The sequence below is a fragment of the Lepisosteus oculatus genome, chromosome 4, assembly GCF_040954835.1.
Source record: "Lepisosteus oculatus isolate fLepOcu1 chromosome 4, fLepOcu1.hap2, whole genome shotgun sequence".
Lineage (NCBI taxonomy): Eukaryota > Metazoa > Chordata > Actinopteri > Semionotiformes > Lepisosteidae > Lepisosteus > Lepisosteus oculatus.
The window spans coordinates 18,752,785-18,864,038 of record NC_090699.1 but is presented as its reverse complement, the minus strand read 5'-3'; the positions used below and the strand labels follow the sequence as shown (position 1 = coordinate 18,864,038).

The 111,254-nt window shown below is 39.5% G+C and overlaps 3 protein-coding genes and 1 long non-coding RNA gene across 5 annotated transcripts; 2 read left to right on the top strand and 2 right to left on the bottom strand.

Annotated features, from left to right (window-relative positions):
* Positions 1 to 337: 337 nt before the first annotated feature.
* ppifa (peptidylprolyl isomerase Fa) lies at positions 338 to 5,210 on the top strand. The gene is made up of 6 exons (XM_006630336.3): positions 338 to 598; positions 2,063 to 2,093; positions 2,181 to 2,269; positions 2,571 to 2,667; positions 4,849 to 4,924; positions 5,014 to 5,210. Exons 1-6 carry the CDS (start codon positions 431 to 433, stop codon positions 5,147 to 5,149), a joined length of 597 nt encoding a protein of 198 aa, XP_006630399.2. The 5' UTR covers positions 338 to 430; the 3' UTR covers positions 5,150 to 5,210.
* Positions 5,211 to 9,253: 4,043 nt separating this feature from the next.
* On the bottom strand, positions 9,254 to 62,680 carry zcchc24 (zinc finger, CCHC domain containing 24). The gene is made up of 4 exons (XM_006630265.3): positions 62,135 to 62,680; positions 55,454 to 55,654; positions 20,873 to 21,037; positions 9,254 to 15,610 (listed from the first exon to the last, which is right to left on the bottom strand). Exons 1-4 carry the CDS (start codon positions 62,366 to 62,368, stop codon positions 15,497 to 15,499), a joined length of 714 nt encoding a protein of 237 aa, XP_006630328.1. The 5' UTR covers positions 62,369 to 62,680; the 3' UTR covers positions 9,254 to 15,496.
* Positions 62,681 to 74,342: 11,662 nt separating this feature from the next.
* anxa11a (annexin A11a) lies at positions 74,343 to 91,339 on the top strand. The gene is made up of 15 exons (XM_015346415.2): positions 74,343 to 74,553; positions 78,229 to 78,505; positions 79,437 to 79,534; positions 80,640 to 80,933; positions 81,188 to 81,275; positions 81,456 to 81,550; positions 81,792 to 81,905; positions 82,280 to 82,370; positions 84,609 to 84,688; positions 85,296 to 85,352; positions 86,440 to 86,533; positions 87,063 to 87,158; positions 88,494 to 88,552; positions 88,744 to 88,866; positions 89,882 to 91,339. The coding sequence occupies exons 2-15, from the start codon at positions 78,238 to 78,240 to the stop codon at positions 89,939 to 89,941; spliced, it is 1,617 nt and encodes a 538-aa protein (XP_015201901.1). The 5' UTR covers positions 74,343 to 74,553; positions 78,229 to 78,237; the 3' UTR covers positions 89,942 to 91,339.
* Position 91,340: 1 nt separating this feature from the next.
* On the bottom strand, positions 91,341 to 100,479 carry LOC107077310 (uncharacterized). 2 transcript variants are annotated; one of them, XR_011189411.1, is made up of 8 exons: positions 100,219 to 100,479; positions 97,934 to 99,119; positions 97,703 to 97,748; positions 97,383 to 97,475; positions 96,193 to 96,317; positions 95,938 to 96,108; positions 95,488 to 95,673; positions 91,341 to 92,137 (listed from the first exon to the last, which is right to left on the bottom strand). It is a non-coding gene; the product is annotated as an uncharacterized lncRNA (long non-coding RNA). The 2 variants fall into 2 exon arrangements; XR_011189412.1 differs by lacking the exon at positions 100,219 to 100,479 and adding an exon at positions 99,612 to 99,908.
* Between the last annotated feature and the right edge of the window lie 10,775 nt (positions 100,480 to 111,254).

Here is a 111,254-nt window from a genome sequence, read left to right as displayed (position 1 = left end):
TGGCTAGGCTGTGGTCCCTAAGCCTGTAATAAATCACAAGCTGCTTATGGTATCTCACCCTGGTCAGATACTCACACAAATCCTACTCTGTTCCACAAGTTCAAGAACAACTAGGACAAGGCCAGCCAGCTCAATGGACTTCAGAAGTGAAACGCTCGTGAGAAAGCAGAGGAGTGTGGGTATACTGGTGTGAGTCTTGCTATTAAATGTGTTATTTAATCACCTGAAGTGCTTTTTTGTACTAAACCTGACGTGAACAGCTATTATTGCACTGGGTACGGATAAAAAGTACACAGGGGCTCTCCATATCCCACAACTCCCCACGAGAAGGAGAACGGAAGAATAACTTTGACAGCGGAGACCTGAACTTGAGACTTCCTGTAGCGGTACTTTGTACTCAGACACCCGGAACGTTGCAGTTGCTGCTACGATGTCGGTTTTAATGAGTCGCCTGATAGTTCACTATAATTCCAGTATTAAATTAGGTGCTTTAGCATTCGCAGCAACTAGGATGTACACCGCCCAACCAAAAAAGAACCCGGTGGTGTACTTTGACATTGCCGCAGACAACGAGCCCCTCGGAAGAGTCACCTTCGAGGTAAGAAGTCCTCTGCTGCACCTGTGGCAGAATTTGGTTTCGGCGTGTCTCGTGATTTAGTGATTAAAAGTGAACAGGGCAGACTAAATTTTAAATGTCAATTTATGAAAGCTACCTTAAAAATGTCGGCTTTTTTATTGCCGTTGCAAACCTTTGCATATAATATTTCAACTTGAGCAGCGGCGAATTGTCTGGACGTTTGTCTGCGAACAAGAGAGGAATTTTCGCTTTGCGGAAAGGAGAACCGTAACTGATCTGGAGTTATACGTTTGTGTTCTTGAAATGAATGAGAATAAAATGTCCTTTCCGCCGTTCTCACCTGTGCACCTAGCGCGACCTGTTATGAGACGATAGTCATCTGTCTCCTATCAGTCGTGATGTCTGATTCTGTGCTCTAGATCAGCAGTTCCGAGCCCTGGTCCTGCAGGAACACTGTATTTGTTGGTTTTCATTCTAACTGAGCTTTACAGCCCCAGTGCTAATTGATGACTTTAATCACCTTTTACTTATTTAGATATTTATTTAATAAATTATAATTGGTTTCTTCTATGAGTCCTCAGTGTAAAAACACTCCTCACTTCAAGGGTAGTGATTCTAATAAGTTAAGCATACAAAACTTCCCTCGGCATGTGCTCAGCTTTCTGGCCGTTACTTCCGATTAAAACGATCTAAAACATCGATGTTGAACAGACCCGGGCGGAAATGACACTGTATCAGAAGTGTCTGAATAGATACCTGAATGAGCGTAGTCCTGAAACTCTGACACTGGCGCAGGGTTGAAACCAGTTACAGACTTCACCCTTAAATTCCATTTGACCTTGTAAAAGCTGAAAGCAATTTTGGGAACACCCCAAACAGGAAACAATGAACATCTTGGTTAAGAATTCAGCTGGAGCATAAACCAGAAGACACTGTTCCTCCAGGACTAGGGCTGGAAGCCACTGACTTCAGGAACTGGAGTGTGGTCATTCTCCACATGTTTGACTTTAATATGTATGCTACTATGTCAAATTAAATACAAGCATGTATTCCTTTATCCAGTATGTTAGATACTTTTTATGTTGTCATTAGCTGCGTGCACTGTGTGTGTAATTTAGCAACAGGGTGGTGTAATGCCTCTGGCTATTTACATCTATTTCACAGAACACGATGTGAAGTATATTTTATACTTTTTTAAAGTTGTATAATTTTATTCTACAAATATCCTGTATGCCTATATATTGGGCTATATACAGTAGGTAATGTGGCTTCTAATACAATCCCCAGACACATGCCATTATATAAACATTTCTGATTTAAAAAAAATATCACATTCTAACTCAGATGTGAATGAAAAGTGTGGATGCTTATGGAACTAAAAACTGTATTTTAACAACAGTCTGACAAAACTAAACGGAGTACACGCACAGGCCTTTGGTTGTTAAAACTGTTCCTAATGAAATGTATCTGGATCTTCTTTTGCAGCTCAATGCTGATGTGGTCCCTAAAACAGCAGGTGGGAGTTCTCCTAGAGGATGAAACTTTTTAAGGTGTTGTCATGGATTTTCCGCATAGTCAGTTTTGTCTCCTTCATTTGTCATAGAGAACTTCCGAGCCCTGTGCACAGGGGAGAAAGGATTTGGGTACAAGGGATCCACATTTCATCGGGTGATTCCTCAGTTTATGTGCCAGGTACAGATGTTTTGTTCTTTTGCCTTTTCTGCTGGGCACAGTTCCTGAAGTGTAGACGTCGGATGAGGGCAGACCTGTTCGGGGCTGGCATCTCTAGTTTCTTCTGTAATCGTGCTGCCACAAAGATTGAAGTCAGGAACTATGAGCGAAGTCTTATGCTTTAGCCTCCAACTCCGTTACATTTGTTTTCAATGCAGTTGGAAGGTCCTGTTTATAATGTGCTCTGTTGTGTTACATTTGTTTTCAATGCAGTTGGAAGGTCCTGTTTATAATGTGCTCTGTTGTTTCTTCTCGGGTGTAGGGTGGTGATTTTACCAACCACAATGGCACTGGAGGGAAGTCTATCTATGGGCCCAGATTCCCAGATGAGAACTTCATATTGCAACACACAGGACCTGGTATTGTGCCGATTACTTCAGTCCCGTGGATTGTACTGACGCATGGTAGACAGCACATCAGGAGATTAGGCAGTGATCTGAAATGAGTTTCAAATCCTTCTGAATTCCAAGTCCAGTTTGATAATAAGTGTCAGATTTCAGAAGGCACGCCTAGATTGTTGGACTTTACTTTAATGGAAAAATAATGTGAATGTGGATTATGTGTGCCTGGATGTTTGTCAGGGGTATTGTGGGTTACATCTTAGCTGGATGTCAGACAGACACAGTCCTGGCATGTTTTGTTAACGAGGGCAATGTCACTCCGTACCACTAGATGGAGACATTGTCTTCTTAACATAGCAATGAAATTCCCCACTTCATAAAACACCACTCCTTCACGTGGCATGTTCACGGCTGTTCCTTGTCACTTCTGCTTTCATTCTTGTCCAGGTTATTTATATGTAAGGTCCACTCTTAGAATACGTATTCCTAAAAATGTTGTTCCTTATTTTATTCAATCCAAATGCCTCACAATCTGAATCTAAATTATCCAAGCTGACTGCATCGTCCCCATTGCATTGCAATGGAGGAGGAGGAGGAGTGAGGAATTGCTACAGAGGTTGGATTTAGGGGAACTTCTGGAAGTCCAGACTATAAAAGCCCAGGGTGGAAGTTAACAGTGTCTCTGGTCACTGTGAATCTTTACTGATTAAGCGGTGAATCATCGCTGACCAAGTGGTCAGGATCAAAGTTTTAACCAATTCTAGCATGTCTTCTATAACAATCAGCAACATTTTGTGCCTTGGTTCTTGATCCTGTGATGGCCAAACCAGATATTTTCAATCTAATGACTAAATCTGATGTTTGATGTGATTCTGGGTGCAGCTATGAAGGTTGTCATGAATCATCTGCTACGCAAAGTGAAATATAAGGAGATGAGGGTCCCATCTCTGACATGTACAGCACTGAGAAATTGCATGTCTGTTCCGGGTGTGGTAGATATATGGCATATATTTAACCCCTCCGCCAAAGAATGTAATTTTTTTCTTGGCTACTCCTAAAATTTACTCCAGAATTGACTTTTTTTTTCTTTGGGGCAAATGCAAAAATCAACTTCACATTCTGTGGAACACAATTAAAGACTTTAGTAAAGATATGCAACACAATTTTCTCAGTACCTGCATAAATTGTATCAAACTCCTGCGATTTTAGAGTTCTACAGCATGCTCAGCTGCACAGTTTCTTTGTGGCAACTGCATTGAAAAACCACTTAGAAAAGATTTAAATATAGTTCAGGTGGGTATCTGCTTCGGCAAGCGTAGGCTGCCAAGGAACAAGTAATAGGTTTATTCCATGCTGAAAAGAGAAGAAAGAAAACGCAACGTTTTGGCTGTATAGCCTTCTTCAGGTGTGAGAGAGACAAGGCAGGAATGGTAATGTAGCGGGAGAACACAAGCTGGGAGAGAGGAGGAGTGAGAGGCGGGAGCAGGGGACAGAGAGACCAATCAGGAGGTGTGAAGTCAGAACAGGTGTAGAGAGGTATGAAATGAAACTTCCAATGAATGGAGAAACTTGAGAAGAAAAGTAGTCTGTCTTTAAGAGAAGGGGGAAGGGAAGGGATCTTCAAGAAGATTTAAATATGTTTTGACAGTGTACTGAATTTGTTCTGCATGGATCCAGGCAGAATTATTGTTTTAAATGTAGTCCATCCAGACATTATCTAGATTTGAGGTCTCATTGAACAGTTTGCAGATACTATTGCACTGGCTGAGTGCCTTCTACTTCTTAATAATTGACTTCACCATGCTCAAAGATATATTAAATTCGAATTGTTTGTATGCCCTTCTGATCTGTGCCATTCTGCAGCTTTGTCTCTGAGCTGGTTTGAAGGCTCTTTGATCTTAATGTTTGAATGCTGTTATTGCAGAGACTACTAAACTGTGTGGCTCATTTACTGTAGGTAATTATTTGCACATGAATAATTTAGGTATGCCAAAGGATTTGAGTACTTAAGCAATCATGACTTCTTTCTTTCATATTGTCTTGTCTTTTTATACTTATTTTTATATTTATTTATACTGTTGAATTCCTTTTGGGGAAAAAAATCTTAACTCTGAAAGCAGCTCCCAAGAAGCCACATTCATTATGCCAACCTTTGTTGAGGTTGTGTTTTTCAGCGTGGCGCCGATTTTTCTTCTGTAGGTGTGTTGTCAATGGCCAACGCAGGACCAAACACAAACGGATCTCAGTTCTTCATTTGCACCGCGAAAACGGACTGGTACGTAGGAAAAGCCTGTCGTTTATCCCGCGCGCAGGCAGGATTCCGAAAGGTGCCCTCACTCCTCCTCCTCCTCGGGTCTTTCCTAGGTTAAATGGAAAGCACGTGGTGTTCGGCCATGTCGCGGAAGGGATGGACGTGGTGTCGAAGATGGAGAAGCTCGGCTCTCGAGGCGGGAGCCCCTCGAAGAAGATCGTCATCACCGCCTGCGGGGAGCTTGCGTAGCTGCCTCCCCCGGCTGTAAGACTGCCACGCTGACTGTGAATTAAACAATACTCCTTTACAACTGGCGTCAGGTTGCATCTTGTCCAGAGTACTGTATTTCAGGGGCCCGGAGGGTATCGGGAGAGACATTTGTTCTACTTTTGAAACAAATTCTGAATGTAAGGGATTTCATCTTTTAAAAATCAGCTCTGCTATAAAAAGTGCACTCCTTCGGTACCAGTACTATCCGAGTGGTTTAGTCCGTGCTACAGATTTCAGCAAGTATGATGAACTCTGAATTAAAAACAAACTGGACCAGAGTCCTCTTAAAGTGTTTCAAAGTTCATGGTGAAATACAATATCTGAAATTTAAGAGGAGAAAGCTTTTGAGGTCTTTCACAAGAGCTTGGCACGACCTTCTATTTTGAGACCTAATGGAAATAATGTGCACTCAGAAATGTCCTGACATCTATAATGTGTTAAAAATATATTTAAATTAAGATTGGTTTTAATTTTTACATACTACAATTACATTTCTTGTTTTTTATTTCTCCTATCGGTACACGTTATGCACATTTAGTTACTCTTAATAGTTTTCAGTTGAAGGAAAATATTCTAATCCTACTGTATAGTGTTATGCTGCAATAGGTGAAAATAAGAAAAGAGTTCTGCCGATTCGGTGCTCCTCAAAGCTCTTTCTTGGTTTTAGAACTAAAATATTGTTTTTGTTACTGGACATGAGAGTGCCCTAATGATGATACCAACTACTGCATCTGTGCATGTGAACATGAACAGTTAACATGAAATACTGGCAGTTAACATAAACCATGTGAAATAACAAATTGTGTCTGTGAAACAAGCTACCAGCTGTATTGTGAAAGCAAAATCTCAGGGATCCTTCAAGAATCTGGTTTGCAATGATATAGTATTCAAATAAAGTGCAAACAAAATGGCTGGCACGATGGGTTAGGTGATCTTGTGTTCTCATCTTGGATGCTCCAGGTCTGTCTAGTTACTGTCGATACCTATTAGTCCAGAACATCTAGCATGGCCTAGAATCTAGAAGCACAGAAAAATCCCATTTTTAGTATGCCTAATGTCCCACTAAGGTTTGAACTTGGATATTACCGTTTAATAATCTAGTAGATAGCTTTGTAAATCGTACCTTGAAGGCATTTGATTTAATTTTTGGATTACCGTTTAATAACCGCTCTCTTTTCCACAGAGCGATAGCTTATTGAATGGACTTGCCCAGGTCCTCTGACACCAGCCCGCCTTTTATGTTTCCTGGTTGTGATCCAAAGGCTTTTTTTAGCTCGTAGTTCCAGCATGGCTTCCTTTACTTGGGTACAGGATATGACATCATGCTTCTGGTTTCCTTTTATTCATGAAACCGTGTGCAGATAACTGTGACAACTCTGTAACCCTGTGGTTATGAATACAGGACAAACAGGCTCTTCAGAAGTTGTTTACAACAAAAGCAGTAACAGTGTAGCTAGACACAATGTTCTGTGTTTTTTGCGCCTTGAACATGTTCCCCAAACTACAGTACACACAAAATCTCAAGTGAGAAGGGAATTAGTAGGTCACTTTTACCTGCAAACAGATAATGTGTGAGATAATCGTTCTCTTTTATACAGGTACTGTAAGTGGTGCCTAAGTGTATAGGTGTGAGAGTGGTATTTAGATTTTTTTAAGTATCAAGCAAGTGATAGTAAATTTTAAATTATTTTTGTTGTTTTCAAAAGTTTATATGCCTGCAGTAGGCTTAATTTCATTTTATTGTGCTGCAGAATTTTAGCAATTTCAGTTTGTTATATGTGACCCACATTTGGCTGAAAAACTCTTAAAAGCTCTAGGCCAATAAACATTTTCTAAGAAAAGTTTTTCATGGATATGGACTGTTTTCCAAGATGTGCAGTTTTAATCAAAGCATTTTGGAAAAATGAACAGCTGAGTTGCTCTCATAGTTTTTGGCTCGCTCTTTTGAAACACAGCACTTAGTACATCAGTCATGGTTATGTCGTGGATGACATGGATTCGAAGGGTGAGCAGAACCCTTAGGCAATTTTCTTATTTTTCTGTCAAAATGTTTTTTTTTCATTCAACCAGGAAAGAGACGGTAAAGCTAGTAGCAGAACTACTTTGCTTTCCTACTGTTCAGTTCAACAAACACAAGCTGATTTGTAGTGTATAAAAAGACCACCTAATCACTGCTGCTACAGCCTAGATTCTGGCTCAACTACATTCCAAACAGAGTCTGATCATGTTCATTTTCACCTATTGGAAAGCCTGTACACGTGGCAATTCAATGAAATGTCACAAGAAGAAAAAAAACCGAATGTGAAGCCACCTTTACCAAGATGATCTAACTGGGGACAGTGGCAGCATCGAGCTAAGATCCAGTTTGTTAAAGAGCAGTTCTAACTATATCTCTTATCTGTCAACTGCAGCTAAGGAGAACAGGTAGAAGTAGGTCCAACTCAGGCCCAGTTATCTATCCTTTACCCTATGAAACACTGTTTCCAGTCAGCTTGCTGTTTCTAATGATTTCACAAGTCCATGATGTATCGTATGAGGCAGACATTTGTAAATCATTCCAGAATAGGTTCCAGTGACAATGTGATAGCAAACAAATGGTCAGAAAACAGGATTTTGCCTGTTTTTTTTGTGGCTTGGGGGAGGAGAGATCTTTTAAGAAATCTCTTGTGAACATGAATAAGATTTTAAAAAACACAAATAGGCAGCTTTTTTCAATATTGCCAGATAAGTACCTAGAGATACACAATCCAATTTGTGTGATGACCTTTTAATCAAACACTTTCATGTAGAAGAATTCATTCAGGACACACGGTGAGAAAAATCTGGTCACGTGATTTCTGTGCTGATATAGGTTCAGAGTGCAAAATGTCTGAACTTTTAGATAGTTCAGTGCCTTATAGTCTGAGGCATCTTAAATAAATCCATATGTAGTGTGAATGTATATTCCAGCCATATCTGGTTGGGCTCAGGTCTCAGATTTCCTAGTTACTGTTGAAACATTTTTTTTCTTGTGCAAGTTCATCATCTGAAGTTAAAATATACTTTATGGAATTTTTTATTTCCCATTTCTCATAAAGCTTACAAGACTATAAGCTAGCTCGGCTACAATTTGGACTTTTGTATTCTACCTTTGCCCAGATATTCTCAGCTTCGAGGTACTCAGAAAATGCACTGAAAAAACCTCCTTTTCACGAAAGCCCCCTCAAATCTTGAGAAGGATAGAAAAACAAACTGCTGATTCCTGTCATTTTTGTTAATAATCAGTCATGTTGATTGTCTCTGTTGTTCTACTCGTACTGGTATTATTTTTGCACTTCACAGTCCCATGCATAGGTGGTCACAACTACACCAAAAGACCAGAAATGTTACATACATGCGTCTTTAGTCCTGGAGGGCTCGACCTAGGCTTTTCTGGGTCTCTTAATTCAACAACTTAAGCTCTTTGAACCTTGTTAATTGATCTGGGAGAGCTAATAATCATCTCTGTCAAGTAAAGACTGAAAGAGGAACGAGAGCCTGCAGACACCTTTTAGCGTCAACCTAAAAAGAAAGCATAAGAAGAAAAGTTAATAAAAATATGAACATTGACGTACCTGATACTCTAAACTTTTCATCTATTTAAATGAAAGGGTTTAAGGGTTGTGGGAGTAGGGAACTCTGCAAGATTTTCTGCTCAATGAGTTACTAACTTCCAAATGGATGAGATGGGGCCTCCTTTTGTCTGCAACCTTTATGTTCTTAAATTTATATTTGTGTTTTGAGGGGAAAAAAAAGAAGGAGGTGTCTGAGATGAGTATACCTTCTCACTTTAACAGGATATATGGTTTGCCCTGGCTCATCACCACACAACTGTCTGAAACCTAGAGTGTCCTGTCATTATTCCTCATGTGCTGACTTTGTGGTCTGTACAAGCAGATTTCAGATGTTCACAGTAGTATGTCTGGAATGAAGACAGTGCTTTGCGGTTTTGTACCTAGGTTTCAAGAATGGACGAAACGTTATGCAATATTTACGTTTTCTTGATGACAAGATAATAACTTTTTTTTTCCATTAAAAAAAAACACGAGACCAAAGACAAGAACAAACTGTTTCATTATTTTAATGAAGCAATAAAACTCTTAAAAGTACTAAAGCAAATGTTTTTCCTAATCGACAATAAGGCACATTTCGGAATGCCATTTAATGGACAGTGAACAGAGTTTACATTCTTTCCTCGTTCCCAGTTCAACTTTTTTCCAGCCTCCCTCTGTGTTTTGTCCATTTTCAATTTAGCATTAGTTTGTTTAAAAACTTAAGTTAGAAAAACCAAGTAAACACTGATAGCTAATATACCATGAAGCAGTGTACATTAATATACTGTACCTTACTTTCGGTACACACTGAAAGTCAGTATGATAGAATATGAGCTGGTGTAAACTAGTATACAATGTAGTTCAATGAAGCATACTATAAGTAGTTTGGTGTACCCTAAGGTAACATACAAAATTTTGCAGACCATCTTATACACTCTAAATGCATTAAATATGTAGACAAGAAAAATATTTTCCCCAAACAATTTTAAAACATCATGCACATGCAAATTTTAACAGAATTGTATGTCTCACATGTTTGCTCTACAGAAAAGCAATTCTACACTATGCACAAAAATTCAATATTAGTTCTTTAACAATACTGCTTTAGTAGACTTTGTATACTAGAACTCACAGTTTCTTGTGCTTGAATACAGTGGTGAGTGTCTGTAACATAAAATATTGTTTCATAACTGAAAGCACACATAATTATTGCCTTTTCTTCAGCGGTCTCTGTAACATATTTTCATTACATAAACATCAGTACTTCTCTTAACTAATAAAATTTTATAACATTTTAATACTGCTCTTTAAAATGATAAAGTAATTTCCAAAATACACATATATCAGCTCCAATAAGTATTTTAATATTAGTTTAAGCACTTGAATAATATGATTGGTTAATTAATACTGATAATATTTTCATCCACAAAAAAAATGGCTTTTAAGAGAGCAAGGGCATTTAAGAATTATGTACCAACCTTGATATAATAATCTATGTAGACATCAATATTTCCTTCTAGTGTAGTTTTCTTGCATACTTTATACAGAAAAAAAAGCATTGTAATAAAAAAATCCTTCCATAAATATTTTCTGCAGGATATACCCTCAGATTGTAAAACATTTAAGAAAAACTCCCAGCTTTGTCTTCCAATAAACGGCCCTTTTTAAACAAAAAAAGCTCGGACATTGCAAATAACAATTCAAAACAATGAACAGTCTTTTAAAAAAGATGGCCTTCGAATATATACAGAAAAAAGTCATTGCAAAGATCTCGGTTAGGGAAAGAGCTTTTTATCATTTGCAATTGTTCTAAAATTTTAACATCTAGAAAGGTTTCCAAAATACACACATTGTACATATAAAAAAATCTCCATACTCAAAAGGAACTGTAAAAGTCAAGTATATGTATCTCAAGACGAATACGTCTACAAGCATTTAACTATTTCATGAATGGGTGTGCATTCCAATACATCTATCTAGTCAGCTCTGTAGTACTGACCCTCTTTGAAACTTGCACAGATCACAGTAGATTTATGTAGGCACTTCTCTCCCAAACAAAATGGTTTACGCTTGCGACTTGAAACCATCACATTTAACAGTTGCTTCAGACGGTCATACATTTCCGCATTTCAGATCAGTCAGAGCGATCCTAAGTCCTGTTATTTTATGTGGGTGTTTGGTGTAGCCAACTTTCAGCCAAAGCCAGTGAATACAGTGGAATGATACTAGCTTTACTCTTCCTCAAATGTAAAACATAAGAGCAGGAACAACATTTGAAGATTTCTGCTATGCCTTTAAGTTTTATGTATTTTGAATTCCAAAATCTCAGGCCCCTAAAACCTTTCAGTTGAGGGTATTAAACCTGCCAAAGGTATAGCCACTGTATATACATGTAGACAGAAACCTAGAACCTTGATTATAAAATGCCAAAGACCAATCAAAACAACAATGAATAACTGGCAAGAATAAGTCCTGCAATTAAATACAAAAAGTAAAGGCTTTATTTTTGGGATTAAATATGATTCAGCACTTTGCATTGAAATAGTTTTCTGCTGATCCCAAGTGCACTGAGAAAGAAGCTGGGAGTCAGATGTAAAACTGTATACCTATGCTAAAATCAACTAATTTCATATTGAAGTATGTAATATACTCTAGAATTTTAACTTGCTGTCAGTTATTGTTATTGGTTCCTGAACTGTTGACATGTTCCTCTTCATTAAGAGCGATTTAATCATATGATACTCAGCATGCATGCTCATTCCATATCTGGAGTTTTCGAGGTGTCCAAGAAATTGTTCGAAAGAGTAGATAATCGTTTTTTTCCCCAGCTGCAAAAACTCTCCATAGCAGCCAAATAAACTTTATAGAAAATGAGCCTCTCACATCTCAGTATTTTACCAGTCCTGCCCTATCCCTTGGTAGCAATAGCATTTATGTTCAATGCTGTCATAGGTTTTAGCCTCTCCTGCCATCTTGAATCCATTATCTCATCAGCTCTGAATCGCCAAGTGTTCACACTGGCGACATGCAAATAAAGCTTAACACTACGCATGCACAGTATTATTTCACACTGCCCTGGTGTCCAGAGAATTACTGAAGGCACACAGACAACAAACCATGAACTTCATGAAATCTACCTGGAAACAATGATCCTCGAAGTCTGTGACAGAGCTGAGCAGAAACATGCCAACTGAACACTCTTGAATCATACAGTAGGGTAAAGGCAATCAAATTAAAGCTTTTAACTCTGTATTTATTATTCTTATATCAAATACACTATATACACCACAGGGTAAAGCAAAGCTTCTAAACACAGAGAGCAGGTTTCTGGAGCACTGACTACAAGCCTGAGCCGACCTTTGACCTGTTGGCTTGGTTCTCAAACAAACCGGTTTCCAAAACCAAAATGAACAGGCACATTAACCTGGCGTTGCCCACCATTTTCAGAGTCCCTCTTTCAAATAACATTTCATAGTCGTCTCCGTGGCAACAGGTCTGATTGTTTTTGCCAGTCGGAAATTTTTGTTCATGCTTTCAAACCAACTCACAGAACAGAGGAAAACACTTTCCAGTTTACCACTAAAGCGCTTGAGTGGCAAATGTAGTCCCATCCTCACACATAATTTCACATATATAAACTTCACAGCTCCAAGGGGTTATACTGTATTACTTCCCACTTTCTATAGCAAGTCCTGATTAGTAGCACTGAAGATCGGTTGCATAAGAATTCCAGGCTGAGTAGTCCTTCATTTTCATTTGCATTTAACAAAGGATTTCTGCCTAACATGTTCCAGAAATGAAAGTGTCTTCAATGTGCTATATTAAAAAGACATAACATCTTTTAAGCAATTTGCTAAAGAAATTACAATAAGTTTTAAGCATTTCAAGTTTAGTCTCCAAAGGTACACATTCTAAAACAGAATACAAAGTACAGTTAGAGTACAATGCCCTACCAAAATACTTTGGGATTAAAAAGAACCATTTTCTTCTACAACAGTAGGACTGAATCCCTGCATCAGTTTTGAGCTAGATGTACCAAATAGCTTCCCCTCATTTGTAACCTTACATTCTTATGTAATAGAATAACATTTACTGATATTATTTTTCCTGTAATTAGTCTAAATTAGAAGCATTAAGTGGTGTTCTGTGAACCCATTCCACACCTAACATAATTTACTTTAAAAATAAACTTCAAGCTTAAGCAGCTTCAACCTCATCTTCAATGAGTCAGGACCACCTTGTTAATTCCTACATTTCAAAACCCTCAAACACTACTTAAGGGGCTTGTGTCTGGTGCTGTAATTTCCTGAAATGAGAAGACAATGGCCTTAAAAAGTCTTCTACTAAACCGCTTTGTCATGTCATGTTATATTCTTCTGTAAATGTGAATGGTGAAACAGCTACAAAATGACAACTCTGCTGTGCTCCACTGTGAGCTATCCCAGACTCTTTCTGAAAGTAACAGACATCTTGGTTCATAGCATGCTCTATGAAAGGGATCACTTTAAATCAACAGGCACATTCACAGAATATTAATCTCAGCTAAACCCCTGGAAACCCTTACAAAGGTGTTGCGAGCAGAGGTCAATGTTGAGGTGTGTGACCTTCCTTCGTACTGTTCGCAAGTCTATAATATAGTAATACTTATTTAGAAATTTGACCCCAGCTCCAGTTCATCCCCATCATCAGCACCCTAAACTTCTTTCCTAATGAAACTTTCTCACATAATTTTAGCACAAACGTTCCAGTCTTTTTCAATTCAGTGTAAAATACCTCATTTCAATGGCACACTTCTCGACAGATACGAGAAGAGTTCACAAGATTTAGAGTTCCTCCACCATTTCGACAGGAATTCTCTTTTTCTAAATGAAACATTGGAAATGAGATTACATTCCCCATTAACTCTAACAGCTGTCCTAAATCTAATGTTATTCATGTCAAATTATCCTTAATTGATGGCTGAGTGAAACCGAGCGTGAAAGCTCTGTAACAATAGGCCATTTTCAAGGAAATGACATCTTGGAACTTGTATTTTCAGCCAATCAGTACATGTTTTTTTTCTTTTAAAAACCGTTAGTTACCAAAGCCTCAGGACTGCCAAATGTATTTAACAGCTTTTTACAGTTGATATTTCTTCTCATCATCACTGCTCCTCCTCCTTTAAAAACTTTTAAAAAGCTGACAACATGAAAACAAAATTGTAAAATTCTTGTAACATCTGCAGCTGAACATTTAGCAACAAACCATTAAAGGACTGGGTGTAAGAATTGACATGCCTGGTGCTACTACTCCAGCAGCACAGGAAACCTGAGAGCGAACTCCGCAGTGAAAGTGCTGTATTAAAGCACTGTGCACAGTCTCCCCTTCCTCGGCTTAATATCGGCCACTTGAATTACAGGTTAGATGCCACCTTTTGGGAAAAGCAGAACTTGCTTCATGAAAGGAAAGCTTAATTCTCAGTTCTGAATCCGGTCTTCGGATTCACTGAGACATACTTTGAAATAGTTCATCACTGCTCTTAATGAAGCTGGATACAGTCTCAAGAAGCTGCAGCTCACCAATCAAAGCGTAGGTTAAACACCATGAGAAACTTTGATGGTCCTATTGGTCATACAGAATCCAACCGATTCGAGCTAGATTCAATTCGAGATTCATCAAATTTGAATGTATTTATTAATTTAATATAATTATATCAGATGTATTAATTCTTGGAAACATGGTGGTTCTGGTGATTACTGCACAGTGAGCGTTAACATGGGGACATGGCTCATCAGGACAGCCACTTCATCCTAAAACTGCACGTTTTTAAGATGTTCGAAGTTCGAAGAGAACAACCCATTGCATCTTAGAGTGTCAAGTACAAGCTGAGTCGTATATATATCAAAAAGATCACTGAAAGCAAGTGGCTAACTCAGGTGCTCCTCACATTCCACATGATGCTACAGTCAAGTGGATGAAGTCTCAGGTGGCTGTGAGATGTGAAGCTACCACGCCTGGAAGAAACGCCCCAGTGAAAGCACCTCGCAGGCAGCTGAAAGTTCATTTGCTAAGCCTATTAAGCGGCAGTTGAAGGTAACAAGTTACATCTTTTTGTAAAACCCATTAACACATTGAGATTTAAAGCCACGCTATAAAACAATCTACAGTAGTTTCTACAGACAGGGAAGCACGGCTGCTACCGGGATCTGTGTGTACATCCCAGCTAAAAACAATACAATTGCACAGTGAACAAAACATTAGATATAATCTACAACAAAAACATGCAACTCTCCAGTAATAAATACCTAGGCAGCATACAAATCTGGGACACATCCTCCATAATCCCTCACTTAATTCACAGTTGATTGGATTTTGATGTGCTGTTGACCCAATGAACAGTAAAGCCTAATTAAATTAATAAAAAAGTAATAATACTAACCAGCACATCAAAATATTTCACTTGGCAGGGAAAAAAAACACATGGAACAAACCATTCTGTAAACAAATAAGCAACAGACACCACTATGAGGTAATCCATTGTGTCTGGCATGGGTAGCAATACTGTCTAGGTCATTGATAATGCTATAAACACTTTCATTTATACAGATACACAGGTAAATGTGTTACGTTGAATTTATATTTTTAAGGCCTATTAGCAGTGAAAATATATACATACTTAATTTGGCACGTTTCACTTCATAAAGAGCACTTTGTCAGTGAGCTAGCAGAGGACAGGATCAGACAGCGTGCGGCGGGAGACCATCCTGTCCACAGTTTACTGGACACGGCGGCAGTAGTAGCCCAGGACTTTGCACTTTTCACACAGGTGCTGGGGGTGCTCCTTGCTCTGGTCCGAGACGTCCAAGCCATCGGGTTTCTCCAGGGGACGCTGGATACATGAACAAAGAGCAGGAAGTCAGTACCCTAGAACCCCTGTCATGGCTCCAGCTGGGTCCACACACTCCTCTACAGAGCAAGGTTGGTCCACACACTCCTCTACAGAGCAGTTGGACACTACAGACTCTACAGAACAGGGCACCACTGCTCTAGAGCCCCTGTCATGGCCTGCAGCTGGATACAGGCAGCCCTCTACAGAGGTTAATTGACATCAGTACTACAACAGCACGCACTGATTTTACATTCACTGAGGGTGCAAGGTACTATTCGTTCACTATAGTTGCTTAGGTATTGGCGTTCTGAACTTGCAGATCCACAGATATTTCCTATTTTATTAAGTGTAATAAACCACATTTTTCTGACAAGCTACCAAACCTCTCTCACCCTTGTAAGCAGTGGTTAAGATTTTCTAATGAAATAGTTTGTTGGTTAACATTTACAAATGTGCCAATATTTTAGATGCATACTTGTAATACTTGATACATTTGATATGTTTGCTATTCTACATATTTTTACAAAATGCACAGAAAACTGTATTTTTTAACTGCAAAAACTGTTATTGCAAAAGACACTTTGAAAATATTACTAGGATTTATTTTCAACCTCCAAAATGCCTCTGCAGAGCAGCATTTGCTAAAAATCAATCACTTGCTAAAAGCTCATTCTAATGCCACACAGATCTCCAATATTACATTTCCAGCTGCATTTGACATAATTCCTAGACACAGATCGTATCTTTTAGTTCATAGCTCTTGTAAATAAACTACTTCAATCGCTAACCAACCCCAAAGACCTACAGTGAGGGCAGCAACAGGTAACATTTTCTGAAATTTAGATTTTCCTTGCTCTTTCATACTCTGCTATTTGCTAATAAAAAGAGTGTGCATTGGAGATTTTTACTTTTACGTGCTGTGATTAAAGTGAAAGCATACACTGTCATGTCTCTTGATATAAACCAGCTTGAAAAGCGGGGAAAAAAACTGCACTGGGAATTATTTTCTTGGAATTGATGCAAAGAATACTGGGAATACCTTTCAGTGCCAGCAACTGTTTGGATGAATATCATAAACAATACCTCTGCAACCATTTGTTTCCTGCTCTGCACTGGTGGAGCTCATTTTTTATCCAGCAACTACCAGGCCCGAGAAATGTTTTTATTTCCAGAATGTCTTAAGATGTTCTTCACAAACCAGGTTACTGAGGGACAGCTGTAACAGACAAGGCAGCGCTTGCCTGGACCAAGTTTGCTCAAGGCCGCAGGGTCGAGTCTACGGAGAATAATATAATTTGGAAAACAAACAATTGCTCATAAATGTTGAAGGTTTTATTTTAACCAGTGGTAAAAATACTTTTACTGCAGATATCTTTATTCTGCCCGGTATTATGAAGGATATACTTTCTTTCTAGGATTCCAGCAAAAGTTCTAGTACACCTCCTGACACCAGGAATTGTAACTCCACTACTTTCCACAGGGAATAAGAGAGAAATACATTTGTTTATAGCGACAGGGTCTGTTCATCACATTAAGCTCCAGCCTCTCATCTTACAGTCTTACAGTTAAATACTTTTTTCCCCCAAGCAAGCTATCAGCTAACAGACCTCGACTGTCTTGGGAGCTTTACCGAGGCCCACTATATCATTTAATGGTACACTAGCCAATCGTACAGCTTGAATGGACTCCTCTCGTTTGTAAGGGAAAATAGGAAATATCTTCTTACTTTGACTGCTTAAGGCATTACACGCTTTCAGATTTCAGGAGAATCTTGGAATGGCATTCAGTAGGAGGAAATATTTTGGATTTTCTTTTCAAATCCGCAGTACCCACTAAATAGAAACTGCTACCTGCTGAAATTGCCGCTTTTAGAAACAACAGGTATGTAGTGCAAAACCTGAAAAATGAAAATATTAAGTCACCGTCATGGCAATTCCTTTGCCTAATTTAAAGATCTGGAGAACAAGGCGCACAGATCTTGAAGTGTTTCTTCCTCCTCTGGCACTTCACCGTTTGACAAGCAATTACAGTTTAAGAAGAAAAGTCTGCAGCAACAACTGCTTGAAGTACGGTATCTGTCTGCAGCCCTGGCATCACGATCTCCTAAAGTAAAGGACGTCCTCACTCAGGTGTTTCTGCACATGTATTGCAGAGAAAATGAAACCCTAACAACTGGACCACTGATTTGGCTTGTAAAGTCATCCTTTAAAAGTATTTCACCTAGCTGGTTAAGTTACAAAGGCATAACCTCCACACAGCTTTCGCTCCTCAAATTGTTTAAATCAGTTTTATCTCCATTAAGAAAAGCAAGAGACTATCCACCTGAAGTCTTTTTAAAACCCATGTGAAATGGACGTTCATATAAACCGCACCTCGGTTTATAGGTTTATTACCTCTGTAATGTTGATTAGAAAGAAAAACTTGAAAATGAAACCCATTTGCCCTCAGTCTGGAATGTCAGGATGCTGGGTAATTTCCTTCATTGTCTTTTTACTTTCTTATGGGAAACAGAAAATGATGTGTCACTGTATCTTTGTGTATGGAGGGGTGATAGATACACAGAAAAAAATACATCTAATGAAACAGACACCACTACGTCCACAGCCTAATTGTCTTACAGGATTAAAGTGAAGTGCAAAAAGGCCTTTAAAATATCAAAAAGAAGGTCTCAGACACTAGGTGTGGGGTTTTAGCATTCTTTCAATTACTGAGTAGATGAAATAGGTCACGTGGGTGACTCTGCAAATGAATATTTGCATTTTACCACCTGTTCTCAATCAACATACACCCTGCCAGGCAAAAGGCCAGGACTGACAAGACTGTATACCTCCTACGTAAGGACATATGAAAAGCATGGAATGGGAAAGACTTCAGCTTTTAAATGGGCATAAGGGCCAGAGTGAAAGAGTGCTCTGTTCATCTAAACAGGCACATGACTGTAGCTGGCAGGATCTGCCTCCTGAGCTCATTTACGCAGATATTTTTACTTAGTATTTTACCTCTTTCATACCCTCAGATTTTTACTGTGTGCAATAAACTAGGAACAAATAATGCCATGAAGTTATGGAATGATGGTTTAATTCAATTGATGTTTTAGTTTGAAAGTGGTCTATGATGTAAATGCTGTGTTTTAGAAAAAATGCTAAACAAAGCAGATTTCAGCGGATGCTTGTTCTTGCTAGATAAATGCCTATAAAACATCACTGGTGGCTTGGAATTGTAAAGCTCATCAGTTAATGTGACCTCAATGTCAGATTCATTTCACAGCTCAAATCAGAATGCCCAAGGATATATGTGATGTGGCTGACTGGTATTTGGCATGAACAGGGGTGCCAGATCTTATTTTCTGTTCTTGAGGCTGTGAAAGCCAAGAACTATTAGGAATTCGGTATTAGGAATTTTCAGAACCTATACATTGTTTTCAGTCTGTGGGCTTTCAGTCCATTTGGCACTGTCCTTTGAGGAAGGGCCTGTGAGGCAGAGGTTCTAGAACCAAGATCTAGATCACTTTCTTCACTACCATTGGCAGTCATTGATTTTAGTCTCATGGGCTCAAGTTTGTTAGAGTCTATGCTGGAAATGCAAAACCCATTTCACTTTCAACCCAGCTGAGTAAAGGTGAAACGTGGTCCTCTGAGCCTGTGAAACCTTGATAACAGGACTATGGATATGGCTGTTCAAGTTTCCTTTTAAAAAGGTTTTACTTATCCGGCAGAAATGTTAGAAACCCCCAACAGTATGAAATTGTCTCTCCACAAAGGTCTCCGGAGTTGAAACCAGTTTGCTCATTAAGAATAGCAAGAGACCCCATCCAGATTGAAATCATTTTGAAAACCAAATCTGCTATGCCACATGTTCTGAAACCTTGAAAATAATTTGAATTCACTCTAATTAGCGATACCTTTGCACTGCAAGATTTCCAAATTAGTTTGCTTAGACTGTTTCAACAGAATAAAAATCCAGGACTTCAGCTTTCTGCTGAACATAATTGCAAACAGATGAACAACAAATACATTTTTTGTAAACATGGCTATCTGGGAGAGAACTGGGCCTCTATTCAGTAACATCAATAACTTGAAGTGATTAGTGATGTCAAACTAACATTTTGTTTTTTTTAATGACCACCACCCTCTTGCTACAGTGTTGTTCTTTAAAATTCTAAAAATCAATTTTGAAACGCAGCCAGATTATTGTAAAGGAAAGCACTGTTTATTTTGGCCCATTTCTCTGAGTTTGAAGTGTGTAATTTCAGAGTAATTTAAACCATTGTTGTAAGCTAAGCAACACTGAGTAGTTCAGTGCACAAACGACACATAAAAAGTAAGAAAACACCACAAATGGGACCAATCTTTCTCTGGATTTAATTACAACTAGAAAAAAAAGGAGTTACTGCTTTTTCCAAGAATCATTGAACATTACTACTTCTCCAAAATGTTCTCTTTTTTCCAGGCGCACAACTATATGATGCCATTTGGATTTTCAAAGGTTTAAATAAAAACTGACCTTTATGCCTTTTGAAGTACCTCTAATGCTGTAAGCAATTTTACCCAAAAAATCTTACTCAGGCAGTCAGCAAAATTGCATATTGGCATTAAGGAAATGGATCCTCAACACCACACACCATGATGTGACCCCTCCCAATCAGCCCAGCACCCCACTCTAAACACTCAATACTTTATGTTTCATCACTGCCTTATTCTGCGGGAGGTAGCTTCCCTAATTTCCACAGTGGAGTGGACTGACAAGGTAACAATAGCTGAATAGTGTTCTTCTGCAGACAATGCGGTTCATCTGAACAAAAGCTGTGCTCTGGGCAAAATTTACCTGACCAATATTCATCAGGTACGACAGTCGCTGATCACTGCTGTTTTCACTGGTACACAAGTATACTGCATGTGCCAGTGTTCAGCTGTAACCAGCCCCATAAACACATTCCTCGTCAAAGGAACATGCAATGTGGCATGCAGTGGCTATACTAGCGGTTCTGTGCTTCTTATGAAATACAGCAACAGCAGATTCAATTTCACTTTCAATCACAAATTCTTCCTGAAGGAATTTCAACCACAGCACACTCCTTCAGGTGACTATGATCATTGATTTCAGGTTCAACTTTCAGCATCTGACAGCCCCAATAATAGGAATTTGTAATTGGGGAATTTTACAAGAAAGGAATAATGTAGCAGCATTAAACTAACAGCATAAACAATCCGTATTTTACAGTAGATTCTCTTTGATGCTCCAAGAGGTGTGCTCAGCTGGTACCTGTTTGTGTGGGTAAACATTAATATGGCACTTGATGCATTCTTGGCCCATGTTGGCCCAGGAATTTCCACTCATCCACTTCCTCTTGCACTTGGGGCATTTGTACTCTCCAAAGCATCGCTTCTTCCCCTGGTACGGAGTCAGTCCTTCGCCTTTGGGTCGGGCCTGAAAAAGACCACGGAACATCAACACTTCAGTGAGGTACTTCACCAGTTTTTTCACACGGCATCAAGGCAGTTTAGATTTATTGTGCACAAATAGTCTCAAACCTTCTTCTGGCCTTTGGAATGAAACCTTACAGACCCTGCTGCTGAAGTCATGTTGCAGACATGTAGTGTGACTGCTGTATGGCTTTGCCAAAGGAAATTCCTATCACAGAGACCGTTTTAATGAGTTGTGTGTGATTCCAATGCAATTTCCTTCTCAAAATGAACTGCATTAATCTGACCAAGCATTGCTCAATCTTAAAGGATGCCATCACTAGTTCAGATTCTGAAAGAACATTTCTGTGCAATCATTACAACAATAAAAAAACAAGCTCACAAATATTTATCTAAATAAGTAATGCACACCCCCACAACGTTTCCTAAAAATGGTGTCCATGGGCTCTTTAGCTGTTGTAACAAAGAGGAAAATAAGTACCTTACCTAATGTATTAGCAGATACTGCATCCGAATATAAAAGCAAACAAGCGTTTTGGTTAACTGGACAAACACCCATGTATTAAACAACTGGAGACTTCAGCCCTGTCTCTATGACTTCAGTCACCTGGGCAGAGGAAAGAGTCATGGATTGTGGGGAATTTATTACAAGGCTCAAGTCTCCTTTCATAATTGGCTACGTCTTGTTGATGACCACTGACTGGGAGATGCCTCACAGAATAATAAAGTATCTAGTTACTTCAAACTTTTATGCTTCTCTGGGCTGTAGTATTACATTAGCAATTTTAATGGTTTTAAGCCTGGCCTGTCATAAAAGACATCATATCAATGAGTCCACAGAGCTTTCTAAATAAAAGCTTCATGCCAGAAGAGGTCTAGGAATAGAAAGTTCATATGTAATTCAATCTGTATATTACTGGGACCTAAATAAATTAGCTGCGTGTCCTTTCATCTTTCACAAGATGTGTTTATTACTTTTATTATCTTACATATTGAATTGTTTCTTACTGTTAATACAGCACTAGACAAGAAGGAACTGTAATTTTTCTCTGCATGTTCCATTGTTGGGTATAATCTATGATGCTTCAAATGGAAGGCAGCATTTGTAGATTTAATACTGGACCAGTGGACTTCAAAAAGTGAAAAAAAGCAGTACACATTTTCTAAGGACATGAACAAACAAAAGCACAAAATTCTTCTAAAAAGTACTGTTCCATGACTAAGTCTGATGTTCAGCCAAAGCAAACAAGACAAACAGTCTCATGTCGCATTTGATGGCACCGGCCTCAAGTTTGGAAAACAACTGCTATCATGCTCTGTACAAGAAAACAAACTCAGAGGTTTAAACTGAGTTTCAGATGAGTGGAGAGACACTTACTGATGCATCACTGTTTTATACAGCCAAAGCTGGAACCACAAAATACAGAGAAGTACAGCATTCTAACAGATTTTCCCAAATCTGGCCTGTCACTAAAATGGCAACGTTAATGTGAACAAACCCGGGGATACCATTCGAGGTTCTTCTGCTGTGACTGATGAGACCCAATAAAGCCATTCAAATCATTTTATGATTAATGTAAATGATTAAATACATTTGTTGGGAGTATTTCATACACACATCCTCAGCACTTATTTAAGACTGTGGGAGTAAAGCCTCTGTTCTTATAGAATCACAGGCTCATGTGGTTTCCATCGAGCTGCACGTTCCCCTCCTGTCCTTTATCATAAATTACTCCGTGAGAAAAACCTGAGGATTAAGATGCTGCACGGTTTGCTTTGACTGAGCACACCGTCACGTTTCAGGAAGTAAAAGAGCAGAATTTCGTATTTTTAGCCATACGAGCCATGTCAAATTAAGTCTTCTATGTCACAGTGTTCTCTCTGAAGCAGGCCTGTGCTCTTCTATTCAGCAGCAAGAAGGAAGTGGGCCCAAAGCAATGTCCAGATACTGGGGAGCTGCAAATGGGTTCTCAGAGCAAGCCTGACGGGGAGGGTGGATGCAGTTGTCTAAGTTCACAAAGCTGCAGATCAGCATCACGAGTTATGACCAGACGTAAGAGGTTCTTGTTTGTTTGCTTTTGAGAGAACAGTCAATGTAAGTTTTAGATGGGAAAAAATGACAAATCTTTGAGGCTTAGGGAGGCCTTTTCTATGTCACTCTGTTGTTGAAATCTCTATTCATGAGGGTAAATAAGATTGGAAAGACATTCTCTAAAAACATCTGCTGGACTTCTGATGACAAATTTTTAAGGCATACTTTATAAAATCTTCACTCTGGTTTGCCCCCTTGTCCCAGTGGTTGTGGCCAGTCAAACCACACTAAGGCAGAGAGTCATGAAAACAGAACAGCCAATACATAGTAAAAAAAATGTAGTAATTAATTTGATAGTTTATGAAAGAAGCTATATACAATACTCTTCAGCAGCTCTTACAAAGTCAGACTTAGGAAAAAAAACATTCAAACTCTGTGTAATCCTGCAAAGTAATAATTATCAGCTGATGGAAAAATTAAAGCCCAATGATGTTTTTCAGCCATAACTACAAGTTTATGACTATAACTTTCTGAGAATATCCAAAACTGCAGTACCTCATAAAACACATTGGTTCAAACATTTTATTGAGCTAGTAATCATTGTAACAATGTTTTCCTTTGTTACATGATCACTAGCTCAATAAAATCTCGTGCCCAAGTTGTTGTTTTTTAATTATACAAGATTGTTATCTGTAACCGAGTGTAAAATAGAAGATATTTAACATCCCAGCTTGTAATGGGACTGAGCACCAGTGGAGTGATGAGGAATTCCTCTCCCTGGTTTTTGATCACAGGCTAGTATATTGATCACAATACACAACATCGCTGGGAGCATCTCTGTTACAGGAACAACAGAGTGATGTACTGTGCCTTGCAAAAGTATTCACCCCCATTGGACTGAGACTTTTTGCCACTCATCAAATTATTATTAAAATGTCTGAATTATTTTTCCCACTTTGACGTTATACAGTACTTTGTGTTGATGAGTGGCAAAAAGTCTCAGATAAATACATCATGGTCCCATGCTGTAACACAATAAAATGTGAAATAGTCCAAAACTACTTTTGCAAGGCACTGTATATTTACGCCAACAGCCATATCACCCTGCAAATCACAACTGGCAACCCACTGAAGCTAAGCAGGTGTGAGCTTGGCCAGTACCTGAAAGGGAGACCTCCTGGGAAAAACTAAGGTTGCTGCTGGAAGGGACTGTATCATACTCCTTTACTCCTAGGACTGCTGTCTGAAGATGCACATGACATTCTATTTGCAACCATAAGTGCCTTCTTTTTTAATGCAGCACGAAATTGATATCTGACTGAATGGGTCTGTCATCAGCCTTGACAGAAAAGTCACACTGTACCACATTAGATGTGTCAGGAGGAGGCCCCAGGCTGCACAGCGAGATATGAAAGCATGTCGGAAGGTTCTGCAGCCACAGGCCACCGGCACCACTTGGTTTAAGTGGGAAATGGATTTATCAAAAGGGCAAAATCCAATCGGGGACTTCAAAATTAGCCAAGTGTTTAGATATTTACTTGGAAACACATTGGGCACCTTGAAGAGTTTGCATTTTGTGACATTATGAAACCATCAGTGCAATTAAAAACCCCACAAGGCACCCACAAACTGGTATTATCTTTAGAAGCCAGAAGCAGGTTTCTAAAACTCTTCTACTCATGTTCATGGTCCTAAGACCCATTTCTAATCAGCTCTCTGGAACAAGCTCATTAGTCACATTTCTAATGTACCAAAGGTAAGTTTTTGTTCAGCACATCCTCATTACGCACAGCTACCCTTGACTGAGACAGACAGAGCGAGCCATCACTCTCTGTTCTTCTAGTGGAAGAACTTCATCATCACTTCTCAAAATCCTCTGTTAGCCAGAGCAGACTCACATTCCCGAACTAAGCTGAACACCAAACCTTGGAAATGTCACACAAACAAGTCTGTTGTTTTGTCAGTTGGAAGTGGAGCTGAAAAACATTACATCAGAATTCCAGTGCTCTGCCCTCCAATGCTGCTTGTGCAAAAAAGCTGAGTGTTGGAGTCTGAAGTGTGATGCTCCCAAGTTCATGAACACTGATCTGTTTTACTGTCAACACACATCTGAAATGCAGCATTTCCAATGGACAACGAAATTCTCCTTTAAAGCAGACTATTTTTTAACTTAACCAGAATCATGAAAGACAATTAGAAGTCACGGGAGACTGTCACTGGTCCAGGAGAATCCAGCAGTAAAATAACCTCAAGCTGCTTTGTTGTAAACATGCTTCAGAACAAAAGGAGCTGTCAGATGGAACGACTCTACATGTGTATCTCCCAGATGAAAGAACTTTCTGATCAGGGAGATAAAAGTCACTTTCATATAAATCAGCGGTAATAGTCAGTTAGCCCAGTACTTAGTCAAAAAGTCCTCATTTCCAACTGAATGGTTTAATTCCAATAGAAGCATACAGTACCCTAAATTGCTGCACATTCTCTCAATTGTGTTTCAGAAGATCCAATTTTAAAATCCAAGTCCAAGAAGATTTGCAATGCGTTTTTTATAGAACTGGTACACAAGGTAAAACCATTCAAATGTGAAAGTCATTCAGCACCGTTTAGTCGTTTACTAGTTAAAAGAACTGCATGATAAATCTCGGAGCCGTAAATCTTCTTCTTGAAATGAAAAAAAAAAGTGATCACTGGATGCAAAACGAGCCCCCTCCCTCCAGCTGTGATCCCCAGGGAGAGGGAGGGAGGCCCAGGCTGAGCGAAGCTAGCAGCGGGCTGAGCCTCTCTTCTGCAGGACGAATACCTCGGCTACACAGTCATCACTCCCAGCTGGAGAGGGCCCTCCAATCAAGGCCATAAAAGACTGGGGGAAAGGAAATCAAAACCAGATGAACTCCGTTCTGATAGAACGCAAGAAAATACTGAATCCATCATAAAACACTCAGGCTGCTTTGAATTAAGTCTTTTTTTTAAGGATGGCGGGGGGTGAGGGCGAAAAAATAACCACGCAAACCTGCGTGTGAATAATGCAGAGCAAATCCAAATCCGAACAAGCCCGCTGTAAGCGCGGATTTTCGGATAAAGCTTCGGGAGAAAAGGGATCGGGAAATTCCAGGCCCTCGGTTATTACCACACTGAGGTTTGCCTGATGCTGAGACCGGAACGAAAATCCACAATATGGAAGTGGAAAATCAGCAGCAATGGCGAAAATGTCAGGCATCCGGCTGTTTTACACTTCAGTATTCCAGGCCCAGAACTTTGGGATCTGGTTTGGCAATTGCAACACTTGTAGAAATATTTGATAAACACTGTCCCTTTTCGTCTAAATGGCCTTTGAGTGTCCCTAAGTTACCATCAGCATCAGTCATCCATTGGAACAGTCACAAAGCCTTTTTTCCTTGCAAAAGCAAAGCATGATGTCTGTATAGGAGATGTACTCAAAGTCAAAACTCAAGACTTCTTCCCCCACATTGACAACATTCCCCGGGAGGGGGGGTGGTGTTGTCCAAATTACAGCAACATGGGCAAGGAGGCCCAAACCGTTGCCAGTCATCTCCCCTCTTCTCTACGGTCACAGAATCCCAGCTGCAAGCACCAGGCCGGCTGAGAGTCTTCTTCCTGTCAGAGGAAGGAGCTCTCGCACTGCGGTCCCAGCAAAACAAACACGCTCGCACACAGGAGGTAAGAGGGCAGGACAAACTTAACACTTCTGGTTGCAGTTCAGACAAAGTCAAAGCAAAGGTAGCTGATGCAACACAAAAAAACAAACACGCCATCGAGAAGATACCTGAACAACGCAGACTTTGAACGGAGGGTTTACTTGTTCACATGCACCAATGATATAGGAAGACTGGACAATGTACTGTGCTTTTTATGTTGCAACTTTAGGTTGCAAGCACTGTAGTCATGAAGGAAAAATGGCACTGCTCCACCTGTAGCTCATTTGAGCAGAGAAAAGGTTTCTCTCATTATTCTGAACATTACATAACCCAGCGTGACGGAGTGCAGATCGCCATAACAAAATCCAGGTCTGAGTTGCTGTGAAGACACCAGACAACCTCAAGCTGAAGTTAACTGATAGGAGTGGCGTGCCCTGTCTGTGCTGTGAAAAATTCCTAGAAGTTCTGCTTTTCCATTATGGCACTGGGCTTTGGCCCAGACTGTACTTTACTGTACAAGCCCATCTTTCCTCTCTGGTGTTGAATTGAAGGTAAATGGTGTGCTTCAGCCATGGAATGAGAAAATATGTGGCAGAAGGTTTGATTCTGCTTTTTACAGGGCAGCCTGCATTCCTTCTGGCCTGTGACATGTTTCTGAAGTGAGAACAGAAAAGCCAAGACCCTAGGACACTTTGCTTTGCTGCAGAACATACAAACAGCATGCTCCCTGTGACAAGTTTTCTTTTAATAAGCCTGTACTTCACATTTGTCATTGGTGCTACTTTAAATGTTTGATCATAGTTTTTTTTTTAAAGAAATTAAGAATTACTACAAAATATTGGCAGAGATTTGCACATAGCTACAAATGTGTTTAGTCTACAATGTATGACATGACATAAGACTGTCAAGTCAAAGTAAATTATCCTCAACAAAATAATGCATCTCAGCTTCAAGATTTTATTTATTCTTTCCTCTTTTTAAAAATTAATTCTGTTCTTTTTATGGAAGCCTGATAGCGATTTGAAAATGTTAGGCTGCATAGTCAATATAAAAGTGCATGACTTGCCAGAGCAATGGTTCCTTTTACTTAAGAGAAATGGCTGAGGAAGAGCTGGCTTTCCTCTAGACCAAATCACAAGAATAACATGGCCACCCATCAGCTGTGTGCCTGTATCTTTAGAAAGAGCACTTTTTAATTGGTTATTTCCGCAGCAAGTTTGCTGAAGGCTGGTCCTGTGTGAGAATTTCAGTCAGGTGCTGAAAATAACTCTTCTGTTCTATTACATATGAATTCCAACCAGGCAGGCTAAATGAAGACAGTGTTCTGGGGTCCTCCGAGTCTTTCCCTAGTGCAGCTGTCTCTTTATGTGCCTGCGCATAAAAGAAGGCAGAAGAAACTGACAGGGGAAACAGGTGTGCAGTTTAAATGCAAAATCTGGCCCGTCACAATGCCTCTGTGTTTCCAAACAAAATTCTCTGAATAAGGGTGGCGAGACAGGCTGAAAAGCTTTACCAGTTACAGAAAAGAAAAACATTCAAGCTTAAACAACAAGAAAAATGGATGTTGTAGACTTGCTACAGTTCTTAAAACAAGGAGTGTGAACGACATGTTAAATCACATGGGAATTACATCTTGCAAATCTCCATTAAAAGATTTTAAACATGATACATTTCATACTGTTGCCGATTATGAAGTTCATGTCTTTTGTAACTTTTTTATCATTTGGCCATTCGAGTCGCAGCGCAGTCCGCCTGACAAAAGGCCCTGATAACATTCACTGCTAACAAGACTGCCTTATTACAACCTTAGAAAGCAAGCTATGCTTTAAAATCTGAGCAGCGCTCATCCCCATCAAAGCAGAACTCTGAATGACGGAACACTATTTGAATTCTGAAGTCCTGAAACAAAAGCCCATCTTGCAGTCCAGCATTAGATAATGCATTTATTTTCTGCACCATTTTATGGTTTCAGTCAAAGCTCAGTGTTAGGGCATTTGACTGCAGATCAAGAGGTCCCCCGTTCAAATCCGGGTGCCCCCTTTCCACTTCCCCAATGTAGCTTTTGTGTGCGTTGGTGGTATAGTGGTGAGCACAGCTGCCTTCCAAACAGTTGACCGGGGTTCGATTCCTGGCCAACGCATTGGCAAATGTTTTCTGCAATTTCCCTCACAGGGTAAATAAAGTATCTATCTAAAGAAAGATGCTAGCGACATTTTTTTTCCACCCTTTTAAAAGTAAAACCTGGCTCTTCCAAAGTCAAGTGGACTATTTTAATCAGTTTCGAAACAACGAAGACTTGGCCCCAGTTTGTTTTTTTCTGGGTTATTACAAAGCAAAAGACAAGTTTTCCAAGTATTCCTGATCGTCCTGGACTATTTCCTGGTTCCTGGCAAAGGCCTCTGGAGGTTGGCTGTTCCCTTTGCCAGCATCTGGAAACCATCAGTGTAAACAATGGAGTCCTCGAAGCTGGAACTCCTTTCTCATCTCCTGTGGGACATCAATCCAAAGAACATGAGAACACAAAAACCATTGAATACCATGTGGTCAATTACTCCAGACTAACAAACCTGGGCTCTTTTCTACTTTCTGTTTAGTTTGGCCCAGCTGCCCTGCTTTGCAGTGGAACCCAGCTGCTACAGAAGGAAAAAAAATCTTAACCTTTTCACTGCTCAACCTAATGCTGCACCCCCAATATTTCATTTGCACATCAAAACAGTTACTGGAGGAAAGCCAAGAAAGAATTCAGCCATAAGCATTACAGCCACAATTATGCACTCCTACCAGAAGAACATTCTGTATCACAACTGGCTTGGGGAGCAGTGGTCAGGGTTCCTTGACTCGTAACTGGAAGGCTGTGGGTTCAAATCACAGGTGAGACGCTGCTGTTGTAGCCTTGAGCAATGTACTTCACGTGAATCATTCATGTAAAATACCCCGTTATTTAAATGAGCGCAGACATCGATTAAAAACATCAGACAAATACTAGTGATAAACTGTAAACTGCTACACATGCAAATGGACCATTTTATGATTTACAATAGGTGCTCCTCTCTGGTTCATTTCAAGTTTGGCAATGTGAATCATATCATGGTAACAGATTTTTTACTTAAATCCCGAATAAAACACTGTTCAATCTGCAAATGTAAAAGGCTTAAACAACTTTAAATGAAACACCCAAAACCTTAATAGATTGTCTTTTTTTAAGATTAATAAAACTGACAGATTTCTGGAGTTTTACACTGCTGATCAAAAGAAACCACATTTGGTCTTCCAATAAAACATAAACATTAGTCCCTTAGTATGTGTTTTAATTTTTCAAACAGAAATTCTTGGCTGACTCTGCTTAGGTTTCTATGTCTTTATTTACATCCTTTTGAGTGATCCAATTTGCAGGCAGATCACTGAAGTGCACAGGATGAAATGTAGGAGGATAAGACTGCTTATTCAATCTCAAATAGAGTATGAGCCAAAATGACAAAAGTTCATCGTATGTTACATGCTACTGAAGACAATGAGAAATATTTTTTCATCTTAAGGAGGCAGTCTGTCTTTCAAATTCAAAGTACACTGACATCTTTAAAAACACTTTCCATATAGGAAGCAGCCACTATACTTCTGTAGTAATCAAGTCCCCAGCTTGACTCTTATGTGGCTGACCTGAGTTTGCACTTTTCCTCACAATCTGTGAGGGAAATACTGTCATAACTCTAACCCCTTAGCATGAAGAATGAATCAAACATACTCCTGCTTACTTGCATTCTGCTGGGTATATAGAATGTTATGCAGAATGAGCCTTAACCACTTTTGCCAACTACATTCAAGCAAAGAGAACGTTTCTTAGTATAATACTGTAGCTCTGAATGTGACAAATACAGTACTTGAATTTAGTAAGAGGATGAATAAACTGGAGAATATTTCCATCACAGAAAGTGACAGGGCTTATTTCCTTTTAGTTAGACCTTACTGAAACCAGAGGTTCCTTTTTTAAGATCACAGAAGTTACTGGCTATTTGCAAACTTATTTCATAAATGATTGATTGAAGACAAAAAAAATGTATTGCTTTTCTGTTTCAGGTGGTGCTATAGAGACCTCTTGGCCAAGTGACAGTGTTCTGGCCAAGCTGAGACTAGCAAACGCTGAACTCTGCCTTCCTCAGCTCATTTACATTAGTAAAACATTCTGATTAATTTTAATGGAAAATAAATGAGGTCAGACTGTAGTATCAGATTACAAATCATTACCGAGTTTTAAGGGGAATCATTGAGTGTTACATAATTGAAGATTATGAGCTGGGGCCAAAACAATGGTTATTTAGATTAATATTCATGAGACACATTCATACAAGAATGCATCAGGGTTCAGACCGGGAGTGTAATATAATTTACAAAATCTGTTCACATAATGAACTTTTTGCTTATAAATAAAGATTATGCTGTGGGACTAAAAGCTTTGTTTGCACCATAATATTCTGAAGTTAAACATCTGCAGCTTTAAAGGGGTCAGTTTCTACAGGTTACTCTTTCCAACATTAACCAAGTCTTCTACCTGACTGTCTGCCAGAATTCTGCACAAACACTGCACTGCACCTTTTATTTGGTGATAAAGATTAACCGACATTTTTTTAAGCAATTGTGTTTTTATATTTTGGAATTATATTATATAATTTGGTGATGGGGCAAGTATGACGGAAATGAAGGAGAACAAGGCTGAAAAGAGAGAGGGACCCTGGCTCAACCAGAAGATATTTTGGGGTCTGTCAGCCTCTAGTTTCTTAGAACAAATCGCCTGGGGCACTGCACAGATGTTAGAAAAAAAAAACCTTTCTTTTAATGCAAAGTTTGTCTCAATGGAATATTAAGGTTCTAGTGGACATATAAAATAACATGGAACTCAAGAGTGCTAAAGTTAGACAATGATAAGCCTAACTGCACTTATTTTGTCTGCAAGCAGCTGCTGTTTCTGTGCCATAAGTGCTAGGATAAGCATTCCTGTTCTGTACAGTACATACCAACCAGAAATATCCAAGCTGCACAATCAAGGCACTAATGCACATTCACCTCCTGTGTTTTCTTGCTTCTAAAAGACCCAGATCACTCTAAGAATGAAGAGCCACTGCAGCTAGAATTTCCAAAGCTACAGCACCTATGAAGAACCTACTATAGCAACAGCTTACCCCATAGCTACTGTATTACTGAGCACACTTACAGGTGCTCCTTGCATTCCCTTCATCCAACGAATTTGTGACTTGAGACCTAGAGCAGCTTCGTAAGACAGGCCTAAATACCACAGCAGCACACTCACAGAACGTCTGCCAGTATGGAAAAAGGCCAGGACTCATGACATCGGTGGTGGTCTGAGGAGGTGGAGGATATGGGCTTTATTCTCAGCAGAAAACAAGATATTATCTTTTGCACAGACAGATCTGCTTTCTTTGGCTGATCAAACTATTGAAGTTGAAACCTTGAGCAAACAGGCTTGGGCCGGGATGCTGGCCCAGTCCAGCACGTACCATGCTGCTGACCTCTTCAATGAAAACACGTTGCGTGAGTTTGTGTGAATGTCCACCACGGCGAATGTAAGCGCTTCAAATCCCCACTGCTTCATTTCTGCTAACCGCACTGTCTTGGTTTCTGACAATTTAGCATGCATTTTGCCTCTCTTCATCGTGTTTTTCAACAACTGACCCTCTATATACGCATATAAATTTAGCACGACCAATCTGAATTGGACCTCTGTTTCTCCCACTACCCAGAATACGCAGTTCAAATTTCTCCTCAACACTACAAACCACACAACAGCAAGAAGGAATGTGAATTCCCCATCATCCAGTTCAGCCCCTGCTCCCTCCAGTCATCTTTTAGCTACTTCAATAATAAGCCATTGTGTTGTGGATGGGTGGCTGCTGTCCAGAGGTTGCTTCAGAGGGGCGCGACGAAGATACCACAGCTGATCTGACACCCCAGCTCACTGTACAGAGGCCAACCCCCCCATACATTCTGTACCTCACAGACAGTACACACATTTATTCCCAATAAAGATGTAGAGTGCCACATACTATCTCTCAGGACGTCTTCAGTTTAAATGCTTCATTCTAAAACTTGAAAAAAAAATGTACAGGCTCTTCTTTTCTTTAGGAGTCCACACGTGGAACAAGCTAACACACTCCAAATAGCTGGAGCTCAAACTGGATATCACTCAATAAAAAATGTTCACCTTGAACACTCTCCAACAAAGTCATTTTCTTCACACGCTGTAGTGTCTTCTGTAGCGTATAGTATAATATAAACTTAGGTACACTGAGATAATCTGTTTTTTTTATAAAACGGAAAATATAACCTGGCTTACATATTATGACTAAGAAATCCTGCTCCTGCACTGTAGACCAACTGCAAGATAAGATGAGTTGAATGGCCTTTGTAACGTTTCTTATTTTCCTACGTGATTGCAGACAGGCTGGCAATATCTTCATGCAGTACAGACTGAAGCACCTTGTTATTTTTACACAAAAAAAATCTATGACAATCACTGGTTGCAATACACCATATAATATACACAGTTTTATAATGTACAGTATGTACATGTGCAACAAGGCAACATAAGTCTTAAGAAGGCTGTCTCCCATAGTGTTGTGATTGAACAAGAGCGAATTAATTCATACCCATTAACTAACTCACTGAGATAATGCTCTCTTCCATCCTCTGTATATGTGCAATGGGCTATTTCTGAAGCACAGAGTTTAAACCAGAATTGAAACAACAGACAATATCCTTAACCTTTTCTCGATAGTCTCAGGCATGATCAGGCAGTCATGATGTTTAGCAACAACAGGCCTGTTTCCTCGGGTTCACGACACTATCCTTTTCTAGATGTAGAGGGTTTGCAATGACTGGCATCCACACCCTTGTTCCCTCCAATTCTTTCACGCACCAAGTAAACTGGAGTCTCAGTGCTCTGAGCAACTTGAGGGCATGTTAAACGTGTTGCTTTTCTGGCATGCCCATGTTTTTCTGAAAGAAATTATGGAAAAGTAAAGATTTATTTCTGGCCTACTTTTATTTAATTCGCAACGGTGTCCAATACTTATTCTTCCTGACTGCAATGTTGCTAGAAACTAACGATTTAAATTCAGTTAATGCTGTAATGGTTGAATGTACCCTTTTTATTACTTTAGATTTTTTTTATAATTCACCTCTATAAGATTTAGGCCAAATGACAACATACTAAATACCATATTCAGAGAAATAATGAAAGATGGTTTAATCACTTACAAAGCTAAATGGAAAAGAAGATAACATGCAAGACTGATAATGCTGGTAGTTTTCCACCTTCTATGTGTAAAGAATCTGTTTCCCTAACCACATGCTGTATATTTGAGAAAATCCTAGAGGAAATATTGTATATAGACAGTCGAGCTGAGAGTCTGTTTGTTGAGTACTATTATCTTTGGCAATATTACTTAAGTTCTGCTTTTTTAACCTTGCAATACATGCAAATCTTTTATTTATAAATATCTCCCCAAAGGCAAGGGCAAAGAAAGTTACCAATGGAGAACTAATTGAAAATAATAAAACAGTAACAACCGTTAAATTCTTGATTTGATACGTTCAAAAATAAGATTATCAACTAAATCGTTAACAGTGGAATGATCAGGCCAAACTAAAAACGACAGCATCACATTTAGTTGTTTACCGACTCCTGGGTATATTTTTATACACAACAAAAAACCTCATAATGCACGCATTATGAAAACTTTAAAACAGAATTACGCCTACTACAAGAGGAATTCATATCCAGTCTGATGTAATTCTGATGGAATTTTTGGAAAGTTGAATCAATAACCTGCAAAATACATTTTTCATGCACAGCCCTCAAATCCACACACCCCCTTAATACGAGTAATAAATGCTATGCATTTTTAAGTGCAGCAGTTCCCAACTGCTTAATATTTACAATTCACATTCAACCCAAGTTTCCAAGGGGTAGGTCCTTTCGTTCTCTAAGCCCTGAGTTTTGTGTTTTGAATCCTTCACTGTGTTGATGCGATGCATTTTGCGGCGTTAGAAGACTTTGTGAATCGAACAAATAAATCTGCGTGCCCATGAATCTAGATGTTTGATTCACCGGGACAGTGCCTTCAAAAAAAAAGAAGAAACAAATCAATCACAAACTGCACTTCTATTTGCCAGCATGATCCATGGTTAAATGACGCTGTTCCGTGACCTAAAACACCGTGCTGCACCCACTCTGCTTAGAGTGAACAGGCTGCTTTTCACTCCCTTTTCATTTCTAGATGTACATAGGACACGACCGTACTGCACAGCTGAGGCACAGCAGTAAAACCGGTCTGGACTGTAGTTCTCAAATGTCTTCACATTTACATACACATGCATTTCTTTACAAGGAGTGAATAACTCGATGCTCATGGGAGCCTTGGCATTTTAATTTGTATTGTTTAAAATCTGCCATTGCTAAAGATCTCTAAACTATGTCAAAACTATTTATCTCAAAGAGGAAATGAAACACCAGTTAACAGCGTGGTTTCTAATTATGCCTGTTTGGTTTTTTGAAAAGGGAATTGTTGGTAGATAAATTAGCAAAGTCACAAGTCAAACATTTCTTGAAATTGTAAAGATCAGCGATGAGTCACATTTTACAGCCTTGGTCAATAATAGACGGTCACACAACTACAAATCAACCAGGAACAGGAGTCAACTGTGTATGAAAAGCCCTTCGGATTGATGTTAATTATGATGTTAATGATGCAACAAATAGTAGTCAATGCACAAGTACCTTTTCTCCTAAACTAGGAGAAACATTCAACATGAAATAATAGAGGCCGCGAGATTATTTTCAGAAGTATTACTTCTCCGTGACCTAAATTCTTTTAATGACCACAGGAGTTTTGATCATTTTAACAGTGCACTGGAAACAGAATACACGCTACAAAGACGCTACAAGCCAGGGCCCTGGACTGGCATACAAGGCTCCTGACTATCACACTTGAAAGTCTCGCTCACTGCAAACATCTGCAAAATGATGAAGTCCAGACAGGAAAAGACAAAAATAATTGCCTCATGAAAAATGAATCATTCCTGGGGTTCACTGAAGACATCATTCCGTGTTATCTGAAATGTCTGAAGTGACTCACTTCGGAAGAGTGGAAACTAGACTTAGCTATATTGAACAGAACAGAGGTTTGCCAAACTGCCCAGCTTATCTGTGGGACAGATTCTTACAACACATGATGGCCTTCCGACATGGAGAGATGGGCAATAATTCTGTCCGGTTTTCAGCTCTGCATCCTGTTTTTGATCATGCCAACCTCGCTGGCAGCACTGACAAGGTGGCTGTGGAGGGGAAACGGAGGGAGGAGGGGGGGGGAAATGAATGAGGATTAAGCTTCAGAAGACACAAAAACACAAATGGCTATTGGCCAACATCCTCCGCGCGACACTGACACCATTAAAGTCATTTTCAAGAAAAGAAGGCTGCTGAAAGAATCTGGGCCTGGCTGTTGAGAAGATATCCTGGACTAACGATGTGCGTTTACCACAGTATTGATACAGTGACAGGCGACAGAGTGACATCGCTGCAGTCACCCACTCCCACCACCACCACGGCCAGGCTCATGACAGGAAGGTGAAGAGCTGCTTCCTCCTGCAGTGCTGTGAGAGGAACAGTTCACCTTTTCCTGAAAGTGTCCCGCAGGGACTCGAATCTAGCCAGGACTGAACAGGAAGGCTCCTCGTTTCTGAACTGATGCAGGACTGCAGCTTGCCAGTCCCCCTTTTCACTTCAATCACAATCGCCAACCAAAGGGTGTATTCACTAAACATTTCCAAACACGCTCAGTCACTCAATTGTTGGAATATTCGTATAAACCGTTAATGTATAAACCCCCCAAATACCAGTTTTGGAATAAATACCATTACTACATAAATATACTTGGAAAATTTCAGGGACATCATACACTGCCTAACATAATGTAGTTATGTATATATATGTATGTATAATGTTATATATATATATCTTATATAATGTAGTTTACCCTCCATAACATACGATTAAGGAGACTGTGAAGTAAGGAAAAACCCTGAGCTAATGATGCATACAAACGGCATTCAAATGCCCAAGACCATTAGCAAAAACAGTTATGGCTAGTTAAATATAGGACACTGCTGTCATACCCTCAGTTTCTATAAATCAGGTATGTGCTTTCCCTCCAATGGAAAACAGATTCCAGTCAGCTCATCCAAAACCTCCAAGTTGGGCTTTCTTTTTACAGACTGAAAATTCAAGATGACAGTCTCACATTACTGAAGAGAGCCAGATCTAGCACCACAAGTTACATTGTTAGAAGTTACTTTACATTCTATATTTATGTCCACATATCTTATTATACAACACATCTCCCTCAGTACTACAAGAAAAGCCTTTGTTTATAAATAGCTTAAGTCTGAGGAACCAACCAGCCATGAAATGGCTTTTCAAAACCTTTTATAAAGTCCTGATTTGTTCCCATACACCTCTATTGGCCAGAAAAACACCAAACCGGATTTTAAAATCATAACTGCATTTTGATCAAGCAAACAAATACACATGTAGGAGGACCTGGCCTCAGAAAACACAAGTAAATAATTATAATGTTACAATGTACTGACCTAAGCTACAGATTACTTACTATATGAACTACAAACAAAAGCTTGTAATTGTTTATCAGTTATTCAAAGCAGATAAATTCTGCTTCCCCTCCCAAGCTTGAGGATTCGGAGAATGTCCCATTATATACTGGGATGCGTTACCTCTACACCAGCTGGTAAGTCAGACATGCTACATGCCTTCTAAACTATCTCAATTAGCACATTTCAGGCAGGGTGTTTAAACATACAGTAGGTGCATGCTGATCCATCTCTGGCTCTCAAAAGCCTCTGCCCACCCATCTTCTTCCAGTCCGCTCCACCCAGTGAGGGTCAGACTGGAAAAAAGCCCCCCACCATCACCCCACTAACTGTTTAAGACACCGCTCAATCCTCGGGGAGATGAGCTCCACCCGTCTGCTGCGTTGACCCTCCTGACAGGACCGCCACCTTTCTCTGCTGCCCCCTTGCAGACCCCCTGAGGGAACGCTGACACAACTCCGACCCTGATGGCGGCGCTGTGCTGCAAAGACCAGGTTCATTCAGAAAAGAGGACCTCCAAAGGCAAGAGCTACCAAATGGAGCAGATATCTTGCAGAGCAGGAGGAGGTCATTCGGCCTTTATATTCTTATCCCCCTCTTCCAGTTATGTGTGGCTATTCTTTGGAAAACTTGTCATATTTAATACCAATTAAACCACTAAATGTAGTCTACTTTCAAAAGACATTTTATTCTGGAAATAAAATTCTATTCCTATACTGGTAACTGCCCGATACAAATTAATAGAACCAATGAGAAATTGAACGTAATACAGTACCTTTTGAGGTAAGTTAAAACTCTCTAAAGCACAATCAATAGAAGAATAGTTTCACTTCAAATATAGAGGAGCCAGGAAACTACAGATAATTTTTTCTTTGTTTTTTTTATAAAGTTATAGAAGCAATAGGGATACACTAGAAGGCTGCAAGCAGAAAAAGAGCATTTTAAGAGACAGCGAAGATAGATTCAGAAAGGGAAGGTCTTGAACTTAGATTTCCAGAAAACGTTTGATACTGTATGTTCCCTCATGAAGGTTAGTTCCCATCTTAAAGGTTTAAGAATCCAAGACAATGTCTGCAAAATCTCTAACTAGGAAAGTGTAAATAATAGTGTACTACATGAATCCATGTTAGGCCCATTGCGTATCCTGGTCTTTATCAATTCAGTTTCAGATATAGCTGGCAAACCAGTTTGTTTTATAGATAATGGGGGAATGGCCAATAGAAACTTTAGCAAGGAAACAACAAAAATACTTTGATAAAACTGGGGACAGATAAAATTGACAAATTTAATAAAATTTGGCAGACAGTTGGCAAATGTAATTTTCCACTGGTTGGAGCAGGAGCTCTCTGTGTTAGTACTGTAGGCCCACACACTTGCTGGTTTGCATTCCAGTCAAGCTAAATTACTAAGTTCAATCAAGACTTAAATTAACAAGGTGTGTGACTAGAACACTCTAATTTGGAACTGTATTACTTATGAAATGCAACAGTTAAAAGGTCAACTTCAGGCACCAGTTAAAGAGCTGGAAATGCAATTAATTTGAACAGTCTGAATGAATGGTCAGCTAAGGGTAACCGAACCCGGACAGAACAAAGATCAGCAGGTGTGGGCCTCCACAACTGGGACTGGGAACCCTGGAATTAGTACACAGCGATCCACTCAGGAAGCAGGAACACACTGTATACAGCAGGTCACATGAGTGATTCAGAGCTGCAGGAAGCTACACATGAAAGGGAGAGTTTAACAAGCTTTTTCCATGTCATCATCAAGAGAATGTGGTGAAGCCATACAAAAAGTCAGCAAAACTTGGGTATGTTGCAATAAAAAATGGAATTTAAATTCTGGGTAGCTATATTTAAGCTTTAAAATGCATTAGCAAGACTTTACTTAAAATATAATGTTCAGTTTTGGTCACCATACCAGAAATAGTACATTACAGCCTTAGAAAGTGTTGAAAAGTAACAAGAATGAGGGAATTGTCATATATAGACAAGGCCAAGGAGAGAAAGCACTTCAATCTAGTACAAAGGAGACTGAGGGGAGACTTGGTCCAAGAAGATAAAATCTGAAGAGGTTTAGTCTGGTCTAATCCACAGGACCTTCACTCCTGGCAGGCAAAGCAGGGATACAGTGTCACAGATGGAAACTTACAGGTAGTCCATTTAGGACAAAGACTAAGACAGGGTTCTTGCAGCAGAGACTGGTAGGTATCTGGAACACTTCCCAGCCAGGTGACTGAGGCCCCAGACTATGGACTCATTCAGGAAAAAACTAAAAAATCGTAGCTTCACTTAAACTACTGAACTAGTATCAGATGAGCAAGATGGCCTCCTCTCATTTCCCGCCTCTGACAACAATGAATATCCAAACTGTCTGTGTTGACAGTTAAATGAATGAGTTACACAGACTGTTTCTCATCCAAAATCCTTTCACCACATGCTTTTTTTATTTCTATAATCAAAAGGAAGCTTAACTTGATTTCAAAGACCCAATACAACAAAAGGTTTTGGTTTGATGGAAAAAATGACGTCCTTTTCTAAATATTGTGACTGGGTAGCATGGCGTGTGGCAGTTAGTTCTGCTGCCTCACAGCCTGTGGAGCCTGGGTTCAGTTCTGGATTGGGGCACCTTGTGTTCTGAGCCTGCAGGCTGTTCACCTCCCCCCACCTCCCAGAGACAGACAGGCTAACTCTGGCTATTCTAAACTCTAAACACATGAACCCAGACCTTTTCTGGATAGGGAGCTATTCTCTCAGCTCAGACACAGCATGAAGGCTTTGAACAGGCTCAAACCCTCCTGCAGACAAGGGACAACACACAACAGTACATTCAGATTCAACAGCTAAGGAGTGCTTGCATACAAATGTACTTTTGAACTCAAATGTATTTTTCCCCTCATTTCCCAAAATACTTTAAGACATTACAACTGCTGAATTGTGGAACTCTGTAAGTTACCCTTCTCCGGGATTCATCTTGTATTAAAAATGATCAGAATTCAATAAAATGAATATTTTAACTTCTTCCTTAAAGGTTTCATTGCATTAACTACAACTGAGGTATCAGAAAGGAAGAATGTTCCAATCTGTCAAGCAAGACAATCTTTAAGCACAGACCATGCAGCAAGCCTTTCCAATCAACGCAGAGAGTACGGAAACTCTCCTGTTGGTGGTTTCAGTACATTGATTATATATACACAGCAGTTGACAGAATACAAAACAAATGCGATTCAGGGTAAATGTAATGTTGAATTTTCAGTAACCCTTTAAAGACCTCTCCTACTACTATTCAGTTTGTTTTGAAGTAACTCCAGTAAGACTTTCAAGTGAGATCTGTAGAAGTGGACAAAGAGAAGCATTAAAATTCAATTCAGCAAGGCAGCTTATTCTGGTTAGAACTTGAGTCTGAGGTCATGCAATACAGAGCAGATGTGACAGTAACACAAAGCCCCCATTTGCTGTTTCTCAGCCCCAGGTGGGTACGCTGTTTCCTTGGTGCAAAATCATATTTAAAGCATAGGACTGTAAAACAGATAAAAGCATGTTATGTGTGTCTGCATGTATTCAAATGCAGCCTATATTTCTCTTTTTCTATTTGGAATGAATTTATGATTCTACCAACACTGCCTACAGAAAAACAGAGAACTTTAAATCTAATTCGGTTTAGTTTTACTGACATATGGAACCCATTAATTAATATTTAAGAGCAACTTCAGGTCTATAAACAGGGTTGTTCATTCACAGGTTTTAAAGTGTTAACAGGTGTCCTTGTCACTCCAGGACCTGGATGCCAGAAAATCCTTTTTACTTCTATAGATGCTACTCTACCAGCCCCAGCAGTATAGTTCCTTTGTTTTCGAAATGCTTTGATTGTTCGTTAAGATAACCTCTTATCCAATACCAAATTTCTTTCTCAGCCTTCATCTTGTGCCAGTTTCCTCTTCATCTGGTCTCTCTGCGGCTATTTAAATGTGGAAGCAATAATATTTATCTGCCTGTAACCAACGGGGTGTCAGGCAGGAGAGGAGAGGAGAGGAGAGGACGGGCTATTCTGCAAGCTGCAGCTTTAATCAGTGATGCGCACACACACAGCAAACAGGCAGCTCCATCCCAGCACCTGTTACCTGTGGGGCCTTACCAGGTGAGGATCTGCCGTAATGATCAGGACACAAGTTTGAACAACGACCACCTCAATTTAAATTTCAGCAGGTTTAGCTGTAAGCCATGCTGCCGATTGGTGAAAGTGTGTTATTTTTTTATTGGAAGTCTTAAAGACAAGATCGCCGACAGTCTAGAACTACACCATTTAAATGGGGGTGATGAGCAGTTTCACAGGCGGTCTTGCGGTTCTATTTGAAAGGCTCTGCGATGCTCGAGTCCTGCGGGGAGATGCGACTTCAGCAGCGCGACAGACGGCCAGAGGTCTCATGCGCAGACAAGTTGGCCCAGCCAAGGCTAAGGCTTCCTCTGTGGGACGCGGTGCAGGAAGAGGCCAGTCCCTAAACATTCTGCAAGAGGCCCGAGGTCTGCGCTCGGGACTCGGGCAAACATTTTTCTCATTGTTGTCAGTCAGGAAATTGAGCTCCAGATTAAAAAAAAAATCCCTCCATGACATGATTTCCAGTAATGCTTATAACGCTGAAGACCAGTCGCCTAATAGACAGACCGCTCAGCCAACCTAACAGAATAAAATAAGGGGCATTTAAGTTTTATAGATCTTTTTAATATTAAAGTTATATGCCACAAGCACAAGAGAACTTGTTTAACCAAACTTTCTTAATAAATACATTTGAGATCTTGGGTATGAATGACCAAAAATTGGTTCTTCTTAAACCCTTTTAATTTTCAGAAAATGAGCAATTACAGAAAAATATCACACATCAGGATGAAAAAAATAGTATCCCTTTGTCAACTACATTAGTATTTAAAGACCTCACAAAATACATTATATACAAATAATCCTCAAAGTTGAAGGCACTCAGATTGATTTGACTCCCAGGTCTTTTTCCAAGGACAAGCAGGAAACCCTAATTTTGCTACAAGCTTGCCACAAGCCTGCCAAGTGCATATTTTATGAAAGAACAGGAAATATTATCCAGTTTTGCAACTGTCAAGAATAAACAACAAATAATGTGACCAATCAAAACTCATTCTGAGGCGGTCTTGTCTTTTTCTGTATAAATGGAAAAGCGTTTCGGTCTGTGAACACTAAACATCTGCTGCAGGGTTTCAGATTCCTATATGCGAGTTTCCGGTGTTCCTGGGCTCCGAGATTTTGTAATCCCGACACTGAGCCATGCCCCGGGCCCCGGGATTGTTTACCCTGGTGACGGAGTGACCTCTGCGTTTGCTCTAACCAAGACCGCAATCCCATCAGGCAGCAGTGCTGGCTAGCGCGTCTCTGAAGAGTTGTACAGCTGTGCACGGGGATTAGGTTTCAGGCAGTGAGTAGCAGGAGCAGGTGGGTTGTCTCATATGAATGGGGGGGGGGGATTGAAGACACTCTGCTTATTTCAGAAGCAGGACTCCGATGCTGCAGGAGAGAATTTATCCAGTATCTTTAATCCCACAGCTAGCAAGGGTTGCGCTACAGGGAAAGCCAGACATTATTACTCAGTGTTCTTTACCGCATAGACTGCCAGAATAACACATCCTGAACGCTTTACTGCTAAAAGAAAGTAAAAGAGGTAACATTTCACTTAAGACAATGCTTAGAGCAGCAAGTCACAGACTAAGTTCTAAATGAAAACAATTGCTATGAGTTTAAGTACTGCTTACAAGCTAAAAGTGGTCTTTACTGTATCTGCGAGTTCAAGCTCACTCTATTTGAAAGGGAGAGGATGTGCAGGCCATGCAGTAGGCCTTGGACGTCACGTATAAGCCTAGTCTATTTTGAATGCAAGAGTCTTCTCCTCCTGCCTGACTGGGCTGTCCTCTCCCACACTCCTCCCCTCCGCCCCTCTCTTCCGGCAGGGAGCCGCTTGTCTTTCGTCACCAGGGCTCCGTAACCTGACCTGGCGAATGTCAGCTGAGGCTCCCGTCCGCCTGGAAGGAAGATAGCGGGTCAGACTACAAAAACATTCCCACACCTCCACGTCTCGCATCGAGCTCAGGACACCCCTGAAGCTTTGCCCTGGCAGTGTCGGTGAGGAGCTATTCAAGCCAGCCTTCAGTTTGCGGGCTTAATAACTTAGACCACCGAAGACCTCACAATCTAAGCCAGTTCGTTTTCCACCTAAGCTAAGACTGTTTAAAATCATCAATCCTCGTGAAAGTGTTGCCCTTAAACCGACTGAGCTGCAATGTAAAACTTGACTTGCTCCATGTGCATGCCTCTTTTCAGAGGTGATGGAGAACACTTTTTAGAACTGGCATCTATTCACTCAAACCCACATGTCATTTGTAGCCCACATACTGTCCTAAGGCAATTAGCCCACTAATCACCAGAAAAGGAAAGTACCCAACCCTAGAGGATAAAACAGCAAGTGTTGTTTACAGTCTGAAATTATACATGCCGTGTTTAAAGAGCATGAAGGTCTACTGTACAGTTCTGGGTAAGCTTTAACTTTCATCTCTACTTACTTTATTAACAATGGGGACAAAAATCAGCCATTCATATATAATGTTAATAAGTTAATATCAGCAACGGGACACTGCTATTTACATGAAAGGCAAACGTCAACCACTGTTCATTCTAATGGATAACAGATCACCTCGCCTTGTTTCACGGCTTCAGGATTTCTGCTTTAAGGAAGAAGTCTTGCGTCAACCTGCTAAAACACACCAATATCTAAAATGCTGATGCAATGGAATTCAAATCCACTTTATGTTACACTTCTTCCTCCGAGTAATTACAAATTGTGCTCTGGAAATCATATTTTGGGCAGCATAGTGACATTGCTGCCTCACAGCACCGGAGCCCTGGGTTACAAACTCCTTGCAAATAGCAAGGAATGTTCCTCCAGTGTTCATGTGGGTTTACTCCAGGTGCTCCAGTCTCCTACCATTGTCCAAAAACATACTAGAAGTTAATGGGCTATCGGGAAAACCGGCGAGTGTGCGTGTCTGTGTCAGTGTGTGTGCCCCGTGATGGACTGGCGTCCTGTCCAGGGTGTATCCTGCCTTGCTCCCATTGCTTGCTGCGATAAGACTCCAGCTCCCCCATAACCCTGTACTGGATAAAGTGGATAGAAAATGGATGAATGGGTGAATTATTCATTTCAATTAAGTGCATTTTCTGTTAAACTACTATATTATATATGTATACACCATATATGCTTACATTTCCAGATCAAATATTTGTTAACAGTGATTTTTATTATTTAAAAGTTAAATAAACATTTATTCTTGCTACATTAGTATTTAAGTAGTGGTTTGGAACAATTTCAGATTCTAGTTTCAATGACAAATTAAGGTCACCTTTAAAGATGTACATTTCAATGACTGGTGCCAAAAATAAATCATAAAAGCACAAAGGAGAATTCTTTAACAATATGCTCCTATATTAAAAAAAATCACTGTTTACTTTCCAGTGCTGCTTAAGGCATCTCCTAGAAATAACACACCCTCTTCAAAAGGAGTGAAATTTAAACATGAAATGATCTTTGGGTCAAAACCAAAATGTGGGAAACATGTTTAACACATACATTCCACGTTACTTACTTTAGAGGTAAAACGCAGGACTTCAGCAGAGAATTCTGAAAACCCTGACAGAACCTCTCCATTCTTTCTCTCGGAACAGTAACTCAAGGGAGCTCTTGCCAAAACAAATTGAAATACATCCTCCAGATAACACAGTTATCAGTAACAAAAACAGTCAGACCACAGTCTTTAACATAATCAGTTACTACTGCTGCAGCATTTGTAAAGGGGTACAAAACTAAGAATAAACTTGTACTTTCCAAATACCGTATATAATGTACTGTAGTTGTGCTTTGTCAAGGTTTTTTGTTTTGCAAGAATGGAAAAAGAAGAAATTCTACATTTTGGAAGACACACAAAATCATATTCTTTATTTGATTAGAACAAAACAGCTAGAAGGAGAAACATCCTTTCTTGGGAGTGAAATTTGAAGGAATACACATCAGAAACTAGGCGTAAATGCAATGTTACTTAACTCTAGACTGTAACACGGATACAAATGTAACTTCTTAGTTTTACAAGAGAGTTTAAAACACCCAACACACTGTTTAAGTACAATTAGACGATCTCTGCCTTCTGAGCTTTCAGTATTTCACTGCAGATGTCTCCACACGGATTCACAAAGCAAAGTCAAACAAGCTAGCCTACACATTTCTCAGACAACCATACCTTTGTCTATGACATCTGAAATCCCCCAGTTTCAATCCAAACAGCTTGACATTGTGATGCCCTTAAGAATTCACTCATCTCTAAAAGCCACTGCAAATCAAACCCACTGCTGCAGAGCTCATCATCACAAACGCTTTTCAAATAATTTCAATGTGCAACTTTACATTTTGGTATTGAAAATGATTGTGCATAATTACTCTTCCCAAAGTCATCATATCGTTTGTTTATTAAAACAGCACTAACATACTAAAATGCCTGCGGAGCAGTTTTATACACTGTGGAAATGTGGTAGCACATTGATCTTTCACATTTGTTTTTTATTGTATGTAGGTAATTATTTTTTCCATTGTTTTTATGTGCTGCAGACACATTGGTAAAACAAATCCAGCTGTAATCTTTGAACCCTGGGCTTAATATGGGTTACTAACAGTTCCTAAAATCAGTGTTCTTCACCCCTGTTTTAAAGACCCACATGCAATATCATACATTCCTTAAATAAAGGACTGTCAGTCTAAACGGGGACATCTGGCTCACAAAATTATGAGAGGTAGAGTCGAATCTAGTATTTCCAAACTCCAAAGCACAAAGGTATTAAATCTAAGCACTCACAAAATGTTTATTAGAGAATTCTGCTTTAAGAGTCTTAAAAAGGTAAAAAATACTGCAATGTGAAAAAATGACAAATGACACTTCAGGACTTAAGTCTAACAGAGTTGTAGCCAGCACCCTACCGGGCAAACAATAAGAGTTGACTTCCTGACCTCTAGCGCAGGGTTTCTGAAGGCAAACAATAGGACCCTTATTTAGTGTTACCCATTCCCCAGAAATACCACCACAGGGTCCCGACTCTATGATTTACTGTCAACACTGTTGGATGCTTAAGAATTGTAGTTTCAGAGTTGAGGGCCCAATTCAAAATGATAAAGGCTTACACAGAGGCGACTACAGCAGCTTTATTAAACTGCTGAACTGGGAATGTAGCGTATTTCGCATTACCGTCTCAGGGGTACCTTTCACCTTGTCTCAGATGAATTACCTTTTTAATGTATTTCATCAAAAACATGAAAACTGAAGCACAGTTCAGGAGCGGTGCTGATAAGGGGTGGCACTGAACAGTGAAACACAAACCTGAGGACACAAATGGTCCTGCTTTACCCAGATGACGTTGGGAGTATGAAGACAGGCTACCCAGGCATATTGTTGAACCCTGTATTCTTTCAAGAAGTAACTGGATTAGACTCTTGGATCAATTATCCACTAAATGGGGTGGATGGGCCAGATGGTTCCTGCGATTTGTAACCTTTGTTCTTTTGAGGCTGCTTGTAGTTTTGGTTACTTTAAGAACATTGTTAGATGATGGTCAGCCTTGGGCACCTTGCACAATGTGCAAGTGGGCAAACAGACACAATATGAAACTCAGGGAAGGTGTGATTCCATGGACTTTGGAAACAGCAGAGCCCAAGGAAGCCCCCAGGATAATCACAACACTGCAGAGCTGCTCATTTTGTGCTTCCACCACAAACGAACATCTGTCAAAACATTTCTGAAGGGTGGGTTTCATCTTGCGAATTTTCCCAGTGATAGATCTCCAATAATGGCTTAGTAAAGTCAGCTAATTAATTTGGTCTGCCTTTTAATATGAAGCCACTATTGATGAAAAAAAATCAGCTTATTGGCAGCACTCTTCACTGTTTCCATACGGAGTTCAACACTGGAACGTCACCTGAGACCACCACAATTTTCCTTGGTAAACTAGATACACTAATATTTGTTAATTCATTTTTTGAAGGAATAAGATCACGGGTTTTTTTAAAAAGCCTATTGAAAAGTACTGCTCAAATGTTTCCCCATCAAGAAACCCTGAATAATAACCAATGGGTAATTCAATTTACTTAGTACCTATCTTTGGAAAGAAGCTATGAGCTACAGAATTCTCAGTGAAGCAAGCACAAAAAAAAGACAACTAGGCAGAAGACAAACACTCTTTTGTGTGCTGATTATGCAATGGTATCGGATGACGTGGGATCTTCTGCAACTGCTTATTTTCTTTAATTAATTTTTACTCTATACTGGAGTCCCATCCAGGGTGCGCTCCCACCATGTGTCCTGCAATTTCAGAATGGGCTGTAGGTCACAGTGACACTCAGCGGGAGCAAGAGGCTTCCAGATTGATGATGGATGAAACTTTTGCTCTGGCTATTGCTCCTGACCACATCTCTTTAGTAAAAAGAGAGGACTGTAATCTCCATGGAACGTTCTGCTAAAGTTAATGGGAAAATAATTGCCATAAGTTAATAAAGCACAAGTATTGCAAAGCTCTAGGGACACTAAAGACTAATGCTGCCCCAAGGAGAAATGATTTATATTCTTCTTGACAAAGTCAAAGCTAAATACCCTCAGCAATATATGTCTATTACGCAAAACAAAAAGGACTTTGTTCATCCATTTCTGCAGCTTTCGGACAACCTATTAGGCTTTTTCTTGAAAACTGTAGCAGTCTTTGTCACTAAAATTCCCTCCCATTCAGTGCCGTGAATTTGACATTCTGAAACGCATTCTGCATTCTGATCAAATCTGACATCACCACCCAACAATAGATGAAAAAACCCAGTTAGACGCGTCTCAGCAAAATATGAAAGAAAAAGGTTTCTGAGCCGCAAACCCCTAAAGAGCATAGAAGGCGTTTTGTTTTGTTCCTCTGATTAACCAGGGGATCTTGATGGCCATCTCAAAAGCATACCTCTTAATCAGTCGAATGTTCACATTATCAGGATTTCTTGTAACCTTTTCAAACGCAATTGCTGGTCCAGAGTTTGGGCTTGTTATCAAATCAAGAACAAGATTCCATGATGGCTGCAAGCTATGCAGGATTTACCTGCTGCATCCACACACGCGCAGTCTTGCCAGAGAAAGCAGAAGCTGAGCTGAAGCTATCTTGCAGCTAAGGGAAGTGCAATGATTGTTGTATCAGCAAACTCAAAGGAAGGCTGATATTCCTGCACAAAACACAAAACAGCTGGCAGGAAACCCTTTGATTTCCTTTTTAAGGAAGTTTCGTCAATGTGCCTGCCCTGCTTCATTCTCTGCTTCATTCTCTATTAAGCCCTGCTGCTTTGTCACAACCCTGTCAGGAAGGTTCAGAAGAGGGCAATATTATTATATTGGCTATGAAGTCTGCTGGAACATTGTGCTGGGGTCCTGTTCGCCTCTATGATAACAACTCTAAATTGCGTTGTGCTATTTCACTGTGTTCTAAACATCAGCAGTTTAAAGTGACTGCAGAGTATCAGTTCTGTAATATCTAGATCAGCTCCAGCATTAATCCACCTCAGCTCTCCATGATTCATGTACTATAACCGTCTGTGGACGTATGAAGTAACTACTGTTTAGGTCAAAGCTCTTCTCAACTGGCGACAGACATGTTCGTTCCACAGATATGTTACCCATTGAACTGGTCAAAGGAGACAATCAATACTGCAAACTGCAGTAATAAATGACAAAAGTTACTTGCTGGCCAGTAAAAGCAAAAGCAAAGACCAAGTGCTGTGCAAAGGACAGTATTTCAGAGATGAATGGCAAAGTCGTGTTGAATCAGAGCAGACAAAATGCCCAGCCATTCTCTTTAAGTTTGTCACTAGCACAGCCTTCTGTGTGAGCAACTCATTCTGCAGAAATGGAGCTGATAAGACTATCACATATATTGTAACTATATTTCCTCACCATGGGAAAAACTGATCAAGGGGTATAGCTGCGGCAAAACCGTGGCGCTTAAACACATTAAGTGCAGCTTGGATGTAAAGCTGGATTTGAGTTTCTATTGCTATGCATTCTGTCATATGGGGTTATTATTCCATCATTCAAAAGGAATCAGAGGCACAGGAATGCAATCACAGTTGCACAATTGCCCCTTGTGGCTGGGGCACTGATGAACTACCGTATTCCAATGTGGATATGCTGGGTCTCCTGGAGGCAGCCAAGATGCCCTGTCTTGTTCCTGGGAGTAACATGGTTCCCATTTGCCATGACCCTAGTGGGGTCTGCAATAACAAAATGGCAGTTTCAGATGAATTTACCACCTTTCGCCAGCTTAGGTGTTGACACTGCAGCTGAGAAACATTAAGGGCACAAAACAGATGGCCAGTGGTGAGGTACTGCTAGTCAGCAACATTTGGCCCCAGACAGAGCCTGTTAGGATGACTGCACAAAAACATCAGACTTGCTACAACTTTCTTTGGTCATAAAAAAAAACAGCAGTTGTCTACACCGTGGCTTTTACCATTGTTTTAAGATAAAATGGAAGAGTATTGCTAATGAAAGGTAAATCAGTAAAAATGAGCTTCGGGACCCTCAGGGAAAGTGTTGGTGCAGCATGGTCCCTCCCATAGGGACACCAGGAAACTTCCAGCTGAGCCAGGTCAAAGGTCAGGAGATATCCATTAGTGCAGAGTACTGTGGCAATGTCAAAGAAGCCAAGAAACAAGAGCTTTTTCCACAAAATCCATTCAGGGAATGTTTAAAGTTGAAAACGTCAGTCAGGCAATAAGAAATAATACAGAAATATTCATTTTATAATAATAATAATTATTGACCATTTTGTTTCTGAATTTTTAGAACAACTACATGCATAACATCTGTAAATTCGAAAAACAATCATTCTACTAGATCTTATTGGCAAAAGCAAGAATCATTACAATACAGAATATTTATCCCGTTTCATCCTTTTAGAGGATAGTATGTACAGTACTTGCCAGGAATCATTCACCCACTCACATAAGGTACTCACAAACCCAGGCTTAAAAACACAGATCAAAAGTTTTCTAGCTCAGCAAAGGGTGGAGCTTTTTCCAAGGGATCCCTATGAATAAAAACCCTTTGTAACTCAGTGTGGTCTTCCCTTAACAGATACTGACAAATTGTACCTAACCATGCCAAACTGTGCACGGATTTTGTTGTCTAACAAAGACTCCCTGGGACTCGTCTGACACCAACAGCCATTCATTGCTGCTTTCTCATGAGTGAAGCTGAATTTCAGCCCTCAGGAGCTGAAAGTCAAGGGGATCCCCCCCCCTCACACACAATCTTCTAAACCCCTACACCTCCTGTTTTTTTGAAAAGCAGGCCTTAATTAGCTGCACACTGTGCAAAAAAACGGTTTTTAACTTGGATTTAGCTTCTGTTCGAACCATCTTCACTTTGCAGCCAATTCACCCAGGATCTCTCTGGATATGGGTTCCAGTAGTTGAATCCTTCAGAAACTGCCCCACGACCGTTTGGGGATCATTTCACTTTCTCCCCAAAAAAGAAAGAGGCAAAATGCACCTGGAGAATGCGTGCGAATGTGATCCTTAATGCTGGCAGCAGATCACAAATCCTGCAGTCCTTTGTGAAGCTAGAGCTCCATATTTACCCTGGCAAGGCCGTCTCTGTTCCTAGACAGGACCCGGACTTCTGAGCGGGACCAGCCTGCCTCAGGATTTATTACTTTTAGAGAACTTTAGAGAAAGTGAAATGTTGAGAGGCCATTGAACCTTCTAAGTTTCACAATGGGGGACAGCCCTGCCCCCAAATTATAGAGCGGACTTACTTGAAAGTTATTTACTTTGTCAACTAGATAGGAAAAAACTAAATCTCCAAAGCCCTGACTTCTGCGTGACGGAGGGTACGTTATTCCAAATAAACCTCCTAAAGGGAGACAATCTAAACAGATTTAGGGTAAACAGTGTGCCCAGTGTCACTACCATCAATCTGTTTTGGTTAAAAAAAAAGCTGGGAATTAAAATGAGGAATAAGGGAGGTGGGGTGTGAAAGACATTCATGGACACTGCTGAGGTACACTTCTAGGGCCCAGAGTCAACACTCGCTAGAGAGGAGGTGATAGACAGCGTCCGGACAAGGCTTCCAGCAAAGGCAGCTGTTGTTCTTGTGACAAATGACATCCTTTCTTCCTCATGTCAGAGCACCTACAAGACGGGATGCCCGTCCTAATCCAGCCTTTCCAAACTATCAAGATAGAGACAGGAAAACGGAGGTCAAACCACTAGGGAACTGACTAGAAGAAGAAATGAAACGATTGCAGGAGAAACAGAATGGGACTGGACAGATCTGGAAACGGCATCAGCAGATTTGACTTCCAGCGAGCGCAAGGCAGATTCATCCGTGGAACAAACGGCCTAGAAAGCAATAATACAAATGGTTCGGCCATGCAATCCATCTACTATTTCCCTGCTTGTTCAGGCGACGTTAAAGCAAAATGGTTTAGTAAGCCAATCAGGAAAAAATATAAAAAGAAAGACCTTTAAACAGAACAGCATCCAGTTAAAAGAGTACACATTTACAAGCGTGAGTAAAAGGGTAGTGGAAAAGGCCAAGAGAAATAAATAAACTGTAATGAAGGGTAAAACAGTGTATTACGGACAATAAAGGGAAACCTCTAGATGAAAGGGAAACGGCTGATGTACAAAATGAGTAGGCCACTCAGGTGTTCAGAGTCAGTCCTGAGGCATGAAGGAAGAAATCGACATGCCTCAGGCAGATGGACAATATTCTGAATTAAACAGTTTTATCATAAAAGAGGCCGGAGTGTTTTGGGTACAAGAAGGACTTAAGGTCAACAAATCACCAGATCTTACCAACTGCACATAAGGAAACAAGATGCAGGCCACAGCTCCTTAATAAAACTCTTCCAATAGTCACGGAGGAAAGGGCCAGGACTGGACCCAGGAATTAAGACTTCTATGACATGTAAAGTTATGTTAAACAATTTGAAGTTGAAAATCTGTATGCCAGTAGGTGTCTAGGATATAGTCAAGAAAATGTAGGTCTTGTTCAAAGATCTATCGATGTAAACGAATATGAAAGAATTCGGACAAAACATACAATACAGTACATTTACATTTTCGGATGACTTGATAAACTTCCACAAAAGTGTAATGGCAAGACATTAGGGCTGCAAATGCCAAAAAATATGCTATTAATAAAATGTTTATGAATGATTCAACAAAATACAACTTCTAACCACAATCAGAACCACAGTCCTTTATTGCAGAAGGTACTGTAGCCTGTTTTGTAATACTTTATCAAGACTGATTTACACTGGTATAGTTAGTAATCTAATCATGTTTGCAGACGATAGCATCTACAAACAAAGGGTGGTGGAGTCTGGAAAAAGCTAGCCAGCCATGCTGTTGAGGCCGATACCCTCTGCTCCTTTCGAGAAACGGCTGGATAAGATATTTGGATCAACTATCACCCAGCCACCAAACTGGCCACATGGGCCAAAAGAGCCTTTTTTCTCATTTGTAATTTAGTTCTGTTAAGTTCCCATTGTCACTGTACAAATTAATGATTACATGCCAATATACAAAAAAACAAAATGTCATTATAGCTTGGTATCCAGGGGTTTACCGGAACCTACAAGTTTAGAAATAGTAGCTTGTTACACAAACATTTTCCACAGGTCAGCATGTCTTTGTGCACAAACATTCACCCAAAGGATTAGAAAAGTAAACTTTCAATAGGGCTGTCATTTGTTAATGCATCTTTTCCATTTTTCCCATCAAGCTCCTGCAAACAACATCAAGTCCATAAACCGAAATCACTTGCTCTTATAAACCATCAAGAATTCAGAGCTCAAGAATTTAAAATTAAGACTTTAGAGCGCTTTCCCAGTTTACTAAGGTTATTCAATTTGTTTCTAGTGGCAAAACGTTTTCTACTTCGTGTTACTTGAAAGGACAACCTTATGTTTTCTGAAACGTTAATGGCTGGAGACCCAATAACACCAGTGATCAATGACAAATCAAACATAGCCATGAGTTTCAGAAGTATGTCACCCTCTGATGTACTATACTAGAACAACCCCACATCTTTCCCAGAGAGAGGTTTACAGTATTAATCCCACATCTGGACTTTATTGCCCCTCCCTGGGGCAGGGCATATTCACCCAACTCCTTTTTTTTTTAGTAAAAACAAATCCAATGTCGCCGGCAGCCCACACAATGTCCACAAATCAGTATTCTCACAAAACAATGTTTTAACTCTGTGTTAGTTTCCCTGTTGACATTGGCTTATACAAAGATAATTTGCATTTATCAAACAAACCGTGCTACATCAAGCACTGTGCCCACCCCCTTCCACATTTGCAACGTGGCACAGTCGTGGAACTGGATAGGACTTAGTCACACATGGCAATACGAGCAGCACGTACGAGACACCGATAACGGACAAACAGTGTCGCTGCACCAGCTGATAAATCACAAAGCCAATCATGGTTGTCTTCAATCAGCAACATGCATTCCAGAGCTTAAGGGAGAGTCCTACACTGAAAATGAAGGAATTGAACAGAAGCCAATGAGGGGACATGGGACAAGAAACATCCTGAAAGGCAGTGACCAAGTCAGTCCACGGGACTTCTTCAGAACAAAACAAAGAAATAAATTGAAACTACATGGAAGTGCATTTAAAAATTGAGAACAGGAGAACTTCTGTATTCAAAGAGCTGTGGGAGCCGGGAACAAGCTACAGAGACATACCCTGGCTTCATTCAAGACACAGCAGGATGAGATCCCCAGACCAATTGGAGATTACCTACTGAACGGGCTCCTTGCGTTGAGAACTTTTCTTATCTCCCTGTAGTAGTTTTTAGTTCTCCGTGACCTCAGCATGTTTCCATTTGGCATTACTATTACAAAATATTTTTTTCACTAGCCCGTAACATTACCAGAAAACCAAAATTCCACAGTGTTTGGTTTTCCTTTAACTGATTAGGCAAACAAAGACATCCACCAAATTAAATAAGATGTTTGCCAGGTTTTTTTTTAAGTGGGCCCACTGCTTTAAATGCTGTCTCCTTCACTGTCCTCAGACCTGTTACCTTTATTTTCTGTTTTTCTCAACTTAAAATTAATAACCCAGTGGTAACTGACTACTCTTGCAAATGTCATAAAATAACGGTCTTACTACTGTACAATATCACTAGCATGAAGAGCTCTACTGAATGCTGAAGCAAATTCCATTCCGAGAAGCAAATATGTTCCACAACACTACAGTGGTGCAAGGCTTTCTATCCCTGATCCTGACATAATTTGGTATTCACATCTGTCATATAACTGTTGCCACCTGTTGCACATTATTCATTTTACATGACACGCTTGAAAAGTAAATAGCTTCATTCCTTGTGATTGGAAAAGAAGCTTCAAAATGTTTTCAGTACTGCTTTTGGGATTTGTTAAAATTTTCGTCCTGATCCATGAGCCACACATGGCAGCCCAGGGCATGTTTTCTTTATGCCAGATCCCGTAAATTCATTTCGTACGCAGTGGACAAGACATTGTCCATTTATGAAGGCAGTTTGGTGATTTGTCATTCCGGGAAGCTCCACTGCTTTCACAATCACCCTGACGTGGACAAACAACAGCAAGACGACCGCAACAACAGGCTTTGCTTTCCATTAGAAAGCAAAAGTGCATGTACGTCAGCCCAAAAAAGGCCACATTTTGACTTTAAAGGGTGCAATAGTATATTGGGTCTTCAATTACAATTAGTACATCATTCTTCATTATCGAACTGCCCATAAGTCAATGTTACAAAAACTGTGCCTACAGTATATCCTCTGTATTGACAGACATATACCCTGTAATTGGATGGAATACTGTTGAGGGTGCTGTTTGACAAAGATGCAATGCCTATTATAAAGCCAAATGCTAGTCTAAGAAATGAGCCCTCTCTGTGGGAGCTGTGTTTCTTACCTGCGGGCAGTCCTTGATGTAGTGTCCCTTGTTGAAACACAGGTGGCACAGGTAGTTAGGAGGAGGCCTTTTGCTGGGCTTGCGCGGCTCAGAGGAGAGAGACAGGTCGGAGAAATGGTCTGTCAGCGAGCTCAGTCCATCCACAATGTTGTTGAGGGAGCCATATGGAGAGGCACTTTTGTAGAGACTGTTATTTAAAGCCTACAATTTAAAATAAGAAAAGGATATTAAAAATCACAGAATAATAAACCTGCAGTTTAGGTCCATTAATATTATATATCTATTAAACAGACCCACTGTTTTATTGTGCCAGTAATCCAGGCCAAGCAGTATCTCAAGGTGCTAGTTGTGTAAACAAAGGCTTATCTCCTGGGTATATGGGAGTGTTTCCATTGGTTCTCACCAGAAATCAGATCCTTGATGAGGTAGACATCAAAACATGAGGTTTCCTGGACATGTCTCACAGTAAACATAATAACGCAAGCAGAGTTACTGAGGTGGAATCCTGCACTCCCTTAAGAAAGCTAACATTACTTTTCCTTCGCAGTAGGATTAGATATGTCACAATTTTTGCTGAAATCTAGGAGAAAGCATTCTAGAAGCTGACGGGAGAGTGTTTTCTCTTAATCGTATCTCCCTTGAGGTGTGGTGTACAAGTGCCATTACTACCCTGAACATCTTGCCTCTGTTAGAGACGAAATATGGAGCGTCTTGCCCTTAGTGAACTCCTACACCAAAATAAGGGGCTTGTGTTGAGCTGGTGTCTGTTTTTGGCATGAGGGCCATGGTGGCCTGTGGCCAGAAGGGAAAAGCCAACATGAGTAAAAACCATTGAATGTAAACATGGAAGGAGCATCATACAGCCCGAGTCTGCAAAACAGACACTTGCTTATATTTTCTAGACTTCAGCTGGATTGCATTTCCAAATAACACGTTAATTGCAACATCTCTTCCATGCACGTCACCCTCGTGTGTTGTTCGGTGTTGCTGTGTTTGGGCTATTATGTCCTCTGGAGCACTGTGCACAGTCATTAGCGTGGATTAGAAGAGAGCACCTCACACACGTTCTGTTTCCCGAAACATGTTCCGGTTTGCCACTCGCTCAAGACAGTTCCTGCCTGTTCGAACACACGGAGTCCATCTTGGGATCCTCCTCTCTCTGTGGTCACAGTGTGTAGGATTATCTGTCACATGTCCAGGGTAGCCTATATGGCATGACGCCACTTCATTTAAGGAAAATCAAATATTGCAATAAATCTGAAAAGCTTAACTTCTGTACAGATATAGCCAGATGTCATGCAACCTGATGCTGCCATCCTTAAACTCATTGCTAGGACAACTAAAGCAGCATTAAAAAAAAACTACAACTTTTGGAGGCCCACTCTTCCAGGACCAGACTGGAATAAGGCGCTATAGTTTCTCTGTCCAACTCAGCATGTAATCTTAATCGTGCACCACTTTTAAGAGACCCAGAGAGACACCAGCCCTCCTCTAACAGGATAGGATAACCCCCAACCGAATCTATGATAAGTTAAAAACTTAAAACAAAAATGTAACATTCTTCTTTTCCTCCTGAATTTCAGCTCCTTCCTCATCAATTTTCATCTGCGATGCACTTTCTCCAGAGAGCAGGAAAATCCTTCTCATTTCCTATACTCTTGGGACCATTCAGAATATCCTTCCAATGCATACTTCCTTTAGATTTCCTAGAAACACAGCATCTTATGAAAGAGAGATGAAAAAATAATCTGCTGTAATCTAAATAGTAATCTGTTGTGCAGTGATCAAACCTGGAAGAACTGAGTAATTCAGAACGTCCACCACGTACTGCAATATTCTTTATGCAATGCACAAATTCATAACCATAAAACAGTTTTAGAGGAATTCAATACAAGCACAGATATCCTGAACTTACATGTTAGTCTATTTATTCCAAAACCATACAATGAAATGCTGCCAGTTGATAAAAAGTACTTAATTATATTTTCCTGCAAATTGTGAATCAGTGCAACACTCAGTGGCTAGTAAGCCTTCATCTTAATGCAGCCAATGAGAAAACAAAAAAATACCAACTAATACTGACTACATATTAAAATCTTTACAATGTCAGTGTTAAAAATTAACTAAAAGATTATGCAAGCAAAGGACATCAGAGATTGAATGTGAAATATATGCACATTTCAAATGGAAGCTTTTATGTGTGTTTTATCCTAGGTAAACAATGGACTAACAGAAGTACAAAAAAAGAAAAAACAACTAAAGCTGACAATTCCTTAGATAGAGGAGGGTATAACTGGGCACCATATTTCAGTAAATAGACATCATATACTCTACTGAAAGAATCAGATGGACCTTAGTGAACTCTTCCATTCAGAGTATAAAAATCAGCAGGGGGTTCCGTGGCCTTGCTTTCCCAAACAGATGCTCACTGACACCAGAACGCTGTTCTAACACATAGGCACTATAAGAGGACACAAGGAGGGCTATTCACTGCACAAATTACTTCTGTGTATCCCAATAGGAGCTCTCTTTCCTACTGTCCCAAGCCACTGTTCGGCTTAGCATTTTTTTAAACTGCCACTGCCCTCTCTTTCCTGGTCCATAGACACATACATCAGAGCTCAGGATACGAAGAAGGTGCAAACGAAGGGTTAAACTCTCCACCTCAGGATAGGCTGTGGTCAATAAAACTGGGAGGTCAGATGTTTCTGTCTGCTTTGAGTTTACCCAGGGATGTGTATACTTGTTTCAAGCTTTTACTGGAAACAAAACTCTGAATAATTTTTCTTTCTCTGCAGATCAAGACTAAACAACCAAGAAGAGCAAGCAGGAAAGCTGATACTCGCACAGAAGGCCAACAGAGAATCGAAACAAACCAAACTATAACTGGAGTGTCCAGATAGCTGCTTATACAAAACAAAGACGGTTGACGATATTAGAAGAAAATATTGTCTTTGATTCGTTGTGTCTAAATGTCTACTTGTATCCATTACATTTCTACTGAAAGTGTTTTTTCCCCTATAAATAAATGTAGGCCTAATATTTCATATTCACATGAGCCCCGTATATAACATTTTGCATTGCTAAGAAAAAACGTACTGCCAATTTCTAGCTAGGAAATCTGAACTTAGTAGAATGTGCCATTTGTTTTGCAACAGTATTTTAATTGGAAACATGCTTGGATAAAGACATGTCCCTCTACAAAGGAACGCTTTCCGCTACTAAGCATTATACTTTATTATACTAGTAGTTCTTCAACTTCAATCTCTCTTGCTCTCCATAGGTCTATCTTGCATTTCAAAAAATATATTTAGGGCAACAATTGTCTGATTCACCCTAACACCTTGAAAAATTATTTTACTTACTTGATATAAACTATACTTAATATAGCATGAAAACGGAAACATAGAGGAAATGAAATACATTAATGCTGGAAGAGCAGTTTTGTAGGAAACTGATACAAGTGTAACTAAACACTTCTAAACTAAACGTTTCTGCTGTCTCTATGTTCATCACATTGTGCAGGCTAACATGGCGCAGTTTTGGAAAAGCATAACATCTGATAGTGGCGATGTCCACATAAGCAGACTAAAAACTTTAAATAAATAATAAATAACATTCCTGTAAGCAGCCCAAGTGAATTTGTCTTGGGATCATTTCTTGAAAAAATGTTTTAACTGGATAGGAGCTTACAGAACATCTGTTCATCGTCCACCACCTTTCAAATCAGAAGAACCCAAGATGTATTACGGTTTTTCAATCTGGATTTTAGTTTTCACTTTTAACTGGGTCCTTCACCTGCAGTTTCACATTTTCCATCAACACATCTCTATGGAAACCTGGTTCTCACGCTGGACTTTTTTTCAATCTTGGCCTGACTGCTGACAGGACTTGCCTCTCAGGCTATTTCTTGAAACCTTGTTTATTTCGGAAATCATGTCAGGGACGTGCCAGCTATCAGTTTAAGGCTAAACTCTAACTAGCAGGGTAACTAATTTCTCGGAACAGCTTTGACAGTTTCTTGAGCCAAAGACCAACAACACACTAAAAATTAAAATAAGAATGTCATATCCAAAGAGATCAACAGTTGGCCCAGGCAGTATTTTTTATAATCCCACATGGAGATTCTCTAACAGTGTTACATTTAGGGGAGAATTAGATCATGCAATTCTTTAGCCTTCATCTCACACCAAATGCATTTTACTCCTCTGATTCTGGCACAGGTACTGTACTTGGCATGACCATTGTAAAAGACTAGTTATGTCCTTTTTTACAACTACAGACTGCATATGTATCCTTTCATTATTCACATATCTAGCTGCCAAAACGTATTCCATTACATTAAAGTCTACTTTTTTATAGTCAATAGTCCATATTACCCTTCTAGTGCTTTATTATTGTATATCATTACATGAACTCCTACAGGACAGTACATATATTGATAATTCTATGTGTGCCTTATTGTAAGAACTAAAGAAGAACGTCACTAAAACCATTTATGGCAGTTCAGTTATCAAGCAAGCATTTTTCAAAATGTGTATTTACAGAGCAAACTTTTGTGTAGTGTCGTAGCTGCACTTTTAATTAAAAAAATGGAAAATGCATATACAGTATGTGTTTACAACAGACACTAAGCCATATCAACATTACTTCTGACTGGCTTGCTTCAAAATAAATGCTTAAATAAAATGTAAATTCTGACACGCTGTAAGGAGAACTTTATTACATATTAAAATGATTGATTTCAGGAAGTGTAAGGTGCCGGAGCCAAACAAAGACTTAACCACTGAAAGGTGAAACCTAAGGAGACATCATTCAAGGCAGGAGGACAGATCAGGGCTCTGGAGTCCGGAGGATGTGGGTTCAAATCCCAGCTGGGATGTTGTCATTGTAACTTTGAGCCAGGTGTGTCACTCAGCCTGCTTTTGAAAGGGAACTCACAGGGTTACCGTTTCAATGTATTGTATCGCCATTGAAGTGATAGCGACTGTAGGCTTATGTGAGAAGTGAGAAGTGTACCCAAACCTATGCTGGGAAATATAAGCTTACATGTTTTTTTACACACAGAAACAGAAACCAGTGTTTTAATGAATTTAGTCTTTTTTTTTTTGCTGCTCACGTTATGTGAAATCCAGGAGTTGTCATGTGTGGAAGGAACCAAGTAATAAAAATCGAAAGCTATCGGGAACGAACAAAATCAAATAAATGCAATGGAAAATATTAGGAATTAAGTAAGGTGTCAAGTAATAATACAGGAGATTATTTCTGGCAATCCCTCTCGTTATTTTCAACTTCACCATGATTTGATTTACAACAGCTACACAAGGCATATTACGATACAGTCGAAACCTTTTTAAAAAATCAGTTGCAGATTCCTTTAATTATTTAGTTCTGCATTTGGATTATAGTAATTGTCAACATTTCATTACGTTGTCAGAAAAATCGTAGTACATAACCTCAAGGTATAAAATAACTTCAAGGCGGTCGTTGAATTACTGTAACCATTCTTTTTCACAATACAACACTAGGATTTGGTGTAGCAAAACAGTTCAAAATGAATATTAAAAGTATCAAAACGTTAATGAAAGTCACACATAATGCATATAAAATTATCCGTCCTGACTTGTGTCGTGTCTTACTTGAGGAAGACTAGACCAAATACAGCCGAGCGGTAGGCATCTAATCTGCATGCAGACCAGAGCTGCAGACACGTCCGTGCCAAGTGCACGGTGGAAACGACACCCTTTTTTTTCTTCCCCGTTACACCCTGCATAGTATATTTAAACCCGCTTTGTTTGCAGCTACCGAAGGTTGCCCCACCGCAGACGAAACCTCTCCAGCGTGCCGAAGCGTCTCGGCCTAAACCGGGGGCTTCTATCGGAGAATGGGCAGCCGAGCTGTCGCGCAGCCGGCGTCTGCCCGAGCTGCTCGCTGACCACAGCACAGCGACCTCCTCACCGTGTCATTACGACCATTTATTCCAACAGCTGTGGGGTGTTTATCCACGAGCACGGACCGTTTTCCTGTCACACCTACAGGACATGCATTAGCGTACAAAGGGGGAGCTTCGATTAAAATACATCTATAATGAGCGCACACTTCTAGCACAGTAGTTACATTGTCTGAAACGCTTAAGTGAAAAGTTCGGCAATCTCGCTGCTGTCAGCTGAGTTCATCCACGAATCCAACATTTTCACGAACGATTCACTGAGGTCAGTTGAATTCTTAAGAAAATAAAATCGTCACCATAAGGCTCACTATAACTTCCACATTAAACAAAATGTAAACTGAGACCAGTTTTCTTTTAAACAACAAATAAGACGGCCTTTTGTAATATTCTGGGAATTCTACCGCTGCTTTTGAACTAAGAGCATCTTTTGTTGACTTTTGTTATTCTTGTCAAAACTTAAACTCCTCCAGCAAACACGACAGGGTCACGATTCGTTGAGAAATCTGGGATGCTATAACTTTCCGTTTCACATCATGGCGGGTTTCTATCTTAGAAAAGGCTACAGAGCCGTGCGCCTGTCCTTTCTCCCCCAAACAGATTTATTTGTACAGAGGTATGAGAGTAAACACAACGTGGCATTTAACCTATATTCCGGGTGTAGCGGACCAGGCGGCACTACAAATGCGTACACGGGCAAAAGCAGTGAAAAAGAATCACCCAAACTCTCTAACCTCACTCCTTTGAAGCTGAAAGAAGTTGTTGAGATAGTTGGAATTGAGAGAAGAGCTCAGGTCTGCAGCAGGCTTGGTGTAGTTCAGATCCGGGTGGGAAGAATTGGGTTCTGGTCTGAAAGCGTCAAAGGCACTGGTCTGGTGAGTGTCTTGCAAAGACAGGTAGACCCAGTTCAGAAGCTGGGCAGGCTGGTACACAGAGGCACTGGTGTCTATGGCAGACAGCAAGCTCATCTTTGAAAAAAAAGAAGGGTTTACTCGGTCCTCCACCGTTTTGTTCAAACAAATCACACCTCCTTTATCTGCTTTGTAATTTCACTGATTTCTTTTTTCCCACCCCCGTCTGTTCTCTTTGCCTTCCCAGGCCAGCGCTGCTCCCTCCGGGTTGTTGCCCAGCGATCTTTCCCTTCAGCTGGGATCTTAGTCCCGAAAGTCACGGTTGCGCAAAAGCCATCGCGGAAAAAAGTTGTTACTTAAAAAAAAAAAGTTTGCTTCAGCCTGGACTCCGCTATCTCCCTTTATTTGCGCAGGAGCCGCAAGCGGCTTGATGAATATTTGGGAGAAACTCGGCTGTGTCATCAGCCAAGTAAGCCAATAGCGATACCCGCTTTCTATGTATTTGCATATCTCTTCATGCCCAGCCAAGATAATTGGATGGCCTGTTGAATATTAATATCACTTCTGTCCGATGTGGACCGGGAAACCGATTGGTTCAACTGGTGAATATTTGTCGAAACAGCTGAGCGAGGCTGTAGCAATGACTGCCGCAACAGCAGAGTAAAGGAAGCTGTTTTGAGAGTTCGCAGGAAAAGCGCATATTCGGGTTGAAGCGCGATCCTCTCTCGGGCATTTCGTATCTGTGCAATAGCTATTTTATGAATCCCCTCTTTATGTGGTTTGAAAGACGTAATTGAAACTCATTTTAACAGCACTTACACTTCAAGATACAATGCCTGCAATAGATTTTTCAATATGTCTTATCGATGTGGATGTAATGAGTTTCTTTTAAGAAGTGCACATCCTAACCACAAATATAAATATCTTTGAGTGGTGAGTAAGCGATACCCCAGGTATTAGGAAGTTACACCACAAAATTAAAAAGCTTAACATAGCGGTCTCAGGAATTCGCTTTATTGACAATTCCACCTTTCACGTAACTAATATCAAATTTAAAAAATATGCATTCGATTCACAGACATATATTCACATACATGCCCAGACGTGTGTGATTTTTTTAAAATTGAAATTGTGGTTTCAATAAAATTGTGGAATTGAAATTGTGAAGTGATCCGGATGCGTTGGATTTTATAATGGACCGATCCTGGGATAAACTGTTGCTGAAAAGGGAACTGTCTGCTCATGTTGTCTTGTACCGTTCTGTGAAACCTTGCAACATCAAGCTACAGATTATTTACCTGATCGCACTCGCTCGGGGGCTCGTGTGACCCCAGGTAACATACCGCTTAGCATCTCTGTGAGGAATCGTGGAGGATGGAGGAATATTAAGGATTCTATTGAGAATTAAGCGGGGGGGCAGCTTGTGGTCTTAAGAAACCCGAGAAAGCGTGGAGATCTGCCAGGTGTCGCCTGTGACATGAGGTGCCGTGTCTCGTGAATTCCATTGATCAGCCCCACGGAGAGGTGTAAACAAACGGCTTTGTTTATTCAGCGACAGAGGTGAGGTTCCCAGGCTTTTAACTCAGTTCAGTCATCAATGCCGGCTTCGCATTCTCTCATTTCCCAGGGAGAATGCGGTCCTTACGGATTCTTTATGCTTCTAATTACAGCCATGAGCCTTAATGGGGATCACTAACGAGTCTGGTCTTTGCCAATTCCGAGTTCTGTTAGAATGCATTAAGGGCTTTTTGAGGAGTTTTAAAATATAACTTGTCACTGCATTGAGGCTACAGGGAAATGTAGCCATGAGAACACTTCTCTGAACTAAAGCACTTTTTTTCATACTATCATTAACTGTATTTCCCCCCCCAAAAATCAATGCTCTGCAGTTTCACATGTCCGATCTTAAAATGTTGAAATACGTGTTTCAGATGTGTTTGGGTGTCTTAAGAGCTTTGGCAATGTTCCTTCTAGCCTGCCACCATTTACTATAATGTTTCCTGCACAAATCCTAACAAAACATAATAAACATCTTGTACCACATACAAGGATAATCCACTGTCACAGCCAGTGACAGAATTCTGTCTCTGCAATCCATTGAAGATGTGTGAAATGAGTGGATTGCTTGATAGTTCTTGAAAATGTTGTAAATAGTGCACTTGTTTGGTCCAACACCCCTTGATAATAATAATAATAATAATAATAATAATAATAATAATAATAATAATAATAAACTTTATTTTATATAGTGGCTTTAAAGGTGGCTTCTCAAAGTGCTTAACAGAATGAGAACAACAATAAATAAAAAGAATACACAAGATAAAACACAATTACAATATACAGAGGAGACCGTGGATGGTGGTACTACGAAACGCAGAAGGGTGAAGAATGGAACCAGTTAGAAAAAGGTTTTGAGTCTGGATTTGAAGGAGTTTAGAGAAGGTGACTCTCTGTTATCTTTGGGCAGAGAGTTCCAGAACTTAGGGGCATAACAGGAGAAGGCCCTGTCACCCATACAATGTAGACGGGCTTGGGGGACAGTAAGGAGACCAGAATTAGAAGAGCAAAGGTTGCGAGGTGGGAAGTAGGGTGATAGTAGCTCAGACAGGTACTGAGGTGCCAAGCCATGCAGAGCCTTATAGGTCTGCATGAGGATTTTAAAGTCCACACAGAATTTGACAGGAAGCCAGTGCAAGGACTCCAGGATAGGAGTAATGTGATCACTTGCACTAGACCTGGTCAGGATCCTGGCTGCTGAATTTTGGACATACTGCAGTTTGTTCAAAGTAGATTTAGATACCCCAGCGAGTAGAGCATTACAGGAGTCAATTAAAGAGAACACAAATGTGTTGATCAGCTTTTCAGCCACAGCTAGTGATAGCATAGGGCGTAGTCTAGAGATATTTCTGAGGTGAAAAAAAGATGTTTTGACAATATGCTGCACATGTGGGTCAAATGTTAAGCCAGAATTGAATATCACCCCAAGGTTTTTCAATTTAGACTGAAGCTCAAGTACAGAACCATCTACAGATAGGGTTACAGGATTGGCTTTACGAAGTTGATGGGGGGTGCCAATAAGCATGACTTCAGTCTTGTCACAGTTAAGATTAAGGAAATTTTGAGTCATCCAAGTTTTTATGTCAGAGATGCAATTAGATAGAATAGAGACAGCCACATCAGTGTCAGGTTTGGTATGGATGTATATTTGAGTATCATCAGCATAGAAATGAAAGCTGAGGCCATGTGATCTTAAAAGCTGACCAATTGGAAACATGTAAATGCTGAAGAGCAAGGGGCCCAGTATTGAGCCCTGATGAACCCCAGACTTAACAAGACCAATTTAAGACCTGTACCCATTAAGAGAGACAAAGTGACAGTGATCAGTGAGGTAAGACTTGAACCATTTGAGAGCAGTGTCAGAAACTCCAAACACAGTCTCAAGACGAGAAAGTAAGATGTTAAGATCAACAGTGTCAAAAGCAGCACTGAGATCAAGAAGGATGAGCATAGAAAGAGAACCAGAATCAGAAGCTATTAGAAGATTGTTAGTGACTCTGACCATGGCAGTTTCTGTGCTGTGAAGTTGACAAAAGCCAGATTGGAGGGGTTCGAAAAGGTTGTTTATCATGAGGTGGTTATGTAACTGAAGTGTGACAGCACGTTCTAGAATTTTAGCAAGAAAGTGTAAGTTGGAGATGGAGCGAAAATTGTTAAGATCGTCGAGAGCCATGTTGGGCTTTTTTGGCACGAGAGTAATGGCACCAGTTTTGAGGACTGCTGGTACAATGCCAGTGCTCAAGGATTCATTTATAACATTGAGGACAATGGGACAGAGAGAAGAGAAACAGGACTGAAATAAAGTGGTGGGAATTATATTTGATATTAATATTTGATATTTAACCTGGCCATTTCAGGCACTTCTGCTTATTTATTATGCATGCTGATTATGATGTTATGATTGTCCAATAGCATGCCGTGGACAAAGAACCAGCACAGCTACCACTACTGTAGCACAAAAAGACAAACAAAGGCTGAGAATTGCGAAGCAGGAGGCAAACCTGAGCACACAGCTGAATCATAGTGGTTAATGTCCCACAAGGCTCTTTTCCTTGCTATAATATTAAGATTGTGCTTGATCATATTGTTTCCTGGTTCTGCCCAATGGGATGAGTGAGTTCACTGCTTCTCTGAACGGAGTTCCAAGCAAACTGCTGACCCTGTGGACTGTTTGCATGTGATACTTCACCCAGTGGTGTCACTTAAAACGGTCTTGTTGCAGCTGGCATCAGAAATTTAAGGTAGGGTGCAATGCATTCTCTCAATGCTCAGAACTTAAGGAAGATGTGTTAGGCAATTTCATCCTTTTGAATCATGGATTGAACGGTTGCATCAATAGATTAAATCGCACTGGCAAACAGTAGATTTGTCATTTTGACGTTGCAAACATTAACTTTGTTTGGATTTTATTGTGTGTTAAAGCACAACATAAGTAGCAAAGGGGAAGACTTTACAACAAGCGCAGGTAGAAAAGAACAGTTGGATTGTGCCATGGGGTGATCGGTGAAACCCTTTGGAATAATAGGAGCAATCCAAAATTGAAAAGGGCAGACAATCCACATACAAGGTTTACCTTGGCAACAGCGCTTTTATTCTAGATGTCTGGTCTTTTTATTCAAGAAGGAGAGGACACACTGGTGCAGGACTGGGTGTTGCTCCCATTGCAGAATGTCGAGCTCAGTAATTCCACCACATCCTTCATTCATCTAGTGCATTTCAGCGGTTAAGTCTGACCCTCTGCACTACTGCTGGCCTCTCAAAACTATGCATTTTCCAGGAAATAACCACTCTTTCATGCAGTCCGTATGTGAGTTTGAAAAGGTCCATTTCTGCAGGGGTCTGGGTTTTACCATGTCTCCCATCGTCACTCATGACTGAAACACTGAAGTTGCAAAATCCTGTTGCAGAAAAGCTGTCAGCTGCATGCCTGTGGGAGCTGTGGTCTTTCTGCACATTCCTGTTCAAACAAGCCCTCTGCGCTACCCACAGCCTCTGCACTACATACTGTATGCATGCACAGCTAAGTATTCATCCACAAAGACAAAGTGATTGAACAAAGGACTTGTGCAGCACCCTAACAATCTCCCCCTTAAAAAAAAAATCAAATTTCATCATGTTTCTGCATGTGAATCAAATGCTATTAATAATATTAAAAATTGCTCACAATTATATAGGGCTTTTCTTGACACTCCACTCAAAGTGCTTTACAGGTAATGGGGACTCTCCTCCTCCACCAGTGTGCAGCCCCACCTGGATGATGCGCCAGTCTGCTCATCACACACCAGCTCTCATTGGGGAGGAGAGCAGAGTGATGAAGCCAGTTTAGAGATGGGGATTATTAGGAGGCCATGATTGGGAAAAGCTAGGGGGAAATTTGGCCAGGATGCTGGGGTAACACCCCTACACTTTTTTCGAGGAATACCCTGGGATTTTTAATGACCACAGAGATTCAGGACCTCAGTTTTACGTCTCATCCAAAGGACGGTGCCTTTTTACAGTATAGTGTCCCCGTCACAGGCAGTAGGGCAGTAGGACCCACACAGACCGCAGGGTGAGCAACCCCTGCTGGCCCCACTAACACCTCTTCCAGCAGCAACCTTAACTTTTCCCAGGAAGACACTTTAAGAACACACTGTTGCATAAATATAAAGGGGGTGTGCTTACCTGATTAAAAAGATGTTTATTAAAAAACAAGATACTAAATGATCTCTGCTTTCTAACCCCCACATTATCAAAAGTAGTAAGTTAGATGCATGCAGGGAGAAAAGCTGATTTTGCAGCTAAATGAAGTAAAGCCTCCTTAGTCCAGGTTCTGCAATTAAATTGTAAAGGGAAGGTGAGGAGGTGTAAATGTGCACAGCTTGCTTTCCTTGACTGTGTAGTTAGGATGGTGTGTGAGGGTTTCAGGGTTTGAAGTTTTATAGGTTAACCTGTCTGTTAAGGCTCAGTGCCATCCAATCACACTGTTCTTGTCACCCGCAGGACTGTGGCCTGAAACCAGACACCATCAGAGTGACGTCATTGTCATTGTCAGGCAGCGCACTCCTCAAGAGTGAGCAAAACACATGCTTTCACTAGCAGTATAAAGAGAAGTTTATGTTTAACAAATGTGAGTCTTTTACATGTACAGCATGCCATAGTCTAAGAAGGTGCATATGGAGCATTTTGATCAATCTGTGCAGGCTGACTTCTTTCTATCATTGTAATATTTTGAAGGTACCCTTCAAAATGTGTTTTTAGGCAGGAGGCAGTGCTTTATTTTCTCTTAGCATAGCCTTCTAATAAGAAAAACGTATTTTACAAATAGCTTTGTTATGTTGTCTTTGAAGGCTGACAATGTTTTTTATTATATATTTCTTAGTTGTGCTTATGTAGCTATCAAAATCTCCAACGTCAGCTTTACTTTACCGAGATTTGTTCTTAATCGTTGGAAATCAATCTCATCGAGGAATTATTGATGTAATATTCAGGCTACAGCTTCAGACCTACAAAAACAAACGGACAAAGAGAGTTCCATCTAGTGGAAACTTGAAGTACTGCAATTACTTTGTATACGGTAGCACAGGAGGATACTGACCGATTTCCGTTTTCGTAGTACAAACATGAAATTCCTGTCAGAGAACATAATTTAATACAGTTTTATGGTTACAGTGTTCCTTACTTTTGCATGTGCAATGACATTCAATGAAGCAGAGAAGGTGTTATTGTTATGGACATTAATAAGACAGCTGTAACAACATTGGGAAATCTGGGAGAAGGTTCCCATTGTAGTCATGTGCTTACTCTCCTGTCTAATCTTTAGAGTTCAATTTTTCAGCCTTGTATGCAGACACTTTTCTGTGAATATCAGCCAGAATGGATGAACACAGTAGGAATTTAAAGAGCAATTACATTAAATTCCTCCCTTAAAGAGCAAAGAGCCAGTACCTCCCTTAAAGAGCAAACGTTGTACAGATTTTTAATGTTGTTTCAGATTTGTAAACTACCTGACACTAATTGAATTCCAAATTCTGTTCCAAGGTGGTTAAATAAAATGTTATGAGAATAAATCAACAGAGGTCTTGAAAACCAGTAGATCTCATTGCAGCAAGGGATCATTCGAGCTATCTAATTCTTGTCACCAAAAGCCTGAAACACAAAACTGCAGGATTGGAGAGATTGTAACAACAACTTTATTGTCTGGGAAGCAAAACTGTTGATGTTAGTTAAACATGTCGTGAGGGTTCCTACATTCTTTCAAATGCACTGAATTGTTCCAGCTCTTCTTTCAATACATGTACTGTGAACATTTAGACCAAAAGCCCTTTTCCCCCCTAAAAAAAGTTTTTCCTCACAAGTCTTGGTAACCTACATGCTCAGTGAGCCATACATATTGTACACACATTGCTTGCCTAAAGTGGGCCTTCACAGAGCACAGAGCACATCTCTCTGAACTCCCATAGCAAGCGTACCCCTGGTGCACATTGGCTCCAGTGAGGGCCAGGATCCCTAGAACGCAATCAGACCTGCTTTCCTATGATGCTCCAGCACACATCCAGAGACCGATTCCTTGGAAGGATTTTTCTCTTTTAAATAAATACAGTACTAACCACTTTGAATTTTATTATGGTACTTTAAGCATTTTCCCCATCTAAATACCTGCCTTCTGCAAATCTGGGGTTGTTTCTTAAACTATTAGCCCGTTTTTTTAAATCAAACCCAGTCAGAATATTTTGGGCCAGTACTTCCCTTACCATTGTATATTGTTGACTTACCATACAGATGGGTACAGTTTTAATATGAAGAAAATACCCGCCCATTTAAACGTGTGAATGATTAATTTAATGTTTCCCATATTTGGTTTGTTAAATTATTGGTCAGAATTTTCTGATGGAAAAGTGGCATGCTGATAGTTTTTGATGACTAAAAATAATTAGAAGACTCACAGATTTTCAAGAACTGGAGACTTCCTCTCTGATTTTAAGAATTCCACCTTGTGTGTTTCGACACACAACAAAGGTGACTAACATCTTGATTAAGGAAAAAAAACAGGTGGAAACAATGCAGAAGAAGAGCTTGATTTTTAAAAGAGTGCCTACAAAAAAATTCAACATTTTGCAGTGTCACTTCTTAGAACAATCCACTAACGTTACTTATGCATTATTTGTGATTAACGTAGAATGATAAAGGATGAAATAACCCAGAATTAACATTCACAATTTAAAATATCATTACATTAACTGAATATTTTATTGTTACTAAACCTGATAAAAGTTTAATATGTTGGTTCCAGAACCATGACAAGGGGAAGAATAAAATTGTTGTTTTATTGGTATTTAAAGATGAGAAATCCATGTAACTATCACTTTTTTGCAATACTGTCTTTGGATGCATGGCGGTAAGGGCTGCTTCCTCACAGTCATGGACTCTGGGTTCACCTACTATGGTCTTAACTCCTACTATATGGACTTTGCATGTTCTACCTGTAAGTATGAACTTTGCCAGGTGCTCTGGTTTTCTCCCTCAGTTCCAAAACATGCTTACTGATGTTTCTGAATTGTGTGTGTTTCTTTCATCTTTTATTGTGGTCAAGTCTTCCATCCTCTGACAGACTAGAGTCCCATCTAGAGTCTAGAGTCTAGACTAGACTAGACTAGACTAGACTAGACTAGACTAGAGTCCCATCCATGGCGTGGCCGCGGCTTGCGTCCTGTGTTTAAGGGCACTTTGAGTTGTTCTCACTCTTACCATATTTAATAATGGTTGGAATTCAGCCTTCTTACTCAAAAAAAGGCTTAAGATTCATGATTGAAATGTTGCAAAAGCAACGTACGTACAATCTGGCTTTCATTACTGATGCACATTTAAGAGTTTGTATCCATAACAAAAACATTTGCAGTGTGGGAAATATATGTTTCTTTTGATATTTCCCAGTTCAATTTCCAGTTAATTCTCTTTGGCAAGAATAAAACCTTTTGAAGAGTGAAGTAATGCTGGAATTTATTTTTTAAGATTCCCTCCGACCACACTTTTTCTGTGACTGCTGAAAACAAGGTTGACTGAAGTTCATATACCCTGGTCAGGCCTTCATTGATCAATGAATACAATACTTTCGTTATTTATTTTTATTGTAAGAAAAATATTATTTAATTTAATAATTAATATTATGTTATTCAATATTATTCAATTCCAGACCCACAGTGCTATTTGTGTACAGTTTGTAGCTTCGTTTTATTAGTATTTATTATTCATTAATCCTAGCCTGCTCACAAGGTGTAATTCCACGCTGGGAGCAGAGCTCCGCTGAGACAGACTAAAATAATCATATCTACTGTTGTTGTAAGAGGTAAAATTACTTGGAACTACAGAACTACATCTGTCTCTGACTTAAAACTTCAGTTTCATTCTTTTTTCTCTACCATTTGTTTTTAGAGGAAATCCTTTGAAAAAAGTATAAAGAAATGTAGAGCATTCATAACCAGTTATCTCAGACTACAGTCAAAAGCCCTCAGTGCAGAAACAGTGCTTTGCTTTTAGAAATTCATAATTCTTATCAGATGCTTTTAATCCTTCCTGCACAGAACTTGCCCTGTGCCATCACCACCGGAAGCAAAATACATTTACGCTGTTCAAAGTCTGTGGTAAAAGTAATACAGCACTAAATGTATTGGTAAATGGGATGCCTGACTCCATTAGTAATTATTTTACATATATTCAGACAAAGCTGACTAAAACCTGTCTGTAATTGTGTTTAGAAAATGCTGGGATTACCTTCATATTAAACAACAGATGTGTGATTCTTCTGAATTATTCCAAAATCATCTTTTTGAGGATTTTACTGTAAATGAGAATTTGTTCTTAAACGTTCTTTGGTTAAAGGAAGGCTATTTTCTACGTTCTAAGTTAATTAATATTTTAAGAAATGTACAATATATGCATGAAAAAGCTTTTGTGCTAAACTTTCAATATTTTGTATATAGACTACTGGTCTTATCTCATTGGTGACTTGAATTATCTCAGTTAGGAAATTTGTCTCACCACCACTTTGGGAGTTTGAAGGAAACACTGACCCTAATAAACCCTGTCTCCAGTGCGGTGGGGTTCCTGTCTGTGTCTGTACAGCAGACGGAGGGCCATTTTTACAAGGTGCCAATTCTGCGCATGACAAGTCCCTGCGTTTCGAGTATGACACGCTTCACCTCGAAAGCTTTTGGGACTCGATTCAGTACACATCATCAAATCAGGACAATTGTGATAGATAATTTAAAGATTTAAAATAATACATAAATAAATATTATTATTGTACCACAAATGTCAATTGCAATTCCTGATAATGACCCCAGACCCATTTATGTCGCAATGGAGTGATCCGAGTGAAGTTCCCTGCTCAAGTAAATAACAATGCCCCGCCCATAGTTTGAACCCATGACCCTCCAGTCGGTTAATCGGTCTGTAGTCCTCACCAAATACCTCTACACGATGTTGTTTTCTTATACAAAATACTTTAGTTTAACAGAATATAAAATGAATGCCAAACAACTCAACGCTTAAAAAGTGGTTATGAACCTTCACCACACGCAAAAGTTTTAATCGTACAGGGTTGTGATTTTAGATCATGTTCTGAAAGATGTCTGCGGCTTTAAAACGTATTATATTTCAAGTACCTGCCTGACATTTTAATATTAAAACACTATTGAGACTCCATATTGAACATGAAAAAGAAGACATCTGAAGCACGTTTATCATTAACATACCGTGCAAATACAGCTCTTTTTATTAGCCCCGATATGGCCCACCTCTCTTTGTCAGTATTTTCCATAACGTTACGCAATTAGGGGCTGGTCGTCGGGGTGCGTCTCTGACATGGCTTTCAAAAAACAGGATTGGAGAGCTCTATTTAAAGCAAACCTAGTTTTGCTTTAAAAGGTGGGGCACGTAAAAGATCGGCTTTGGAAAATATTGGCTCGAGAGCAAATTCAGAGACTAGCAGGACGTGATATCTACAGTACGTCAACCTGTTTTTTCAAAGTATTAGAAGATTGGGCTATATATTTTTTAATCCAACTATACTCAGATTTTTTCTGACCCTTGTATAAAGTAGAATTCTCACAACATTATTTTCTGAAAATCACAGTTTTTTTTTTGTAAACAGCAGTCCAAAAAAACACAATGCATATAACAATGAATGAAGATTATATCCTATCTCTTAATTTATGTCACATTATTGAAGACTTGTATGACTTGTATATCGTAGTGGGTTATTATGATATGCGTGTATAAATTAGAGTGGACAAGGGGATGCTTTCTGGTGTATTTTGAAGGTATTTTCTTTAGTAACTGGGGAGAAGGGCTTGCTCCCTCCCAAAATCCACACAAAACACTATCACATTAATGTCCCTTCACATTTTCCTGAGCCCTCATTTTATTCCGTGTGACGTTTGCACACTCTCCCCAGATTTCAGTTTCCTCCAACAGGCCAAAGACACGCTTTCCGGGTTAAACCTCGTCTCTATGTTACCCCTCTCTTGACGTGTGAGTACACTGGCCTCCCACCCAGAGTGTAGCTCCGCCTTGCACCCTGTCTGATTAGGCCACGGCTCACCGCGACGCTGCAGATAAAAGCAGTAACCGAGAAGGTGTGTGTGGATTGTAAGATACACGTATAATCATTAAATTAGGAATTTAAAGTCATATTTATATTGTACCTAGAAATAACTATTTTGTCAATTACAAGGAAAGTGTTAGCAATAACGCAACAAAATCTAATTTAAGAAACAAAATGCACAGCTGAAAACCTGTTTCTTGTTGTCTTAAAGTCAAAGGACGCGACAGATTTCTACCTTCAATCTCCATCGCAATGCACCAGGAGGCCGGACACGTGATTTTAAATTGGACTAATGCTGTACTATGACCCATGGGGAGAGGGAGGGCACAGTTGTGTTTTCCAAAAAAAAAGTTCGAGTTCGACATGTTCATCGTTGACAAATAAGCACTTCTCATTTTCTACATTCACATATCACACTGTATCATTATTATTGCACCACCATATTCCTAACCCACACCTGGACACGTCACGATGGCAGTTTGCTAGTGAGTGCCGTGGCTCAACTCTTACCCGATTGTGTTTGTGTAGCGCCGTGGGCGTCTTCGGCGCAGTGGAAACTCTGAGAGAGAGACCCACCCACCTTGAGCTAAACACATACCGAAAGTACTTCCTTGATCTGTTCTCATTTAAGGACGAAAAGACCTGAAGCACGGGCAAGCAGGTTAGTGTTATCGTTGATAAAAGTTTTATTTCTTTATTTTTATGACCTGACAGTAGTGTTCTGTTAGGGTTTGCAACATGCAGAGATTTAAAATTTAATTAAGGTGAACTGTGGGTTTCTTAGAGGAGTACGGAGCGATAGGGTCCCACTGTTACTTTACAACAATTCAACAAGAAAAAGACTCCCATTTTCTCATGTAATGTTTTACTTGCTAAATGCAACTTTAATGCATGGTTAAAAATAGAGCGGTAATCCGTAACGAAAAAAACAAATAAGAGATGGATTGCTTTGTAAGGTTTTGTAACCACAAGAAGCCGTTTGAGCTTGTTTACAGTTTGTATTTACGTCTTTAGTTTTTAAATATAGGTGTAGTTTACGGCTGCAGAATAGGCACGACACGATCGTACTGAATTTTACGCTCCTCCAGGCTGCCATTTTGTAAGGATTTTAACAGAAAATGACCACTGAGGCTGTTTGCAGCTATCTGGGACATCGATTTCTCTGCGCTGTTGCAGTAGTTGTGCTTGCGACAATTTTGGTTTACTGTAGTTTAGAGGATGTTTACTTTTAGTACGGCCGTAAATAAACTGCTTTCATTTATAAAGGAATTGTCATTAAAAACTTTAACTGCATTGCTGTCCAGAAGGAGTTATTTAGTATTACTATGCTACGTTATAAATCTTTTAAAAAGCTATTTTGTAAATGTTGGCTACCTGTAATGTACCCAATTTAAGAAATCTAGTCTTCCGTCGAGTTTAAAGGTGAAGAAAGCCCTAGGGCCACACAACACACCCACCCACGCAAACGGAGTTCATTGATTCATGGTCAGGTGTCGCTGACGGCACGCTTGAATATTTAAATTAGTGTACTTTTTCCTGTGAGGGACGTTAAACATCAACTACTCCTCGGGAGTTCCTAAAATGTACACTTGAAAGAGTACATTATACCAAACACCTTCCTCTTCCGTTTGTAACCAGTGTTCGCTTCTTAGAGATTTAAGAGTAACATTGATGAGGAAGGAAGTGCATGCATTTCAAGGTTGCTTAACTCTTACACAGCTGCCTTCCCGAAATAGGTGGTCTTGTATTAGATCTACTTTTCAATGAAGAAAAGTTTTTAAGTTCAGGGTGTGTCTGAGCATCCATTCCTCCATGACTGCTGCTAATGCATTTGATGTGACAGGGGGTTCAAAGTGTGGATCCCAGTCTTAGCAGGTTCACTGTAACCAATGAAATTGATTGGATTTACATTGAAAACTAGGCTGTCTAGACATTACTCTTGTCAAGTCTAATGCTTGTAGTGAATTGTCAGTCTTTTCAGATAATAACTCTTTGTTCATTGTAGCTCAATTTGCAAAAATAAAATTGCCGTCATGTATATTTTGTCTTTACAATGTGGGCTATTTACTTAAAAATTTAAATAGAAATACAAATGTAAATATTTCCCCACTGATTTAGAAATCCTTTATTATTGGTAAACTCCCACTTTATAGTGTTTGAATTTGACAGGCAATTTGCCCACATTGGGAATCGGGTCCACTTCTCTGGCATTGATCAAATACAATGGACATTATAATCTTATTGAATTTGTGTGCTTCATGCCAGAGTGAAAGAGAGGCTTGTGATTTTTGAGGCTCTCTGGGATGTGTCTGTGACACAAGCAGGGAAATAAGCCATGCCCCGTTAAGTGAATTGGAAAGATAGTGGCCTTGTCTACTCAGCAGGGCTAAGTTTAGGCATGAGACTGACAGGGCTATCTGGGCCTGGTTAGCCGGCTAATACTAAAATTGACCTTGGCGAGAATTCTGCCCTTCCTATTAGTGTTTTCAGTTGCACAGTTTATTTCTGAAGATAACCTAATTTTATAGAACTGAGTTTGAAATAAAAAATAATTTAAATAAGCTGTCTGTTACAGAAGCTAAGGTTTCTGTGTCATTGAATATATAGTGGCAATGTAGGCTAATTTGCATAGTACCATGCGCAAATTAGCTAGTGTTGAATTTCCTCTTTGGCATCGTTTTCTGTGTGTGATGTTGTATTGAAGTGGATTTCTCAAATCTAGTTTGCATTATATATTTAAATGTTCTGCAGATATGTAAAACTAAGGACAACTAATTAAAAGAGCCTGTACTTCCTAAGACTGTTGAAGAAGGCTAAGATATCTCCCCAGATCCTCACTAGATTACTAGATGCACTACAGAAAGCACACTGACAGGGTGCATCACAGTGTGATATGGTAACTGCAGTATTGCTGACCGCAAAGCCCTACAGCGGGTGGTGAAAACTACCCAGTCCATCACTGGGGTTGCTCTCCCATCCATCCAGGACTTTTATGACAGACGGTGGTTGAGGAAAGCTTTTAGTATCATCAAAGACCCCACACACCCCAGCTACAGACTGTTTGACCCTCTACAATCTGGAAAACGATACTGGAGCATTCAGGCCCGGACCAGACTCAGAGACAGTTTTTACCTCCGCACTATTAAACACCCAGCCTCTCTCACCTACGATCTGAACCCTTACAGTGCCTTCTCTCTTTATGAGAACTATAACACACATTGAAATCTACCTCTACCTCACATGTCAAGAAGTTCACTCCCCATAATTTTGTATCCTTTATTTCATTCTGGTGATGTATGATTTTGCACAACTGATGTTGTTTTGTATACTACCTGTTACCTGTTGTTGTTTTGCACATTGCCTGTTGTCTCTGTCTTATTCTTATACAATTGTATGGTTGTTTTTTTTGTACTACTTACCGTCTGAGTGCTAGTTAAATAGCATTTTGTTAGACTTTATACCTGTGTATGAGTATAATGACAATAAACTTGAACTAAATTTAAAAAAAAGGAAGAGCATATTATCAAACCTGACAAAAATTATGATTATGACCAAAATTTATTTTTCATGCCTTGGTTTAGGATTCCTTCATCATTTGTTTATTTGTGTTCATACCTCTTTAAAGGTCTTCCATATCTGGTACAAAGCGTACAGTGAATAATGCAGTGTTATTTTTAGGCGTGTTGTTCATGCAAGTTGATAACAATGACAGCATGTTTACCCAAAACACTGGTCAGCGATGCTGAATTGCGCACAGGGTCAGAATTTAGTTTTATTTTATGTCAAGGTCCTGTGTTTGTTGATCTATTCTTCACCATCTCTCACTTGGGCCTGAAAGCTGGTTTAAAGCAACATGAGACTATTAAGCATCCACTGTCACTGTGCATCTATTATTTTACCTTTTCCACTACATTAAAAAAAACAGTTTTTGTGCTCAACAGTATATTTGCTTTATACAGTAACTAAAACTATTTTGTTTGGATTTATGTTAACATCCACAAGCTGTTGGCCTCGTCGCTTTCCAGCCTAGTTACTGTTTCTATTTTCTGTTTTTCTAGTTGGAATTAATTCCAGTAAAAGCTGAGCTAACATTGTCCAGAACTTTGGATGCTCACATTCTGCCGTTGCTTGTAGTCCTCTCACCCTTGGGAGCCTTTTTTCTTCGTCTTCTGCCGGAACACTAAGATAAAAAAAAGCTCAAGCTCTGCTGTGATGAAATTATTCATTAAGAAATCACTGGTCTTTTTCCCCAGATCAAAACAAGGAAAGGTTTATGCGTTTGGAAAGTTTCGAGAGGAATCTCTCCTAACATGTGGAATAATATTTTCCATTCCAGAGCTAAACGATGAGTTATCCAGGATATCCTTCCCAAGGTGGCGGCTACCCCCCCCAGCCCGGCGGATACCCCCCCCAGCCTGGTGGATACCCCCCTCAGCCCGGCGGATACCCACCCCAGCCTGGTGGATACCCCCCTCAACCCGGCGGCTATCCACCCCAGCCCGGTGGATACCCCCCTCAGCCCGGCGGCTACCCTCCTCAGCCTGGAGGCTACCCTCCACAACCTGGTGGATACCCCCCGGCTTCTGGTGGCTACCCATCTGTGCCTCCTGCCGGTTAGTCCCACAGGAGTTTATTCGTATTCTGCAAGTTATACAAGCTCAACCACCATCATGGTGGTTAAAGTGTCTCTTCCTCCAGATGCGCCAGCGCTAACCTGTGCCTGGCTTTTTATCTACAACAGATTTGTTACACTACTTAGAAAATATCATGAGCCTGTTTTCATAATGGCCAAAAAACACTAGTGTGAAATTATATCATGTTTAAACCACAGGTCTCTGGCAAACTTCGAGACGGGCACATCGAGACAGGACAGTTAACGTCTGTGCATGTTGCTTTGGCAGCAGCTGATCTGAAAAGGACCCCAAAAAGAAAAAGTTCCCATTGAATGAATTTTATAACCTGTTTTACTGGACAGAAGAGCTGTGTTGTTCATTATTACAGCACTGTATATTTTAGACAGCCACACTGTTTTCATACTACTGTCTTCCTTTGAAATTACACCGCAGTGCATTACACAATTTTACAGATCTCCATAAAAATACTTATAAAATGTACTATTATATTTTGTATATAGATGTCAAAGAGCTAAATTCTTCTGCTGCTAGGGCTGCTAAAATTCTACTCAATTTTAAGCGAACGTTTGTAGTGTAGAAATGTTCTTTGTGGAAATAGTGTATTTTCATTATAAGAATGTAAGAGTTACAAATGACCTATGTTGCCCTCTTGCTGGTCAGTATAGATTTGCTCCATGGGTCTTTCTCAATTTTCGCTAATCTTTGTGTATGGAGACAGACTGTGGATATGCGCAGTCCCTCCTGATTTCCACTGGCGGCATCAGGGTTCTTCTCTGATTTTATTTTTGCCTTGAAAAATGGTCCATTGGGTTTCTAAAGAAAACAGTTTTTAGTTGGGTATAAGATCAGCAGTATATGACCAATAATCAGGATTTGTACAAGATGTCTGTTTTTTTTTTTGCTGTTGAAGGCGGCGGGTCCGGCTGGGGCAGTGCACCTGGCTTTTCTTCCATCGGACTCGATAATCTATCCAATCCTGGATTCACCTCTGGCTCTATCGGAGCAATGGTGAGTTCAACAGAGATCCGACATGGCTGGTGGTGAGAGAAAAGATTCTCTTTTTAAAAAGCTGTATTAATAATAATAATCGCTTACACTTATATAGGGCTTTTCTGGACACTCCACTCAAAGCGCTTTACAGGTAATGGGGGCTCCCCTCCACCACCACCAATGTGCAGCATCCACCTGGATGATTACTACTGGTATAACTATTAATTTGGGCATGGTTCTGTTTGACCTATGCCAGTGTGTCCGATGTTACCTTCCCAAGATATCCTGGTGGCAGCAGGAACACATTTCCAGATTTCACATCCAACATAAGGGGAATTGCATCAGTTCCCATGGAGGTGTTTGTTTTCTGGGATCCAAGTTTTGTTTTCCATGCATTGCATTTAACAGTGACTACTCAAAACCAGCAGTACCTAATATGACACCATACTTAGGGAAACAGGAAAGCAAAAAGCAGAACTATTTTACAAGAATATGGAGTCAAATTTCACCAGCTATTGAAGTCACGCATCCAGGTTATTATCTTAACATAGCATGTCCTGGAGCTGCTGTCATGCCTCCAGTACAGTCTACAGTGTACACCTGAGTGCTGAATAATGTTTAAAGAAAGTATTTTTCAGTCTGGTACTTTGCAATAGCTTTGAAAGACTCTTCTTCTATCTTGACTGTGACAATGTGCTCTTGATTAGGTTCACTTGCAGGTGTTCATGATAAGCAGCCTGTGAACCTAGCTGTCCACTCTTTATTATTTCATTGCAACTGACAAAACTAGTGTCCTCGCTGTTTTTGCTTGAATCTCTTTGTGCAAACTGCAAGAGAAACAAACAGAAGAAAGAATGACCACACTTCTGAAGATGATAGTTGTGTTCTTACATTTCAGTGGAGAATGAAGTGCTTCTTGTTCTTATATTAACACCATGTCTGTTATAGTTTGAGTTAATGTTGCTCCTTGTCGCTTGTGCGCTTTGGGTTCGAGAGGGTTTTTAAAAATAAATTTCTACTGTAATAATGTTTGGTTTTGATGATCAGCTTGGATTTTTGTTGTACTGTTAGGAAGGAGTGGGCAGGATCTGGCTTTTCTTATGGATGTAATCCTTGTCACCAGGCTGACCAGATTTCGGCATCCATGGGCGGAGTGAATCCTAATCCAGCGATGTTCTCCCAAGCACCCAGTGGCTTTCCTGCCCAGCCAGGGGGATACGGGGGGCCTACCCCCAGCCAGCAGCCCTACGGCATGTACCCGCAACCAGGAGGAAACATGCCCCAGGGAATGGGATATCCCAGTGGTCCTGCCCCTGGCCAGCCCATGCCAAGCTTTCCAGGAGCTCCTGCAGCCAATCCATCAATGCCTGCTTACCCATCAAGCACCCCTGGTGCCCCAGTGGTCCCACCCATAAATGTAAGAAAATGGGGAAACCCAATTGAGATGAAAGACTGCAGTCTTAAGGAGCAGAAGATCGATTTTGTTTTAGAGAATCATATGGTTTCAAGTACTAGTAGCATAAGAGCTTTATCTTGAGCTCTCCAACTGAGAGTGTCGATAAACTTGTTTGCAATTTTCTGATTTTCATTTACAGTAACATAATGACTAGGCTGTTCACAGGGGTGAAGTGAGATTTCCTGTAACACTTTGATCATCACTTATTTTATTAGAGAGGCTACCGAGGCACAATCAAAGACTTCCCAGGCGCAGACCCGCTGAAGGATGTAGAAGTCCTTAGAAAGGCAATGAAGGGCTTTGGTGAGTTGCTCTGTGTAATACGCTTACATTAGAGTACCACAATAATGGCACAAATCTCCTCTTACTCAAAGTCAAAATCGAGCTATTTAGTAATCTCCCTGGAACTGTTAACTGTGTTTAAATTAATCTGTAAATAACCGATCTATTTTATCAGTCAGTGTGCTTGTTGTTTTTTTCCAGGCACGGATGAGCAAGCTATTATTGATCTTCTTGGAAGCCGCTCCAACAAGCAGCGAGTGCCCCTTGTGATTACCTATAAAACTGCTTATGGGAAGGTAAGACCAAAACAGCAGGTGCCTGCTGTGGATTTTCCCAGGCCAGCATAATCCCAGGAAAAGTCAGTTGAATGAGTAAGAAAATTTATTACATCACCACCACATAGTGACTCTCCTCCTGAAAACCACCTTCTGTGTTCTGTTTGTCAGTGTTCATTCGAAGGTATCACACGGTGTCTTTTAATGTATTATTTTTTATTTCAATCTTGTTTTTTTTTCTTTTGCGCATTTTCCCCCTTAGGATTTAATTAAAGATTTGAAATCAGAACTTTCTGGAAACTTTGAGAAAGCTGTGCTGGCCATGCTGAAAACCCCAGTGATGTTCGATGTCTATGAAATCAAAGATGCCATAAAGGTTGGTGGAGCCTTGTGTCTGTCATGGGCAAACGCGAAATAAAAACCACGACTCCAGCGAGGGGAGATCTGGAAATGCCCAGATCCCAGATCATGTTTGCCAGCTTTTACCTGAGCAGTGGAAGTGTGACGCAGCTTTTTAACTTGAGGCTACTGTGGCTAGAAAAGGCTTTTTGTTGTCTTCATATATTATTTATCATTTCTGTTCATCACTGTTAAAGGCAAAAGAGACTGACAAAGAGTCATTTACAGTGTATCCCTCAGTGAAAATGTTTTTTTTTTAAATGAGAAGGAAAACATTCATCTCTTTGTATCCAATGTTGTGGATGCATGAAATATGTGATGAAACAGTGCAGTTTGTTTTTGATGTAACAGGGAGCCGGTACAGACGAGCAGTGCTTAATTGAGATTCTGGCGTCCCGTTCAAATGAAGAAATCCGTGAGATCAATAAAGTTTACAAACAAGGTGAGTAGCTGGCTGGCAAGACTGATAAAAGCGATCTCAAGATGCAGATGTTACTGAAGATAAGATCTGGTTTAAAAAAAAACAGGATTAAGTGTGTGAAACACCTAGAGGGGATAATGAAAATTGGTATAGTAAGTTTTTGTTTATAATAGTGTATCCTTAACAAAGTAGTGTTTAACAGTGCTGTTACAAATTGTAAAAAAAAAATATTATCTAGTGGAGTATTTTTGATGCTAACAGATAAAAAACTTAAAAAATATTCCATACAAAATGTAAAATGCAAACATATTCAGACTCTTGCTGTGGTGTCCCATTATGAGAACGAACAAAATGAGGCGTACATTTATTTTTAAGTGTCAACAAAAACAGAGAAGAAACTGAAATATTTTTAACTGTGTAAGTATTAACTCAGTGAACTCAGTACTTGTTGGATGCATCTTTAATAGCATTTACAGCTGTAGGTTTTTTGTGATAAGCCTCTACCAACTTTGCACACTAGCTTTGTACAGCTGTTGCCCGTTCTTCTTGGTAGATTTGATCAAGCTCTCTCATTTTGCTTGGGGATTGCCTGTAGACAGCAGTGTTCAATTCTTTCCACAGATTCCCAGTAGGATACAAGTCAGGACTTGAATGGGCCAAAGGTTTAAACAGACTGAAACAGGTTTTCCTCTAGTATTTGCCTTTCCTTTGCTCCATTATGTTTTTCCTTCAATCCTAACAAGCTTTTGTCCTTACTGGGAAGCACCCATAGCCTGGCATCAGAGCGCAGGGTCTGCCATTGTACGACTTCTCACTTGTGTCAGCCAAAGCTGCAGTTGTCAGTGCACCACATTATAAGAGATCACTTTATTAGCCATATGTAATTTCTTGTATTAGGAATTTGTCTTTGCACATACCCCAACTTGCTCTCCATGAGACACACAGACAGAGAGAGAAGCTTGGGGTCAGAGTGCAGGGTCCGCCATTTTATATGGTGCCCCTGGAGCAGTTGGGGTTAAGGGCCTTGCTCAGGAGCCCAACGGAGTAGGATTCCGGCAAGCTTCCAGCCACAGGCGCAGATCCTTAGCCACAGAGCCACCGCTTCGCCTGAAGCACCTTCTGTTTCTTGATGATTGAATATACAATATGCTCACAGGGATATTCAGGGACCTCCTTTTTTTAACTCTTTTCCTGATCTGTGCTTTTCAAAGATTTTTATCTCTGACCTAATTTTAAAGCTCCTTAGTCTTCATGGTTGAGTCTGTGCTTGAAATCCAATTTATGACCAAGGAATCTCAAAGAGATAGGTGTATTCTGATATCACGCAAAAAACTATTATTGCACACTAAACTAATTGGGGTCATTAAACTAATCATATGGCACATAAAGTTAATTTTGTGCACATAAATTAGGTTTGCCTCAACACTACTTATGCAATCATGACTTTCCTACTTTTCAGTCATATTATATTCTTATATTGTTATCTTCTTATATTCTTTTTTCATATTTTTCTTTGAACATTCAGATTAATAATAATAATTCCTTACACTTTTTTATATAGCGCTTTTCTGGACACTCCACTCAAAGCGCTTTACAGGTAATGGGGATCCCCTCCACCACCACCAATGTTCAGACCCTGGATGATGCAACGGCAGCCATAGTGCGCCAGTACACTCACCACACACCAGCAATTAGTGTGAAAGAGAAAAGAGTGATTAAGCCAATTCATAAATGGGAATCATTAGGAGGTCATGATTGGTAAAGGCCAGGGGGAAATTTGGCCAGGATGCCAGGGTATAATACCCCTACTCTTTTCAAGAAACACCCTGGGATTTTTAATGACCACATAGAGTCAGGACCTTGGTTTTACGTCTCATCTTAAGGACAGCGTCTTGTCACTTCAATGTATCGTGACTTCAAACTTGCAACAGAATGTGAAAGCCAAGCAAGGTTCTGAGTATGTTTTCAAGGCAAAGAATATATTCAGGTGGGTAGCTGCGTCAGCATGCGTAGGCTGCAATGGAACAAGTAATAGGTTTATTTCATGCTGAAAAAAAGAAGAAAGAGAACACAACGTTTCGGCCGTGGAGCCTTCTTCAGAATATATTGTTTTGCTTAGTTAAATATTATGTTTTCAGTTTATCATCCTTTTGGGTTATGAAAATTGCTCTCCAGATGCTGATGCTTCATGCTAACAAGCACTATTTTCCCTAGTGTTTTTAATGATCAGTGAGCACTGCAGATATATTTTTATTGTAGAGTTTAAGAAGACTTTGGAAGATGCCATTAGCAGTGACACATCAGGACATTTCCGCAGGCTTCTCATCTCATTGGCTCAGGTGTGTTTGACAGTGTTGTACATGAGTTTTAACTTTTTGTCAAATGAAATTCTGTATCCAGAAACCTCTGTAAACTGACTTACTCCTTGTATGCATTTTCATCACAGCACAATTACTCTGGTCTGTGTATTGTGGCTGCAGTCAGTAAATTCTCCATTCAAGTGGGGCGGGCGTTTTTAGACTAGAAAAACAACAACACTTACAGGAAGAAGGCCGCTTGGCTTGTCTAGCTCATTTGATAGTTAATAACAGTTTCGACTAGCCATTTCTTCAGGGAACTAAGCCTTCGTCAACAGGGCCTGCTAGTTTGTCCCATAATGAAATGGCTCCTGTTCTCTGTTTTAAACACAATTTCCTCTTGCGTCCTGTGGTTCACCCTCCATTTCTTGTTTCCCAGTTCAACATAGGACATTCCCTTAAGTCCAGAAGTAGCATGCATATCTTGACACCTTTTAGCTTTCAAAGAGACAGTTAATTTTTGTTTTATAAGCTCCTAAATTTTAATTCTGTGATGATAATGGTTGATGGATTCCTGGTGTTCCTGAGGCCTGGTGATGTGGGTTGGGTTTAGGGCTGTAGTCGCTCACCTTTCCCTATCTGTTTCCAGGGTAATCGCGATGAAAGCATGAATGTGGATATCACCTTGGCCAAGCAAGATGCTCAGGTAGGATCATAAAGTGTGTGAAATTTAACATGAACTGTGAAACTGAAAACACTGCAAGGTATTGACAGTTTGAATCCTCTCTGAAGGCTGTTACTTTCACTATTTAATTTAATTTGCCAGCATTAAACTAGTCAGGTTCATTGAAATATTAACCAATTAAACAAGAAAATGGAGATCTGTTCTATTAATCAAATAACCATTTATAATAGTGGAATAATTTTGCATGGCATCATAAATATTCTAAAAAATAGCAGCTATCAAAATATTAAAATTGGAAAGGGAGTATTACCCAGTTTTAAAACTGCAGAGATAATCTGAAAGAAAAGTGTCCAGATTTAAACATGCTCTGAAACATTATAGTAGGAAACTATATGCCTAGGAGCTTCGTCTCCTTTAAATTCTCAGTTCAGTGATGTATAGCGATTTTTTTTAACCTATTGCAAAATGACAGTGATGTTCATGTTCAAGAAAAAAATAAATTTGATGACCATTAGAAACTATGGAGAACCAAGTGAAGGAAACCAGTTAAAATCTCACTGGTGTGCAGGGTGAAAGTGTGTTGGCTAATGCATTACGTTTAATATAATGTTTATCATTTAATCTGAAACAAAGGTAGAGAACCAGAGTAATGTTTACGCATTGCAGCATCTCTATTCTATCAGCACATTAAAACCACTCCTTGCTTTGCGCACATCTTCCAAGCATAAAAAAGATGAGTCCTATACAGTGTGTGATGGATCCAGGCACCACATTTCTCTCAAGGAAGAAGAGAGGTGGCCTCTCACCCTCTGAAATGTGATCCTTCTTGTTCAGTTGGACAGGTGTGTCGATTTCATGGTGGGTAACAGCTGTCGGGCACTTTGACACAGAAATCTTTTACTTCTGCATGTCTGAACTTGGCAGGTTTTCCAGACTAAATAGCAGCCAAGCTTCCTTGATTTCTGATTCCTTTGAGGTGTGTTCTGGGCTAATTACCAGATACGTCATGAGTTCCGCAGGTTAGGTTGAAATCGCAAAAGTGAAGCCTGTTCTGACACGGCCTGTTGAAAATCCCTGACTGACTTGAATTGTGCTGTTTCCCTTATAGAACCTCTATGCTGCAGGAGAGAACAAGCTTGGAACAGACGAGTCCAAATTTAATGCCATCCTCTGTGCAAGAAGCAAAGCACACCTGAGAGCAGGTAAGGAAAGGAACTGTTTAAAAGGCTGGTTGTTTAACTGATCCTGTACATCAGAAGTATTGTACAACCAATTTTCCTGCTCGAAATTGTTGTACCAGCAATGCTACTTAAGGTATCTGACACGTAATCCATAAACAGTACAGAAATTATTTTTTTCATTCTGGTACAGATAGTTGCAAATTGTGAAAATATTTTTTGAATACCAGAGATAACAGAGATGCATTACTTTTAAACATTTTGGTCTGTATGATTCTTAATAAGAGTGAATAGCTTGTTCTATTGCATGGATAAAAATGAATAAAATCATTATAATAATATAATTATATAATAATGCACGGGAACATATCCTTGGGAAGGATCTATCTGCACTAGCAAAGAATTAAAGATCAAATTAAAGCATTTCTTATACTGTAAATTAATGTTTGTAGGATTCTCTCTCTCCCCAACCTGCCCGAAAAGTAAAATGCCTAGTCATAGATTTCTATGGCTGTCAAGAGACTTTTAGATAGCAATTTCCCTTGTTTTTCAGTTTTTCATGAATATCAGCAAATGTGTGGCCGAGATATTGAGAAAAGCATTTGCCGGGAGATGTCTGGTGACCTTGAGAAAGGGATGGTTGCTGTGGGTAAGGACTTCATCTTTTTCTGTTACATTTTGTTGCCGTTTTTTTTGCCATGGCCTTTGTGAATGTACTTTTTTAGGTCCTTTATCTGGATATTTTTTATTTAGGAACAAGTAAACCTCAATTCCACGCTGAAAAGAAACGCAACGTTTCGGCTGTGGAACCGCCTTCTTCACACCCAGAGAAGGCTCCACAGCTGACACGTTGTGTTTCTTTTCTTCTCTTTCCAGCATGAAATAAACTTTTACTTGTTCCTTTGCTGCTTACGATGCTGACACAGCTAACTACTTTTTAATTATATTTTTTTATTCTGTGTGCATTTTTAAATCTCAGAATGCAGACATCTGAATGAATATATTTACTTAATATTTTTAGGAGTTAAGGTTAGGGGGTATGTCAAACTCCCGATTATTCCCTAAACAAATGGCTTATATAAATTGTTTTAGAGTTTATACAGTATTTGAGCATAAGCCAAGTGTTCCAGGTTTTCATAAAAAAATGTTGCATGTATGGTTTTGAAAAATGAAATATATGTATGATTTTATAATGTGGTTTTCTTATTATTCCCCACACATACGCTTTCAGTGTTGAGGGTGTTGGTAATGAAGTTTGGAATTATTGATGTGTGTGTTTATCCAGTTGTGAATGTATAAGATCTCAAGTTTGCTTTTGTGTGACCGTTTCCTCCACTCAACACACACTCGCTTCATGATGGTTTGTGACCTGTGAGACACGTCACTGGTGCTGGAGAGCCTCCACCCTCCTGATCATGTAGACCTCAACACTTGATTGAACACTAGGAAACAGTGTTGAGAGACGTTAATAGAATAGCAGCCAGTGCTAGACTGAAAACCTCCAGACACCAAGGCTCTCCAGGATCAGGAGTGAGGATGTCTGCTGTGTATCATACAAGTGCTTCACCCATTTCTGATAATCACAGCCACAATGCATTTTAGCCATACTTCATATTGGGCATCATGAGGCATTTACATTACTGGTAACCCCCCATGTTGTAAGTCTCTTCTATAACGGAGGGGCACCTACACATTTTCCATTTATAATTGTTAAATGATAAGTTAAGGAGCCCTATTGTTGTTGCACTGTTTTTGAAATGGCAAATCTAGAGTTAATGGGATGGAAGAAGGACTTTGTCAGGGAGGTGGAATTGTTGAAATAAGACTCCCCGTTTGTTTGTTTTGTCTTACACTGTACAAATGGTGTGCAAAGCTCATTGCAGGAGATTTAATGTTCAATAGAAACTAAAGTCTGAAAACAATACCCCGTGCTTGGTTCATGGTGTTGGATAATCTCATGTTCTGAATTTCGTTTTTCCACCAGTGAAGTGCATCAAAAACACACCAGGCTATTTTGCTGAAAGGCTCTACAAATCCATGAAGGTATGTTTGTTTTTTTTCTCCCCTGAAACACATGCTAGAATGGCAGGTTTCAGTGTTTCACAGCTGACCCTGAAGGATATGAAATCAATTATTCTTCTTATATTATTATTCTAATTATTCTAATTATTTGGAATTTGGTGCTGGTCTGCCCACAGCAGGCTCATCTCTCCTAACCTGTTGCTTGCGTTTAGGGATTGGGAACAGACGACAGGACCCTGATCCGAATCATGGTTTCCCGTTCAGAAGTCGATATGCTGGATATCCGAGAGGAATACCGGAAGAGCTATGGAAAGTCCTTGTACACTGATATTACTGTGAGTGTTACAGCTGTAGTTGTATTAATTGTCGAACATTTAGAAGCTAATTGATTTCATGATCTCATCCAGCCATTTCTTAAAAAATAGGTTATTGGCTTCAATAACTAATTCCTAAATACACTTTCATGTAGCTTCCACTGCTGTTTTTCTCCTTTGAATTTAACCATTTTTTTCTAAAGAAGTCAATAGCTTTGAGAATTTTTAATATTTAGATCAGGTCTCTTATAGTCTTCTCTCTTCAAGCTCAAGAGGTCCTGTTCTTTCAGTGCAGGACATTCCTTTAAGCCTGGGAATGTATCTGGATGCTCTTAAAGCATTATCTTTTTTGGAACATTGTAACCAAATTTGTAATAAATATTCTACATGAAGTCTTACTGGTGTGCTGTACCTTTTTAGCACTCCTTGATTTAAATTCCAAGCCTTTAATTATTCTAATATTTTGTCTTATGTATTGCTTCCCCATGTTGTCTAGAAAATGTTAATGATGTGTCAACGTTAACAACTAAGTCTTCTTCATAAGTAGCTTCTTTTCAGTGTTTCCTGGTTGTGTCTGTAGTGTTTTAGTTTACTAACGATACCAAAAGCTAGATCATTGATATACATTTGGAAGAGGAGAGTTCCTATCATAGTTGGTTATTCTATTCCACTAATTACATCATCCCAGTTCAACATTCATCTGTTCATCAATTCTCAATACTAACACACACATATATCCTACCATCTGCAATTTGAGCATTGACCTTTTATCTGTTCACATTCCCCTAGTTCTCAGTTGTCCACAATACAGGTTTTTGTGAAACTGTCTTTTTCTTCCCCACTAGAGGTTCACATTAGCCACCTGTGAGTCAGACTCTTACTGCTCGTCTGCAATGTCAAGAAGTTGCGTCACTGCTTATTTTTGTATAATCCATTAAATTTTTGTAACATTCACTTTTAATCTGAGTTCTGTTGTGCATTTTAAAAACATTGTGTAACACACTTGGTAAACTTCTCATTTTCTTTGACCTGATAGGGTGATACCTCTGGGGATTATAAGAAATTGCTGTTGAAGCTCTGTGGTGGAAATGATTAAGAGGAGTGGAAGGTCTCATCAGTCTCTTGAAGATCTGCCATACCTGTTGGATTTGCTTTCAAAGCCATACTTAAATGTGTCACTTCTCATTTTTGCATTTAGTGATATTGCATGTTTTCTCCTTATTTCACTGCTTTCACAAATGTGTACTCAGTATGTTTGTGCACTTCTTTATTTTCTATAAATCTCCTTGCTGCAGTTACATGATTGATTAGCAGTCTCTTGTTTTGGAGCGATCGTCCTCTAAGGGTGTTGAATCTTGGAAATCAGCTTCGTCAGTACTGGATATTAAAATACTGTTTCAGTGTTTGAAAATGTTTGATTATGGATTATAAACATCTGTTTGAAAAATATATATATATATTTTAAAATGTACATAAGTAACAAATACATATTGCTTGCAAATGTCCTTTTTATACTTAGTTTTGTAACTAGGCCAAGAAAAAAATACAACTGAGTACCAGACTGAATGCATATCAAGTTAAGTCTTTTGTATGAATATGTGTGCATTGCATTTGATTTAACTATGCAATAGCTTCCATATTAAAGTAAAAATATATTAAGCAGCTTAATCTTTTTTCATTCCTGTTATTCTGTTAATGCAAAGAATTCTCATGTTTAATGATGAGAATTGAGGATCGTATTTTTCTAAGATGTTTTCAAAATTCCGATTTTGTATTGGATTGTGCAGATGGGTACCTTGAATATATCATTGAAATGTAAAAAACGTATTTTTACTTTTAAGACCTGGGCAATGACATTTATTAAGAACTTGAGACTTAATAAATAATTGGTACAGGAATGGTGAGTTTGCAGAAGGATGCTTTACTACTGCTAGTATAGAGGTTTGGTATAGTTCTACACCAAAGTCTTCACTTTTCAAAATGATCTGCAGAACATTATCATTGTATTAATAAAAAAGGCCATACAGTGACATGACTATTTGGTTGTTAGAAAATAATTGATCTTTTTTTCATCCCGCCATTTTCTAAAGCAAGACAGTGTATCCCCTGGGAAAACACTGCTGGGAAACATCCTTCATGAAAGACATGCCTCCAGATCTCAATTCTAAAAGTACTACTCCTTAGTTCCTATTTGTCTTTTGATTCATGGTTTACTGGTCCTGATTGTCAAGAAGCCCAATGGGGCTTCTTTCTGAATCTGTATCTCTCAGACTTTTGACTGCTTGAATTATACCCTCACATAACAGTAATGCCTTAAACCTAAAACTAAAAGAATTGCTCTGTCTCCTCACCTTTATCTATAAGCCTTGATAGTGACCTTACACATCAACACTAAATCAGCCAGAAGGTAAAATCCTATTTTTCCAACAACATTGTATAAGTGTTTGTGTATCTAGGACTTTGCACTGGAAATAAAGGATATTTAAAAACAAAACTGTGAGACAACATTCATTAATTTTATTTTTTGGCCATACAATTTTTTTAATCTTTAATCCAAATCCTTCTGATTTTTGACAATCACTTATTGTAAATAGTAAAAATACAAAAACATCAGATTTCAGATATACACTATGAGCAAATGTAGAAGAGAAAAGAGTATACAAATAATTTGAAAAAGTACAATTTAAAAGCTGCAGCATAGTAATGGGAGAGGAGAGTTTAAAGGAAATCCAGAATGTTATACTAAATGTTAGAACACTTGGTCATTCCAGAAAGTGTAGGGGTATGTACCCAGGAGTCTTAGCTAAATTCCACTCTGGGCTTGAAGAGACTGGCCTCCTTCTAGTTCCCTCTTAATTTAACTTGTGAAGCAGTTCCTCACTGCTCTACCTGATTTGTTGTGCAGTTTAGATGCTGTGCATCACCCATGTGAGGCTGCACTTCAGGAGTGACGAAGTGTATGTACATTTGTGGACCCTGTGGGATATACTGTATATGCTATAGATAAGCAAGGAGTTGTAATTAAAACCTTAAAGTTATATGAAAATGATTAAGAAATTAACATTTTTAAAAGCTGAATGTAAAATAGCTTTTTAAAATCATGGCACACACAAAAGCACTTTAAAATCACTGTTTCAATACAATTCTTAAATGCATGATATTTCCCAGACAGCAGAACCTAAGATTAACCATAGAAGCCTCCCCATTCCGATTTCATTCCGGCTATCATGTCCTTTGCCTTTTGATGAAAACCATCAGCTTCTTCTATCAGGTTGTTTATGATGCATTTTTGCTGAAAGACAGAAACATTTATTTTACTGAAGGCTTTTTTTTTTGCTAATACAAGTTGTAACAGAAAAAATGTATTTTTTGTTTAAAATAAAAGCCCATTTAAACTGAAACCTTATTCTTCGGAGTCATAATCTGAAAACAAATTTTCAGAGAAATGCATGCAAACTTTAAAACCTTAAGCATAATACCTAGTGCGTGAAAACCGTTAACCACATTTTAAAATGAAAATGCATTAGAAAAAGATGTACCATATATTAACACACCCCAGTCTAGAGATGCATGTTCACCTGGTGGATTTACTACCGCATATTTCACCTGTATGAAGAGTTGAGTGGTATTTCACTGTATATTAGTGTAGATGCATGAAGCCACATTGATTGGGACATTTTTGAAATGCTAACATCGTGATATAAAAAAACAATTATGTATTTGCATATTATGAAAATTATGAAAAGCAAGATAAAAGTTCAGTATATAAAAGGTTCAATCCCCCATATGCAACATTTTTTACATTTTCCACAGCAGTGTTTTTCTCCAGCAATGCATTTGCTTACTTTAAAACATAATGCCTCTCAACGTAGTACAGACCTGCAACTTGTGCTTGAGATGCCGCTACTGCAAGCTTGTTCTCTGCTCTTTGCCTTTTTATTACAAAACTGGACCAGTTCCCCAAGTACCCCAAGTACTTAACATCGACTGTTCAAAGCCAGTATACCTCCTAAAACCTCTAGTGAAGGTGCTTGATTATAATCTCACCTTTCACACATTTGCAACAAAATATTTGTGAAGTCTTTGGAATTACCTGGATTTCTGCATTAATTACTCATAAAAATGTGGTTTGATCTTCAAGTAAGTCACAATAATAGACAAACACAATCTGCATAAACTAATAGCACACAAACAATGGTACTACTTCTTGTCAGTACTGAACACATCGTTTAAACATTCACAGTCCAGGCTGGAAAAAGTACTATATGTGAACCTCTAGGCTAATGACTTCTCCAAAAGCTAATTGGAGTCAGGTGTTCCAATCACTGAGATGAGATTGGAGGTGTGGGTTGGAGGTGCCCTGCCCTATAAAAAAGGCACACAAAGGTTGTTTACTGACAATCTGCTCTTCTCAAGAAAGAGCTGTTCATGTGAACCACGCCCTGATCAAAAAGAATTGTAGAGATGCATAAAGGTGGAAAAGGCTACAAAAGTATTTCTATAGGCCTGAGTGTTCATCAATCCACAGAGACAAATCTTCTACAAATGGAGGAAATGCAGTACAGTTGCTACTCTCCCTAGGAGTGGGCATCCTGCAAAGGTCACAGCAAGAGCGCAGCCTGCAATGCTGAAGGAGGTGAAAAAGAACCCTTGGACAGGAATCTCTTGGACTTGCCAAAGTCTCTGTTCATGTGTCCACTATAAGAAACACACTGAACAAGAATGGTGTTGATGGAAGGACACCACAGAGGAAGCCGTCACTCTCCCAAAAAAACATTGCTGCCTGTCTCAGGTTGGCAAAAGACCCCTGGATGTTCCACAACGCTTCTGGGACAATGTTCTGTGGATGGATGAGACAGAATTTGAACTCTTTCGCAGAATGCAGATTTCAGCAATATAATTAATCAAACAAATCCATTCCAATTATTGAATCAATTTAGCAAAATGCAAACTATTTGAGGGGGGGATTATGCACAAACATTTGTGGTCAAGAAACAAATGTGAGTAATAAAACAGGGGTGACATGAAGAATAGTGCTGCTTACGCACAGCTTCATATTTCCAGGTTTCAAACCAGCCTCAGATGACTAGCTGTATTGAGTCTAAATACTTTTTTTTTTTAAAAAAAAGAGCACTGCACACCAAAACCTCATCCCAACAGTGAAGCATGGTGGAGGGAGCATCATGGTTTGGGGCTGCTTTGCTGCCTCAGGGCCTGGACAGCTTGCCATCATAGAGGGAACAATGAATTCAAAATTGTATCACAGAATTGTACAGGAGAATGTCGGATCGTGGTCTGTCACCTGAAGCTTAATAGAAGTTGGGTAATGCAACAAGACAATGACCCGAAACACAGGAGTAAATCGACAACAGAATTGCTTAAATAGAAGAAAACTTGTTCTGGAATGTCCAAGCCAGAGTCCAGACCTCAACCCATTTGAGATGCTGTGGCATGACCCGAAGAGAGCTGTTCACACAAGGAATCCCAGAAATATCAATGAACTGAAACCGTCTTGTAAGCAGGAACGGTCTCAAATTCCTCCTAACCGTTGTGCAAGTCTCATCAGCAGCTACAGGAAATGTTTGGTGGAGGTTATTGCTGCTAAAGGAGGTTCAACCAGTTACAAAATACAAGGGTTCACATACTTTTTCCAGTCTGGACTGTGAATGTTTAAAATGTGTTCAATATTGACAAGAAGTACAATGGTTTGTTATTAGTTTAAGCAGATTGTATTTGTCTATTATTGTGACTTAGTTGAAGATCAGACCACATTTTTATGAGTAATGCAGAAATCCAGGTAATTCAAAGGGGTTCACAAACTTTTTCTTGCAACTGTATAATGAGCTCTTTAATCATTTTTTCACAATAATTTAGATAGCATGGAAACAGTAATTGCTAGTTAAGGCAGTTAATTATTTTCTGATGGGTTTTCTGACAGTGAGTTTCTCTTCAGTAAACACGCAGCCGTTGATAGTCATTTTTAAAATTCACTTAGACCGGACGTTTTGGTATAGTTTTTAATGTTTAGCTTTATTCTTGGTTGTTTTGGGTCATTTACTAAGATCTTTATGTTTTTATTTACATTATGCACGAGTAATTGTACAAAACTATCACCATCACTAATGTTTTCTTGGAAAAGCAAATATCCCAACCGTTTCATAATTTAGTACTGTCATCTATTAGTTCATTCTAATTCTATATATTTATGTAGAATCTCCAATATGTTTGTTATGCCCCCCCTCCATTGGAATTGCTAGTTGTTCTAATAGATGGGTAAAGTTTGCCACTGTGCTCTCAGATTGTGAGTGACTCTGACTAAGTCCAGGCAGGGAGGATTGAGCAGAGCTGTACCTGCCCACTTTTGACCTACCCAACTATTAACATGTAATGGGCTCCATACCAATGGAGCAGATCCGATTGGAGGAGATATGTGTCCCTCACCGATAACACCAGAGGGTGCTGTGCCAAGAGGAGAGAATCCAGGCCAACTCATTCAACCCCACCCTCCGCATCACTCAGCCAGCTGAGCGCAGCTGCTTTGGGGATCTTGGTCACTGTCAGCTATTAACACCACAGTCTCGAACCCGTGATCGTACAGCTCAGCCTGCTCTCTCTGATATTTTCAAGACTGTGTAATCTTACCTGTTCAATCCAGTCACAGTCATGGAGTTTCGAAAAAATCTGTTTTACTGCTTCATCAGGTTTGTTCTTATCAAAATCTTCCTTCTTCACCTTAGAAACGCACTCTTGGTATAAATTATATTTGAAGTGTCGCAGCTGGTGATATAATCTTGTTTTTTCTGCACACAAGCTACCAACCAAAACAACCTTTCAAACAGAAAAATGGACAGAGGTTGGAGTTCTGGCCACACTGTGGTTTCATAGATACTGTAGAGGAAGATATTTGGGAGAATCACTCCAATTATTTCACCTAATCATTTAACCTAAGATACAACAAAAATATATTTATCCATTGATGCCAATAATAAGACACCCTATCAAATTTTCCATTTTAAAAAAGAAATTTGGAAATATCTTCCTCTTTTTGGAAATGTCTCAACACAAACACAATGTATAGAATATAAACAGTACCCTTTTGTTATCTTTTAGGAACTGTTCCATCTTCAGTATCTTCTTATCATAAGGTGGACCAGATAAAGTAATGGAATACTTGCACATGCGATCCATACAACAAGCCTGGCACTTTCGTTTAACAGCAGAACATGTGCCAATATCAATACAGGGGTAGTTCTCAAGACGATTCTGAAAAGAAACAGGTTAGAACTTTGTATTATGATGCTCATTATGTACATAGATGTATTGTGTTGTTGTCAATTTTCTCTTTACCAGGTAATTCCTTTGCCAGCTTCGTGTAGACGTCAGAGCCTGAAGGCGTGGCTCAATGGTTTTTTGATCAAATTGATCCAATGATTGTTTCATGTCTTCTTCAGTTCTTTTCCTCATGCTCTTTCCTGTAACAAATCCCGAATTTATGACTTATTTTCATCAGGAGAAAAAAAGTTTTCAAAGATAGCCTCTGAACTGACACCTGCTGGTGAGATACTGAAGAACAAACGATTCTACAGATTATTTAAAGGTAAAAATTGTTGCAAGCCTTTTTTATAGAGATATTTACCTCTCAGCTAGTATCTCAAACATGCAGTGTGTGCAAGAAGACCTAAGAGTATTTCTGAGCTAGAAGTGTTCTGCTAGGAGCAGTTGGAAAAAAATTCTAAACCCAAAACAGAAAGACTCTTAGCTCAACGTTTGGAAGTTGTGATTTCTGCCCAAGGAGGGGTTACCAAGTACCGACTGGTGCCCAAACTTTTACACATGCCACATTCACTGCTTTATTATTTTCAATCTATTAAATTCAGCAAATAAATAGATTTTTTTTAAATTAAATGTGCAGAAATATGTCATATTTAAGTTTGTACCCTGCAAAGGTTTTTTACTTAGAGATTCAGTGAAACATGCACTTTGAGCAGGGGTGCCCAACCTTTTGCACACAAATGTAGTTCTGTACTAGATGCAAAAGAGTTCTTAGCTCTATTTATCTATCTAATGTCAGCAAGCCACTAATGCTGGCGATGGCCACCAGGTTAAGCACCTTATCCCCCACAGGGTGCAAATTGAGACTGACAACATGTGACTGCTCTCACCCAGGAGGGGGTGCTAGTCTACAGCAGGGCCACAGAGAAAGGAGCTATGTACAACAGCCAGTCAAACCTAAGCAGCAGGTCTTTGAGAGGTAGAAGGAAACTGGAGCGCCTGTACAAACTCAACACGGACACAGAGAGAGTATTTAGACTCTATACAGATTGTCATCTGAGGCTGGATTGAAACCCAGGAATATGGAACTGTGAGAAAGCAGCAGTATTCTCCCCGTCACCCCTGTTTTCCTCCTCACATTTGTTTCTTGATCACAAAAGTTTAAGTGCATAATCCCCCCCAAATAGTTTGCATTTGACTAAATTGATTCAATAACTGGAATGGATTTGTTTGATTAATCATATTGCTGAAATCTGCATACATACCATATAAGGATTCAAGAAAGTTTTCATTTACAGCATTAGTGATCAATGCTTTAATTACTCTGTCAAAATGAACATCAAAGCCAGTGTCAGATACTGAAAGAGAAAAATAAAGGACAATACTATTATTAATATGAAATAACTGAATTATAATGTTATGTATTACAGATAAACCTTTATATTTTATACTTCAATAATTGCTGTCATTCCTGAAACTTCCATTACTGTATGTTGCTTCTCTTGCTGCTATATTGTAAGAATACATGATTATATCCTTTGCCTTATGTATAACAATTAACTGTTTTATAAAGAACATTTCTTACCAGTTATGAGCCCTTCCCTTTGAAACAATCTTCTTATTTTTTCCCTCTGTAAAATCAAAGATTAATGTGCATTGATCTTATTTTGTGTTAACAAATACTAAGATGACTTGAAGCATAAAATGTGCTTTATTATGTAATAATAAGAGGAATTCTGCAATCTGTAAGGATGGGAGTAGTCAGAACTCCTGAATAACAGCTCATTAGAGTCACACCATTTTATATTCATTTTACCTGTTCTTCAGCCGTATAAGCTCCAAAGTTTCCAAAATCATCTTCACTGCTGCTGTTATAAGAATCCTTCCTTCCCTCAGTTTCATCAATTCTGCTATTACCGTTTTCACCGGAGCTACCTGTGCCCTCATTGCTCGACTGGCTGTCCGTTATAATAGAAGTGTTTTTACGCTGAACTTTTACACGGCCAATGTCATCTTCCTGAGAACTTCCCTCAGTTTCATCAATTCTGTCATTACTGTGTTCACCGAAGCTACCTGTGCCCTCATTGCTCGACTGGCTGTCCGTTATAATAGAAGTGTTTTTACGCTGAACTTTTACACGGCCAATGTCATCTTCCTGAGAACTTCCCTCAGTTTCATCAGTTCTGCCATTGCTGTTTTCACCGAAGCTACCTGTGCCCTCATTGCTCGACTGGCTGTCGGTTATAACAAAAGTTTTTTTACGCTGAACTTTTACACGGCCAATGTCATCTTCCTGAGAACTTCCCTCAGTTTCATCAAGTCTGCCATTACTGTTTTCACCGAAGCTACCTGTGCACTCAGCATCTAAACCGCTCGACGGGCTGACTGCTGTAAAAAAGGTTTGCGTGCACTTGCCTTTTGCATGATACATTTCATCTTCCCGTAAGGTTTGCCTGCAGCTATCTTTATTAGTGCTAATTCCAAAGTAATGATCTCTGTTTTCAGAAACACCGTCTCCACCACCGCTGTCCTGTAATATGCTTATATAGCCCTTATTCTGAGATCTGTTGTTTCCCCCACAATTATTGGAAACTCCAATTGCGCTTGAATTACGGACAGCACCTGCAGTAGGATCTCCCTGACTGACAGGATCTCCTCCTTCAACGTCACAATTCGGAACCTCTCTCTCAACCCTCTCTCCATCACCTGTCGTATCTCCACTCTCTGGGCTCCTCGTCCCTATTTTTCTCTCGTTAACATCAAGTTTCCTTTTCACTCCAAACTGAACTGCCTGTTTTTTCTTATCTTTTTCCACATTTGGAATTGTAAACGGACTTTTAAAAGCAAGGACATCAGTCTCTTGGTCACTGCTCTCGGTTCTTTTCCTCTTAATGGGAAGGACACTCAGATCTCGTATTTGCCCCTTTTCATGCTCGCCATTCAAGTCTGGCCTTGGGCTAAGATGATGCTCTTTGGGGGATGCAGCGTCCATCGCACTTCACCTGAAGTTTCAATAAAAGGGACAGATACAAGGTACACATTAACATATGAATATTGATATATTAATAGCACACAGATACAATGATTAAACATATTGACAAGAACCGCCAGATTTAAAAGCGAAAACAATTAGATGTGACTGATAGAGAAAAGAAGACCCCCCCCTCCCCAGCCCCCGCAAAGCATTAGAAACCTGCATATATCACATATAAAATGTTATTTCTGTCACCCAAGTCTCCATCTTCAGAAAACTTTGAAATCTGGAAATCTCTTGATAAACCAGGAGGATTTTTTTTAACGCATGCAAATTGTTGCTATAAAAAAATCCGTTTTACTTATGATAAATGTAACATTTTTAACTGCATGCCATTAAAACCAACACCAGACTGCTTCCCGGCTAAGAATTTTGGTCAATTTCCCCCCTGTCTCCAGGTATGCCCATCGCTTACGCGAACACATTTAAGAGAAAATAAAATATTTTAATAAACTCATACGTAAAGAGTATGTTATGGAGAATCCGTATCCTGCCGCTATTAATCTGACGTTGAACTTCAATAGTTTCGTTTCTCGTCTCAGAGCTGCGCAAGATCACCCGTCAAGCTGCTTTCCCAGTTCCTACACAATTTGTTAATTCTGAAAACGCGACCATTCTTCAAGTTCATTCAAATCTAACCTTAAAATGAATATCGAGAAAGCTATTTTTATCTTCTCATACTTTAATCCAAATTTAGTTTCTAAAGTACTCCTGAGAAGCAGGAAAACAGCTTTTCGGTTGGCGGCATTTTCAAAATCAATTCAGAGCCAATTTATTCCGAGTACTGAAACGAAAGTGAAAGTTACATGCCTTAACTCCTCCTAACATTTATTGTATCTATATCCATATGCAACTGTGATTATTAAGATAGATATTACACAAAAAGTAATCTAGACTTCCACATTTTTAAAACTGCTAGTTAGATACCATTCCTAATATAAATAATAAAAACGGTGATGAGAATAATACTAACAAAAAACAAAAATTCATTATTTCATAATATTGTAACTCTTCGGTGCAATATTATATTATTTATATTTTGTAAATAGAAACACAAATGACCTTACCCAATGCAGTAAATCCTGAAGCTTGGTGTATGGTGATAGGAAGGAACTATGAAGAGGAACTTGGCTGCCACTCGCCTCACATGTTGTGCTTTATTTATCTGTGGCGCCACCATCTGTCACTAATCAGCACAAGACTCCCTGTCATTAGAACCTGTTGTACGGACAATCATAAAAAAATAATAGTGTGCGTCAAAGCATAACATTAACAAAAATCAAACAACAATTGTACTGTAAGTTGTACTGTTAATGTCTTGGGTTTATCAGGAGAAATGCTTCCCTGCTGGGTGATTCTGTTGTGACCCCGCTGTGACCCTGGGTGTGTTACTTCTGTACTAAGCAAAGTTCCAGTGTGCCCACATGACCATTGCAGAACCTCAAAGTCCCTCTTACAGAAGGTTTTTAGAGCTATAGTACATAATGCACCCCAGAGCTACAGTACTTTGCTTCAGTAGATTGAGCTTTGGGTCATTCGACTCCAGCTCACCTGGTATGGGTGGCCTTAGCCGGTGTGGTGGCTCTGTGGCTAAGGATCTGCGCCTGTGGCTGAAAGGTTGCTGGTTTGTATCCTGTGGCCGGCAGAGGAATCCTACTCTGTTGGGCCCCTGAGCAAGGCCCTTAACCCCAGCTGCTCCAGAGGCACCATATAAAATGGCTGACCCTGCGCCCTGACCCCAAGATTCTCTCTCTGTCTGTGTGTCTCATGGAGAGCAAGCTGGGGTATGTGCAAAGACAAATTCCTAATACAAGAAATTATATATGGCTAATAAAGTGATCTCTTAGAATGTGGTGCACTGACAACTGCAGCTTTGGCTGACACGACTGAGGCGTCCAGATGGGGAACCAGGTATTGTCACACCCAGTACACCTAGAGGGCGCTCTACTTCTCTCCTGTTCCTAGTTCCCTGTGATTATTCATGTCTTTCTGGTGTGTCTTGTTGTGTAGCCTATTTACTTCCTGCTTCTGCTCTGCAACTCGCTCAGCATTGAGGTTCGGATGTCCTGAGACCCGCCTAGCACCAGGTCACTCCTGTCCTTGCCCTGAGGGCATAGGTTTCTATACGGCATTTCCTGAACAGCTGAGCCCGGGCTAACCCCCGTCTCGCCGCTACGCACAGGGTCTATTTTCACTCTCCTGCCATTCCATGGTTCATCCTTTCCGACACCCGTGACAGGTATTGCTCTTGGGTTCTCCTGTATCTCCTAAATACACCTTACACCCTCCCTTTGGAGACCTTCCTCTGTGATCCCACACAGTCAAAAAGATCTTGTGGCCTGGCTCCGGTGGCAGAATGGGCTCTCAGCACACCGATCCTCCTGGGATGGAAAACACCACCTGGTCCCATTCGATTGCTTATCAGTCTTTCTCCACACCCCCTCTCTGACCTACTGCCCTGCCTTACAGCCCACAATCTCCAAGGCCCATACCATTCGACACCCTTCTCTTCACTGCCACAAACGGAGGTAGGTGTAGAGTTAAATCTGCAACTATTTTCCCATAATGGATCTACAGTGCTTTTGAACAGATCCCTGGCCATGAGTACCCTTCAGTACCACCTACCGTATCATGGCACACCATTTCTTCCTAGGGTATCAAGTGGGCCCAGTGCAGAGACAGCCTAAACTCTACCAAGCTGCTGAAGTTATACGGAGTTGTTGCTCTGCTGGCCAGTCTACCTCATAGACCCAAGAGACACAGCAGACAATGCTATTCCTTGTATTTGCTCGTCCACGTAGCATGGCGCTGATAAGAAACACAGTTATCAGCCCATTTCAGGACTCTGCCTGTCACTCACAGCTGATTTGGCAAGATAACAGCAATGGTCTAATGGCGTCTCCCAGCATAGAAGGGAAAACGGTGGGGAAGGCTTGAGGAGTAGGGTTTAGCTGGGTGCTTTTTGTACCCTTTCTTAGCGTTAGGACAGTGATGCGGCATTTTCTTTTTTAGGGGAAGACATTTCAGGGAAACAATATTATGACAGCATAAGAATACAAGAGCCATTTCAAACAAGAGGGGGCCATTGAGCTACTTGATACATTAAGAAAAGGAGACTCTCTGTTTAAGTACATCACAGTATTTTATTCATATTTTGAATGATATGGCTGCTTAAGTGTGCATTTCTGATTAATTGCCAGCAGAGGGCAGTTTGGATTAAGATACATCCATCCATTTTCTAACCGTTTCATCTACTACAGGGTGGGTTAAACTATGAATTACTGTATATTCATTCAAAAGGCACTGACAATATTCAGCGTTAAAGTCTTGCCTCATGTTTGGCTACCTAATCCCATATAATAATATTAAATATTAATAGTAAAAAATAGTAAAAGCCTTTTACTGCGAGGATTGAGGTTACTGAAAGGCTCTTCGAAACTGCCTGTTTCGTTTCAATCATTTCAAAATCATCTAAGTATCATTTCAACAGCTGGAAGTGAGAAGATATTAAATCTCCATCCCTTTCACACTATTTGGATTCATCATTCCCTCCTTACTTCCTAGAGTCGAAATATATTTCTATTTCAAAATTTTAAAGCAATTATTATACTGTATGTAGGCCTACTCTGGAATGCATTCTCCTATTTCAACAGGAACCAGATTTTAGAAATCCCATTGCTGGTTTCTAATGATGAGTTATGAGCTCTCTTTAATTTTAATCATGTGGTAATCTTTATGTTTATAAAAACAGTATAATTGCTTAGTGAAATTTACAATATACAGGGAAGCACCTGACCCTTTATAGTTATTGTTTGCTTTTAAATATGATGGAAAAAAAATGGTGGTATTCTCTTGGAAAATACATTAACCTAATTTGAGCGGACTGAGACTAAACAGAGAAAATCCAGAACGTATTGTATGTCCATTTCTATTGTAACCAGGAAGGTATTCGGATACCTTTAGTTTTCAGATACTTACAGTATACGTTTCCCAGTAAAATGAGATAAGTCACTCTGGATGAAAAGCTAGGTGCTGAGGAAAGCATAATCTTGTTCATTTTCCACTTCTTATTCATTTAGTTTTATAAAAAAATGTCCTTTTTACTGAAGCATTCATACCATCACATCTTGAATTGTAGAAGATTATGCAGACTGTTCTAATTGTATCTGTTTTGTTGGTTATACAAGAGCCTTCTACTGTTCCACTTGCTGACACATTGAATGTGCTTTTACAAACATTTAGCAATTCGAGTGGGTCATCCACGTGCGTTCTCTTGCCCAGTGTTTGATACTGTCCAACAATATGGGCTGCCTCAACACAAAGGCTGTGATATGAAAATATATTATTCTGTAGTGTATTATATACTGTAGCTGAGTGTGTCTCTTCCATTTCTAGCCAGGGGATCCCTGGGAGAGTTCAATGAATTCGTAAAAGGCTACCGATTGTCCAGGTGGTCTCCAATAACAGGCTTGCCTACAGCACCAGTGCTGTGAGCGCAATACCCTGACTCTGTAGTACTTGATGTCCAACCATCCATTTCCTAACCACTTTATTCAATACGGGGTCATGGGAGAGCCTGATTTACAAAATTGAAATTACAGATTTGAAAAGCAATATGACGGGGGATCAGAAATTAACTTCCCAACTGATGCTATCTGGGCAGATCACTGGTTGTGAGCAGTGGTTTGGGACACAGGTTTCCCTTTAATTCTTGGGACTCTCCAGGTCAGTCACAGATTATAATCTGATAATCCCTACTGCAGAATACACTGTGAGTCAAACGTCTAGATTAAACCAATACTTTGACCCACCTGTCAACTGCAGATTATAATCCTGATACTGCAGTCTGTTCATCTGAGGTTTAAAGCCCTATTTTTTATAGACTGCAAAAATCTCTTTCCAAAATATTACAGCATGAATTGATAATCCTGCTGAAAGCACCCGGATTTGCTAAAGTGCCATACAGGGAGCTCAAAATGGTTTTCATTTTCTCTCTATTTCAAAGTCATTATGCAACATTTTGTGTTTTTCTGTGTTCAGATGAGAACTAAATCATTGTTGAACATTAATCCATGGAAACTCTTTGACACTTTTTTTTTGTGCACCTGACTTGTGGCAACATGAAAAAACACCTTGAATGACAGTGTGCTTGTAATTGGAAATCTAAATGCGTCAGATTGGGTGACATTGCTGAAATTCGAATTTGAAGTTTTATGTCTTTTTATTGTCTTTTTTCTTGTAGAAACATTTACCTTTTTCTTCGACTCTACTGTCTGGCTCCTCTTATTCCAATTTGACTCTCCCATCATCTCTCACCACACAACAAGACATGTCCGTGGGACATCAGTCCTCCTTCTTGTACTGCTGGGTTTAGAACTACTGTAGCTGTGGCAATCTGGGCACTGCACTGGGCTGTGGAAGCCTGGAAAAGGACACCTATACTTACTTTGTCTTTTCTGTAGTGCCCATATCCGTGTAAAAGTCAGTCGTTATGTTTTTATAGTCTCACACTCTTACGGGCTTCCCCACAGGTGGAGAATATGAAATGCGGCCTTTGGTCAGCAGTGTAACCACCTTCCTGACTGGCCTCATCAAATCAGAGTAGCTAAGCAAGGTCAGAACTGGTCAGTACTGCGATGGGATACCTCAATGGAAAATCCAAGGGTTATGGCTGCAAGTGGTGTTTGTGGACCAGTAGGTGTTGCTCTTTTCCCTCTAGCAGTATTTATTTAACTATTATATTGACTGGAGACACTGTGCTGTAGGAAGCGCTATTCCTCAGAAACAGCGTTATACCAAGGTCCTGAAGTCTCGATCATTAAAGATCCCATGATATATTCTGAAGGAATACTTCTCCACTTCTCCACTTGGTCCTGCTATGCAGTGAAGCTGCTGGTACAGAATGGCTGCTGTGTGGCATCCAGTAAGGGCAGTGCTTTAAAGGTGGGTAAATTGGGTCCCCTCCTTTGTGTTAAGTGCTATGGGATCCTCTAGGATGAACAGTGCGGTATAGATTCAAGGTACTATTTTTATCACCTGAAAGAGAACTGAGAGCAATGAACAGATGAATTGGATGAAAATACAAAAAATGAGGCAGAAATGTTTACAATTGTTGGTAAGATATATTCATAATCCACTGTGAGCATTGGAAATGATGGGTGCACTAAGTGTCTGTACAAACTGGAAGTCCTTTGCTGCATCACGGCTAAAGACTCACTGTCAATGTGTGCACAGTTCTGCGGAAAATGTCCCATTTTAATGCTAAAAGCTCTCACAGTTTACTAGGCTACTCATGCTAACACCAAGAATTTAAAGTTTCCAAACATACAACTAATACATTTGTAAATAAAATAAATACTTTAACCTGACCCTGAGAGTGGTGTGTGCTAAATAAAATCAATATGTGAAAAGTGGATTTTTTAAAACATTTTTTAAAACAAAACCACATGTTCCCTGCATTGTGTATACACATAGAAAGAATTTGACTTCACTGACAAAAAAAACCAACAACTTTAATCTGTCTTCTTCGACAGTCTATAGCAGGAACATTTTCTCTTTCCTTTTACTTCTGTTATTGAAGATATTCATTTTTTCAACCTGTACCTGTCAGGTTTGACATTATTACAGAGTTAAGCAACGGTTTTGCTTTCAGTTAAATGTCTAATTGCCACACAGTGGAGCAGCAACACAACAGCAGGCTGCAAGACCAGGGTACTAAAAATAGCTTTAGAGTGTACTAATAAAGAGCAACCAGGTCTGCGGTCTCCTAATACCCCAGAGAACACTGCAGCAAGCAGACTGATATGCGTGCTGCTGTGTTTAGATTTTGGAAAGAATCTAAAGAAGATTGCATGTTTAACCTAGGAATCAAAACAGTTCTGAGGGAAGCATGAGTGAAAAAATAAAACCAAAAAATGAGATGAAAACTGCCTTAATGCAAAAAATATGTTTTGGAATGGCTATCAATGGTGATAAATTTTATTGCTAATGGTAAACTGATGCTGAAAAGATTTAAACAGTAAATTTAGTATGCAGTAGTAATTTCAGTGACCATAAGAACAGTTACAGATACTGACAGATGAGGCGGGCATTTGGGTTAGCAGGCTCATTTAGTTTCTCCAGCAGCTAATTGAAACAAGAATCTCATCCATGTTTTTTTTTTCCAAGAAGCATGGTAAATGCTTCTTAAAAGCTGGTGGTCAGCTTTAACAACATGGCTGGGCAAGTTGTTCCACACTCCCACAGCCCAGTGCTGGGTAGATTCACCTCAATTCAAAATTAAAAAGAATACAATATTTTAGCCTGTCAGCATAGGATCTGCCTTTGAGGAATATCAACTACTTAATGAAAGAATATTAGGCCAGATTTGCTCATTTGGTAGTTTGGACACAGATATTAAAGTCTGTGCTGGCACTTGTTGAAAGAGCTTTGAGTTTAGGTCTCAATCAGTGATTCCTGTTCCAGAAGACTTTGTGTAAATATGCATTTCCTATTGTCCGTGCTAAATTAATTCCCTTACAGTTTACAATTATGACTTTGTATACATGTTTCACTTCTCAAAGTAGCAAAAGGTGAAGGTATACATCAAGCTGACCCCAATTGTACTGTATCTCATAGGATTTTATACATTTGGATCAAATCTCATTTCATACTCATTTCTAGACTAAAGAGATTTAGTTCCTCTAACCTATCTGTATATGACAATCCACTGAGACTAGGAATTGTTGTTCTTCTTTTAACTGCCTCTAAAGAGGGTTTTGTGATGTGGTGTGGTGACCAAAACCAAACACAATATTCTAAGAGAGATCTTACTAAATGCTTGTAAAGCTTGAGCAAATGATTTAAATTTTTGTTTTGTTATGCTTTCTGTTTGCTTTTTGATTGTTTTCACAAATGCACCCACAGGGATATACTAATCTCTTTCATGTGCAGGCATGTACAGTACTATCATTGAAATTAATTATGCCTTATACAATTACAATTATAATTATCCCTTATACAATTGTTATTAATTAAGCCCTTCTGGATTTAGCCTTGAGCTAGTACTATGGCTTTGTCTGACATATGGAATGGAGGATTGTTTACCAATAGCTGTGCTCTCTTGTGTTTAGATGAAGATGTTTTTTTTATTTTAGGGACACTGTTCTGGTGGCTTACTTATGTCCTGTAGTCTTGGATTTGAGATTGCAGTCTTGGGTTGAACTCTTGTGCTTCTTTACATTTGTGATGACCCTTTTGTCTTTGATAGTGTTTGCTCATGTAGAGCATCCCACCCAACTCTGCTACTATCTGTATATAAAAGATAAAGCCATAAGCTCCTGTAACCTTCCTGAAAGCACGAGTACAATTTAATGACAAAGGATTATATGATCATGGTATTATGAAATACTACAATCTGACAGGACTCCTGTAATTGCTTGAGCTTTCTCATCTGATCTGTGCTGAAGATGTCCTGTGGCAAGGCAGAAACTATTCTGAGTTTATTTGAAATTCTCTGTAATTCTCACTCTAGATTGAACACAGGCCAGAATATTGGTGTTTTTTATAACACTGAGTGCTGGAGTGGGAAAGCTGGAATTTGGTAATAACAGGAGTAAGAGGAGAGAGCAAATTATACTACTATAGATATTCATTTAAATCAACAGATTACAGTACTTCTCTTGTCAACAATGTCGCATTCATTCTACAAGTTCACAAACTTGCAGGGAACATATCGTTTTGTTTTAAAATTGGGCCTTTTTGCCTGGAATCATTGTTTGCTAGTTGTAGGAAACACACGCGCTTTGTGAAAAGGAAATCCAGGCTGATATTCTGGGAAAGTCGCAGAATGGAACTCGGGGATCACTGTCCAAATTGCGAGTGTTCTCCCGGATACTAGAGTCCACTGGAATTGCTCATTCGAAAACAATGCCATGGTGTGTTGAATCACCATCATCAAGATAAAAAAAACTAACCTTTTATATTATCAATATTAAGAAGCAATTTGCCTTACAGACAATAAATATGTTAACTACATACATTTCTAGCATGCCTTTTGTGCATACAGTGCCTTGCAAAATTATTCAGACCTTAGCATTTTTTCCATTTTGTTTCTTTACAGCATAGTTTTGACACTTTGAAGTACCAATTCATGTTTCCCATACACACTGATACTATACTCTGTTTGCCAATTATTTGAAAACTCTTAGAATATTGAAATAAACTGAAAGATCTAATTGAATCCACTCCACAGCACTTCTTCTGCATTATCTGTATCTAAATTAGTAACTGACATTAACCCTATCATGTTCAATGGAAATTTATTTCATCTTGCCTCTTGGGTGCAAAAGATTACGCTAGTTCCTAATTTAACAAACATTGTAATTAGTTTCTGGTTGCAAAAATGTCAGTTCCTTCCCTTCTGCTTCTTTTTGCACATTATTAATCAATGATGCTGCAGGGCTCTTTTAATGTCATACAAATCCAGTGGGTTAGGTGTTTATAAAGGACTAACAGTATTATGGGTGTGTTGAGTACATATTTAAATAATATTGCAAATAGTGTAGTGTGCAACTCTTAATTACTTAAGATGTCCAAAGAAGTCATTCATCACAAAGAATATGTTCCCAATAATTGAAAGGTAAATCAGGCTTTTTCAGTCTATTCTTTCTATACATTCGTCTCACTAATTTGGTTGAAAAACACAAGTAAACATAGTTTTTTCTTAGGTTCATACATCTGCATACATCTTTAAGGGTGTATGCAAATATTTGTGTATTTACTTGAGGGTGTTCAAAATTGTGCCACTGAGGTAATGTTTTTACATACAGTACATAGACAATAGCACTACAGCTCCAGTATTGCTGCATATTTCCGTTTCCAGCCTACAGCCTATAATACATTTCTTTTTCTGCATTATTTATCTGTCCTATTTATATCTTTTCTATGTTGAGTGAAAAGGGATGAAGACTGTTTTTGTATGAGATATATCATTAGAACAGGTCGATTAATGTAGTTATTGTACTTCTGTGGTTTCTATTATAACGCGTTACTTTCAAATTACATAATATGCACAATTTACAAATAGACCAAAAGATATAATCATCATATTTTATATGCTGTACAGTACCACACATAGTGTATTGGTTAGATTGTGGAATGATAAGATAGTTTTGGATTTAAAAACTCTTTTTAGGACAATGTACTGTGCCCAGATTGATATCTAGTTATACAGTTGGGTTTGCGTGAGCAAAATGTACATAAATAAAAACATATTATCATATGTTGAATACAAGTATTAGTATTGGCAGTATGGGACAAACAGTATTTTCAGAATTTGCAGCACTAAAAATACCTGCCCTGTCATGGTTTATGTAACAGTTCCTGGGCACTTTCATGATTGTTCCTAAATTGTACGGCTTATAAACCAAAATGAATCTGTCCCATTTTCAGAGAACAAATGAAAAGCTGAAACCCCTTTAAAAAACTGGAGAGGATTATAGCTTTGTTGGCACAGTGAGATAAATGCCTCATCTCCACTGTGTCTACATTTATAATTCATTTTAGTTTCTGAAGAAAGGCACCACTTTGACAGATGTACCCTCTAACCACCAGAAAAGGAAGGCTCCGTGCTTTGATGAGAGAATTATATAGAGCAGAAGAGAGCTTATTGTGAAGATTTGCCTCGGGACAATTCTAGTTATAAAGAGGTGCCAGGGATTCTCAGTGGTTCTTAATTATGGTCACAAACTGGTTAGCAATGTGTATAAATAAACATTTTGATAGCTCATTTCATTCACAGATATTATAGCTAAAGCAAGTATATCCCAAAATAAATGCTTTAGATTATCATAGCTTACCAGCCAGTGAATTGATTGAAAATCTTCAGTGTAATATATTATATGAAAGATAAATTAGTATCACAGTAATATATGTTCAGTTCAACTCTGCTGTACAAATTGAAATATCCAAATAACATTTTGTCAGATATTCTCACAATTTACACCCTGAAACATCTTTCTGGCACGGCCCTGATGTGTTGCCCCACCTGTGTGACTCCTTTTTGCACAAACAGACGCACTGCACAGCACATCAGGGGAAGGAGAGAGAATTTACTTCATCAATTCAATTAAGCAATGAAAAGTAATGCAAATGTTTCTACACTAGAATCAGCCAACATTTAAATGCATTATGTTGAGGAATTTCTGTTTTGAATTGCTCTGTTTGATGCAGTCAGCATTTACAATTAGAAAAAAAAAAGAATATTGTGCTAAAAAGCTTTATGATACAGGTTTCTTACAAATAACAAACAGTTTACACAACTAACTAACTAGAGTTAAATAATTCATGATTGTCTGTCTTGATTGCAATTTTGGCATCAACTACCTGGAAGGTACAGCAGACCACTAATTGCTGTTCAACATTTGCAGAATTTAAAGTCACATAAAAACTTTTATAAACACTCTTAAAACAAGCAAAAGCACCTGGTATGCATCACCCTACCCACAAACGTTCATGACAAGTGGTCGCCACAAGTTATTATAATAGTCTTGGTGGACTGGTCTTCACGAGCAAAACAATTTCCAAACCAGTGTTCTAATATGGTGACTTTGTACATTTTGCCATCCTGAAGATGTTAAAGTGAGCACCTGACTACATGGTCATTAAAGATGCCAGGCACTGTTTGAAAGCGAAGGGGTGTTACCCTGGTCTCCTAGTTAAATCCCACTCTGGTCTCTGTCCAGTCTGGCCTCACTAAAGGTCTTCTCACTCCCCCTGACCTGCTGTGCAGTGAGGCTGCTGCTGCAGAATGGCTGCTCTGTCACCCAGGTGAAGCTGCACTGCAGTGGGGGGATAACCTGTGTCCACATGGGATTTTTTGTGGGATGAAAAGTTCTAAATAAGGCAAGGAAATATTATCTGTTCTGTCAATGTTGTTTTTTAAAAGAAATTCACTGAACTGGAAAGTCTACTGTGAACAAATTGGAATACTTTTGGAGCATGTATATGGCCGTGTTTTCCCCTTTGTGGGCCCACAATGCAAATATACAATCACCTGTTAAAAGCTGAAGTCGGATAACGTACGTGTATCACGGCAGACAGGGGACAGGGTGGACGCTGAGGT

Excerpts from the sequence above, each read along its gene's own strand:
- ppifa (XM_006630336.3), top strand. The coding sequence starts at position 431 with ATGTCGGTTTTAATGAGTCGCCTGATAGTTCACTATAATTCCAGTATT. Across the intron at positions 2,094-2,180 it reads TGTGGTCCCTAAAACAGCAG|AGAACTTCCGAGCCCTGTGC; the intron begins GTGGGAGTTCTC and ends CATTTGTCATAG. Across the intron at positions 2,668-4,848 it reads ATTGCAACACACAGGACCTG|GTGTGTTGTCAATGGCCAAC; the intron begins GTATTGTGCCGA and ends TTTCTTCTGTAG.
- zcchc24 (XM_006630265.3), bottom strand. The coding sequence starts at position 62,368 with ATGAGCTTGCTGTCTGCCATAGACACCAGTGCCTCTGTGTACCAGCCT. Across the intron at positions 21,038-55,453 it reads ACATCAAGGACTGCCCGCAG|GCCCGACCCAAAGGCGAAGG; the intron begins GTAAGAAACACA and ends GGTCTTTTTCAG. Across the intron at positions 15,611-20,872 it reads ATGTTTACCCACACAAACAG|CGTCCCCTGGAGAAACCCGA; the intron begins GTACCAGCTGAG and ends TCATGTATCCAG.
- anxa11a (XM_015346415.2), top strand. The coding sequence starts at position 78,238 with ATGAGTTATCCAGGATATCCTTCCCAAGGTGGCGGCTACCCCCCCCAG. Across the intron at positions 81,906-82,279 it reads AAATCAAAGATGCCATAAAG|GGAGCCGGTACAGACGAGCA; the intron begins GTTGGTGGAGCC and ends TTGATGTAACAG. Across the intron at positions 85,353-86,439 it reads TGGCCAAGCAAGATGCTCAG|AACCTCTATGCTGCAGGAGA; the intron begins GTAGGATCATAA and ends TTTCCCTTATAG.